A 121,896-nucleotide genomic window follows, 5' to 3' on the forward strand; every position below is an offset into this window, starting at 1 on the left:
TCATGTTTCACTTGTGTAACCTTAACTATTCCTTTCACTCTTGTGCCAAGCAGACATTTTCCGTGACTGACTCTAGACTACATCCATTTTCCTATCAGCCCAAATATCAAAGGAATATCCTCATCCCCCAACATCTGTTTGATTTTTCAATAGCCAGCCAGTTCTGAAATAAATCCCCACCTCCACACTGTCTTGGATTTCTACATTAGAAAGTTTCTGCATCTCCTAACTTGACAGAGAATACTGCACCGCTTGTTGCACATGCACACAGCCACAGTGCTGCTTTTCAATCCATGACTCACCATTTTCCCTGGAAACATCATTAGAACAGCCACATTTAGGGTTTTTTAACAATTTCCAGCTTTTCAGATGGCTTCACTGAAAACTGGGGTGAATCTTAAGCACAAGACAGTAAACAACAGCAAGAACATCACGGCCTTAGGGCCAAGCTTATCATTCTCCTTGCTCCGAACCAGAAGAAAACCCATTGGATTCCAGATTCTCATTTACACCTTCTTTGGTTGACACGCTCTTGCCTAGATTTGCCTTAAAAAACATTCTTTGGTTTCTGAAGTAACACCAAGCATCATTTCCTCTCATTTCCCTGTAATCAAACAGCAGTGGCAGCAAGACCCAAACTCAGTAGCTGAGCTTAGAGGACAGGCTCTACTATCGCCTTGGTCTGAGTCAGGATGGGCAGGAATGTTAGATGGTGATGCTAGGAGAGACATCATCATCAGGTCCCTTGTCCCCTCTTTGTCACGCAGAAGCAGCTCCAAATTAGAGCCCTCAGGCCGGCGCTGGGGAGGGCTGCAAGACCTCCCACGGGCACCTGCCAGTGACATGGACAGCCTTGGCTTCCCATCCAAAGGGTTTTCAGATGTCCACAGATATCATATGGACACCACAGGCTGTCTCTCAGGTTCACCCTACACTTCAGGGAGCTCCTGGGAGAAGCTGGCTCAGGTACAATATAAACACAGATATTCTCATGAAAGAAACCTTCAGTATCTCTCCACAGCGCACACCTTTTGCCCATTACCTGCTGCTTTCGGGCAAGAATTCAGACTGACAAGAATATCTGAATGAAATTTTCCTCTGCAACTATTTAAATGAGGGATGGAGTGCACAGCACCACAACGTTATCTTGGTCTTCTCAGCCTCAGCAATGCAAGAAAACCCAGCATATTCCCACAGAAAACTGGCAGAGCACCAGCTCAGACCTGCCGAGGTTGCCTTCACTGCACGCAACTCCACGCAATGGGCTGGGAGGAGGGGCTGGCCATGGTCCTCTTCTTCGTCCTGCTGCCGCATCTGTGCTGACTTCGCTGCTGTCCCTCGCTATGGCGCAGCTTGGCAGCCAGTCGCTCCAGCGGTGACAAAGTCCTTAGCTCACCCTTTGTTCCTGATGGATGTCAGAGGCCGGGTGCGGGACCACCTCCGGACCCAGCAGCTAATCCTTTCCTAGGACAGCACTATCACAAACACAAGCAGCAGCAGATACTATAAACCCTTCACTCCTGGCTACTTTGCTCCTGGCAGCTGGGGATGGAAATCCATTCACCATTCCCAACCAGCTAACGCTGGGCTGCTGGAGCAAGAGGGAGCCTCGGGGGTGCCTGCACAGAATCACAGAATCCCAGCATGGCAGGGCTTGGAAGGGACCTCTGTGGGTCTTCTAGTCCAAACCCCCTGCCCAAGCAGGGTCACCCAGAGCAGGCTGCACAGGACCTTGTCCAGGTGGGGTTTGAATACCTCCAGAGAAGGAGACTCCACAACCTCTCTGGGCAGCCTGTTCCAGGGCTCTGTCACCCTCAGAGGGAAGAAGTTCTTCCTCGTGTTCAGCTGGAACTTCCTCTGCTTCAGTTTGTGCCTGTTGCCCCTTGTCCTGTCTCTGGGCACCACTGGAAAGAGTCTGGCCCTGTCCTCCTGATACCCACCCTGCAGATATTTATAGGCATTTCTAAGGTCCCCTCTCAGCCTTCTCTTCTCCAGGCTGAACAAGCCCAGCTCCCTCAGCCTTTCCTCCTAGGAGAGATGCTCCAGTCCCCTCCTCATCCTTATAGCCCTCCGCTGGACTCTCTCCAGTAGCTCCTCGTCTCTCTTGAACTGGGGAGCCCAGAACTGGACACAGTGCTCCTGATGGGGCCTCACTAGGGCAGAGCAGAGGGGAAGGAGAACCTCCCTCGACCTGCTGGCCACACTCCTCTTGATGGACCCCAGCAGACCACTGGCCTTCTTGGCACCCAGGGCACACTGCTGGCTCATGGTCAACTCGTCATCTACCAGGACACGTCTCATCCCCGGAGGCAGAGTCGGACCCTTAGAAACACGGGGTTTGCTTATTGCCCACCTTCCTTTCTGGCACAGAATGGAGCCTTTTTCTGCAGAAAAGAGGAGGAAATTCAGAGCAGCTCTGCAGGGAGGGGAGGGCCAGGCGATGCCGGGGAGGGTGTGAGATGGGGCCCAAACCGCCCACCCAGCACAAGTGTTTGGCACCGGCCTGGGAGGAGAGGCCCGGGCTGGGAGGGAGATTTTGATGCATTTTTGCCACCAGAAGGCAGCGGGGAGCTGCAGATGCGAGCGGTGGGTGTTTGGCAGGACCTTCCCTTGGGAGAAACAGCAGAAGGAGCCTCTCCCTCTGCTGCGCCTGGTCGCAGTCCTCTCGCTCAGCCCGCTTTGCTGTCCTTGGGAAAGCACAGGAGACTGCAGCTCACAAAGAGAGTCTGGTTATCATTTCCTTTGGGAAATAAATATGCATCAGCCTTTCTTCTGAGTAATAGCTCTACATGACAGGAAAACAAAACCACCAGAATGGGAAGGTGGGGGTGGTCTCCAGGAGCCGGGATGCAGAATCAGCCATGGGGCAGCAAATACGTTGGTGATGCTTTAGCTGGGAGCGTTGCAGTCCCCCGGGCGCAGCAAGCGACGTCCTCTCTGCGAAGCGAGGGATCCCAGCCTGGGATGAACATGTTGGGGATCTTCAGCCGCTCCTTGGGGCAGAACATCTCCATGGCTGCACAGGTCACCTTCCTGCCAGGCACGGTTAGGTCAAGGAAACACCCCAAGCTGTCGAAGGAAACGCAGACACCATGCGTGGTTCGGGGATCTGAAACGCCCTGGTAAGGCAGCTGGGAAGGAGCAGCATCGGCCAGGCCAGGGTAGGTGCGAGGACCGGAGCTGCTGGTGACCGGCAGCTTCTGTAGGGACTCCGGTGGGTTTGTCAGATTAGTTAGAAGCTGGCATCAGGAAATGGCTCTTAAGTAATTTCCATTTATAGGCAAATATTTTCACCCGATTAATGATAAATTTACATTCTGACTGAGAAATGGACATAAATCCTCAGCATGCACAGACTTACCTTGCCCTCCATCTGCTGAAACCTTCCTGGGGTGAGCACAGGCATGGACCACCCCTGGCACAGACCACCACCCCAAGCAGGGATTCTCCAGCACTACTGTTGTTTTTGGAGGGGGAGCTAAATGTGCAGTCACTCTGCCCTGCAGCTCCAGCCTATGACCGAGTGGGTGTGAGGGATACAGTGAGTGCACACGAAAGCCTTGTTGGTTGGCTGCAGACCCTCCCTGTGGGCATGCGCCCCTCCTCGCATCTCACACATGGTGGGGAAGGAGCTGTTTCTAGGAAGAGTTTTTCCATGGGAGGGTTGTTTCTCAGAAGCAAGTCCTTGCTGCACATTACTGACTTACAGAGCTCTTGGTGGCAATTTAAGAGGTTGCCAAGCTCAGTTTTCCACCTGGGCCATCTACCAGAAGATGATGCTCCATAGCAAGGGCAACTGAATAGGACGAATGCCCCACCTTGGCCATGCTGATTGACAGTGGAGTATTTCAGCACAAATTTGCCTTCATCAGCAATTACACTGGGTCTTAGAGCTTCAATTTCACAAGGTGTTCAAGCATACCTACACGTCTGTGCTTCAGAAAAGGCCAGTCTTGCTAGTCCAGCTCAAATCAAACCATGTGCCTTTTAGTCAATTTGCTTTCAGCTGGGACAGGAGCCCAGCTCCAGCCACGGCGCAGCCATGCAAGCGTGAAGGAGGAAGTGACACGGAGGGCAGCACGCTGGTGATATAAAGAGAAATGGGCTCCGTGTGAAACTACATGCAAGATTTAATTGAAAGCAGTAGAGAAGTGTAAAAGAATAAGGCTCAAAAGCCAGCATGCAGAGTACCAACCACATCTGGGTTTCTGTCTTCCTTAAAAGAAGAGAGTGATGAGGGTTTTTTGGTCAGACACAGACAAACACCCACCAAAATGACTGAAATATTTGTCTCCTGTGATCCAGCCTCTTTAGCTCCAGGAGCTGACAGTTGTGAGGGGAAGAGTGGCGCATCCGGAGAGGTCACTGAGTTAAGTGCTGCTAATTCCCCGTTTATTGACTTCAGCAAGTTGGGATTAGGACGGGCCGGGGGTGCGAGGTGGCCTTGTGCTGTTTACACAGCATGTCAGGAATGCAGCTGCTCCACCACGATTTTTGCCTGTTGTTTCAGAAGAGGCCACGGCAGGGAAGGCAGGCAGCCGCCAAGGAGCACTGGGCTGAAGCCAGCCCGGTTACCCCAGGGCTGCATTTGGCCCCAGATGCCTGGCTTCTCACGCAGGGCTGGAGGCACTTGCGTCCCCTGGAGCCAAGGGGTGAGCAGGGTGTGGGTGGGGGCTCCTCGATAATCCTGGCCATGGGACCTTGCTGCCCTGAGGCAATCACATGTTGACATGGGAGAAGAAGAGGTTTCCTGCCTTCCTTGCTTCGTGGAGCCAGTCTGGACGTTGTCCTGCCCCTCTATCCGCTAAATAACAAACCCATTTACCTCCTTCCTTTCTCCCTGGGATATTCTACATTTGAATGGAACTTCAGTTGCCATTAATCCACTCAGTCAGTCTGTCAAAACTTACGACATTTGGAAACTTGACCATTGAGAACTGAAAATGTTTTTTTGTTCTTCAAAACAAACTAACCAAAGTTTCCTTGGCAAAACAACTGCTTCCAAACAAACAAATGACCAACAAGCCCCGAGCCAGACAGCCGCCCGGCCGCCCACATGCAAGGCAGTGCCGCCTCGCAGGGGAAGTTGTGTGCTGCTGTACGGGCAGCGGTCGCAGATGAGTTAGCACGGAGCCGCGAGCAGCTGGGGCAGAGCAGCTATTGTCAGTCACTGTCGGCCCCGGCTATCTGAAACGCGTGAGCTAAAGCGGAAAGACTTTCTGTTTCAGCACAGCGTTCTCTTTCAGCCTTGTTGCCAAGAACACTCACACCCCCTCTGTGTGCCCTGGCTCCCAGCGAGCTGTGTGGAGCGAGCGGTTTGTCCTCCGCAAAAAGTTGTGGGCATCGCTGATGCACTCAGGCCACTGAGGTGGTGGCAGCCTGTTGCTGCTGCTGGCAGGCTGTAGCTGGTCGGGGGATGTTCTGTTTCCATCCGAAGGGTAATCTGTGCTTCCCTCGTGAGGGAACAACAGCACAACCCTCAAGGCACCAGAAGGCATCTGACGGCCAATTCCTGTTGCGCGTGTTGCAGCCATGCTCAGATAAAAATGCCTCAAGTGTGACACCCTCAGGGTGGACACGATTCTGGGGATGTTTGAAGGCCACTCTCAAGCAAACCTGCATCTGGTCTGTGAAAGCACTGGTGGAAAGGGGCACAGTGGGAACCAAATGGTGCCCCAGCAAACTGGTGCAAGGCATGAGGGAGCCACAAAAGCTGCATACAACCCAGGGAAACCACCAGGATTTTCCTACCGTACGTCCAGACCAAACTCGCACCTGTTGTCTTGTCTTGGCTAACTCTGAGCTTGTGGGTCCCACAGGTTTTCCGTAACGTTCCCGTTCCCAGGGGCGCTTCCCAGCTTGTGCAAATGGTGCCAGGTGGATGGGTTCTCTTCTTCCACTTCAGCACCATCCAGCTGCTAGTGCTCTGCTTCTAGTTCTCTGTCGCTTTTTCCTTTTTCTACTTACCTGCTTCCTCTTACTACAGTTAATTTATAACACTTCTTATATTCATGTTTATTAGCTTTGAAAACAGCAGGACTTTATTATTTCCTCTAGACACTTCACCCCCTCCCCATTTTGATTATGTCAGTGTATCTTCTCCCGTCCTTTTCTCAAGCGCGCTCTCCAGAGATGTCATTGTAAAGAAATGCATTTTCCATGAAAAGCGTACCAGGGCACATGGACATTGCCCCGTACAGAGATGTGAGCTTGTCTCCCCTCCTGCAGTCCAAAGTTTGAAAGAGCAAAAGTCAGCGTTCTCCCGCTGGTCATCTGCCTTGACTGCCTGCTATCTGTCAGTGTGGTGTCACTAACATCCTGCAACTCTGACCTGCCTGATTTTCCACTCACTTCTTGCCAGTTTTCCAGAGGAGAATGAGTCTGAAAAGATCTACAACTAATGCTAGAAATGCAAGGAGAGCGCTAGCGATGTGGCAATGCCCTGCAGGGATTAAGGAAGGAGGAATTCTTCGGAGATCGAGGTTAGAGGGAATTAAGCATGGAAAGTACCAGCTGAATGCGTGGGAGGTTTCTCTGTCTGCTAACACTCAGGGCAAGAAAAGTTCCCAAAAATACAATCATTCAAAGCTGTGGTTCACTTCTAAGCTGAGGATTGCCTCTCACCTCTGAGCTCTTCGTGCTTAGGCTCTGCCAGCCTTGCCACGCTGTTCATTTTCCGCCTTTCCAAATTTACTGCCAAAATCAGAGAACAGCGCGCTCCTCAAGTGTTTATCAGTGGAACGAGGCAAACCTCCTGCGGCAAAGCCTCAACACATCTACATGTTTTTCTTTGACAATGTCACGTTTGCCATGCGGTATCTGCCATCCCTCTTTCTTTCATCGCCCTTGCCCTGGCACTCCATAGTCTGGTCTGAAAATATCACTTTCTCAGCTGCCAAAGCAGTTAAATCTCTGTACACGTTTCTTCTGCTCCCTTTATCCCTGTTGTTTGGGGTTTTTTTTTCTTTCTGAATTACCTATCTCTCTTGTGTTGATTTTGTATTCCTTTTATCTAAATGCAAACATCTCGAAAATCACAGCATGGGGTATGCTTTTAGCAGCATGTTTTTTTTTTTTTTTTAAACTTACGCTGTTCTGTTCGCCTCTATGACAAAGCAGCACGGGCAGGAGCGGGTTTCAGGGCTGCCTGCCTGTGCCATGATTCAGCAGGTTGTGAAAGGAAGGAATGCCGTCTTTTTTGGGAAAGGGCGGGAGAGAGAGGGGGAGCATGTGTGAGGCATGCCTGTGTATATTTGACTTCCCAGTGCCAGTGTGATTGCAAGCAGTAGTATCGCGCTGTCCTGCGAGTTATGTTGGAGTTAATAACCTGTTTCCAATGAGAGGTTTGAAAGATAGTTGGTGGAAAAATGTATTTTGCCTAGACTGGGGAGGGAGTCTGCTAAATTATACTGCTTTGCTGCCCTTTAAAGTATTCCTCCGTGGTGTTTTTAGTATCCGGTTTAAAGCAGTTGGTATCTCCTGTGCTGCCTGCTGTTTGTGGCTGTTCCGCTGCCCGCCCGCCTGCCCGCTTCTTCTGTTCAGTCTCTGGGTGTAGCTCAGTCAACAGGGAGGTTTAGGAGCCAGCTTGGCGGCTTTCTGGAAAAATGTGAGCGTTTGATTCCAAACTTCAGTGTAAACAAGGATTTGCTGATTTCATTTATGCTGAGCCTTATTTCTGAACGCCGGGGCCCTGCTTGCATTGTCCTAACGCGGTGGAATTTTCTCTGTGGGGAGCTTATGTTGCTGACTCATTGCATCAACTCAAAACAGATTTATGCTTAATAAAACCCAACAAAACCCTCTTCTTTCCTCCTAGCACTATTGACTTTGGTATTCCCACAGAATACCTCCTATCTGCTGGCGCAGGCTGCAGCCCACAGACCGCAAAGGAGCTGGCTCTACACTGGGCAGTTCAGATAGAGCTTTCCATTTAACTCCGCTGGACCAGCTCAGACACAAGTTAGCAGCGGTTACTGATAGGGTGAGAGGAGCCTGCTTTCCTCACTGCGGGGCCTTGCTCTTTGCCATCCCACGCTGCTGTCCGCATGGCAGCAGCAGACGGGGACTCCTCAAGTTCAGCCTTGCTCCGACAGCTACTCGCATGCTCCCATGCAAACCAGTTACCTCCTCTGGCCCCTCCTTCCCAGTCAGCGCGGCAGGGACTGTCATTTCTGCATTTCCCTGTGTTTCTGTACTCGTTGAGCTTTTATACGCGATTTCACCTTTACAGAAGTACACAACGTTAACATTGGAAACGTGGCACGGCTTCAAGCACCTGGTATCACACCAGGCCTTTAATCAAGGGGCTGCCTGAGCAGCACTGCCCTGTTCTGAATGCACTGCAGCGGGGGTCAGGTTTTTGGGTTTTCTTAAAATTTCAGCTTGCCATTGGGCGAGAAATAGCAGATCCGCTGAATTTTCCGAACAGGCAGGGAAACGTGGAAACCCTTTCTACGTCGCGGAGGACGGAGGGGCCAGGCGCCAGGGTGCCCCCGCTGTTCGTTATCACGGTGCTCAGGCAGCGGGACAGGCCCCAGCCCCCCCAGCTGCACGGCCGGACCCAGGCCCCTCCGGGTGAAGCCAGCCCGGCCGCCAGGGCCTCGCCTCAGGGCCTGCGGCAGCGGCGGCCGGGCCCCCCTCAGCCACCGCAGCGCCCCAGGCCGGAGATCCGTTGGGTCTCCGCCCACATTTCAACGGCCTTCCCCTCAACCACCCAATCGCCCAACACTTCCTACAGCCCCATCAACCAATAACAGCGCTCCACGAAGGGCAGCGCCGTTGGGGCGGGTTTTGAGGCGGGCGGGACGTTGAGCGGCGGCGGCGCCAGCCAGTCGAGACGCCGGGCGGGCGGAGGGGCGGGCTGGCAGGTGCGCTCTCCGCCAATGGGAGAGGCGGAGCGAGTTGCGCCGGGGGAGGGGCTGGCGCGCTGTAGATAGGCGGGCGGCGGCGGCGCTGGGCGTGCGGACACGTGACGGAGGTGAGGGGAGGCTTGGGGGTGGTGGACGGGGCCGTGGGGCTGCGGAGGGTGAGTGCGGCCTCCCCCCGGCCGAGGCAGCTCGGCCGCCGTTGGGGTGAGGGAGCGGGGGATGGCGGGGTGAGGCGGCGGGGGGGAACCGGGGGCTGCCGCTGGGCCCTGGGTGCTGTGGGCGGCGGGGACCACTGGGGAGCCGGGCCCAGAGGGGCGGGCGCGGCTGGGGAGGCCCCCGCGGCTGGGGGCGGGCGCGGGGCTGCTGCGGGGCCCAGTAGGCCTCCGAGAGGCCTGGCGGGGAGTGGCGGGTCTTCTGGTAAGTTCTGGGGCCTGTGGGCTGGGGTGCGGCTGGCGGTGGGGCCGAGGGGGGGGCTTGGTTTCCTCCCCCACCCCTGGCGCGGTGGGACGGGGAGCGGCTTCGGAGGCGGAGGGATGCGGGCTGGCGTGCGGTTTGGGGCTGTGTTTGGCGGCTGCTTCTCCCGTCGGCCGGTAACGTGTGGGGATGGTCTGGAGAGCCCTAAAGCCGCGGTAGGAAGCGCCGGGCCGGGAGGGGAGGCGGGCACGGAGCGGGACCTGGGGCCGGGCTCGGGAGAAGCAGAAGCCTCTGGAAAGGGGGAGCTCGGGGCGCGGAGCTGGAGGCCCGGCGGGTGGGGAAGATGCGGTGATGGAGCAGCGAGGGAGGCCGGAGGTGGGGAGCGGAGGAGGAGACTGCAGCAGCAGGGCCGGAGAGTTTGGGGGAATTCAGACACGTGCTTTGGTTTTTACCGCCCGCATATCACTGAGATTGAGTGTTTTCAGAATGACATCTCGGTTGCCGTTTTTGGCTGAGGATGGTATTGCGTGCTTTTCAAACAGAAAACCCGATATCCTTGGATTAAAGCACGCATAGGCTTCTACTTTCTTGTCTGTACCAATTCTTAAGAGTGAATTTTCACATGCAGTTTTGTGGTTAAGAACTTTCTAGGCTGTAGAAAGAGAAATGCAGCAGGTGGTTTGGTTGTGAAGGGAAGCAAACATGTAGCGGTAATGGTAAAGGTCCGGACTTTATTATTAGTGTTAACTTAATTAACGCTGCAGGGTTTCTGCAGAGCAGTGTGGAAGACTCTTTCTGGAACTTATTTAGATATGTTAGATATCTGAAAACTCATCTCTGGGAATGTAGTGTTTTCCTTAATGCAGTATGTTTACCTAACACTGTCAAACAAGTGTGGCCAACATACAGGTTTTATGGGACACTTCACCCACTGTGGTTTGGGTTGTTGCTAAAATGTTGCAAGGAGACAGTGGGACTATAATAATGTATGAGATAATACGGATAAAATACTCGTTAAATACAGTTAAAATATGTTACTCTAGGTTCACTCTGATGTACTTGAAATGACTTTAAAAAGTCCCAAACCATCATTGTTGGTTTGGACATGTTACGTACGCTTATCCAAAACACTTAACAAAACTAGGAGAAGCTTTGAGTTAAACTTTGTCTTAAGTCTCAGTATTTCTAGTTTAAAAAAAAAAAATACTGTGAAGGGAATACTGGTACAGTTCACAGACAACGTCACAGGCTGAGTGTAAGATGTAAACTGCTTCTGGCTATCAGCTGCCCTCCTAGGAAGGGAGGCCCAATGCCAAACAGTAAGAAAGCTTGCAGCTTCCGTTAGATCACCCTCATTTGATGTGCTGCAGCACTTCCCCCTGAGTAAATGAGTAAATCCTTTACTGAGAATACACTGTGACTTGTACTTAGCCCTGCCTTTTACTTCCTTTTCTGGCCTTTCATTTTTCTGCCTCTAGCTGTGATCACGATGGCAGCCTGTTCTTGCTGGAATCCATTCTGTAGCAGGGCAAACTTGAATTGATTTCTAGACACGGTGGTCTGAAAGATCTTGGGGCACCTCCAGACCTCCCCCCACCTAATGTAATTTCCCTAACAGCCCATCTGCTTTATAGTCAAAAAGCCTTGCAGTTCTGTCTGTGCCCTCCAAGGACTTCCAGTTCTGCGGGAATGATCTTTTTGCTGACAAGTGGTACATGGTGTTTTCTCCCTTACTGTATCTGCACTGTTGTCCATTATTTTTAGAAACTGGTGTATTTGAAATGCTTATTAAAAGCAAGCTTTGTTGCTGTCACCTTTCACACGTAATCTCTTGCCTGGTTTGTGCTCCTTACAACCCAGAGGGCAGCTTTTTCTGTGGGGCTGTCGAGCTCTCCAGGAGAGGTTTGGCTAATCCTTTCCAGGAGACCACCTTCTAACCTTATGTAGCAGTGTATCCTAGCCACCCCCTCCTTTAAAACAAAGGTGAGGGGGAGCCACCCCCACACCGAGCTCCTGCCTCTGGCCTGTTGTAAGCAAGGCTGTTCTAGTTCAGCCTTGTCTGCTTGTCATCAAGTTGTGATGTTAAAGGCAGAATTGTCACAATGCTGGAAGTTGTCTAGCTGCAAAACTAAGTTTTTAACGGGGGAAAAAACAGTTGTTTGCATCATACGAATTGCTGCGTACATATGAGCGTAATATTATTGTATCCCGTTCAGAGGAGTAGTGAGGTAATGTACTGGTTGCTGAAATTGTAGTGTTTGGCCACACAATTAGTTGTTCAGCTTTGCCATAGAGTGTATGTCTCCCAAATCTGCCTAAGGACAGGTCTGCCTTGGAGAAGTGCGAGGGATGGAACTGGATGTAAAACTGTGGCATGAAGCTGACTCTGCTGCCAGCAGCTTAATTGCCTTTATCCTTGGCTGCTTACTTCATCTCACAGTACTTTCCCTTGTCCTCCTACAGCTCTTTCTGTCGTCGTGTGCTGGATTGGACAGGGTATTGATTCAGGGTTAAAATAATATGGCAGAACGGCTTCAAGCAGTCTTAAACCAGCTGGTAGTTCATCGTGAGGCTGTGTAAACAGTTACCTTGGCACCACAGATGAGCCGGGGTGTGGAAGGTGGAGGACTGTGAGGTGGAGAAAAGATTTCCTCTGCTATGTGGTAGTTCCGACTTTAAGAAATTAGTGGACTGTGAGGTAGGGTAGCCAAGCCTTTGCTCAGAAACAATAAAAATCTCATTTGAGAGGGGAAAATGAGTATCTGTGTCTCAGCCTTTCTGTTCTTTGGTCCTTGCGTTTTTTTGTGTTGCGATGAATTTCTTTACTTTTGTACCTTTAATTTTTAGTTCCATAGCTCTTGCCTTGCATGAGGACACATTGTGCTTGTTTTTACTGGTGTGCTTCCATTGTAAATACCATACTGAAATCCGGTGTTTGGAACACAGGGCCTTGGTAGCAAGTTTTGCTCTTCCTTTATGTAAGTCATTCAGCTGTCACTTCAGATGCTGCTGAAATAGAAACCACTGATGCTCGTCCAGTTAAATTGCTGAGGTGTAGTTCATAGTAAGTGACTTATTTTTAAGACCATTTCATCTGACTTAATTATTCTAAAAAAAGTAAGTAGTAAACTAGGTAGCCAGTAGCAATTCAAATATAGTTACACATTCTGAAATATGCAGTGTTAAGAGCTGGCTTGATGAACCACTGAACTAGATTAATAACCAGGGAGGTGATTAAACTGGTTTTGCAGGCTCTGTTTGACCTGACAGGGAAGTTACTTTCTAAATAATATGTTCTGAAAGTATGATAGCAAAGGACTTAAAACATCCTTTGTGTGGGCCCTTTCACTGTCCATCCTTCCCTGGGACATGTGCATTAGAGAGAGTGGTGACAATGGTCTGCTGTGTGGGTCAAGTGTTTCCAGTGTCGTGTCAGTAATTAAAAACTTTCCCCTTTATGTCCAGTGAGAGGGGAATTCTAAATAAAAATAAATCTCCGAAGCTGGATGACTTCCTTGAAAGCCTTGAAATCCAAAGGTAGCAATCACTTAGCCCTGCATTTTAACAGTGCCACTTCAATGGCAAGAAGCTGATCCTGTCTCTGCGTCTCACTCCAATTTAGTTTAGTTCTTGCTTTGTAAAAAATGACGTCTGCGTAGTGCAACTGTTCCAGGTGTCCATTTTCAGTGCTCTGCTATACCTCCCATGAATTCCAGGGGAAAATCCTTCAGCCTTTTGACAGTCAGGGGCTGTGAACAGTGCTTAAATGTCACATACAATTTTCCTAGTGTGGAAGCTGGCAGTGGATGAACACGCAGGCATAGAACAAGTGATTTGTTAGCCTTGCAGTCTCCAACTCTCTTCCTAGTTAGTACATTGGTATTGTACTGCAGTAGTTTTCCCTTCTATCCAGGTGGTGTGCTGATGTCTGTAAGTGTCTCAAGACCTTACTAAAAAAAAAAAAATAGATGAAGTTTTAGTCATCTCTGATTTGCAGCAGTGTTGTGGTGAAAATGGGGGTTGCACTGAAGTAGAATGGAGACATCAGAAGCTCTTGCTGGTTATGAAAGGGTTCCTTTGTTAAAGACTTTTGGCAGTTACATGATCCGAAATATGCTAACATTCAGAAATATTACACAGCTAAACCTAAAGAAGGGAAGTGCAGGCAGAGTAAAAAAAAATGGCTAATGGTGATGATTGCTTGGAAATTGGGCACTTCCTGAAGGGAGATTTCTGATCAGAGCAGAGTAGGTGGCTGTGCATCTGGAGGTTAGCCTGTGTTTTAGGTGACTAATTGAACACCTGTAGCTGCTATCAACTTAAAGCTCCACAGAAAAATTGGTTTATGCCTGTTTTGTATAAAACCTGAGTTTCTTCTCTTCCCCTTCTGCCCTCCCTTTCTATCTTCTGTTCAGGAATAACCTAATTTACTAGAGCATAATCATGTTTGTTTTGTCCCTAAGGATTGTGTGAAGTTGAAATTTTCTCCTGTAGCCATACATCCATGATGGGTATAAGTAACTTTTTAAATATTGAAAGTGTTTGCTTCACTTAAATTACTCTTCTGAGAACATAGTGTCTTTTATTTCTTATAATGTAGTTAGTTTGTATATTGTTACAGATTAGCAGAGTGAGGAATTTGGCATGACAACTGGCAGTTGCAGGAGATGCTACCAGTCTGTACTCAAGGTGTATGAACAGTAGCTTGTGTTGAATTTGAATTTGGGACTGATTTAATATGTAGGAGGTGTCCTAAACAGCTTTCTGTAGGGGTATAAACTTGTGAATACTGCTTGGCAATGATTATAAAGAGGCAAGGACATGAAACTGGATTGGCTTCTCTTCATGCATGTACCTTTATTTTTTGCGGGAGGAAAAAAGCTTGCTTGGGAACTGGAACTGATAATACTTCTACTCTGAGACAAGGTCAGTGAGGCCTTATATTCAGACAGAGCATAACTGATAAATGCACACCTGCAGGGTAGATGCTTATGGTTGTATCGGGAGCACAGATGTGCACAGTGGCATAGCTTTTGCCCCTGCTGTATGGGTCACTGGTAGAGTTGTCCGATTTCACTAGGATGCTTTGACACCGGAATTTCTGGAGCAACCTTACCTGCAGTATGAGGCTGTGCAGCTTTGCCACTTAGCCAGGCAAGAAGTGCTGGCATTTCCCTAAGTCTGTTTGCTGCTGGCAGGCATTTCCCAAGGGTTGTAGTTGGGGTGGGATTGTGAAGTAGGTAATTATTATGTGTGGACGCGGTACTGGCACAAACGTTAGGGGGAATGATTTTGTTCTTTCACCAAAACTTTGTTGCTGGTTGGCTGGTGGTGAGATTACTTAAGGGATTACTTGCATGCGAAATTGTTAATACCCTTTGCACAAGCTTGGGAGGAGGTCTGGAGAAACTCCTTCCTCTTAGAAGCAGAGGAGAGAGTATTGGCTTATCTTTAACCTTGCTATATTTTTAAGATCAATTTCCTTGTATCACTTTCCAAATCATGAACTGATTGTTCTATCTGCGTGATGTAATTTGAAAGCAGTTATAAAACTTGAGGTAAAATCTTCCTGAATTTAGCTTTGGTGGGGCCCTGCTGGGAAGGTAAGACAAAATTCAGCCCTGCCCTTGGACAGGTGTCCTTGTGCCATCTCATCTGTAGTTGCTTCAGTTGCACAGGACACATCCAGAGTTCTAAAGATTGCTTTTTCAAATGAAGTTTCAGGCTCTTGTTTTCCGTACTTTTCTTACACTGGTGGGCATGAGTTTAGAGAACATGGTCTCTATGCAAGAGGAACTTGAACTTTCAAGGGTACCGATGGTTGCTTGACAGTTTGCATTCCATGGGTTTGTATTGTAGTTCCCACATGAGCAGTAAGATCAAGGAGCTGTGAGGTCTGTAACTGTCTTCAATTCTGGCTATACACTGTGCATGAAGCAAGCATGCTTTGCTCGTATGTAGCAACACTTGAAAGTTTTTTTTTGTCAGGTGTTGGTGCTGCGAATGGTGCCCTTTGGCTCGGAGGTGTTTCAGTGCAGTTGCCTGTACGGCGAGGGGGAGGGTTGTGCGTTTAGACCATAATCCGTGAGGCCATCGCTATTGTTAGAAAACTGGCTGCAATTGCATGTTGCTGTAGTGACAAGCTGGACATGGCTTCAGCACAAGTCTTTAAAACACAACGTCCCATCTGTCATTAGAAGTAAGTTAAAGAATAATCTGAGAATGGTAGATCTGGTATGCAACATAGTTCTGGAGTATTGGATAGTGTTGATAAGCCTTTAAGACTGTAAACTCTTTTAGTTGCCTAAACATGCTTTGGAAAGTTGAAAGCTTGTTTTCCAGGCTGAACTTATGTCCCTACAGGCACGAATGACTCTGCTTGAGTCATGTTTGTAAGTCTACTGTGCTACAGTCCGAGGCAGGAGTTTAAGGGAAGGAGAGGATGTTGGGGTTTTATACTTGCTTTTGAAGAAGTATTAGTCTGTTACAGCTCTGGGTTTTTGAAGAAAAATTTGGAATGTGATTCAAAGGAGAAAAGGTGAGCAAGGCACCAGTTGTTCTACTGGGGTTTATTTTTTTAGCGGATAAAACTGAGCAGTGTGCTAGAAGTGTTGCCTTCTGCATGAACATAAAGGTGGAGTGATCTTGGTAGTTTTTCCAGCAAGAAAGTAAAATTCAAACTCTTTTTACTTAGAAGATCTTTTGAGCTACAGCTTGCCAAGGTCTAACATATTTTAGGTGTGGCAGCATGCTGGGCACCTTATAAATTAGTTGAAGTGTGATATTTTAATTCTGTGAAGCCTCTGTTAACAGATACTCTTCTTTGGTCATCCTGTTAAATTAGTGATTGAAAGAGGGGAATCTTATTGACTGTCTGTTAACATAGTAAGAAATTTTCTTCTGGGTCTGCCTTAGTAGCCTCAGCTGCTTATAAACATCTGCCAGCAGTTTCAATGGCTATTGGCAGTAATTTCAGAGTAAAACCTGGAAAATGGGGCTGATGAATGAAAATGGCAGCGTCCCACAGCTGAAGGGACAAAAAATATTGAATAGGAGATGGAGGATTTATTACTCCATAGATTGCTCTCTGCTTGAAAGAGCTAGCTAGTTGTATTTCAATTCCCGAACTGAATGGAAATTTGAGTTTCGGCATGATGCATGTGAAGTCCTTCATAAGCAAAAAATAGGTTTTCTGTTTAGGCTTTTGCAGTTACAGAGGTTGGGGTGGTGTATACATGTCTGCTGTTCTGCTCGTGAGCTGTGGCAGTGCAAGAGCAAAGTTAGGACACTTCTTCAGCGTGACCTGCAGAACTTGCACATGTGGTCCTTCACTCAGTTAATGTCTGTTTTGTGTTAAGCATTTTAGGTTTATGTTGTATTCCTCTCCAGCTTGTAGAGCTGCCTCAACATTCCAGATACAGTAAATAACAGAGGTGAAAAGAGAAGTGTGCGCTTCTTTCAGTGGTATGGGTAGGCACTTCACCTGTTGTCTCGGATGCTTGGTTTTGTACTGAGAAGCGATGCTTGGTGCTCTGCATGCAGTGCTGGCTTGACCTCTTTGTCTTGTCTCATTTATTCAGATCATGGAGCTGAAATGGCTACTGTGTGTGACCCTGCTAGCTCTTGGGACTCTTGCTGTCCAGGCACATGATATGGGTGATGACAATGATGGTGATGATGTTGTTGATATCGAGGATGACTTGGATGATGGCATTGAGGATGTAGAAGAGTCGAAGCCTGACACAAGCACTCCTCCTCCAACTCCAAAGGTTTGGCATGGAACAACTTCTAAAAATTGAATTACTGTTTGTGTTGTGGTTAATGTGAGTCTGATCAGAGTTGTCTTTACTTTGCTAACATTTAATATGTTGTGATGTTATTAAAGATGTTATCTGGGAATAGGGCTTGGAATTAGCTTAGCTGCTTTGTTCCTATTCTCATGTCCCCCACGTTCTTCCTGAAGACTTCGTTCCACCCTTGAAATCTGTGATGTGATTATCAGGAGTTAATGTTTCTAGTTAGATACATACTTTACTTTTAGTTGCAGACAAGAGCACAATGGCTTGGCAACAAGCTGCACTATTTATGTAACTTCTATATTTATGCTGCAAGGGCGTTCCAGGTAAGCTATACTTGAGTGTTAGAGGGGGAATGTGAGCTGTGTATGCCAGTATTTCTTTAGAGTGGAGAATGTGCCTGGAAAGGTGCATAAATACTTCCTTTCTCCAATAGGTCACCTACAGACCCCCAGTCCCAACCGGTGAGGTGTATTTTGCGGAGTCCTTTGATAAAGGAACTCTGGATGGGTGAGTATAATCTGAAGGATGCTTTGGTATAGCAAATAACTAAAACTTTGGTGAAGGCAATGAAACAGTCTCTAGAGCCTGTGTTATTCAAAGTTGAATCAAGAGGCAGTGGCTGGTGAGGATTACAGCAGTGACTGTCTGAGGCTGGCTATTAAGTGCTGAGCTAAACTAGTATTTCCTCAAGTTCTAGTAGCAAGAGGGAGGTGTTTTAATCCTCATCTGACTTTTTAATTTCTTCAGGTAATGTGAGGATGGTGAGGTACTACTTCTATTTTTTTTACAAGAGCAAGACACTGAGGCCATGATCCTACTTTGGGGGTGGGATGGGAAGTGGCAAACGCAGAATACTTTGCAGGCTTGGGGACAGAACTCTTCTGGGGATCAAGACATGGGTTTAGTCATAGGACAGCAAGGGATGTCTTAAGGACAGGATTTTTAATGCGGAAAAAAGTGTGATTTTCCAACCATTGGATGTCTTGTCTTCTAGATGGATCCTTTCCAGAGCTAAAAAAGATGATACAGATGATGAGATTGCTAAATATGATGGTGAGTCCAACACATGTTTTGGATGATGGATGTTACTGATGTCTTTTGTCATAGTTGAAGAGGTGCAAGTCTTTGTTTGCGGTTTCCCAGTTAAAATTATATTCACTGAAGAAAGTGGGAGGGGTGTTTTTATGACTAGCTGACAATATAAAGTGTAGTTCTAATTTAAACCAAATATCCACTTGGAGATTTAAAAACAATTTTTAGTGAAGATGTTATGTTAATAATGTGATAAAGTACCCTATAGGGTGTTATTGCAGAATGCTGACTGTCTTGTTCAAAACTGGGCTAAGCAAAGACTGTCTTGGAAAAGTTTCTATAATGTGGTTAATTTCTCTCCAGGGAGATGGGAAGTCCAAGACATGAAGGACACTAAGCTTCCAGGAGACAAAGGGCTTGTGTTGGTAACCCGAGCCAAGCATCATGCAATTTCATCCAAACTTTCAAAGCCTTTTGTATTTGATACCAAACCTCTTATCGTACAGTAAGTAAAGGATAACTTAGTGTTCTGTTATGTCAAGGGTGACATGATAGCAGGCTGGGCTTAATTCTGTAACTGAGCTTTTGTTGAGTGGGGGTCTAGATGACACAAGATGCTGTAATCCATTATTACACCGTTAAAGTAAAATAGCAACCCAGATTCCCAAAGTGGGAAGTTAGGAACTGCATGGGTCCCTCTGAAGTCTGAAAAGGAAAGAAGTCTGTGAAAACTAGACTTGTTAACCTGTCTTGGGACTTCAATTTACTTGATTTAATGGTACTAACAAGATCAAGCAACTGTTGTACTGCTAATTGTGAAAGTCCTTGTCCTTTTGGACAAAAGCTGGTCTTGTGTGTAGGTCTGTGCTGACCTATGCAGTAAACTGCCCCCCCTTTCCAAGGTGGAGTGGACAGAGGGGTAAAGACACAATCGTTTCCTCCTTCTGTTGTCTTTATCTGTCGTGGAAGATTAACAGTTTGCCGGCACTGCTGGGCCATGACTGATGTAGAAGAATCTACTTGCATGTATGTTAGACTAGCAAGTTGGGAGAAAAAAAAAATTGTTTAGTGAGAACAGTTGAATTGTGGATTATTACCTACTTTATCAGTTTTAAACAAAGAATAAGCTAATTCATATTGGCACAAGGTAATGAGTTGGTTGCTTTCCTTTGCATGACTGTTTAGTTTTGGCTCAGAATACAAGGCTAAAAATAAATCCCAGTGGTCATCCACTCCAGCTGCTGGCATTGAGGGGGGATTGAGCGTACTTAGCCTGTTCCTGACAGAGATGTTTGCCTTTTTCAGACTCCTTGGCATCCCTACATATACTGTTGTATGCTTATAACCCTAAAGGGGCTTCTCCTTGGATCCAGTTGTTGTCACTTTGATAGTCCTGTAAATTGAGTTGTCTGTCTGCCATAGCAGTTGTGGGGAAACAATTGGCTTGCCTTAATCTCTGTTGAGGTGTCTTGCATATTGGAAAGCTTTTTCTTCCTTTTCTCTACTTGTAGATCATAATCTTCTAGACCAGCACTCAGTTCCTGTAAGCTTTTCTGTCAAGTCTTCTAAATCCTCAATTTTTCTTGTTTCTCAGGCCCTTATGAATATTTGCTTAGTCCTTAGAGTGCAGCATGTATTTTTAATATTCGCTGGGCACATGATACAAAGCAAGCTACAACAAAACATTCTTGCTCTTAATTTTCACTTGAAAATTGTAACTGTGTATTACAGAAGTAATTTTTCCTTGTGTATAACACGTGCTTTCCTTCTCTGTCCAAAACTAAAATTAGGTATGAAGTAAACTTCCAAAATGGAATAGAATGTGGTGGGGCCTATGTGAAATTGCTTTCAAAAACGCCTGAATTGAACCTGGTGAGTAATGCTGCTGTTTTGAGTATTAGACATGAAAGAAAGCTTTTTCATTTTGTTTATTCCTCAAGAAACCTCTTCAGTAAAGGCAGTGGGGCATATTTAGGGCCTAATCAACAAAGTACTTTGCACTCAGCAGTTTCCCCACTATTGTCAGTTGGAAAGGATAAATACTGCAATTTTCTGGCCTATTGAGTGAAAGTTCTAGAGTTGAGCTGTTCTAGACCTTTGCTAAAGTCTACAACACTTCAGGTTTCCCTAGGATCTAGGACCAAAGAGCAGGTATCTTATCAGAGTAGCCAGTGTATGAGGAGAAACCTTCTCAGGAAGCTGTTGCGCAGAAGGAAGATTCCGTATTTCATCTTTGTAACCCGGCTGATGCACATAACTAGAAATACGCCTTGCATTTATTGCTTTGCCTTTGACATGTGAACCCACTTGTGAGTTACTGGGTATATTTAAAAAAGGTCTTGAGAAGTTGGACTGGATACAACCTTACATGGTTCAGCTGCATGTGCTAGCTATATAGAACGATTTGCTTCATAAATCACCCTTGAATGCATTGTCTTAAAAGTGTCGTCAATGGAAGAGACCGTGCTACAATTCTGAAGGATTAGGAGTCATTTTCTCTACTCCTAGGTAGAGTGGTTTAGCCTATTCAGACTAAGCTTAACTGCTGGGTCACCTTGCGTAGGCCTTTGTAGCCTATGGGTTTTCTTTAGCCATCTTCCTAGGCTTTATAGAAAGTACATTTTATGACTTGTTACCCATCTTTCTTCTTTCCTTCTGCAGTCTCATTGGAGTTGTATTATTAATACAGATTCCAAAGTATTAGAAAGAAAGGACACCCAGAGGACTACTTGGCTGTCTAAGCAGTTTCAGATGTGCATTGAATTTTAAGATAACATTAGCAAGAATAAGTAGATGTGCTTGCAGTGTTCAGTGGTGAGATTATTATATCCAGTTAGCTCTCAGATTGAGACAGTACACCAGTTTAGAAGTGTGTAAACTAAAGGCAGCTTGGCTTTGCTTTCTATGCTGCTTATCACTTTGTGTGAAAAAGGCTCACTGGAGTAGCTGATACTTCTATATTGATAGCTTTTAAAATCCTTTGTTGTGATGTAGAGATATACTTAAACATTGTTTTTGTCACTTATACTTACCTTTTTGATAACACTTGAAGAGCTGTTGTTTTCCATCTGGAAAGTAGAGACCAAAGGTGCAAATCAAGTAGCTGGGATAATTCTGGTGTGTTTTGTAGAGGTCTGTATTCCTCTTAAAAGCTTTAATGTGGGTACTTCATTGGCTTGATATCCAAGTTGCAGAATAATTTCCCATAAATTGGTAGTTCTTATGCCAGGCAGTGACTTAAGTTGCATTTCAAAATAATAGCATGAAACTTTGCATTGTTTTTAAAGGATCAGTTCCATGACAAAACTCCATATACAATCATGTTTGGGCCTGATAAATGTGGAGAGGACTATAAATTGCACTTCATCTTCCGGCACAAAAACCCAAAGACTGGCAAGTATGAGGAGAAGCACGCAAAGCGTCCAGATGCAGACCTGAAGACGTACTTTACTGATAAGAAGACCCATCTTTATACTCTAGGTACAATGACTGTTAATTATGTGTGTCAGTAGCTACTACTATGTTTCCTGAGTCAAAAGCTCAGAAAGGAGCCAGATGAACAACTGAATATCTGTGTCAACACATCATACAACTGAAAACCACTTGAAAGCTCTGAATGCAAAAACTTGTCTTGTTATGTAAAGGTCTTTTTTCTTGCTGCGTTTATAGTACCAGAAAAACTCCGTGGTACTTAATATACCAGACCAGACACTGTACTTTAGCTATGACTAAAATCTTTCAGGGAATACTCAGGACGATCTCTCTAGCTTTTCCTTCTACAGAGACAGCAGTGGGTAAAGGAGTGAGATTAAAATCCTGTGAGTCAGTATTAGGGAGTCTTAATCTTGAGTAGAAAGTGAATACATACATTTTTACTATAAAAGCAATATTATTGTGCCAAAGTCAGCTTGCTGTGATAACGGGTAAATCCCTCTACAAGCTTCTTTCTGCCTTTAGTGTATTTAAAGTAGGACTCCTGCAAGGAGTAGTCTTCTCTCACAAGGTGAGATGTGGTACATCATCACTAGTTAGGCTTTGCCATAAGGAGAGAGGTTCATAACAATTCTTTAAAACAGTTGCTGGGTAGGTGGTAGCTTGGATTGCTGAAGTCTTAACTGTACAGTGGGGGTGATGCTTTATAGTGCACACTTTGTGTCATATGTAATGGCTACATCAACTTTTTTCCTTACAGTCTTGAATCCTGATAATAGTTTTGAAATACTGGTTGATCAAACAGTTGTCAACAGTGGGAATTTGCTAAATGATATGTCTCCTCCTGTGAATCCACCCCGAGAGATTGAGGACCCGAATGACCAGAAGCCTGAGGACTGGGATGAGAGACCAAAAATCCCAGACCCAGATGCTGTTAAACCAGATGACTGGTAAGCCCTCGGAGGGGTGGAACTGACGGAGGCCTTAGCCTGATAGTTCGGTCCTGATCAAAAAGTCTTTCTCGGATGACTTACAGAAGGTTTTGAGACTCAGCTTTGTAAACAAAACATGATCAGTTTAGGCATCTGGGCAGCAGTTGAGTAGACAAAAGCAGACAGGATCCATGTCCTCTGGAAATTACTGTTTAGTGCCCTTGGTACTGTGCTGGCCGCAGGTGAAGGTTTTACTCAAACAGCTATGCTAGCTGATGCTTTCATCCTTGATGAGATCAAAAGATGAGCTGCAGAAGGTAGAACTGCAGGATGTTTGTAGTTGCTTGTGTAATGCATAGTTACAAGTGACTGAAATATCTGACGACCTAAATCAGAAACTGATACTGGGTTTCTGTCTTTGAACTATGCTTTATGAACCATAGACTCAATTTCAAGCTCAAATGAGTGTTTGCAACAACTACTAAGTTACAGGATTTGCTGTAATGTGCCCTTTCTAGGTTGGTTTTAACAAGTAAGTGGTATTACTGGACAGCTGGAATCAGGATTGTACCATGAGGATTGTGCCTTGAGCATTGCAAGGCAATTCCATTCTGAAATCATGGTGTTACACTTACCCTGTTAGAAGTGAAGCTGGCTGGTTGTCTAGAGCAGTGGGCTTGTTCAGACGCTGTAGAATCATGCCTTGGGGTTAAGAACTTTGCTGTGGTGTCTGTTAATACATAATATTCTCTTCTCAAGGGATGAGGATGCTCCTGCAAAGATTGCAGATGAAAATGCTGTGAAACCAGAGGGCTGGCTGGATGATGAGCCAGAATATGTAGCGGACCCTGATGCTGAGAAGCCCGAAGATTGGTATGTTTGCTGCCTGTTGGCAAATGACAGCAAGTATTTCATGGCTTTGTTACTGGCTTTTACAAGTGTAAAGATAGCTAGTTCATAGCTGCTCGCTAACGAAGCTGTCAATTCAGGCTATCTTACTTCAAAAGTAGAAGGCAGAGTCGGTCGGAGGGCTCTTGTCTTGCATTCACCTGCGCACATTCCAGCTGTTCTGTGATTGTAAGCTGAACAGGGAAGGGATGGTAATCTTGCAGTTATACCATGCTTGGAAGGGGTAGCAGGGGAGGCTGTGCTCAGGGTCTGGCTTTCGTTGAGCTTCTGTGCGCCCAAGCTACTTCTTGAAATCCTCATTCCTTCTACGGTGTCTATATCTACAGATCTGTGCTATACAAAGTTTTGGCATCTCCATTTTATGGTAGGAATTTTTAATTTTCCCAGGAATCAGATATTGTCTAGGGCTTATTCTGTATAAAGGCAAGAGGCTGACTACAAAACTGAATTTCCCTTTACAGGGATGAGGATATGGATGGTGAATGGGAGGCACCTCAGATTGCAAATCCTAAATGCGAGACAGCCCCTGGCTGTGGTACCTGGCAGCGACCAATGATTGACAATCCAAACTACAAAGGCAAATGGAAGCCTCCTATGATTGATAATGTGAACTATCAGGTTGGTGTTTTTCATTGCTTGAACTACGGGCCAATGCAGAGTTTCTCTTACAAAAGGCTGAATGATTTAGATTCAGCAGGTGTAATTAAAAATACAAATACAGTCATGATAGTACTGTTTCAAGTGGACAGATGCAAAGTACTTTATTACTTGGCTTCACTACTCTGTAGCACAAATGAAAATCGATTCCCAAAGCCTGACAAATTGCACCCATAGACATTGTGATTAAGTGCAATAGATTTGTCTTTCTCTCCGTTCAGAATGGGCTGAAATCTAAAAACTGAATTTGTAGCAGGTGAGGGTGAATGTCTTTTGTCATTCCTAGGGTATATGGAAACCTAGGAAGATCCCAAACCCAGATTTCTTTGAAGATTTGGAACCTTTCAAGATGACTCCCTTCACTGCAGTGGGCCTTGAGTTATGGTCAATGACTTCCGACATCTTTTTTGACAACTTTATAATCTGTACTGAAAGAGCTGTGGCTGATGATTGGGCCAGTGATGGATGGGGATTGAAGAAGGCAGCTGATGGTGCTGCAGAGGTGAGAAATAAAGGTTGAATTATGTGCTTCTGACAAACAGTAGGAGCATTGCTGCTGTTCTCTCCCAGTCTTTATCAGTATATCTTTGAGCAGCCTGGTCTAGTGGAAGGTGTCCCTGCCCGTGGCCGGGGAGGTGGAACTAGATGTTGTTTAAGGTCCCTTCCAACCCAAACACATTCTATGATACCTGTATGTACCAAGGCTAGGGGTTTTGCTAAACTAGATTGGAATCTCAATTCCTAATTATAATATGGTAATGGTTGCTATAAGTAGCAATGAGTACTCATTTGTGAGAGTGTTTTTGTAATACCCTCTTCTGTGAGGTTTTTGCTCTGACAATTGGACTGTTAACTTTAGCCTAATTCTTATTTGTAAACTATGGAAAAAGTACTTGTGCCTGTTAGCTTTACATTTTTTTGAGGTGTGAAATACATTGTTCAAAGTTGCAAAAAGCCTATTTGAATATTCTGTAGCTTAAACTTCACTGCTACAACTTGCTGTGTGGGATGAAATTTGACAGTTCTTTTTATCTTACAGCCTGGTGTTGTGGGCCAGATGATGGCAGCTGCTGAAGAGCGTCCCTGGCTTTGGGTAGTCTACATCCTCACTGTGGCTTTGCCAGTGTTCCTTGTTGTCCTTTTCTGCTGTTCTGGGAAGGTATATGTTTCCTCTGATAATAAGTAGTACAATGTTTAAAAAGAGATTGAAAAAAAAAGTGCCTTAACATCACAAATAATTGCTTGGTTTTGACGTTTTTTTTTTTAGAAACAGCCAAGTGCTGCAGAATACAAGAAGACTGATACTCCTCAGCCTGATGTGATGGATGAGGAGAAAGAGGAAGAAAAAGATAAAGGGGACAAGGAAGAGGAGGAGGAGGAAGAAGCAAATGAGGAAAAGCCAGGTAAGTAAACTAGATAGTCTCAAAATAGTTTGTTTTCTCTTTGATAGAATAAAACAGTGGGATTGGCAGAGATAAGAGTAAAGCTAATGGTGAACTGAAGATAAGTCAGAAATGAGAATGAGATTTTTTTTTTTTTATTTCCCGTAGAAGAGAAGCAGAGAAGTGATGCTGATATAGGAAGTGCTAGTCAAGAGGAGGAGGAAGAGGAGGAGGAGGAAGAAGACAGGAAACCTGCATCAGAGGTAAGAGTGCTTAATGCTTGAGGGAAGTCTTGTGCATTTTTTTCATGAAGTAATGTGGAACAAGCCTTACTCAAGTGTTAAAAGTTAACCTGGCTCATGTGATACTCCCTCCTGGTGTCAGAACTTTGGCAAGCTTAATCACCCTGCAGAGCAGGAATTGCTGTGGGCAGCTGGAGCGGAGCTGGGCACCTTGCTTTTATGCATTGCCGTAGACCCTGTGTTGAGACAAGTGGGATTGTGTGGAATGCATCTTCTCGAGGCAAAAGGCTTACTCGGCTTTGTATGCAGTCAGGATGTGACCTCTGAAGTGCTCCACACTGACATAATGGCTGACTTAAAAATAGGTGGAGTTTGTCTTGAATTTAAAGGGATTCTCGCAGCAGCAGCAGCTGTTGAGTACTCTCAGCAAATAGTGTACATCCACAGTGAAATCAAGAGGATTTGTGTGCTTGCCGTGTATAGAAAGGAAGGAAAAATTAAATCCAAACGTAGAGCTTTGTAGGTTTGTTCAAAATGGTTTTTAAGGGTATTGTTAGATTTTATTTCCTTGATGTTCACACAAATTCCTTTTTTGCAGGAGGAGGAAACTGTGAATAGATCACCCAGAAACAGAAAGCCAAGGAAAGATTGAAGAAAGTCATAAGAACTTGATCTGTGACTTTTTTTTTTCCAAACATGGTTCTGGGAGAGGACCTTGGACACCTTACATTGAAACTTGGACAAACCTCAAGATTTCACCATCCACAGGTTCCAGTCACACTATCCAATGTAATGAAGTGTCTAGCAGTAAAATATTTGCAATCATGTGTTTCAAAGAACATCATTCCTGTAGAAAGAATGCATTTAATATAATGGGCTGTGGATTTTGGAATGTAACATAACTAACCTTTTCACTTTTGGTTTTAAATATTCTTTTCTGTTTTTAAGTAGACTGGTAGAACTTTCCTCGTCTAAAACCTTGGCTTAATTTAATATATTAATTAGTAAAGAATAACAATGAATCTTGAAAGTGTTAGGTGATAAAAATGCAGTTTTATAACTAGTTTTTTTTTACAAATATGTAAATTCCTAAATGCACCAATGTCTTTATATCCCTTGAAATTTGATAATTGTTTGAAGAAAAGTTGTCAATGTATTTGACAACCCCTCTGCCCTCAAAGGAAAAGCAAACTTGGGGCATGTATGGGGTAACCAGTAGTGAAACTCTCTAATAAATCCACTTGATTCTTTTGGGGGGAGGGGAAAGAGGAAGAAGGTGCGGGAGGGGAGTGGGTGGGTTAGTCTGTAGAATATGCATACTGTGCACGGCGAAAGCCATGTTAAGTGTTGACAAATGATTAGGAATTGGAGTGGGTCATCCTAATGTGGCATTGAATTCTGCGGACCTTGCAGATAATGGAGTTTGTTAGTTCTTCAGCTCTTTTTGTAAAGTTAATGGGTTGTTAGGGGATTTGGGGGTGGGTGGACTACTTCCCCCTTTCCCCTCTGTTCAGCCACTGATGCTTTCCTTTCTCTGTGACTATACAGCTTTTTCTGAGTGCAGCTTTGCCTCAGTTGCCGAAGCGCTTCACGTTCAGCTCATCGTCAAACTCTTACTTGTATAGCTAAGGCCTACTCCTCTCCAGGGTCCAAACACTGGATAGGACAGTGTCCCATATCCTCTCACCGTTGTCACTATATGTCCGCTCCTGTAGAAGCGGGGAGGTAGTCAGGTTGACAAGTGAACTGAGTATTTGTTAAGGAAAAAAGAAAAAAAACCAAACCACCAAGATGTCAGTATTGTAGGTGGGGAAGGAGCACGTGGAATATCTTAACTGGTATGTGAAACTGTTTAAGTCTTTCATCTGCTCTTCATGTAACAAATGCATCCTAAATTATATTGTGAATGTTAGGGAGTTCCGATTCCAGCTGAATAAATTTTTTTAAAGCATTGAGTCTACCATATTACACTGTTTCAAACACATTTTTTTTTGTGGAATGCAGGTGATCACCACGAGAGCATACCTCTGAGAGTGAAATCTATGTGACTTCATTACACTGTACTAAATATGTTGGCATTTGGATGTCTATATAGATAAACTTTTGCCTTTAGAGTGAGATTAAATGTCCTGAAATTACTCTTCTTGCACTGAATTTAAACACTCCAGTGTTGTTTGGTCATAGCATAGCTATAGTGTGGGGAATAATTCCCAGGGGTTGGGGAGGGAAGTGTTCCAATTACCGTGGAATCTAACCAGTTACTGGAAGACTCTTGTTTTGGGGGGGCTTTTGTAAAACACCTCTTGCTGCCTGTCCTCATGTTGTATCCCTTGGTTGTTGTGTTTGAAATATTAGTGATCACAAATGCATAGCAGGATTTCTTGATCTTTCTGCAGTGTGCAAATAAACTGTTGTAAGCAAGATACTGGAAGTAATTTCAGACTTCTGTTGGGAGCTATTGCATGTTTAGAATGGCTTTGCCTGTTGAACACCTGGTAAATACTGCTCCTTACTGCAAAAATAGCTTATACTCTGACATGGAAGATGTCATAGCTTAAGCATTGCTACTAGCTTGTTCTCAGGACTGTATTTTTATCAAGGAGCAGCTGCTATTTATGACTTTCAGTCCTTTGAGATGAAGTATATGTAAATGGGTTCAATTCAGCTAACATTTTGAGCACAACATAAAAATCTATTAACCTAATGTTTTTTTATCTTAATATGCAAATTGCCTTAAATTCCTGAACAATTCATGTGCATACATGTTCTTTCAAAGCATCAAAAGTGAACTTAAGATCTGCTATCAGCGTTTAAATAGTATTATATTAAAGCTAATTGTAAATCTACATTTGCTTCTGCTCAATCACCTGGAAAGGTCTCCTGTCTGCATGTTATGGCTTTTTTTGATACCATAGTGTATGCTTCTTAAATAATCACTACAATAAATGAAGACTTTCCAAAATGGATAGACAACTCCAAAGTTACTTTTTATCCTGCTTTCTGGCTTGGGTGGCTCAGTGTAACCTCACAATCCTTCTTTATTTTTAAAGGCGTGGAGGAAAAATTCACTATCTGAGGACGTCTGAAGCGTAGCTGTGTTTTTCAAGGTACTGAAGCTCTGCTCAGTTGTAACCTGTGAGCTAGGTCTGAAACTGTTACGAATACTTGGAGGTGTATTGGAACCTTCTCTGTCTGCGCAGCTGGGAAGGGCGCTCTGTGCTGTGAGCGAGCTGTGCCAGGAGCTGGGGGCGAGGCTGAGGTGGTCAGTCAAAAAACCACAGGGCAGTAGATACACACAGTGTCTGAAACAAGGCAGGAGAGATGCTTCAAACCTGTTTTGGTGTGGGTTTTGTTTTTCCTCCTGGAGTTGGTGCTCGGTAAAGGACGTGGGTAAAGATGCAGCTAACCAACTAACCTGTTCCAGAAGTGTCCCTAGGTGGGATCTAGCCTTTCAGGGGTCTGCGTCACAGTGAAATGTCGCAGCTTGCGGCTGTGACCTTTTAAAATGCGCCTGGGGAGTGACAGAAGACCGACCTCTTCGCTTACCCCTTCCTCGGAAGGGAAGACCTGGTGACCCCGCTCCGGCCCCGGCTGCTCCGCCGCTGGTGGTTTCAGAAAGGTTTTGGTGGGGTTTCTCGGTGGTGCTGAACGAGGGCCGTGGTTTCATTTGCACAGCAGACCTGTCCCTTTCCCAACTGAAGGAATAAAAGCCATCTGTGAAAACTGATTAATAAAGAGACTTCACTCTGCCTGGCTTGCTTTGTCTAATTAGCAAAACTGCCTCATTATTCACCACTGCTGGTTGACTCAGAGTGGGGGGAGCAGGGCTGGAGTGACGAGGAGGAGGTGACGATGCGCTGTCCCCGTGCTCAGCGCTTCCCTGCGCTGCATGGCCCGCTCAGCTCCCGCTTTGACCTAAAATTGCAGGTTCCATAGGGGACAGCCTGGCTCTGCCCGCCGCCCCCGGGGTTGCCCGCCCCTCCCTGTCAATCACCTCCGGCTCCGCCTCCCGGCTCGCCTGAATGGCTGCGCCGCCGCCGCCCCGCCCCCTCTCTGCCCGTGCCTTTTAAACGCGCCGCAGGCCGCCTCCAGATAAGCCGTCCTGCCCACCCACGCCTCTGCCGCCTCGTTCGCGCCTCCGCGCCTTCCTATTGGCTCGGAGGGACGTCCCTCACGCCCCGCGACGCGCTACGTGACGTGACGTCGCCTACCACCCAGGAAGCTCCGCCTATTTATTCTCAACTCGGCTCTTGAGGGGAAAAACAATTTCAAGATGGCGGCGGCGCGGATAACAATGGGGAGTCGGGGGTTCGGGCCGGCTCGTGCCTGAGAGCGGCGGCCGCCGGGCTCCGCCGCGCCGGGGGAGAGCGGGGCGGGCTCCGGCCGGGCCCCGGGGGCGGCGGGCAGCGGCCGCCGGGCAGGGCTGAGGGAGAGGAGGAGGAGGAGGGGGGGGAAGCGTAAGCGGCACCGGCCTCGGGAGAGAAGGAGGAAGTGGGGCGGGGGGAGCGGAGCGGAGCGGGCGCCGGGCCGGGCCGGGGGGAGGAACCGGGGCGGGGGCGAGCCCGGCGGGGGGAGCCCGGGGAAGGCCCGCGGGAAGGAGCGGCGGAGCACGGGGAAGGCCCGAGGTGGGGGACCCCCCCCCCCCCAATGGCGGGGACCGGTGCGCGGAGCCGGTGAACGGCGGCGGCCCCCCCCCCCCGCTCTCTGGCCCATGGTGCTGCCCCCCTGCCCCATGGCGGAGTTCGTGGTGCCGCGGCACAGCGCGGTGATGGAGCGGCTCCGCCGGCGCATCGAGCTCTGCCGGCGGCACCACAGCGCCTGCGAGTCCCGCTACCAGGCCGTGTCCCCGGAGCGCCTGGAGCTGGAGCGCCAGCAGACCTTCGCCCTGCACCAGCGCTGCCTGCAGGCGAAGGCCAAGCGGGCCGGCAAGCACCGGCAGCCCCCCCCTCCCCCGGCGCCGCCGCCCCCCGCGCCCCCTCCGAGCGCCGCCGCGGGGAGCGCCGAGCGGAGCGGAGCCAACGGCCTGGACGGCGAGGCGGCAGGCGGCGAGCAGCACGGCCGCAGCAGCGCGCTGATCGCGGTAAGGGCCCGCCCGGGGGCTGTGCGGGGCGGCGGGGGGGCCGGGGTCGGCTCTGGTCGCGCCGTGCGGCTGCTCGGGGCCGTTGCGTTTCCTCTCCCGGCGGCGTTGCGCGTACAAACCGCTGCCTGCGGAGGTGGGAGCGGGGGGCGGCCCTCGCTGATGCCCGCAGCCCTGCGGGGGAGCCTGCTGCGGGGCGCAGAAGCTGTCAGGGGAGCGTTGATGCTGCGGCGGCTTTGGGGTTTTTGTTTGTTCGCTTGTTTATGTCTTTTAAGCTGTCAGGGTTTAGTGGAGTCGCTTGACAAGGATGGGCTTATTACCGCGGGGGAATTGTTAAGGCAAATAATGCGTGTATTAATTCTGGTACATATTGGAAAGAGTTTCAGTGCAAAGGCAGCTGCTTATTTGCCACTCACTCTAGTGGGTGTGAACACTAATTAGAATCCCACTCCACCCATTAAAAACTGGCTTAACTCTGAATGTTTCTCTGGCTTCTCTGACATTTCTGGTTGTCGGGATATATTCACAGAGCCCAGTTTGTATATCAAGATAGCCATTGCTTAACTGATTCTGAGCCCTTTAAATATACTGCTGCATACTGATGTGTTAGTAGGATGACCTCTTAAAGATTGCCTGGCTTAATACCTTTCTTAAAACCAGGTGTTTCTAGATGGTGGCCTGCATGAAAATGGTGCAGTACTGTTCTGGCTGTCTTCAAAAGGGGATACTGGATTAACCTAGGACATTTTCAGGTTATTATGTAGATCAAATCATATTTTTAAGATGACCTGTGTGTTTGATCAGATTAGAACGGAAGCAGGATGTGTTTCTCTGCTGTCTTGGACCTCATTTGGTTACAGTTTCCAAAGCACTATCAGGATAGAGCTTACTGTGTGCTTGGGTATGACTGGACGTGATGCGAAATATTGAAACACGGGGCGCATCGATGTCCTCTTTAATGTAGCTAGTGCTAGGCAGCATGTGTGCAGTGTGTAGTATTTGCAAGATGAACTGAAAATGTTGCTCAGCTAGATTGTTTCTGTTCTTGCTAATATACATGTGAGAATCTAGGACACGCTGACTTTTCTGAAGACTTAAGACGCTTGTGACACAGTTAGAGCACTTCAGATGGTTGTTAACGAAGAGTACTTGAGGAAGCCTTGTGCGTTCCTGACAGTGGTTCTGTAGAACTTTCCGGGTAGCAGTTGTTTAGTAGACTGATCTTGAATGTAAACTTGTGTAAGAACAAAAATAACTCAAACTCGTATTTTATTATCTAAAGACTTTGTGGGATTTCTGTTGACGTCCTGTCTGGGCTCTAAGGCTTTTTGCATGTGGGGCTCTATCCATTAATAATGCGTATTTTTGTTACACACAGAGCTCTTTAGCATGTCAAATCCTATTGCTTAAAGTGCCACCATGTGTCTTCATATTGACCTTCTAAAAGAAAGATGTCTGTAATTCATCGGTGTTGTTTCTTTTCAATTGCTTTGGATGTGGATTTGATCTAATTAGCGTCCATTATGAGGACTCTCAACAGCAGTGAGGTTCTGAAATGCACTGCACATCTGGGGAAGCCCTTCTTGTACAGGAAGCTGCTGCCAGTGGCCAATTTACACAACAGAAGAGGGTTTTAGTGTGTGAATGACTCTTCCTCGTGCTGGCCTGCTGTTTTCCTTCCTAGGATACATGACTGTAAGCTTAATTGCAGCTACTGATTCATCACCTCGTTACTAGGGTATAGAGTTGGTTTGCTTAGTAATTCAAGTTTTGAAAAACAATGACAAGAAACCTCCGCTGCTAATTTCATTGCTTCAGTGTAGAAGGTGCCTCTCTAGGTTGGTGTTTTACCTCTGGCAATAATGTAGCTGTTATCGAGACCAAGCGTGTGCTTTGTATGGGAAGGATGTGGGTTTGGTTTACAATATTCAATAAAGTTTTGATGAGCACCAAAATTACCTTGTTTTAAAATATCCTGGACACATTCCTGTCAAATGAATGTTGCGGGATCGGTGAAACGTGCATTATGTCAGCTATCACTGCTGTTACGATCCAGAGTTTTCCATGAAGCTGCATATGAATCTTCTCTTGGAAAATGGTGCTTTGTGTTGAAAGTTGATGAAGCATTTATTCTGATCCTTGAAAGAGAAAGCAGCTCATGTAAATGCAAAGAGTTTGTGATCTAGCATCTGAGGGCCCGTAGTAGAAGGCCGTGAAGCTGCACTGCCACAAGCGCGGACAATGTGTGTGCTCGCCGATGCTGCACTTCAGAGCATCTTCTGCAAATTCAGAGTAGTCATGGGGAACAGGATAGCACTGCCACTTCCTGCTTCATGTCCTGTATGATTTTTCATGTGGCCAAAAACGGGTGTATTTCTCTTCCGTTAGTCTTTTCTCTGTTTGAGATCCTGAAGCTGGATGGATCTTGTTTGCAAGCAGAAGTAAGGGGATGATTCGTCTTTTGTTTTCTTACTAAGCAGCGCTAAAATGTGAGCCACAGAAACCAAGAGAATGCAGTATTGATACAGAAATACCTTAGATGATTTGTATACCATATAGGCCTGTCCTTTATTTGAGGAAAAAGATGAAAAAACATACTTGCTTCCTATTTTTTAAAATTTTGAGAGCATTACGTAATGGGGAATTAAAATGTTGAAATTTGCTTCATATTTGCTTCATAAACGTTCTAAACAACGTTTAAGATGACGTTAACATCTAAACAATGTTTAAGATGACGTTATTAAGACTATGTTCAAAGTAGAAGTTGCTCAGCGTTTGGATGATGTATTGCCCTTTGTGTTAATCTTATATTTTTGAGAATCGGCGAAGTTGGGACGAGAGAATTTGTGCCCTAGTGTGTTTTTGCCTCTTTGCCAGATTCTGATCTGAGAAAGTTCTTTCTAGTATGCTGTTTAAATTCGCTGCAGTGGAAAGGTTGGCTGCCTTGTCTTTCTCGGATAGACTGTAACATAGTGCGTCCAACGAGCTGAACAGAAGGCGTTCTCTTGATTTGCTTGAATGAGAATGGCGAGATCTGGATTTTCATCTCCTCTCCTTGCGTTATGATGTGGTCTCTTGGACAGAGACCTGCTCCCTGTTTCTTACTGGTTTTTTTTCCCCACCTGGGAGCAGTTGTTGTGTAGATGGCTTGCGTTGTCTAGGACTGCCACAAACCCACAAACAGTATTTCTGGAATGGGCAGAGGAGGTCTAGTCGGTGGCCTGTCTTGGGAATGCTTGCTGTTAAAGCTGAAGAGCAGACCAGCATTTATTTGGGAGTGATAGAAGTTTTTACTTTAATAATAGGCAAGTTCTAATTTAAGCAAAGGCACCAAGTGAAAAGTTTAAAAAGAAATTTACATGTAAGGAGAGCAATGCAATGTTTCTTGGTGGAAAAAAATGAAAGTAATAAATTAAAGGGAGTAGATTGCCTGGGTTGTACTGACAAGCATTAATAGCATTCCACTAACGAAGCTCAGGCTGGTACACTAGCAATTCAGAAGCCCTCATTTTTGTGTAAGTTGTGGTATAGGGGTGTTAAATTGTGAAATTATGTTTCACCGCAAAAATAGCAAATTATTTCCACATTATTTATACATAACTATAGTGCAGTGTAGTCTTGCCACCATTGTTTGTTTTTGCTGACAAGTCTGATAGTTTGTTGCCCAACAACTCGGACAGGTTTTTCTTTCCCTCCGTTTAATTCTATGTGAAGTATTGTTGTCTGTTTGAAACATTTCCCGTACTAGATTAGTTAGATATGCGGTGATGCTTCCGAAATTGTAAGGATCTGGGAGTGACTGTTCTGCTGCTGCTGTTGAAGTTCAGGCGAGGTGGAGGAGCCGGCGCTGCAGCTGAAGACACAACAGTTTTTTTTGATTCAGCAGAACAATTCCTGTAGCAGAAGCTGCCCCTTGTGACTAATGCAGGCTTGGGATATTTATAGACGTGCATATCCACAGCCCTTCTTCACTCCAGCAGGCAGTCACCCAAATACAAAAGCCTTCTGGAATTAAAGTAAAAGTCAAAATTGAAACTAGTCCAGCAGTTTGGTTCTGACAACACAGCGGAATGCAGGAACGCGTTGGGTAATAAAACACTTTCCTTGCAGGGGGAACACAACTTTGGAAGCTGTGGGTAGGTGCACAGTAAGCGGGGAGTTCCTACTATGTCGTGTAGTCAGAATGTTAGGTTTGCCATACCAAATTCATTCTCTCCAGTTTCTGATACTTGGGTTGTTGTTTCAGCTTAAGAGGTTGTCATCTTTGTTGCTCCTGTCCTTGGCCAGGCGGGAGAGGAGAACCTGTGTCTGCAGAGGACCTGCTGTGAGCTCTGGTTCATGGGAGCTTATCTGTGCTGCAATACTACTGCTTCCATGGCAGAGAAAACGGATATATTCTATTTTGGTTTTCCCTTTTAGGTGAGAATGCTGGTATCTAGCTAGGAGGTGTATCAGAACTAGGTTTTTATTACATTTCTAGAGTACTATAGCATTTCTTCTTTGAAAATGACCAGCATTGTATTTCTCATGTTGGTATTTCATGACAAATCCTTGTAGACATAGCTTAATTCTGAGACTGGAATGGTAAACTTATTCCAAATAAAATACAAAAAATTAAAGCTCTGCCGAATCCTGTAAGAATATTTTAATCTCTGTTATAGAAGCTTTAAAAAAAAAATAAACAAGAACATTATATGGAGCCTAAAAGGTGCAGTATAAGAATGAGATTTTTTTTTTTTAATTTTGCTTCTCCCATGTTCACTAGTTATTTTTTCAGAAAAAATGAAACTTGTGTACAATTTCTGGGTTTTATAAATATATTTACTGTCTTCAGTTACAGGACTCAAAGTATAATAAATTACTGGATTTTTACAAAAGTAGTTTAGTTGACTGTCCTCAGTTTGAAAATTGTGCATCGTGAAGGAGTTCAAGCGAACAATGTGAACTAAACTTTCGTGCTTGTTAAGTTCTAATGCATTGAAATGTCATTGGTTTCACATTATTATCTAAAACTAGCGTCAGGTGTGGAGTGTTCCACACTGATGTTTTGATTCCTGGAATAATCATCTTCTCTTAAAACCAACCAAACAAAAAAAAAACCCAAACCCAGAACAACTTTGTGCCACTGTTTTGATCAGTGATTCATGCCCTTTTCCCACCAAGGCAGTAAGAGAACACTGCACTGGACTCTGAAGTTTTGAACTCTGCCAGTGCAAACAGGAAAGCTGTAGATGAAGTTTTAAAGCTTTTCCAGTTTCTCCTTGTTGGGCTTCCGTGGTAGTTTGTGGACAGCTTTTATGAAGTCTGCCAACTTGTCCCTGCAGTAAGACCGCAGTACGGCTGAGCGCTGTGGTAAAACTGGTGGGTTTAAGACAGAGATTGAATATAGCTTATCAAAATTATTTGTGTGCTGTTAATTTTCTGATGGAAGCCTTGTCATTTGGCTGGGCATGCATCCATCTACAGCGTTGTGGTTCTGTGTCCCAGTCAAGTATATCGTGTATATACAGTGAATTATATGGTCAGAGGCTGCTTGTGTTGGACACCTCTTTTGTTCTGACCGGATGCCACCTGGGTTTTATCAGTTTGTGTTCCTCACAGGAGGAGTCCACACTTATGCCTGACTTGCATGAGTGCTGCTGCCAAGTAAGTGCATTTATTACCACGTTGAGGACTCGCATGAATAAAACGCAGCTCTGATGATGTGAAGGAGGTGCAGCCTGTGGCCCTTCAGTGGCTCTTTGAGAAACGGTGTGTCCCGTCTAGGGCCAAGGGATTGAGGCTTGCTTGCGTCCCTTACTTTGCACTGTTCCTGTATTGTTTTAAGTACTTCACATAAATGCTTTTGGGGTAATATGTTTAGGCAAAGCTAAATAGCAATGATCACGCAGGTTCATCTTTTGTTGGGAAGTTGAGTAGGCTGAGAAAATGCGAATACATTTCTGTATCGGATCTTGTGACGATGGAAAGGATTGGCTCATGTGTTATAAATAAAATTGATTCTGCTAAGGAAACCGTGGACAGCATACCACAGGGCAACTGTGCCTTACAGAATGATAGTAGACAATAAAATTAAAGCTAAAGGGAATTTCTTAGTGAGTGGCAAGCTATGCTTTACTTTGTCAGTGTTTCTTTTTTTTTTTTTTTGAGTTTTGGCAGAAGAGAACAGGTTTTTCTTGCCTTGAGAACTCTGTTGGAGCAGCTTGATATGTAGATAGCTTGCAGTCTGACTTGTGTCTCACATGCTCCTCGTATTTTTTTTCCCCCAAAACCAGATTACTTGGATAGACACAGACAAACTGGGGAAGAACTGAATTTAGTATTTCTTTTTTCTGTTAGGAAATCAAGAGCTGAGATAGTATGTAAGAAATGCATATAAGAAAGGAATTTCACAAGAGAAAGTTGCATTATTTGTGGAGTAGTTACATGAACATATTTGTTGTGCGAATTTCAGTTTCTTTTGCTCAAAATTAAATATGAATATATAGAAGGTATCAGGATATATTTCTAATGGCAGAGGAGGAGGAACCTGTAACTTGCCTCCCACAAATTTTTATAGCATTGTCTTTTCTTGAAAGAAGAAAGGAGGTAGAAAGTGGAACACTGTTACTAGGTCAGCCTTAAGCTGGTTAGCTGGCTGTGTTGTAGATAGCTAGCTACAGTAGCATGAATCTCAGTGTAGGGCTCCTGCCACAATATCCGAGTATGCTTTTGACTTTCTAGTGTGAAAAGTGAACAGAGATACAAGTACAGTGGGTGAATAGCTTCTAAAATTCAGAAGTGTCCTGGTTATGAACCAGGCTCAATGAACCAGGCTCAATCTTTTCTGGTATGGATAGAAGATAAGCAGATTTTCTGCTTTCCTGTGTGTCTGTTTGCTGTTGGGTACAGGTAGGATATATTTCAAATAATCATAGATTTAGATGAGGTGAAGTAAGACTGGAAGCAGTCACCCCCAAATTTTACTTCATTAGTGAATTTATTGAAGTTATTTTTTTCTTTAATCTCCTTTTTCAACAAAGGAATATAGTTTTTAGGTGAAAGGAGGACTTTGTCTAGAGCAGCTAAAGTCAAGATGTCATGAATAATCAGATATCTGAGCATTATGACCATTAAAACCCATATAGTTACGAAAGCTCCTACATGTTTGTATTGACAGTATCTCGTTCTAGACTACAGTAAATGTAGCTTATAAGCATGGATGATTTAATCGTAGACTAGTTAGCTGCATATATTACAAATGGTGTAGTACAGTAACAAAGACCTTAGGACAAGTTAACTTCTGGAATATTTGTCCAGAAAGCCAGGTGGGCTTTGCAGCCTGTGAAGAGCTGTGTGCAATTGTAGCTATAATACTACCAAAAGCCTAGTTGCCTTAAGCTGTCTATATGAATCATAATGAGAGCAGTGACCCCAATGGGCATATGTTCTGTTTTAACATAGAAATTTGCTTCAACTAAGTTAGTATATGTTCAGTGTACCCAGCTAAGTTATTACTTGTATGTCAGTTTTTGGGAGTGTGTTTTTCTCTAACGATTTACAATTAAGGAGGATCCATTTCCAAACTTTGAGTGATTGACTCATCGTATGACCTTGGGCAAGTTACTCATCCACCTTGAGCTTCGGTTTTCCCTGTTGGAGTATTAAGTAAACAGTGGGAAACTTGCTGAAAGCCAAATGTTGCAATTGAATTGAGACTTTTTTGCTTTCTATTATTTTGCCGTTTTACAAAACACTAAATTTCCATTATTCTTTCAAGTCAGTATTTGAAAAATTGACTCTAGACCTGCTACTCCAAGATGTAGACCTAATATTCAAATTAAGAGAATTGAAGTTCCAGCCTCCTCTCCAAACGCACCCCTCGCCATGTCTGTTAGGTCTGCTGCTGATCTCACTACTCAGCTGCTATTTCCACGAACTGTCTAGATCATCATAGTCTCCTGGGATGCTGCAGTCTGTCCCTCAGATAAAAATAAGATTTTGCTGCTACCTATGCAAGCTTTATAAACAAATAGTGTTAGTTTTGAAGGTCATCTAACTGTAGACTGTTTAAAAAATTTACAACAATTAACTATGAACCAGTCCTTAAATCAAAGAATGCTGTGGACCAGGCAAGTGCTGTAAAATTCTTCTGATAATTTATGCTGGCTCTACATACAACCTCTTGCTTGAGTACTGAGATCTTGAGGGTTCCCCTTGTTTGTTCTTGGATGAGACAGTTTTCCCCAAGGGGGGCTAGTGGACTGCATCGTGGAGACTGCAAGTAATATTAAAATAAGCATACTTGTCTTGAGGTTTGTTTAATGAGCTGCTTTTCTGCCATCGGAGAGAACAGCTGTGTAGTGAACCATGCTTCAGACGGGTGGCTTTTCGTAGGGATTCTCCTCAGGTGTCCTGCCGAGATACACAAAGGCATTTTGTGCAGGTCAGGGGAGCTGACGGAGCTTTGCTCTGTTCGAGCCATGTCTCTGCCCCACAGGTTTGTCAGTGTTGGTGTAGCATTCCACCACAAACAAAGCCCAAGTTTTTTTACAGAATGCACCCGAGGGAAGGAAAATTTTGTAGTCATCTTTGATGTGTGCATGAATTGCGTTTTCAGATGTTTTTGAGGTCAGTGGAAAGAACTTTATATTTGAAAGTATGCTACTAGGAAGGAGAAGTTGATCAGAGGCCCTCAAACTGTGTGAAACTGCTGCTGTACCCTCTGGTTGCTTGTAGGTGGCACTGCAAGAAAAAGAATATGTGCATTCACTAGCTATGAGAAGCCGACTGTTGAGCTGGTTGGGGCTCTGGTGGTCATAGTGCAGAGAGGAGCAGCTGGCAAAGGAGAAAGGAGGGAAGGAACAGAATAAACTTACTCTGCTGTGACAGAATTGGCCGAACTCTGAATTGCATTTTACAGGAGTGTGAAACAGTGGACACTTAGTGACAAACTGGTTTTGCCAAACTTAGTGCCAAAAATGTGATTGTGTACAAAATTTATATACATAGTTCTTCTCCAGAAATTATAATCACAAGAGAAGTGGGTCTCTTTTTCTATAAATATTGAAATGTGAGACTGCTTTATAAAGTAGTCTTACAGAACAGTTATACCGTGTTGTCCTGTACATGGGCCAAATAAAAAACAGGTTTTTATTCTCATCTAAAATTTGAATCTTAACATTCTTCAATATTTTTTTTCATTTTGAATAGGAAAAATCACAATATATGCCAGTTCACAGCCATTTCTCAACTTTTTGTTGTTGTCAAGGTATATGGCAGCTTTTGGTTTTGTTTGAAGGAGGGAGCTCTGATGTAGTACGTATTTTTGAAAGTTTACCCTGAAGAGATTATAATAAGGAAGTCATCTCATGTGATGACTTGTAAAACAAATCTTATCAAAGCAAAGATGTAACATTTTTTGTTTTAAGCTTTTTTTTCCTAAAACGTTTTATTTGGAGCTAGACAATGTTCTGGTAAGAAATAAAAATCCTAAGCTATGAAACATAAAACTAAACAACTAAAAACTTCCTTTTGTTTTTTTTTTTTCCAGCAGCTCCATGAGACTGTGAAAAGAAAGCTTGATAGTGCTGCTTCCCCTCAGAATGGAGACCAGCAGAATGGCTATGGTGATGTATTCTCTGTGTCCAAGAAACTGCGTCGTGATGATGGTCTTGGTGGAGTGAGTGGTTCTTCCAATGGAATGCCCCCTGTGTCTCCACTCCATCATCTTGACAAGAAATCTGGCAGCGGCGATACCTTACAACTTAATGGAAAACATCCGATGGGGCTGGATGGCATCAGCAAGAAGTGTCTTCCAGATTCCAGCCTGCAAATGAATGGAGGTGGCGATGCTGATGACTCATTTCCTCTGAGTTTGAACAAAGAGCTGAAGCAGGAGCCGGTGGATGATCTTCCATGTATGATTGCTGGAGCAGGGGGTTCTATATCTCAGAATAACTTGATGCCTGATCTTAATCTAAATGAGCAAGAATGGAAGGAACTTATTGAGGAGCTTAATAGATCAGTGCCCGATGAAGACATGAAGGATCTCTTCAATGAAGACTTTGAAGAGAAAAAAGATGCAGATTCTTCAAATTCAGCTGCACAGACTCCATTGCCACAAGATATTAACATAAAGACTGAGTTTTCCCCAGCACCCTTTGAACAGGAACAGATGGGATCTCCCCAGGTGAGATCCACTTCTTCAGGTCCAGCATTTATTGGTGCTGCTTCTGTACCTGTAAGTGCCGCTTCTCCAGCGGTTGGTAGTTCTCAGGCTATGTTTCAGCCTTCCAGTCAGTCAATGACTGAAAATCCTAACCAGTCCATGATGCAGGCATCAAACCATTCTCAGAACGTCCAGAGGCCTCTCCCCAGTGTGTTGTTACCTGGGAAGGGCACAGGAAGTGCCAAAGAAATGTCTTCTGCTCATCAACTTCAGCAGATTGCTGCCAAGCAGAAGAGAGACCAGATGTTGCAGAACCAGCAGCAAGCTTCACAAGTCCACCAAACAAATCAGATGTCTACGTGGCAACAGTCTGGGCCTTCTCATAGTCCACTGGCTGTCCCATATACCATGGAAAATCCCACCAGCCCATCGGTTTACCAGCCAGACTTTAACAATCAGAAACTCATGATGCCTAATATGGGAAATAAAAGCTCACCGAGAGCTGGAGGCAATTACCATGTGAACATTTTGGGTCATCAGCAAAACAGCTTGAACCAGAACCCTGTGAATAGTCAAGGCTCTATGCTGGACTACGGGAACACCAAGCCTCTTTCGCATTACAAAGCAGAATGTGAACAGGGGGTTACGGTACCTGGTCAGAACAAGACTCCCATGTTGGCATACATACAGCAGCGCCAGCAGCCACCGCTGTCTCACGTGAGCGATGATCAAAATGGGATGATCCTGTTGAAACCCAAGTCTGGAAACATTGCCTACCGATTACCACACAGTCAGGTGAATGTTCTGCTTTTTGTTACCTGTTGTTTAGCAGCAGATTTGAGGTTTTGCAAGAAGGCATTGGATAGGTAAGTCTTGGTGTTGTTTCAAAACAGTTGCTGCGTGATTTTAAAGAAGCAAAGGATAATATTCAATAAGATGAAACAAGAATCAAGATCTCTGTTTTCTACTGGGGATGGTTTTTAATACTCAGTTCTAGGTCATGTGGTAATGTGTGATTTCCAGCTTAAAATACTTTGTGGGTAATAAATTATGTCATGCTTCATAGAAGCTTCTACTTGCAAGGATAAATAGATGCTTTGTAAACTTTTGCCTAAAATAACTCATGTAAAACTGTAGTGTTAAACAGTATTCTCAAAGAAGCTTTGATTTCTTTACCTGCTTTTTAGTCCCTACTTGTGTCAGAGTTGGCTTGCTGTAAAAAAGACATGCCTTTCGTTGCTTCTTTTTTGAAGAGACATGGAAGTGGGGGCTGCATTCCTGATTTCTTGGGTGTTCCTTGGGGCTTTTCAGATTGAGGATTTTGTTACTGTTTGAGTCTCTGGGGATTGGGGAAGCATAGGATAGGAGTGAAATAAATCTTTAAGAATGAGTAATGGTAATATTTGTCTGCTTGAAGCAATATGTTTCAAGTTTTCCTGTAAAGGAGAGTTCTGGTGCTTCTTTGCCGTATATATAATTGATACTACAGGTGTGCTGCAGTGAAAATGTTTGTAGTGGATAGAGGTACAGACTTGTTGGAATTCTGTAACACATGCCTGCAACGCACGTACTAGAGGGCTTGTTAAGAAAAAAGGTCTTTGTTATAAAGATTAAAGCTCCTCTAGCAAAAGCTGTTGGAGGTCCAACTCTAGCAGTATGTTCCCTCAAGAAAACAAAACACCTGTGAAAAAGACCTGATTAGTCTGTGATAAAGACCACACAGATATACCAATAAAAATCAGAGATCAATGTGTGCTTCATAAGGCACAAAAAAATGTTATCTGTTTAAAAGCTAGCAGAAGTAATGCTCTAATAACATTTTGATGGCAGAAGAAGGGGAAGGGTAGAGGGGGTCAGTGACACACATCCATCTCACTGAAAAGCTTGAAGGTGACCTTGCATCTACACTGCCACGCTTGCACTGAATGAACAGAAATACCAATGAACACTTCTGAAGAATTTCTCAAAAGCTTGCCTGTAGAGCAACTTAGCACAGCATTACCTATATTTGGCTCATAATGTCCTATGAAAGTGCAGAGAGTAAGAACCAACAGCCGAACACATTAGGTGAATTCTCAACTTGAAAGAAGCATTTGTGTGCATAATCAGAGATAAGGCTGAACTGTGCTTAAAAATGACAAAAATTGTCAAAATTCAAATGGATTTGCTGGTACAAAGAGGTTGGTATCGGATCTTGACTGGTAATCATTCCATGTTATTTTTGCTTATTCCGAGTTCCAATCTCCAAAAAAAAGCACACTTCTGAAAAACTAATAACAGCAGGCTTGTGTGTAGTAATGTTTTTCTCTGTGGAATATGGTGGTGGTTAGATTGCTGGAAAAATACGTTAAGACTCATTTTGATCAATGATAGCCTGCTTCCCCTTCACCTGCAAATAGTAAATACTCTGATAGTGAAAAACGCAACTTCAGGAAGGGGAGGCATAAACACTTGCTGAATTAAGTGTTGACAGAAGAGGCAGGATTTAAATAAGTGTTTCGTATAATAAAAATTTAAAACGTGGTGTTTGAGGAGGTTCTACCAGAGTTAACTGAAGCTGGTGTGTTTGGGTTGCTGTTTGTGACTGGTGCTGTTCCTCCGGCTGAGCAGAAGCACACAGAGCTGTACTCACTGCTTTGAGCTGGGCTTGGGGAAGTGCTTTGAGACTGAAGTTAAAGCCTCTGATCCTGAATGTTGTGGAGCTTCTGACCTGAGCTCCGACCTGTCCCTTCTGTGTCTGGCACTTTATAAATGGGTTTGGGGCTGTCATTAATTAGCTGAACTGGGACCTGTATCGCTCTTTGCCTTTTTTGTTAGAAGGTTCTCGAGCGAAGAAGCCATTGCATAAAGATGGCAAAATATAAGGAACCAATACAATTTTTATTAAATAATGTAAATGTACAAATAAGCAATAACTGACAATTTCTGGTTTTCTGAGATGTGTTATGATTCCCTTCCCTGTGTAGACTTTGTTTATACAGTCTCTCTTCCTTATCCCGTAAAGCGATAAAAATAATACAAATGGTGGTCATCACCATGAAAGTGTCTTTCTTAATCTGCGTAACTAGACACAGTTTGTAAATTCTGGAGGGCTAATCTCTTTCTGTAGCTCATGTCACTTTTTTCTATATTCTGCAGGATCAAAACCCTTCTCCTAACGTCCCTCGCGTTCCGGTTTCTGTCCCGGGCCCTGGCGTGGGTGCCCAGGCTCCCAACGTCTCCATGGCAGGTAACCACAGCAACCCATCTTATCTCAGCAATCAGCAGCAAGCGGCAGTGCTGAAGCAACACCAAATGCTGATGGACCAGCAGAAGCAGAGGGAGCAGCAACAAAAGCACTTGCTCATGGAGCAGCAGAAGCAGCAGTTCCTGATGGAGCAGAGGCAGCAACACCTTCTGGCTGAGCAGGTGAGAGGGGCCAGCAGTCTTGTTTTTTTTTCCTTCTCACTGATTTGCTTTGGATTGAAACAGCGTTTGAGATCTTGTCAAATGGTTATCACATTATAATATAAAGAATGTAACCTGCCAGGTGCTTTGGTGTCATAAGTATAATCACTTTTTTGTGTTTCTATGAAAGTAACCCAAACACATAGCAGTTGATTGCCCAGGCTTTTTTTTCCTGTTACAAGGCACTGTGGTGAATGAAAAGAATAAAACAGGTAGAATTGAGCAGTGTGAAAAAGCAAGACATGGAGAGAAGGTATCATACCAGCAGTGGTGTAATTCTTTGTGAAAGAAGAAAAGCAAATGAAATCAGAGCGAAAATAAAAGATAAGATTGGGATACTGTTGATGTGTTCTGTAGAGCTTTAAAAATGGAAGCAGTGAGCAAGGGACTCTGTAAGCTCATTGTGCCTTCTGTCTTTCTTCCCTCTGAGATCCACAGAAGTTCATGCTTCAAATTTTAAACCGTCTTTCACTTGTTTATTTGGGGAAGATAATTAGACATCTGCATCCAACTTGAATCTTATCCTGCCAAAATAATTTAACTCTGCTGTCCATCAGACTGCAGAAAGCTGCTTTAGCCTCTCTCAGGCAAAGAGGGTCCTTGTGTGAACCTTTCTAAGCTTGAAGACTTCTGCAAGTCTTTCAGCTGGGAATCGGCCCAAAGGGCCTTACTCCTGTCATATATGCTTTTCTGTGTTTTTAAAAGTCTGTGCAGGCGTGTTCCAGGCACCGGCACTGCATATACAGAGGAATTAGCAGTATCTGGTGTGCAGGAAGGGGAAGATGAATTTTCAAAGAAGGTTTGCGAGACCCAGGCAAAACCTGGTATTCAGATCTCTTGCAAAAAGTGTAATGGTCTGTACTGCTGAAAAGTTTTGTCTTTGAAGATAGTAGGGAGAGGGGGAGGGAAGAGCCGTAGAAAACTTGTCTTTAAGGATAATGAAAGGAAAAAAAAAAGAGCTGGTGGTTTAATGAAGGAAAAAAAAAAACCAAAACAACAAAAAAAACCCCAGACAAAACCCAACAAAGCTGCATTTATGCCTGAGAATTTAAAAAAATAATGAAATGCTCTGGGGTCCTTCAACTAATAACACTTGAATGTGTAATTTCACTATTATAAGGTGATAAATCTCAATGTTCTCAACTTTGAAGTTGGGAGTTGTTATCCTGGTAGACAGGATTTTCCCTGTAATAATAGTATGGAGAATGGAGATGGTGAGGGAAGGTCGGGTAACGGTTGTATTTGTGTGTGGACACCTTTTACTACAGCAACTGTCTATCAAAAGCTTTATTGATAAAGAAGGAAATGATACAGTCTCCTCTGAAATGAAAATACGGGAAGTCTTGGTTGTGGACTACATTTTGAGGGCAGTAGAATCTGCAGCGTGGGGGACCTATGGCTGTGCCAAGTCCTAGCTAATGGCTGCTTTGCTTAGAGACTTGTGTTAAAATTGAGGACTAGACTGAGGTGACAAAAAACCCCCTTCAGTTCTTGACCCAATGTAGATGAAAACATGTAGATAAAAACATAAGAATGTACTTGGCAGTGTTTTGAAGAAAATTGTGTCAGCATTGATAAAGATACTTGATATTTGGGTAAAAATACAATTTGGGATTTGGGGGGAAATACCTTTTATGTTGATAAATATACTATCAAAGACCGAAGACAAAAATGCCCAAATCTTCAGTAAAATAATATTTTCTGTATGAGCTGTATAATTATATAAGTAACTCCAGTATATTTTAGTAAACTATTCAGTTTTTGATGCCTTGTGTGTTAGAATCAAATGTCAAAAATTACAAATCGTTATTCTCCCAAAATCTGAACAAACAGGTACTTTTTGGAAGAGGATGGGGAGAAAGGGAAGATGGGGTGTTGCCTGTACTTTTGCGCCACTGGTGAATGGTGATTGAGAGCTCTTAGAGCTGGGGTGCAGTAGGTTTCCTTAGCCAAGCAATGGACCTAACCCGCCAGACCTCTCTGAACAGCAGCGCGGTGTATTAACATGGTGATAAGTAGCATTCCTCAAATGGTGTTGAAATACTTTTTTTTTTTCCACCTGTGTTCTGCTGCTTAGCCAGCACATGTTGCTCTAGTAAATATCAGTACTATGAAAATATTTTATTCTTGTCCTAGTTATGGTAACAACTAACTTCTATGTCTTGTGTCTCTATAGTGATGCTGGGACTCTGATACCAAACAAGGAGTGGCTTTGCTTTGTAGCTGAATAGGCTTGGATATTGCATTTGCCACGTTTCTTGGCCTTGTGCTGCCCGGTCAAGCTGAGTCTTGTTAGCATTCTAATTTGATATTTATTTCTTTGAATACACATGATTGTGGATGTAGTTTTACGAAAAGATTTCTGAATCAGTTCATCTCTATTTTGCAGGAGAATTAGTTTCAAGTAGCTTCAGTGCCGTTCCCTGTGACACCAAAGCTGTCTTTGCGTTTGGTATCCTGCCTTTTTTATTTGTTTGTTTTTTAGTTTTGTTCTGAGCCAGGTTCTGCAGCTCTTGGTTTCTCTCAGAACTGTGGCATCTCTCCTTTGCTTCTGTGGTCAGCCTCTTTCAGGTTTGACTGGTCCTGCAAGTAGTAGGTCCCTTCTGTCAGGCAGCCTGCCCTCCGCATTCCTCTGCATGTCTCAACACCTCCTGAGCTGCAGACATGTCAGAAGGCTGGTAGCAATGTGTATCTGCCTGTTTGTTACATTGCACTTGTCTCTTCTTTAAGGCTTATTGCTTGTGTCTTTACCCCAGTGCTCTGGGAAGGGAATTTCTGTCCCCTTCTGTGCCCTGTGCAACTTTAGATAAGTAGGTAGTTGTGCATTGTGTCACTACTTAGTTATCTCAGAATTTCAGTCCGGTTGAAGGTATCTGTGGAGGAAGAGCCAGAAATGCTATGCCTGATAGGTTTCGTATTGTAAAAGCAGCCCGTTGGCTGTTTATGCTGTCAAGACCTCCGAGTGTACTGCTAGTGCAAGTACAGACACTCTCAAATACCCCTCAAGGCTTTAAATTTCATTTCCCCTGAAAATTTCCCAATACAAAATTTGCTTGTTTTATTTTTCAAGTGCTTTTATCATGAATTAGATACGAGTTGAATGTGCTTTTAAAGATGCAAGGTTATTCTGAATCATTAGTAGGATTTTTTCAATTGATTGGTGCATTGTTAAGAAAACAGTTTTGCACAGCAATAACAAAACTTATATAGCTTCTGTTATAAATTTAGTTCTGCAGTTTTCCATAATCTTCCAGGAAAACTTGTGGTATATAAGGGTTTGTGTACAGTTTTTTAATTTTTTTAAAACAAGGGCTAGAAAATATTTACGTGTTCAGTTTCTACTTTTCTGTGTAACATTGTTGATATTTGACTTGTACTCTTAATTTCTAAAGAGTGGTCTAAAATAAATTGATCTTGGGATAAAGAGTAAAAAAGTATGTACGAGGGTTTTTTTGTACACACTCACTTTTGCTCTTTTTGTACCTGTTAGTGTCTGTAGAGTAATGCTATAAATGCCTGTTGATTGTTACTGATTAAGAGACTAGCATCTCAGATTTTCAATGTTGTAAAAGCTTCAGACATGCATTGCAGTAACTCCTGCAGTGCGTGCTGTTGTCCTCTTGCCTCTCGGTTCCTAGTCTTGTCACTCATCAGATGAAGCTGACTGTGTTTGAACCTTGAGAGCAAAGGTCTGAAGTGACTTTAAGGATTCAGAAGCCCCTGTAATTACCAGCTCCGCATAAAAGCGTGTAGATATGTTGTTTTTATCTAAGGTAGTCACCCTTGGAAAAAGCTTGACTTATTTTCTAATTGTCTTACATTGGACTTTTCCTAGGAGAAACAGCGGCAGCAGCAAGAGCAACAGCTGCAGCGGCATCTGACTCGACCACCTCCCCAGTACCAGGATCAACCTCAGAATCCGTACCAGCAACAGGTCGGACAGTTCACAGGTAAGTAAACGTGGCAATTGAAATAATGGCAGAAGAAATATCAGGAGTAAAAAACAAGGTGTCTTCGTATTTGCTGGACTGGATAGCTTTTAATTAATTTATTACAACATCTTCCCATGTCACTGTGCCTCAAAGCTTTCAGACCTATACTCTGATTCAGTTGCAAAGTAACAGCTTCCCCTGTCCCAGATACCTGGGACAACTTAGGCTTCTGATTCTTAATGTTCCTTTGGAAATGGGTAAAATTCTGAAGTACCTTCACTGATCTAAAGGCCTTTTTATACTACCATTTCCCTTTACAGGGAAATTTACAAATTCTCCTTAACTTCCATGTATTAGGATTCAGCTTTTTTTCTGAAGCCTAATATCTGTACTGCTTGTATCTATCACAGACCCTCATTAAAGAAAAATAAGGGATGTATTATTTCCCTCATCTACTAGGATGAGTTTAAAATTCTCTAATATTTTTTTTTATCCCTGCTACCTTTAGAAAGGAATGCAATTTGAATTCACTTCATTACATGTTAGTATCCTACGTGGGGTTTTTTTGTAGGAGAAGCAGCTTGGTATGTCTTCAGTGTATTAACGCTGATAAATAAAATATGTTGTTACCATCAAGCTGGAATAGCTTCACGAATGTGGAAGAACTAGAGAACAGTAAAAACTCATCTCCTTACCTGAACAATCCTTGCTTAACAGGGCACCAAGAAGCCCCTTGTCTTTTTTCATAAACCTAAAGTACAAAAAAGCGCTTATTCCCTTCCTTTTGTTTCCTTACTCTCTTATGTTCCCATAGAAATGAATACTGAAGGGAAAAGATGCAAACAGAAATGTGATACCCTCATTCTGACAGTGTTCGTGTCTATGCAGTGTCTAGTAGCGCTGTGGCTGGGTTTTGTTACTTCACCGAAGAAGCTCGATACCAGTACAGGAGGATTGTGTTAACGCAGCCGTCAGTAGCATCCTTCAAGTATTGCACTGAAACATTTTTTTCTCCTGCCACTTCTCTAGAGAAATACAGTAGTACACCTGGTAGAAATAGACTATGTTTTGCTATAATGAACATCAGTATTATTAAAACTATACTTTCCTTGTTATGGTTGTAACTGGTTTTTTTGCATCTTAAATCCTGGTGTGTGTACTGCTTCATCACTGTACTGTTTCAATAAGACTCCATCCCCAGCCCCGTAACATGGGCGTTTTCATGGTGTGCTTTGATAATTAATTCAGTATCATTTGAATTATAGTTTTATTCAAATGTATTTGAATAAAAATTGAGTTGATAATAATGGAAAGCCAGTTTTTCTCAGCTGTCTTAAAATATGATAAAATTCTGAAGCTTACTTTTTTTGGTTTGAAAGTAGAGAAAGTACTAGTGTAGGTAGGTTTCCCTTGGTTGACTGTAGAATGTGTGTGTGGAGGGGATTATATGCATTACACCTCACAGTGCTTTTCTGTTTTTTTCTTTTTTTTTGTTTTTGCTCTAAGTAGGGGGCTGTTTTTTCTACAGGAAGAAACATTTTTACACAGAATTTAAAAAAACAGAGGACTTACTTTTGCAAATCATCTTGCTCTGTTATCAGCATTGCATATTAACATAGGGAGTATTTCATTGTGGAAATCCAACAGATACTTGACCAAAATTTTCTGAAACTTATATAAAATCGAAGAAATTTCTGGAATTGTGGAAACACAGGACTGGAAACCCTACAGTTGTACAATATGACATATACAGTGTATGCACGGAATAACTGGGAATGTGTATGTGCAGTAAGTGGTATTTTTTTAACAACCTAGCAAATTGCACATGCACTTCAAAGTATGCCTGTATACCTTTGTTCACAAAGAAATATCAGAGTCCTGCCTTTAAAGTCTAATTTTTTTTAAATTGATGATGCTGAACTCTTAGAAGTGGTATTCAGATATTTTTGGACATTGGCATATCTGTGTTTGAGATCAAGGAAGGTGAAGGTGCGAACTGGAGCAACAACTGATGCTCTTTAATTAGAGTACTGCTGTCCGTGTGTTGGTTGCGTGGGTTGGTTTATACAAATGCAGCTGCACCTCCTGTCTGGATTATAGTGCCTACAAGCCCAGCTTGGCTCTGGTTGAGCCGAGGTATTTAATGTACAAAATTTTTCTTTGCATTTCAGGGTCGTCTTCAGCCATGCCTGGGGTCAGTAATTTAGGACAGTCCAGCTCCAGTAGTCCGCGGATGTTTCCCCAGACCCAGAACATGATTCAGATGGGACCCGGACACAGTTCTGTTCCTCCGCTCCAGTCAGGCTCCAGTCAGCAGGATCGGGGGGTGACTCAATATACCAATATGCAAAACATTCAGCGAGGGGGATTATACAGCTTGGCGTCTGGTATGACCCAGATGGTGCCCCAGCATGCAACGCAAAGTGCCAATGGACAGCCACCAATGCAGAGACAAGGCAGCTTGGGCCAGGGTGCTGCCGTTCCTGCTGGGTATGGGCAGAACACCTTAGCAAACTCAAGTATTTCTCAGCAGCACAATAAAGGTGCACTGAACCCAACCTTATCCAAGCCACAGATGGCAAGAGTACCGGCTGCTATGGGGGCTCAAAACCCGTCTTGGCAACACCAAGCTATCCCTAATATTAACAACCAGACGCAAGCAAACAGTGGCTTGGGACCATTTACTGCCAGCTCCTCTTTCCACATGCAGCAAACTCATCTAAAGATGGCCAGCCAACAGTTTGCCCAAGGAATGCCTCAGGTAAGCCTCAGCACCAGCAGACCGATGACCTCTATGAATGCTGCCGTCTCCGGGCAGATGTTGTCGTCATCTTTAGGCGCACAGCAGCGGACAAACCCACCTACGCAACAGCAGGTGCCCTCACAGCAGGTCTTGCCTGGCATGAACCAGACTGTTCCAGAGCTGAATGCTTTCAACCAGAATCCAAATCAGCAAATGCCTAACAGAGGTAATCTGCACTGTAGTCAGGGGTACCCTGTGAGGACAACCAGTCAAGAGCTGCCTTTTGCCTACAGCGGCCAGTCAGGCAATAATGGACTTCAGAACTTAACTGGTGACACAGATCTGATAGACTCTTTGCTGAAAAACAGGACTTCAGAGGAGTGGATGAATGATTTGGATGAGTTGTTAGGAACTCATTAAAATGGGGCCGGGGGTGGGGGTTCTACTTTTTTAATTATTTCATGAAATACAAACAACACTTGGACCAAAAAACCTGTGGCATTGAGGAGACTTGCAGGCATTAGAGGTAAACGGTTGGGAAAGGGACTGGAGCTGCTTCTCAATGAGTGTTGATACACGGTAATGGCGCACCAAGCAGGTCTGCGGGAACAGTGCGCTTTGTCTTGGTGTCTCTTAAGGAGCCGCACGCTTCAACAGGTCAAAAAAAATTGTGTGTCCTAGCCAGCCTTTCAGAAATCTCACTTGCAGTGTTCTAAAATCAAATTTTCTAATTATTTAAAAATAAGATTCCACAGAAATAGCGCAGAAAGCAAGCAAATAGTTGCACAAGTGGTGTTTAGGGCTTAGTCTCCTGCAATCATTATTTGTTGATAGCTTGACATGCTGTTGTAGTACTGTCCATCAAACTTCTGACTTTTTGTTTGAGAAGAGGCTGTATGCACCTGAGTACGCTTGCAAAATGTTTTGAATTGTTTCTTTTCCCCATCGCTGAAGCATGTGCCTGTACTCTCCATAAGCAAGTGATATTTCACAGTAAATATTTCTAGATGCTGGTGATAGATGAAAGAAAGTATTAAAACCTGGCCAGTTAGTCTAGGTAGCCGTCTTAATAGATTGTAGTCTTTTAAGCTGCAGTTTGCACTCTGTTGTAGAGAGGCACAGTTCTTGGCTTATACCTTGCTGTGTTTAAAGGGGGAATTTCTTATGGGAGAACTTTTAAACTATAGTAGGTTTAACGTGAATTGTAAAGCCATTTACTTTGCACCTGTTTCTTCATAACTTATTTCCAAAGGTAGTTGTATTTAAATGAAGGCTTTGCTTCATGACAGCTCATCTAGTTTTCTTTGTTGTAAAAAGTAAAACTAACTTTTGAGATCAGTTCATTCCCCAAAGTTAGCAGTGACATAATGAGCACAAGACTTTGTCACTTCAGGATAAATATGAGGAAGAAAGAATTTGGCTGAGAGGTGGAAAGTCCTTATCAGCAATAATAGCACAGGCAGCCTGGGAGAATACTTGCATCAGGGTTGCTCCAACATGGAAGTCTTCCCCCTTTAAATACTTTTTTTTTTTTAGTATTGGGTTACGAGTTGGATAATCTCTCTCTAAGCTGGTGGATTTACTTCTTTAATATCCCTTGAAGCAGATGCTGGTTCTTCAGCTCAGCCCAAGGAGACCTCATCCAATACATTGGGGTCAGTCGCAGAAAGGACAAAAACCACAATGGGAACAATGAGTGTTCCAAAGTCCTTACTTTCTACCAAAAAAATCCCTTATCCACCGACAAACCACCTTGCCTTAACCTTTATTTTAAAATGAAAATAAAGTTGAAAGCTTTTGTTTTAAATGCACAAATACCTCTTCCCTTTCTAAGTCCGCTTTTTTTGGAAAACTTTAAACTTTCAAACCAAACCCAGCATTGTGATTTAAAAGCAATTTCCTTCGACACAGACTGGCTTCCTCGGGAGCTTTCTGCACTGCAGAGATGCATGAGAGAGGGTTTTTTTCCAGAGCGGGTGAAGGGAAGTGAAGGATAACATTGATTTTAAAGAAGGAAAAGATTTTACTGTATCTGCAGCTCCTTTATGAGACAATTTGCACTTTTAAAAACTGCTTTTTAACACTAATACTTTAACCCTTTCCAAATATGCATGGAACATGGTTTGTCCAGCACACTTACCTAGTGTGGATGAGTTACGCTCTGTTGAACAGATTTGATGGTGTATCACGTTGAACTGTTGGTGAAAGATGTGCATTGATCAGTGGATCCCACCGTCGAGTAGTGGATAATCTTCACTGAAGCAGACTTAATCCCTCTTGGAGCTTTCAAGAAGAGAACATACAGATTGTCTCTGGGTAGGAGGACGAAGGCGTTAGTGACTTTGGTTGTTGACACTTCTGATATTTTCTAGAGTAAGTAGTTGAGATGCAAATAACTGATGCTAACTTTTCTTATACTGGCAATCTAAGAAAAGTGCTAGTGAGTTTGGTTTAATGTTAAGTTAAACCAAAAACTGGTCCAAGGTAAGTGTCATTAGAAGAGTATAGATATAAACTAGCAATGGCAGGGGAAGGAGTGTTTGCTGTATTTTTATTTTTAAGGGTTAACTTTGCACCAGTGTGCCTTCCCTTCCTGTTGGGGGTGCTTGGAACCTCATAGTTGCAAGTGACATCCTTCAATGTCACTGTTTTTTCCTCCCCCTTACAAACACTTGAGAGAAATAACAGGGTAGTAGAATTCAGCTTTTATTTCTTCCCTGTTCAGGTTGTGGTGAAATCTGCTACACTTTCCAGTAGATTTTGCACACAGACTTTGTTCTGAATAAGTCAAAATACAATCCATGCAGTTGTAACTTCTTAATTGGAGGAAAAGAACATCTGCTGTCTGCATTATTACTACCAAAAAGGCAATCCAGCTAAATGTCCAGGAAAACGCAGATGTACTCTTTCCTCTACTGTTTCTGGAAGCTAAGGTGGATATTGCCCTGCTTGACCAGAGGGTTTGTTCAGGAAGGTATCTAGATTTGATGACAGGCCCTTTTCATGGTACTGTTGCAATAAAATTGTGATTCTAGGCAAACTGGCTTCTAATGCCCATTGGTCCTCATATGTGAGCAGGATCCAAACAGCGTTTAACCTGATGGAAAAAACAGCCTTCGCTTCTGGTTGTGGTCCCTGTCCGCGTAATAGGATCAGACTGTTGGAAGTACGGTATCGCTGTAACAACATTGAAACAGTTCAATGGAAATGACAACACGGTTTACATGTACCGAGAGGTGCATGGGTGGGGCTGGGCTTTGCCTTGATGCCCTTTAATATGTAGCTGTCTGTGTATGCACTTGGGCTTTCCATTTGCTGCAGCTTCAGAGCAATAAAATGTATCTCTCTGAACTGTACCTAGCCAGCCGCCCATGGCTTTATTTATAAACTGCGGTTTTGGTTGGGTAGGAAAGGTGAGAGCGTCACTGTGCAACATCCACTGCCTTCCAAAAACCACCATTCAATTGAAAAGGGTGCTCAAAATTTTGTTATACACATTTCCTTTGTGTAAATAAATGTTTACAATTTTATATTAAAGATTTGAATAAGAGTTAGATCTTCTGACTGTATATTTTTTACTTTTTATAGATTTTAAAACTATAATTCTTTATATATGTGTTTGGGGGGTATTATGGTAAGTTTTATGCTTGTAAATGGAGAACAGTTGAATTTGATGCTAACCTTTATGAATTTTTGTCATTGAAATGTATAAAGAGTCCAATAATCCCCTTATTCTTTTACTACGATTACTGGTGCACACCAAAAAGAAATCCTTCACTTCTGTTTTATCATTATAAAATAAATATTTTGCTAGTGTATTAAACTTACATGGTGTGACTTTATACATTTGTGTGAGCTGCACAGAGTTCAGCGCTGCTGTTCCTAGTGAGATGGTTGCCTTCATCCCAACACACAGCTTTGGTCAGCCCCTCCCTGCGGCTCAGATTCTTCGGCTGTGTCTTACCAGTTCGTACAGTTTCAGAAAGTCTGTTGAAACAGGCCAGAACTGGATAGAGGGGCCTTAGGAAAATTTCCTTTGAAAACAGCAAGGCTTTATGCTACACCCACTGCTTCTGGACTCTTTTGGTTTTTAATGCGGTTGTAGGCCTTAAGCGGGGAAATGCGACTGCGGGGGTGGTTGTCACTAGGGAAAAAGATGTTAACGATGAAGGCCGCACGTGTGCAAAATTGTAGTGTTCCAAAAATATGCTCCGATTCCCTCAGAATAACAGGCCCTAGAGGTTCAAATCGGTTTGCTTGAGACTTGCAAGAAGACAAAGAGTATGTTTGCTTGCTGAAGATTGTTTGATATAGCCAGGTTGCACAAAAAAAACCCCAAACAGAGAAACAAGAAACGCGTGCTGCAAGCAGGAGTTAATGTTTCTGAACAAGGAACAAAATGCTGGCAGCGAGTTGCCGGAAGGTTTTGGCTTGAAGCTGGCAAGGTCCCGAAGGCGCTGCGTAGAGCTGGCTGGTTGAAGAGGCTGTGGAAAATGGTGGCAAAATTAGGTCCTTCTGTCCCCGCTGGGTTGTTGAGCCTCTTAGGGAGGTGTGTGTTGGTTGGAAGCAAAGGCGAGCACCGATCTGTGGCTCCGTCAGCGCCCACAGCCTGGCTATAGTGGTGTGTGTGGATGTTAGTCTGTTCTTCTTAACAAGTCATTACTTGACGAATTCATCTGAATTGAACATTTCAAAGCAGTTCTCTTGGTGAATCATACCACTTGCAGCAGACCCAAGAATTCAGTTATTTATGTAGTATTTCCTGTTTGTCAAGCATGCCTTTTAACTGATGATCTCTAGTCTGAAGTTCTAAACTAGTATCTCAAATCTCCCCAACCACAGATTTAGCAGCCGCGATAAAGAAGAACTTGCAAAACGCCTGACACATGCATTGCTTGCTAAGGCTGTATTAATTTTACATGTTGTTGTAATTTCAAGTGTCTCCCTATGCCATGAGAGTTTTAATCAGCTTCAGACATTGCAGGACGATTCTCCAAGCACTGAAGTTGGTGTCTTACTACATAGCTACTGTGTTTAAGGCCCCAGCTCGGAGCCTTCTGACTTTCTCACAGAGTGCGTCCTGACTTCCCCGGGTATATTTTGAGTGTATTCCTCCTCTACAAGTTTTGAGTTGTGTTTGCAGGGCGGAGGGGACCTGTAACTTCAGAAGCTTCCAGAGAACCAAATGTAGTAATAAGTGGCAATACCAGGATGAGTTGCTTCTAGCCTGTGGGAAACTGTGAAGTTATTACTTTACTAACTTTTGCTATAGTGTCCCATTAAAAGTGCTGTGTTGTATTTAACATTGAGTAAAAGAGAAATTTCCCAGTGTCCCCCTTTGAAGTGACGTGCACATGCATGTTTTTCCAAAGATTCTAAGGAGTCGGTGGCACCTTGTGACCAACCTCTGCTCAGAAATCAATTTATTTTTTGTTTTCCCCCCTTGACGCTGGTGGTTTTCCTCAGGCTCATGTAACTCTGCAATGGAAGTGTTCTCTAAAGCCTGAGTTGTTTCTTGAAATGGTGTAAGCAGAAGTAGACTCCCGGTGGCATTTACCCTCTGACTTTTACATTAGACACCCCAGATGAAATCTTAGGTCACCAATCGATTCTGTTAGGGTTAATTGGTTTATTTGTGTTTCGGTCCGGGCCCACTAGCAGCCTGGAGGGGCTGAAGGCATGTCGTACCAGTGCTTGGCAGAGAAAGGGGGACGTTTTGCTATTCCACATGCATGTTTTACAAAATATGTACACTTGCATATGTGAATTAAGTGTTCCATTTCATAAGCTGTCACGGTGTGGTTTTGAGGCGATGCAGACCCAGACCGGCCAAACGAACTGGCTGCGTCCCACTCGGGAGAAGCTGGGGGTCTGGTCGCCACTGGTTGGTGTTGTGCACAAATCCTGCACGGAGAGCAATGCAGTGGCTCAGCCATGTCCTGCCCCCCCCCTTCACCAAAATGAAGGGAAAAACTTGGCTGATCATGAATGATACCTTTTTTTTTTCCCCTTTTTGTATTTAAAAACTTTAAAGTCATAGTAGTCTTATGCATATGAAGGTGCTCCAAAACACAGGATAACTGTTTGAACTGATGCATATTTTGCTTTTGTGGAGTGGGGAGAGAAGTTATTCAAGGCTAAAATATTGCTGGTTTTTGAATTTTGCATTTTACAATTATAATTCTGATGTCAGTGTCACGTTTCTCAGTGTCCGTGTGTTCCTGCATCCTCTGCTGCCTTCCATTTGGAACTGAGAACTTTTGTACATTAGCCAGGAAAAGGTCTGTACTGCAGAACTCCGAAACATCAGAAAGCTACAAAAAGTGACTAAGCCCTAGAAAAGAACTGTACTCTTGTTTGGTAAACATAGAGTACTAATTAATTGGTTAAAATCTGAATTCTCTTAAAAAAAAAATTCAGAATCCAGTAACAGAATGAAGTTATTCCAGCTGAAGTCTAGAAAATTTATCATTGGTCAACTACACTACTTGGAATAAGACCAGAAGGTCAAATCATTAATTTGTTAATAATTTTTACAGCCTCGCACATCATTTATATGCTGTAGAGCTGATTAAAACTAGCAATAAAAGGGCTGGAACAAATCCCATCATCTTTCAATTGCCAGCAATACATAATTCAATCGTGGTGCCAAATCTACAAACGTCATCGCAAGAATTTCTCAGTGTGCGCATGCAAATCTGCCGCTGTTGGGTCGCTCAGCAGAAGGCGCGTGTGCGGCGCAGGCGTCCTCCGATGGCTGGCTGCCCTGGGCAGTGGCGCGGCGTGGGGAGAGTTAACGCGGGCTGGAGGAAACACGTGTCGGGGCGGCTCTGTGGTAGAGCGTGCGGTGGTGGGAGAGCTGGAGAGCGGCCGAGCCCATCGCACCTGCCTCGGGTCTTGGGCTGCAGGCAGCACCATGAGAAATCAGGTAGACCTGCTGGCCACCGTCACAGTCTTGGGAGTCCTGGAGCAAGGTAAATGCCCTTTATGTAATACCAGGTAGTATGAAGCTAATTGCATTAAACTTTGTGGAACTTGGTTGCTGCCTTTTGCTTGGAGTCCCCGTGGAATGGAAGTTGCTGTTTTCCAGCGTGGAAAAGTGATGCAAATGCTTGGCTGTTGGTGGTGGCAGTGTCACACCTCAGGGTGTTCGTTCTTTAATAGGGACTAAAAGGATTCGCAAACCTCAAAGCCAGCACCCTAGAAGGAACTGGCATTGAAGTTTTACTTTTAAACTTCAAACAATTTCAGCAATAGAATGTCTTTAAAATATTTTCTGTGATTGCATTTTGGCGGGGAATTTGTAACTTACAGTGGCTGGGGGTCACCAAAATAAAGGCAGGTGGATGAAGGGGCTGACGGAGAGGCCAGCGTGCAAACATACATCATATGTACAGCAAGGAGCATCGCGTACGCAGCTGTTTTTCCTCTGCGTGTTCAGTTCGTACAGCCCAGCTGCGCGGAGCCAGTGCACAGTAATTTGGAAACCAGTGCGAGCCCTTCTGGTCAGAAATAGACGCAGGCATCTTCAGAGAAACCCGGCGGCTTCTCGTCATCTCCGTGGATGCACTCGGTTTAGGCCGTTTGGAAAGCAGGAGGAGCGCTGCCGAGCGCTGTCTGCCTCGCCGGTTTAACTGTGGGTGCGATGGGCGAAGGTCTCTCCCCCCGGGGCGGCAGGAGTGTGGCAGAGGGGGACGTGGGACAGAGCCCCTGTTTGGGGGAAATCTTCACATTTCTGTGAGGGAAGGTTGGGGGGGGAGGGGGTATTACTCAGATAGTTCCATGTAGAGCTATCGAACCTCTTCGCTCGCAAATGGATGCGAATCTCTGAGCAGCCTGATGTATTTTTAGCCATCAGATGATAAATCTGTTAAAACGAGCATTATTTAAAGCACAGATAGGCTACTTGAAGAAGAGGGTTCCAGATTTCTGAATTATCAGTAATTTCCCCTCAATTTACAGAGAAATATCTGCAACTACAAATGGAAGATGCTTTTACTTTACAATTTTTTTTTGTTATTGAACTAAGTGGGGATGGAGGGAGCATTTAGTGCACAAAGGTAAGACATGAAGAGAACTTGAAATTGAGTTATGGAAATGTTGCTAAGCCCTTTCCACCGGGAAACCCTCGGCAGCAAATCCCCAGGTAACAGTTTTGTCTCAAATATGTTTGTTTTATGAGAACTTCAAGTATTTTTAAAGATTGCAGCCTTAGGCATTTTACTTTCCTGCTCTGCAAACCGCACGTAGGTGTGAAGCCAGCAGACGAGCAGCGAGCATTGGCACCCTCTTATCTCCATTATATCAGGTGAAGGACCCTCATTTTGTGGTCTCTGCATGGAGAGCCAAGGAGCAGTGACAAAACACGACACGTTTCCTTTCTCTCTGCTGGTCCGAAATGCGCGTGCTGGTGTTGCCTTGCTTCAGAGCCGTGCTGTAGCTTTTCTTGCGTGTTTTGAAAGGACATTCTGTGGGTGAGTTACAGAGCTGAGACTCGTTTGGAGAAGGCAGAGCACTGAAACACGGACGCGTGCTTTACGTGCAAACACTCTTCTATCACATCCTGATGTAGGAGACATCGTGTAGTGGCTGATCGTAGTACAGTGTTGGGTGATTTTTATTTTCTTCGTAATTTTCTGAGTGTCTGCCGCTTCCACGTTCTTTCAAGCAACTTTCCCCTGTTTAATGGTCATGCTCAGTTTCGCACAGCTCCGAGCGGAGCGCTCTGCGGAGGTGCCCCTGCCCCGTGCTGAACGCTGCACCAGAGAGCAGAACAATGCTACCACAGTGGGGGGTTTTTTTCCACCCCCCCTGTTTTTTTCTTAATGGCTTTAGAGGAAATAAATCTTAGGCAATGTCACTGCCTGTCAGTCCCCACGGAGCTTGTTTGCTAGGCTCACTCCGATGCGGCAGACACCAGCTATGGCATGGGTTGACAAGGTTGTGGACATAATCAAATGGAGAGTGAAGGTCTGGCTGATACTTCCGCTGCGGAGCAAAGTGCAGGGAGAGCTCGGCCCCTGTAGCCACGTGGGAATCCACACAGGAGTTCAGCCTGGAGAGGTGAATCACAAAAAAATAGTTTGGAAGGTTCTGGAGAGCAGCTGGAACTCTTTCCCCTAAAAGTCCACGCTGAGAAGGCTTGTGCAGTGCAGGGTTTTTTCATCACCTTGTTCTGAGAAGCGCTTGTGGAGGGTCATTCTTCATCCTTAATGCTTCACCCCTACACCAGGTTTGGAGGACCGCTAGCCGCCCTCCCAAAGGCTCCTGGCTCTTGGGTGGTTGTTTTATACATTATCTGTCCCTAAGCGTAAGGGATCTGTAGCAGGACTTGCCTGAGTATTTGCCCCTGTATAGAAGCAAGGTGTTAAGCACAGAGCTGATGGAGAGGCTGGGTCTGAAATTATTCTGCCATGCTCGTCAGTCACAAGAATGCTCCATCAGGAAGGGTGTAGATGGCACGAAGCAGGATGAAAACTGTTGCCCAGCGCAGTCAGGCTTATGCCACAAGCTGGAGCTGCGCATGGTGCCATAACTTCAGCTCGGTCCGTTTCTTGAGAGGTGGCTGGGATGCGACCCTGAGAGCGTTAAACGGTTGTGCGGGAGAGATGCCCTTCCCTGACGTGAAGAGGGGGTAGCGGGATGGGTCACGCTCTCATCATCTTTTTCCCCGAGCTCTGCCAGCTGCTGCTGAGTTGCGGGTTGTGCGTTGCTGCAGCAACCTGGTCTGGTGGAAGATGTCCCTGCTCACTGCAGGGGGGGTGGAACCAGATGATCTTTAAGGTCCCTTCCAACCCAAACTACTCTATGATTCTGTGATGTGTTGCCTCCCGCTGCGTCTCGGAGGCAGGATGATATCCTCACCCCCGACCATCAGCAGCGTGCTGCGCGTGGACCGGGAGGGGAAAAGCAAACTCTCTCCTGCCCACCTTTCTTTCCCAGCATCTCTTGTTTAGAGCTGGGCCACTGCACACGGTGTGGAAGACGCTAGAACACGCAGATGCTTTCTTAAATGAATGTCTGTGTATTTAAACTGATAAAATGTTGTGTAATACACAGGTCACATAACATCAGGCTATTTACTTTTCTAACTCCCTTTTCTTCTGCATATGTTCTAATGCTTTTCTGCAGGCACGCATGGATCTGTCTTGTCGTTAATCTTGCAACATCTGTCCATACTTTCCCTCTCTCCTGCTGTTCTGCTTTTATCTGCTTTGTTGGAGTAAGACAGTCCCCAAGGCAGTCCTTGCAGCCTGGCTCCTTGTCTTGCTGTTTGATGCCCTGGAAATGTTGCTACGTTAGGACCTTGCTAATCCAAGCGACTCGCTTAGCAGCACGCTGCCCCAGCCACCAAAGTAATTGTTTATATAATTTAGTGGTCTCATGTATGAAAATCCCTATTTTCCATCAAGGCAACAATGTAGTAGTGCACCTGAAGGAGAAATACTGGAGACATCAGCAGCCACCCATGGGAGTAAGAACTTTCATCAAATAGTGAAACGGCCCGAATCTTCATGCTAACGAGGTCTCATCATTATGAAGTGACTTCCATGTCCCTTACAAACGTCCAGAGGAGCGATGTAGCGGACACTGAGTTAGCACCTCGGCCCAAACTGGGCACAGGCTGACAGCAGTCACTGGCAGCACATCTGCTGGAGCCCTGGAGCTATCCTGCAGGAGTGAAGTGGAAGAAATGATCACCTCCTTCCCCGTTTCCTTCTATTGCCATGATTATGAGCGTCTCTAATTGACTCCATGATGTCCCAGTGCTTCACAGTTTGGTTGCTGCTTGTGACATGGGGCCATCCTGGTATAAAAGCTTTGTGCCCCCTAAGTATCCAGTCAGGCTCGCTGAGGGCATACTAATACTCTTAAATTCAGAGCGCAAGATTAAAAAAGAGTAATAGTTCTATGATCGATGTGGACTTGGTGCGGGTTTAGTGTGCGTTGGGGGCCTTCCTGCAGGACCAGGGCGCGTCTGAGCTGCTGGGGAGCAGCCCCGGGGCTCTGCTGCTGCGCGCTGGGCTATGCAAAGCACCGGCGGCTCGGCGGCACAGGCGCTCTGCCACCATAACCAAATCTGAATGTAAAGCATGAGCGTGAAATAAATGGCATGTTTATTCCAGGTGGTGTGTGACAGCCTGGACTATGAACCTAGGCAGTATCAACTCTTTTCCTCTAACCACTTGCTTGTTTCCAAGCTAGATAAAGCTTGGCTGAATAAAACACTGCTGGGCTGTCACCGCTCATGTGTTGTTCTTTTTTTAGCCTATTTTGCACTGCAGGTGATCTATGCCCGGCGGAAGTACAAGATCTCCCCTCCTGAGACCACAGGTCACCCGGAGTTCGAGCGGATCTTCAGAGCTCAGTAAGATTTTGACTTCTTTGTGGTGGCTCCATCTAGATATGACTTGAGTCAAGTGTCACTACCAGGAAAGACTGAAGGCACCCTCAAATCACCTTTTCACTTACTGCTGCTCATACTAGGTTGGTTTTTTTTTTTTTTTTTAATGCTTAGCATGCAGAGCTCCGAGTTTTGACTTGGAGCACTTTGCTCTGGCTGGAGTGTTTCTGTCCCTCCGTGATGACCCTCCTGGCATTGTGCGAGGCAAGCAAATTACACGTTAGTGGCTGTGTGGAAGAGGCACTGAGCATTAATGCATGATAAGCACGAAGTTTAATACTAATGTTGGCTCCAAATTGTGAGAGTAGCTGAAGCTATATTAATAAATTACTATTTGCTTGTAAGTTTTTGCTGTTGAATTGAAGCACAAGGGCCTTGCGGGCAGAACCAGCTATGAAGACGTTTTTATTTTTCCTTTTTTTAAGCCATTGCACTGTGAAAGTCGGCACTCACAGGCCCATGCCGAGGGCTGTTTCTTTTTGCTCTGTTCCTATGGAGAGAGCGATGCTGGAGCTAAACTGGAAACGTTCATAGATCCCTTTGGCTTCCAGCAAGCACCAGATTCCGTCTTTCATCTCAGTCGTGCTGTTCCACAAGCGGCTGAAAGGAATTGGCCGGAGCTGGTTTGAAGGGTAGCTCGGGCACGGCACTAAATCCCGAACAAAGCAGCTGCCTTTCCTTGCCAGCGTGCAGGAAACATTTGTGGAGCGGCAAAACCACCCGCTCCGGTCCTTTTGCGCTGCAGCGAAAGGCCAGCCCGCGTGGGAGGCAGCAGCGTTTGCTAGCCTGGTAGCTGTTGATGAGGCTTTTAATTAACCCCTCCGCTGTGCGTTAACCGAGTGCTGCGGGCTGCGGCGTGCCGGGAAGCCCTCCGCTGTATTTGGCAGAGGAGGCGACCGCGGGAACTTGGGTTTGGGAAGGTGTTTGTTCACCATGGGCTTTTTCCTCCCTTTATTCTTTTCACTGTGGAAAAGGATACAAATGGATGATTTGGTCTGCTATATTAAAAAAAAAAAAAAAGAGAGGGAAAAAGGTATTGATTTATTACTCACTCGTGGAAACCTGGCAGCCTCCCCTCGCTGAGGCTCAAACTGTGTTTGCAGCGTAAGGTTCTTCAGATGTTTTCCAGCTCCCAGTCTGGCTCCGTTCCCTGAGGCTTGGTAAACCGTTAGCCAAATTTAAGACTAAATTGCCTAGGGAATGGTGAAATGTAGGAGAAATCGAGGAACAAAGCTATTGTCTTTAATTGCACAGCTCCCACCGTGAGCTGAAAATATGTATTCTTGCAGAAAATATGTATTCTTGCAGAAAATATGTATTTTGGTCACTAAAACACAAAGGAAGGAAGAAAAGCTGGCTGCAGATCTATCACCTTTGCTGAATTTGATCTGGGAGAAGGCTCCTTCTTGGAGCGTGACATGTGTGACACCCAAATTCGGGCTGTGCTCACCCAGGGGGAAGAGAGCGCTCCTCAAATCATGTCAGGGAACCTCTACCCACGGCGTTTATGCTGTGGCTGCTCCAGGTGTCTGTGCAGGAGCTGTGCGCGGGGCCAAGGATGGAGCCTGTGAGAGTCGGGCAGAGGCACATCTCCATCTCGGCCACGGCTCCTCGTTGCAGGGTCCGTGTAAACGCAGCTGAGGTGAGCGCTGTGCGCTGTCTGGCTGCTTTTCATCTCTAAAATACAGAAGCTGGGTGTCCTTGGCCGCAGAAAAGACTCCTTCTCCCCAGCACAGCACCGCAATGCCTCGTCTCGGCCCTTTCAGCTTGCTCCAACGTGCGTTGCCGGCTCACCTCTCTGGCCTTGGTTAACCGGTCTCTGATGTGCAAGGATGCGGTTTTAACCCTCATCTCTGGTTCTCACCAGGGCAAATTGCTCCGAGTACTTTCCAATCTTTGTCTCCCTCCTCTGGGTTGCTGGAATCTTCTTCCATCAAGGTAAGCGGGATGAAGGGGGGGAAACCCCATTCGAACCACATGCACAAACCAAGAAAACCCCAATTTAACTCCCATTGCGACTCAGGCACATCCTCTCTGTGCCTGCGAGGCTGTTACTCGGGGAAAGCAAAGCTCCTCTTCGGCTGGATGGACCGAGGAGCACCTCAGCTCCAGTGTGCCTGAAGCTGCTGGTCGCGGCCGAGCTGACCTCCTGCCCAGAGGAGAGGTCTGGTGGCACTGGCAGCTGGTGGTCCTTCACCAGAGCCTGCTTGGAAGGAGAAACCATCACCCAAACCTTCAGGCACCCACCGTCCATCCCGCACCAAACAGGTTTAGGGGATTTGGCTGCTGCTGCGGGGAAGGACCACAGCAGGGAGTGTTGCAAACCCAAGTCCCAGGGCCACATCAGGGGGACAGAGAGGGTCATCCCTCACAAACAGGGAAAGAAGAAAAGCCATTTAAATTCCCACAGCATTTTAAAGCCGAGTCTCTGTTTGGTCCTCGTGGCCGTGTCCCCATCTGCAGAGGGAAGCGGCAACAGGGGTGACTGAGCCGGGCTGCAGCTCTGGCAGCATCCGGGGACCCCCTGGCTGCATCAGGACTCAGCTCCGCTCTCCCCAGCAGGTGTGGCCGCGGCGTGTGGGCTGCTCTACCTCTACACCCGCTTCAAGTATTTCCAGGGCTACGCCGTGGCTGCGCAGGGACGGTCAGTGCGGGCACCCTAACCCAACGTGGGGAGGGCTGGGTGCAGGGTATCACAGAATCACAGAATGGTCGGGGTTGGAAGGGGCCTCTGTGGGTCATCTAGTCCAACCCCCCTGCCGAAGCAGGGTCACCCAGAGCAGGCTGCACAGGACCTTGTCCAGGCGGGTCTGGAATATCTCCAGAGAAGGAGACTCCACAGCCCCTCTGGGCAGCCTGGGCCAGGGCTCCATCACCCTCAGAGGGAAGAAGTTCTTCCTCGTGTTCAGCTGGAACTTCCTCTGCTTCAGTTTGTGCCCGTTGCCCCTTGTCCTGTCTCTGGGCACCACTGAAAAGAGTTTGACCCCATCCTCCTGACACCCACCCTTCAGATATTTGTAAGCATTTATTAGGTCCCCTCGCAGCCTTCTCTTCTCCAGGCTGAACAAGCCCAGCTCCCTCAGCCTCTCCTCGTAGGAGAGATGCTCCAGTCCCCTCATCCTCGTAGCCCTCCACTGGACTCTCTCCAGTAGCTCCTCATCTTTCTTGAACTGGGGAGCCCAGAACTGGACACAGGACTCCAGATGGGGCCTCACTAGGGCAGAGTAGAGGGGCAGGAGAACCTCCCTCGACCTGCTGCCCACACTCCTCCTCATGCACCCCAGGATCCCATTGGCCTTCTTGGCAGCCAGGGCACACTGCTGGCTCATGGTTAACCTGTTGTCCACCAGCAGTGCCCTGGGGCAGGTCCCCTTCCCATGGGTGGGGCTGAGGGACTGCAGCATCCCCTTCTCTCCCCTCCGGCCCCCAGATGCTTGTGGCCCCACCAGCTCTTCCCTGGCTCGGTCTGGGAGGAGGATGGGGCACGCCAAGCCCTCGCCGGCATGCTCCGTGCCGTGGCTGCGGTGCCCAACGGTGCTCTCTCCCGGCGCAGGTTGGGACCGCTGTACGCCAGCGCCCGGCTGCTCTGGCTGCTGCTGGGGCTGGCGGTGGCCGGTCTCCTGGCACACTTCGCACTGCCCCGCTCCTCGGCATGGACGGCAGCGCTGGCGTGGCCCCTCCAGCTGCTTGGTGCCCCGTGAGCGGGGCCGCGGCGCTGCCAAACCCACCACTGGCCCTGGGCTCGCGTGGTGTGGTCAGAGACCGAGCATCTCCCGGGCTCTGCGCTCACCTTCGGCAGGAGGCAGATGCTGGCACTCCTCTGCTTGTGAAGCTCCACTCTTCAGCGAGAATTTCTCTTCTAGAAGGCAAACGTTGCCCAGCCTCTGCCCCTCCTGATGGGCTTCACCACCAGGTTTTGTAGCACTGTCTGCTCTGAAACCTCTGACACCTTTGGCTGCGACCCGTGGCGCGCGGGATGAGCCGTACGCTGTTGTCGCTCCTCCTTACTGCTGTAATGATCGGTGTTGAAGGATCACACCGCGGACACACGAAAAATAAATTCCTTTTCTCCGTAGAAATTACCTGTGATTGTCAAAGGTGCTTGGGGACTGGGTGTGAGCATACCTGAGGGTGAGGGGACGGGGTTCTGCGGGAAAAGCTGCTGTGGTTAAAACTAACTTGAAAGATTGGGTAAACTTGTCTAAAATCTTATCCAAATATTGCAAAAAAAGCCTGACTCTAGTCCAAATGCTAACATCTGTGTTTGGCAGTGACTTGAATGCTCTTGACTTGGCCCCGACTTCACTTATCGCTGTTGGACTTTGCCCTCTCCCTGGATTTCAGCCTCAGCTGCAAATTCCGGGCTCGCAGGTAACTAAAGCGGGTACCAAGCAGGCAGCTCCTCGCTAAGCTGTATGTGGGTCTAAAAAAAAGCAAGGTATTCCAGATGATCTTTAAGGTCCCTTCCAACCCCTACCATTCTATGAACTAACTAGCGATATGACAAGAGGACATGGCCTCAATTTGCATCAGGGGAGGTTTGGATTAGATATTAGGAAAAATTTCTTTACTGAAAGAGTGGTCAGGCATTGGAACAGGCTGCCCAGGGAGGTGGTTGAGTCCCCATCCCTGGAGGGGTTCAAAAAATGTGTAGACGTGACACTTTGGGATATGGTTTAGCAGGCATGGTGGTGTTGGGTGGATGGTTGGACTCGATGATCTTAGAGGTCTTTTCCAACCTATGATTCTATGATTTTGTAAGAAAGACAACTGCTCCACCACTGCACCCTCAGGTGTTCGGGTGCCCAGGCGCCTTCCTTCCTCCCCACCAAGGAAAGACCTGGCCAACCTTTCTTTCTTTTAATAACTATAAAGTTTCCTATGGTGCTGAGCAAAAAATAACCAGTCTCCTACCGAGCTCCTCCCCAACACGAGCAATGGTTTGGGAGCACAGGGTGACGTCTGGATCCATCTCAGGTGTAGGGGGCTCCAGTGGGTCCCCGGCCCCAGGGCCACCCACCCGTCCGGGGACAGGGACCGGGCGGGCAGAGCCCGAGCACGTGGCTCCCTGCCATCAGCCACTTTCACCGCTGCACCAAAGGTTTAAATTCAGCTTTTTATTACAGTGCACATTACTTTATATATTTATATATAGATGTACTTGAAAAATCAAATGTATCCAATAATAAAAAATACAGCACATTAAAGTAGTATAATGCATTCCAGTGTATAGCTGAAGAGACATCGGGATTTACACTGATCCCTGCTATTTCTGAACTGGGCTACTTCTGCTTTTTTGTCTTTTTTTTTCCCCCCTTTCTCCCAAAAAATTCACACCAATCAATAACTGAAATAGTTATGTAAAAAGATGGTCTCTGCGCTCGATCTCGAGGCATGAAGACACTGGAGACTTCACCGTGAGTTAAGGGGCCGTGTTCAATGCTGGCAGGCACACTGTGGCGTATTTTATTTTTCTGTTTTGTTTTCCCTGCCATACTCATAGCTCCAACCCCTTCGGCCTCGTCCCTCCTCTGCTGAAGGAGGGCTGCTCCTCACCCTAGCTTAATCCTCCGCTGTGGCCAGGACCATTGCCTGGGCGAAGGCACGGCAGAACCTTGGTCCCTGGCCGTCTCCGTCCCAGCTGCCTCAACGTCACCAAGCCTCCCCCTCCGTCCCCAAACGCAGCCCGCCATTGCCCCGTCCGGGGCCAAAGGCACGCTTTGTCCCCACGCTCATCCCGGCCGTGCAGCCCGAGGGGAGCGATGCCAGCCCTCTGCTCGGGGTGGTGGTTTTCACTTTTCGCTCTTCTTCCGGAGGAGATGACGTCCCGGCCTCGCAGCGCCACGGGGAAGGGGGAGCGGGAGGGCGGCGAGCGGGACCGGGGATCCACGCGTGCATCCGCCCTTCCTCGCGCCCGTTTCACTCCACTTTTTTGATAAAAATCTGCAAGGAGAGAGGGCCGGGGTCAGAGGGAGGTGGCGGGGAGCCTCGGGCTGAGCAGGGCTCCCCCTGCGCCGGGGCTCTGCCACCATGGAGCCTGGCTTACCTCGCTCAGGATGATCCACACCGGGGAGTCGGTCTGGATGGAGAGCCTGATGGCCTCCAGCGGCCCGAAGGACGGGTCCACCTCGCCCTCTGCGACACCCTTGGAGAAGGAGCCTGGCGGGGAGAGCACAGGGGTGAGCAGGGAGGGTCCCCCGGCAGCCCGACGGGACCACAAGCAGCCATGGCAGCCCCCTGCCCCCCCAAGACGAGAGACGGGCTGAAACCCAGCAGGGCGGACATCGATACACTGCAAAACGTGACACGTAGGGGAACAAAGAAATCAGCTAAACGCAACAAAATGGGCAGCATTTGGCTACGCATCACCGCTGTGCAAAAGGAGATGCCTGATGGCAGCACTGTCCCGTCAGGGCAGGATCCACGCCCCAGAGCAGGTCTCGCACCTGCAGTGCCAGCAAGGTCTCAGCCTGGTGCTGTGTCCCATTTCTTTCATTTTTTTTATTTTTTTGGAAACGCAACTGGGAGAAACCAGACAGCACACAGAGGAAAGCTAAAATGGCAAAAAGCTACGCGTGCCAGGGAATTTTTCTTTTATTTGTCTATTTAAAAAAAAACACACCAAAACAACTTCTTAGCAGGGACACCAGGGCTTTACCACGCACCCGCGGGTCCCCAAGGCCGCAATCGCTCACTGTTGTCCAAGGGCAGGACAAGCACTAAAAGAAGCTCAGGTGGCAGGAGACAAAGTGGTGGGAGCACCGAGCTGGGCTGCGGAGGGAGAGCGCGACGTCGCCCGTGGTGGAGGTTTTTTAACACCAGGTCAGGCGAATAGGTAATTGGAATAATTTGGTCCCAGCTCTGAGCAGAGACAGGCAGAAACACAGGACTGAAGAGGACCCCCAGTCTGAGAGGGAGGGAGGGCAAGGGAGGGGAGTAGACAGTGACAACTCAAACCTGTGGTTTTTTTTGGACCTGGCTGCTGGCAAGCAGTAATTACTCTTTGCCAAGCAAACAGCACTCAGGGTCTCAAGTCACTTGAAGGTGAAGATATGGGCTGCGTTATCAAGCCCCAGCTGGCAGGTTACCACCCCTGTACCTATCTGGATGTAGCCATCTGGTGTCCTGCGGTATTTGACGACTGTGCCTCTTCCCTCCTGCAAGGCTTCCTTATCCGACTGCAGGCTCTGTGGGAAGGAGAGGACCTTTGTGCAAGGCCAAGTGGCAAGAGCCATCCAAAAGCCCCAAGCAACAGCCGCAAGCCCGGAGCTGCCCTCGCCAGCAGCCCTTGGCACCGTGTCCCCCTGCCCGGCACCCCGAGCCTCATGCCCCGAAACAAGAGGACATTTGCTGCCCTCACGCTGCCGCTTCCACTGCACCATCCTGGCTCCATGTCCTCCTCTAGAGCTCTCCCATCCATCTGGGCACCCCCTCTGCAGGCATGGGTGGCTCCCACAGCGACTGCTCAGCGCAGCATCCCCATTCCCGAGGTGGTACCACACAGGTGTGCCCCCCCCCCCCCGGGCCCCCAGCTACCACCTCCCACAGGCACTCGAGTCTTGTAATGATTTTCCTGATGGCTTTAAGCGGTTCCCTTCCCTCGAACCTCTTTTGCTTCCCACTCCACCCCCATCTCAATTCTCAGTAAAACACTCACATCAAACGGCAAAACCTCCACAGTCGTATTGAAGAGTTTGTCTTCTGGGTGCTCGATGTTCCCGCTGCGGAAGAAGAACCTGTGACAGAAACCAAAGCCATGGAAACCCACACTGAGCGAGGGGGGGCCATGATGGCTTTCACCCCAGCTGAATCATCAAACCACTCAACCTAACAGGCACCATCCCAAAAAGCCCATGGGCATGTGGTTTGGATGGAGACCTTCTGTGCCAGATTACCTAAAGCGTGGATTGCTCAGAAGTGCAGGAAAGCAAAGGGCTCTGGCAAACGTGGCCCCACCAAAAAGGGGTTGAGTTATCCACCCCCTGGAAGAGCACTGCTCCCTCCTCCTGGGCAGCCAAGCAGGAGATTGGCAAGAAATTCAACACAAGCCAGAAGAGCAAAAGGAAAGCGTCTCTGCATGCTCGAGGCTGTCCCCACGTCCCATTCTGCTGCCTTCCCCCCCCAGGCACTGGCCTTTCGATGCGGAGAGGTTTGAAGAATCTGAATCTGATGAAGTCTCCGGCGGTGGGAGTGAAGGCCCAGAAGAAGTCCTCCCGCAGGTAAGCCTTCTCCAAGGTGAAGTGCTGGTAGGTTTTCAGGCTGGTGCTCACCTCCGCAGGAGGGTTGACGTGCTCTTTCCGCAGGGCTTGCTTGCCAAAGTCCTTGTCCTTGGTGGGTGCAAAGCAAAAGGGCAGAAAAGGGTCATGAGCTGCTCTTGCTGGTGAGGAAGAGGGTCCCGGCATCAAGGTGCTGCAAATTAAAAGCTCTGGATTTGCACAGCGCAGAAGGATGAGGCATGGAAGTGATCTGGGGAAGGCACCAGACAGGACAATGTGTGGCTGGATCCCAGGAGGACACAACTTCAGGAGAGGCAGCACAGAGAAGCACCACTGCTCTGCACTCTGACCCGGCACCAACGAGCCTTTCATCGTCCAAGCGGCCCCGAATGCGTGTCCCTGCCCCGGGAGCGCTGCAAACAGTCCTTACACCTGAGAAAAAGGTGGCTGGGCGGCTGAGGATGGCACAAAAGGACTGGATTACGTGACCTGACGGGTTCTACACTGCGATACACACTGGATGACACCATCCATTCACCTGGGGGTTGGGCAGACGCAGGACTGAGCGCAGCCCAGGGACATGCGGCCACAAGTCCTGCACACACAGCTGTGGGAAGCTTGATTTCCTTGATGTTTAAACACACACAAACAATTTACACTTGTACACAGCAAGCTCTCTTTTGCCTATCAGCAAATCCCAGGAATAAGGAGGGGGGTGGGAAGGAAGTCAGACCAACCCAGGAGTCATCTCTCCAGGGTTTTTCAGTAGATGAAATCTACTTGCCCAGAAATCGCTTGCCTGGATCATGGTCTGGCACTCAGGATGTGCTGCCAGGACCAGTACCAAGGCTTAAAAGCTTGCAGCAGCTCTCGGTACATGTCACTGCCCTGCTGAGAAGTAGGAGCTACGTGAGCTCACTGCAATTCAGAGTAAAACACAACCCCTGCACAGAAACCCAGCGGCCGCCGTCCCACCAGTTGCTGTCACTGCTGTCCCCACCCCAAAAGCAGCCAGGTCCCTGGTGCCCGCAGGACAGGCCTGGCAGACAGCTCGGACAGGCAGCTGGCACCCACCTTCAGCTTCTGTATCTTCCCAGCCAAGGAGGAGTGGGTTCCCACATGCTGGAAGAGCGAGGGCTTGAAGCGGATCCTCAGGTTTGCCTTCTGCCTGTCGCAGTGTTTCTGGAACGAGACAACCCCGCAGCACCCCATGCTTCAACCTCTGCGGTCAGCTGTGACCCGCCAGAGGAACGGGCAAGGGCACCAGGCGTGACGAACATCCCTGCCCCTCCATCGCTGTGCCTTTCTGTGTCATTTGGGGCTTTAACTTGGCACGAGGGCTTTTAACCTCACTCCAGAGGAACCTGACCGTGACCCTTGGCCGGTCACCCACCGGGCTCTGCCGGGCAGCCCAAACTGCCCAGGTTTAAGCACCAAATGTCTCCTTGCCAAGCACAGCTTAGCAAACGCTGAGCAAACCTCCTCCAGGTGCTGTGAGGTAGGGACGGCCAGAGAATCTAGTTTCTTTTGTCCTTGGCTTATCAGGAAAGCCTTTTTCCTACAACTGGGAGCTCAGGATGGCCGATGGCTGAAGGCACGGCAAGCCCAGGGCTGATTCAGGTCGGTTCAAGCTAACAGGTAGCAAGTGCGGGCTCTTTTCTGACGGGCAGAGCTTTCAGTTTGTTGGTAGATGTATGGCACGTGCCATCGTCTGAGCTGTCTGGCTGTTTCACGCCGGTCCCACCATGTAAATAAACGTGGAGATGCAAATCAAGTCACTGATTTTCCATGGGGCGGAGGGAGACAGGCGATGGAGAGGGGATGAAGGACAAAGGGGAGAAACACTGAGAGTGTGGAGACAAGAATTCACATTTTAAAATTAGCTCGTCGTCTCAGTTTGGGGGAGCGGGACAAAAACACAGAGTTAAAAACCAGAGGGAGAGAGCATTTGTTTTCCAAATTTTGCTTTTTCCAAGAAAAGAAACACATGCACAACCCTACCACCATCTGCTCTCACAGCCTCCCACCCAAGAGCAACCCCGGCAGAAACCCGGCTGCCGGGCGCTGCGTCACCGGCTGCCTGGCACCGGGCAGGGCGCAGCGGGGAAGGCCAGCCACACCGGGCCCCCGCCACGGGCTGCCGCCCCTCGGGAGCTGGGAAATTCCAGGCATGACCCCTGCGAGCTGCAGAGGAGCTAATCTCCTAATCCAGCTTCATGTTACATTAGAAAATTAAAACCAGCCGTGCTAATGGGAGAGACCCTACTCATCGCCAGCAACCCCATCAGGTCTGATCTCACTCTGGATGGGGAGAGGAAGAGGAAAGGGAATGGAGGGAGCTACAGCATTTCCTGATTTCTCTTTCTCCCCTTTTCCCCTTCTGCTAAAGAAGCTTTTGCTGAAAGCAGCGTTGCCTGAGTCGAGCCAGGAGGGGGAACGGCTCAGCTGGTGGTAAGAAGGTCATCCTTTCACACAGCTCTACCCCAGGTAAATCTAAAATTAGTTAAAAAAGAAAGAGCAGAATATATTCAGAGCAGGCAAAGCACTTACCAAAAGCTCAGGTCAAACAAACTTTCAATCAAAAAGACAAATCCTCCCCGTTACCAATTTGATTCTGCACTGTGGGATTTACAGGGGAAAGTCGTGTTTGAAAGGGCGCTGTGCAGAGTTAATCATGCAAACAGTGGGGGAAAGGAGCCAGAAATCCACACGGAAAGTAGGTTAATTTTTAAAAAGGCAACACATTTAAGAGGTTTGCAGTTTCCCCCGGGAAAACCTTGGCTCTGACAGGTAGGAGAAGATGAGCAAAGATGAGCTAAGGGCAGACGATCCCGTGCCGCAGGATCTGTGTTTAACCAATGCTCAAGCTGAAGATTTTGAAATGGGGGGGGCGCACAGACAGCACCATTCCCAGCTCCATCCCAGCGTCCTGCCACCCCAACTTCGCCCATGGCTACAAGGACCCGGGAGGCTGCCGGACAGACGTGGGGACTGCTCTGTCACACCTGAGCACACAGTTTGAACTGCCGGGAGGACACGATGGACATCACCTGAGACTGGTCCCTCTGCACATGGGCGACCGGAGCCGACATCACGGCCTCTGCCAGGGATCGGGCCAAATTAAACCACATCCTTGCCCTGACTCTGCAGAGCCCGGGATGCCCTGTCTCCACAACACATAAATACAGTATTTATCCCCAGAGTGACCACTTGCTCTGGGATTTTCCACCATCAAGTAGTTGCAGCCACGAGGTCTGTCCTAAGCGACCGGCTTCGAGCTCTGCACGGGTACTCTGCTGCTCTCTCTCTGCCGGGGGGGGAGGGCGAACAGCGTATGAGTAAATACAGTATGTTCAGAGAGGAGACAGAAGGGTATCTGGTGGTGAGCTCATCTTACATGCGCTGTCACACATACTCCTCCTCTGCCCTTCCCACTCGCTTTAGCCCCTCGCTGCCGCCGCCGATGGGAGTTCAAACACAACCTCACGGGGCACGGGGCTTCTGTGCTGCTGTCTGCAAGGCTTCGCGCAGACGTGGCTCCGCAAACGAGATGGCAGCACGAAAACAGAGCCCGTTTCACCTCTCCGCACGCTCCTAGAAACCCCGACAAGAGCTTTGTGTGCTCTGGCTTCGTTTTGGCACCCTACGCACGGCGGGCTTGCTCTCGGGTCGTCTGGGGTGAGCTGTCTGGGCAACCCACATGTGGGCTCCAGGCGGGTACGGCACACGAGCCCGGAGCCAAGGGGTTATTCTGGGGTTACAGTCAGCGAGCAGGGAGCGGTTTCAGGGGGAGAAGCACACCGGAACGAAAAACAACACAGAAGAATGGGGAACGGCTACTCTCCTCGAGGACTGGAGGAGAAATACCCTGTTTGTGCTCAGATGCAGAACTAATGCCTTTCCTGGCAGCTGCAGACTACAGCAGCCTGAACTCCCAGGTCTTTGCTTACACAATCTGCAAGTACACCCTGCAGCACACTCCACAGGGACGGCACGGTTCGATGCAGAGCCAGTTAGCACCAGAGCTCATGGCAAAGCTCCTCTGGAGACACAGACCAAGTGTCCATTTGCCCACACACAACAGAAGGTTTCCCTTCAGCAGCGGTTGTTTACGTACCGCGTCTTTCTCAGGGTTGCAGACTTTCACCCAGAGGATGTGATCCAGCAGCCAGTCAATGGGTTTGTCCTTATAGAACATCAGGATGAACTCCACGATCAGGCTCAGATCCAGAGACTTGAACATTTTTCCTGCAGCACAAAGAAAGAGAGAAGAGAGAGCAGCTACGGTATGAAATGGTCAAGTACCAGAGCTGGGAAGAAAAAACCTGGGAGACTGGGCTGTGGAGGTTGGCTGTGTCCATCTCCCTACGTAAAGGAGACAGCACGCAGCTCTGTTTTAGGTACCAGTACCGCTGGCATTGCTAATGCAGTTCCGGATTTAATATTCACCACAGAATTAGAAAGCATTAGTGTCTCATAGGTCAAAAAAGCATCAAAAGGTCTAAAACTCTTCCATTCAGCAGGGAGAAATAAGGATGAAAAACATTCATCCAGCTGCAGGACAAACCATTTCCTGTCCCAAAAGCTACAAGTTTTAAGCCAGTCAAACCAGTATCCAAAATAACAGATCAAGCTGCTACTGCAGCCATGCACTGCCGTTCCCAGAATAGTTCTGTGCTGATGTAAACTTCCTTTTGCACGCTCTTAGGCAACTCCGGATCCCATCCAGCCTAAAAGCTACTGGTCACGTCTAAGCCGTTCGGCTGTCGGCTGGGCCACTGACCAGGTTTATTTTTATTAAAAGCGACTATCAGCGGTACCAGCTGTGAGGATCCTTCTCCCCTGTGCAAACACAAGGGTCATTGCGAAAACAGGGAGGGATCAAGTCCAAGTTTTCTACCACCTTGTGGGGACGACCTGTTGGACCAAGAGCATCAAGCACTTGCAAGACCCAGCAGGCACTTCTGCCCATGGCTGCCAGGACTGGGGTGAGCGGGGGAGAACGTTACCAATAAACCCCAGCTGAGAAAACTCCAGGATCATCCACTCCTCGGAGGGCTGCTGCAAGGCAAAGTTCTTCATCGTGCTGAGATAATTTGGTTTGGCCACAATATCATCTTCCAGCTGCAAGAGGAAAGGACACTCAGTGCCAACGACCCATCCAGGTTCCAGTCAGAGCCCCTCTGTGCAGAGCAATCACGCCGCAGACCGGAGGAAAGCTTTGGCACGGACCTAGTTTATTTTGGAAGATGCTCCAAGTGGATTTTTCTCACCCAATCTAACAGGTAAATGAAACAAGGAATCCTGCCCTCCCTAGGCAGGAGGTCTCCAAGCCTAAAGCATCTTAGAAACCCAGCTTTTGAACCTATCTGGCTAAGACCCACTCCCACTCTGCTGCATCACACAACTGGAGAGGCTCTCTGCCCTCCCTCAGCTGGGTACACAGCGAGCTCACAGGGACACCCGTCTCCCCTCCGCCCCCCGCACCAAACCCACCTGCACGTAATAGATGCCTTTGGACTGGGCATACATCATTAAAAAGCAGTAGTCGAGGTTCTGCTTCGTCCTCCACCTGCAAGAGACAAACGCAATGGGAGCGCCGGTCTCTCCCAGGATACCGGGAGGCTCGGGGGAGCCAGCCCAGGCTGGGTTTAAGCCGGGAAGGCGACACAGCTCTTGGTGGGGGGGATGCGATATGACCTTGTCCTTTTGGTCTCAAACTGGTCAGCTAAGAGTTACTGGAAAACTCAGGGACTTCCAAAACAAACATCACCTGGGTTAAAATGACCCCCTCGCTTGGTGACGGAAACACCACAGCGCAAGGCAAGCCCTGCAAAGCTGGCGCCACGTCATAACCCCCACGCCACGTCCTCCCAGCTCCCGGATAAAGCAAGTTTAAGGGCCTCGCCTGGCCCCGCAGAAGAGCTTTCCCTGCTGAAGTCAGCGGGGGAGATGCTGCAGTTAACTTAAGTCAGGGCTTGCTTGTCTTTAAGCTCATTGATTCTTACCTGACTCTTTCCTTGGGGTCCCCAAAGGATTCCCGCAGGTGGGAGAAATCAGGATAGAAATGCGGAGATGGGGAAATTACCTCCAGGAGACCTGAGTGTATTTCCTTTGGGAATCTGAGGGAGAAAAGCAGCAGTAAACAAATGCCTCCATGTCTGACACACCATTTCACAGACCAAATCGCTGGGTAAACACTGAGCTGCAGAACCAAACAAAAAATACAGCCGCTAAGATAAAACTCCCCCAGCAGCCACAACACTTCCAGGCCCCACTATAGGACACCAGCAGGCACCGCCACGGAGTTTTAAAGCTGCTTTCTCCCTCCCATGGTCTCTAATAGCCCCATGTTTGCGTGCTCCCTGCCAGCATCCCTCCTCCCTCCCGCACGCACACACGGGTCAGCTTTAAAGGCCAGCTGCGAGCACCGTATACTGGCGACAGGATTAAAGGGACCTGCAGGCTGGCACACCAAAGAAGGGACTTGCTGGCATTACCGGCATTTAGAGATTTTTCCAAATGCATCAGTAATTAAAAGCCATTTTGCAGAGATTATGTTATGCATTTCTGATAAGTTACCTAAAACACCGCTGAGCTGTAGTTAGGACGGCCAGCAGGAATTCTACCTAGCTCCCTTACGTTGATAAAATCAGCAGCTATTTTCCCTAGAATGCGGTTATGAACCCTTTCAAGAGTGAAAACTCAAAGGGAAAAAAAATATCACCCATCTGAAAAGGAGGTACCTACAACAGCCTTGCAAGCAATACCCAGAGATTACTGTAACTGTGAGAGATAAGCGGGAAAACCAGTTATTTTTATACTGCCTTTTTGAGAACATTTGGTGCGAGGCCGGTTTCCTTTGTTTGTGCAGAGCCTGGAGGACAGGCGATGGGGCAGAGGGAGACAAAGCAGCCAGACTGCCAAAAACTTCGCGCTTGTTTTTCCCTTCCTTCTTCCCTCCTTGGGACTGGCAAGATTTCCAGCTAACCTCTTCAAATCTTCCCTTCCTCAGCGAAACAGAAGCTTCTCACCAAGCCGACAAAACCTGTACCGAAGCAGCAATGGGTCTCGCTCCTGCCACATGAGCTCAGCCTGTCTTGGCCCCACACCACCTCAACCCAATTTGGAATAAAAATCATTTCAGTGGAGCGGGAAGGGGCAGGAGGCGCCCCCGGAGAGGGGGACAGCGAGAAATCAAATCATTCTGTCAATTAAAGTTTCAGGCCTTCTACGCAGAAGCGCTGCCTGCAGCGGCGCCCGGTAATTTCATCAGGACCCGTCGGACAATCAGCCCATTATCCCCCGCTAAGCGCGTCCTGCCAGCAGGCAGGAGGAGGGGAGCTCTGCCAGCTCCTGCACAGCAAGATGGAGGGCTCTGGGTCAGCTCTTCTGCAAGCGCCCGGGACCACGCAACCCTCCCCACGCCCACCCCAGCCCCTCTCCCATCACTGGCTCGGGGATGCGTGGGCTGCCCTTCTGCGGCTCCTTCTTACGGCGACCGCGATCCTTTGGAAACACGCAGTCGCAGGAGCCAGACGGGAGCTGCAGCCTCTCCTCTCACCACCTTTTTGTTTTGCCTCTCAGCTCTGATGCTGTTAACGCCTGGACCGGCTCACGGTTAATCATCGGTCACCGGCTTCTGCCCGAACAGCCACAGACGAAGCTGCAACAGCCACTAAGACTCCAGGACAGAAATAGCAGCCAGCGTTGAGAGACAAATGGAACTAGCGCCTAGAACAAGGGAAAAACAAACAGGCTGGAGCAGGAAGAAAAACGGATCGTGGGTTTTACAGCTAAAGAAGGCAGGAGCGTTTGTGTGTGCTTGCCACGCTGCCCAGCTGCTCTGACTCGGCAGAGCAGGGAGAGGGCTGCACGGGCACAGAAACAACTGCCAGCATCACTGGAAAGCTAAATAATCCATCTTCTCGCAATGGCACAGGACAGAAAGAGCAGAACGAAACGGCATGACCGTGTGTGCTAAATACTGCGAGGACAAAGCTGCCTGTGGGATGCATTTTAGAACAAGCAGAAAGTGGAAGTGGCAACAGCAAAGGCAGCCCAGAGTTTAAGAGCAGGAAAAAACCCCAAACAACAACAAAATACAACACGGAAGCAGAAAAGCGTGTGTTTTCTCCTTAACGCAGCCGCTCCCTGGCCTCGCTGCAGGCACGGACCGTACGGCCGCAGTCCTCTGGAAGTGCTTACAGGTTTTTGATGTTTTCTGCCACGCCGGCTGTGTACTGCGGATCCGTCTGAAAAACCAAAGATAGGCAGCGTTAGATCCTCCAGCCTCAGCCCGCGCCTCCGTGGCTCAGAAATCACCTCGGACACAGCCCGGGGGTACTGTCAGCACCTCTGCACCGTCTTCACGCGTCTTCACGGCTCCTTTTATCGAGCTTAACCGCTCTGCCCAGGCTGACAGTATCCTATGAGCCCTGCTTTGTGGCCAGCGTTAACCAAAGGCACCACACCCCAAAAACCACCCCAACGGACTGCACATCTTCCCCCCGTGCTCTCCCGGCACTGCTGCCCCTGCCAGCACCACGCGCTTGCACAAAGCGTTAACTTCTGGGCTATTTATTTTCTCTCCACACGCTGGCTTTCATCCAAGCGAGTACTCTCGGCAGAAAAGCATCTCCACCCCTTTTGTGAAAAAGAGGGGTCTATTTATAAGCGCGCATTTTTCATTTCAGTTTCCACGCTTTCCTCCCTAAAAAACCAGTTTGTTCCTACAATCGACCTGGCAACTTGGAACAGGCGGGAGGCAAAGGTCAGCAGCACCGCACGCCGCTATCTGTAGGCGAGATACGGGCAGACACGGGGACCGGCACCGGGCAGAAGCCATCTGCACTGTGACCGGGAAAACAAAACCCGAGAACAAAGGGCAGGAGACCCAGGAGCAAAAGCTGTGCCTGTTTCCCGGTGGCTACATTGTTTTGGGAGGTTGTATGGATCACGGGACCATGCATCCCGCGCGGATCTGCAGACGCAGCGTGGCAGAAGCCGGGACCAGCTGCTGCTGCGCTCGGCGCCGGGCGGAGGTGAGAAGTGAGACGCCGGGGATGGGTGTCACAGGCTGAGGCCAGTGCTTCCACACTGGAACGGTGACAAGGGAGGGTTTTCTCGAGACGAAAAAGGTCCCTTTCCCAAACAGGGCTCAGGCTCCTGGTGCTGGACAGATTTCTTACCCCAGTGCTGCCAAGAAAACGGCAATGGGAAAAACAAAGGCATGAAAGATGCTGCTGGCTTTGGGAGCAAAAGCAGAGCTCTGCTCCAAGCACCCGGCCGGCACCGAAAAGGCAGGTTGGTGACAGCTGCGCTGGCCAGCTCGCCCCAGGGCCCCCGGCTCTCCCAGCACGATACCCGCCATGGGTAGCGGTGGCACTTGCAAACGAGAAGTCACCATCCCAGAAGGGACATTCAGTCGCTCGACTTGTCCTGAGTCTCCAAAGTACCCAGCGTCCGCTCCCGGTTCGTACCACCCTCCCCGCCATTGACTCTTCATCCCAGAGCAGGCTTGGCAGGAGAGGACAGTGACGGCGATCTGCAACAACTACCATCGCTGTTACTGGGATATGGTGCGTGTGCTCCTCCACTTCACAGTATCAGAATTAATTTATTTGTTGTTCACTTTCCTTGCCACACGTACACACAGAGAGTCAGGAGCTGCCATCACAGCATGCACCCTATTTTCAACTAAGAAAAATACTACTGCAGTCCAAAACAGGAGATGTTTTCAGTCAAGTGACTTAAAATCTCTCATGCTCTAACTCACCCGCTGTGAAAACAGCCACCAAACGTGTCCCGGCTCCAAGGGAAATGACAGCCAGGACCAAACCTTGTCCCAGGCACTTCGGGCTGCACCCACCTGTGCACACCTTCTTCTTGTACGAAATACTACCAGCCAGAGACTCAAAAGCCACATGCTACTCAAAATGTCAAATCACGGGGAAACAGGCAGCAAACCCAGGCATTTATCTTTGTTCTGCTCCCAGCAACATGCCACTGAGGTTTCTCTTTCTCACCGGATTTCTGGAAATTAAGACAAATGCACTTTGAGCTCAAGAAAATAATCCTGAGGGGAAAGCCATGGAGAAAAATAACCATCTAAACCCATAGATAAAAGCAGCTCTTGCGGATTAATGTATCAAGGCTTTTTAGCCCCTGGATTCAGCAACTCATCCTGGGCTCCAGACACCAGTACAAAGAGGCGTATTAGTCTCAGCCCCAAATCAGCAGGCTCTTGGGCTTCGAGCAGGGGTTAGTGCTGTCTGACAGGTACGCAGAGGAAAGAAGCTGCTCCAGGAGCAGGTCTGAGAGCTCCCCTAGACATGGCCATGGGGCTGCTCCAGCACATTTTGGCAATGACCACTCAAGCACCTCGCAAGAGCCACCGCGATTTAGACCAGACGGACAAACGCACGTGCCGTACTGGCAGCCGCTAACGAGACACGTGTGCCTGCTCGCATCCTGACCCTCGCTGCCCCGACCGGAGGTTCATTCTGTGCAGGATGCACCTAACGATCCTGGTCCGATGGCAGCCCAAGGCTGGGCTGACCTGCCCCAGCAAGCGGCAGAGCTGGCCTCCAGGTGGGCAGACAGTTGGATGGACGCGATGGGATGGGATGGGATGGGATGGGATGGGATGGGATGGGATGGGATGGGATGGGATGGGATGGGATGGGATGGGATGGTGGCCAGGAGTGAATTGGCAAAGCTCTGTCTTACCTCAGCGATGAGGACAACGATGACGGAGTCCTCCTTCTCCTGCTGAGTGAGCTCCGAGATGAGGGAGTTGAGGGTGTCGGTGAGGTAGGAATGCACCTCCCGCTTCACGCTGGGGATTCCCATCACGACGGACACTGTCCAGGGCCAAGGAGAGATTTTAGAGAGGGGGATGTGCTGGGACAAGACACTTTGCTCCGCTCCTGTGACCGCCTCATGGTTCACCTGCTTGGTGCCACGTTCTGTCACTAAAAGCCAGCAGTGATCAGCATCATAGCAGGTTCCAGGGCTATGCAGGGTTCCCATACTCTTGTTCCCCTGCTCAGTACCAACCAGCAGTACCCCAGTGCACCAGGCTGGCAGGGCACCCATGGCACTCAGACAGACTGTTTCTTGTCTCCCTGAAAGACTGGTGCCTAAGGAAACACCCCAAAATTCTCCCCCTCCTAAGGGCCTTTTCAGCCTGTGAACATCAACTTCAAGAACACCCTTGTTCTCCAAACCCCTCCCATGGTCAGAAGCACCTCAGTTTGGGAGGGGTAAGTCAGGTCCTTGGCTTTGGGTTAGGACTTGGAAGAAGGGGGAGAATCGTCTAGTAACCAAAGTCCTACTCCAGATGTGATTTGTCTTGAGTTAGAGTCTCCATGAAGCACCCCGCAAACTGTGCTTTCATCTGACCACCTTCCAGGCAAAGTCTAGAGCACTCTGGAGATGGAAAGCAGCATAAAAAATCTGGCAGAAGCATCGAGAACTTTTTAGTGCCAGTCAAGAGCACAGACTGCACTCCCCTGTAGACTCACCGTTGTGACATGGCTCACCCACCCTGCGTGTCACGATACCAAGGAAGCTTGCATGATGCATGCAGCCGTTCCTCCAGTCCTGCTCACCTCCGTACCACAGCCAGGCCCGGAGGAAAAGGCAGGGACAGGCACTAAGGTGAGGAAGAGCTCCAGAAGCAGCACTAACTCCCATTTACCTCCAGTGCGCCCCTGTCCCACATGCACGGCTGGCTGCAGACTGTTCTCCTTTGACAGCAAATGTGGCAAATGATGGAAGATGGTGGGAAGGTGCAGCACATTCTTGTTGGTGATATTCCACAGTTTTAACTTGGTTTCGTCTTGAAAAGGAAAAGGGAATCAATTGCAAGGAATGGTAGGTAGGAAGAGACTGCAAGGCTAAAAGCCTTTTTGGAGCAGCCAGGCCACCCGAGACTACTGCTGCGTTGTAAAAAACCAGGCCAACCTTTAACATGCTACCACAAACCCAATTAAAGTTCAGCAGGAGCCACGAGGGCCTTAAGGAAGTCCCCAAATATTTGGGAATGAGGGGGGAGGATGAAGATAAAATGAAGGTCAAATCGGATCTTTCTATAGAGATCCAATTTTCTTCAACTGAGCAACTTAAAAAAAAGAAAGAACAAATAAATTGGCGAGGGGTGCTCAGCCAACCCAACTCCTTCCTCCCCCCTCTCTTTGGATACCCATTTTCCATATGGATTCAACACGGCCATAGGAAACGGCATGTATGACTTGCAAGAAAAAAAAAAGCCTGCAAGCAAGCACACTGGCAATATCCACAGCAGAGGCAAATCTCAGTGTTTAATGATGCATCTGCACCTCTAATTAAACAGGAGTTTAAGAGTTCCCAGGTGCCTCTGAACTCCACAATTTGCTCGTGCCGAGAGAGAGAAGAGCAGGTCCTGTCCGCAGCCCTGCACACACACACACGCACACCTCTCTACCTCCTCGTTAGCAACTGCTTCACAGCAGCCCGAGATCCTCAACTTCTCTGTTTATTCACCAGATAAGCTGCTCCAGGTCCGGTTTATATCCCGCAGGGCCTGCTTCTCCGAGATGGCTCTCTTGATCTCCTCCAGGACCAGGTTGAGCTCCTTTGAGCGCTTCAGGCTCTCCTGCTCGGCTGCGTGCAGTCGGTCTCGGAGGGCGAGAAACTCCCGCTGGTAGATGTCCACAACGTCACCTGAGGATGGAAAAGAGGGAGAAGCTTTCTCCTCCGTGCTCTGAAGGGCTTCATGTCACAAAAGCAATGCCCATCACTCGTACCTCCCCTACCTCCACAATCCTTAAAACATGGATTTAGGGAGTTGTGGTCCAGCACACACCCATTGGTTGTGTTGGAGAGAGGGCAGCTTAAGTTGCAGAACTACAACTGAAAAGCTCCTTCCATTTTTAACTTGGGTTTCGGGGTCATACAGAAATACAGCATCGCTCTTTGCGACTAAAGCATGCAGGAAAAAATAAGCTGCATGACAGTTCTTCACTATCTACTCGGAAAAAGGAAGCCAGCTGTTGGCATTAATTTTATGAGCAATGTTCTGCATCTCTCTACAGCTCCAGAATTTTGAGCGCATGAGATGGTGACCGCTGGAGTGAGCAGCAGGAAACTAGTCAAGTGAAAAAGAGCTGAAAGCATTCATGGTCATGGCCTGTTAATGCCATGATGAACCCAAGGAATATCAATACTTTTAATTGCCTTGCTCTTTGCTTTGGTTCCCTTGTGGTACACAAAGGAAAGAGTTTTAAGAGCAGAAGGGTGTTCTGAGTGAGTAATTCAGGAGAACTCCCGGCCAGCATCTCCAAGGCCTTCTCCAGATGGCACGGGGCATCTCCCAGGTGACCCTGAGTGATGGAAAGTGAGATGCTGGCAAGGGGGACACCACTCTGCAGCGAGACGAGGGTGGGCACAGCACCTCCTCCAGCTTTGGAGTAGAATCCCAAATTCTAATGGCCAAAAGGGATTTTGGGAATCTAAGCTCTCCGAAACAAAGCAGGATAAAGAATATCACATGGCATTAGCTACCTGGATGCTTATATAAATCCGAATATTTAGATACGCACCTTACGGATGCATCATAAATGTAACACATAAAACATAAACTTTTAATAGGGTAATAAAGCTTTTTATTTTGAAACAACATCTTAGCACCATGCCTTTTTTAAGCAATAAAACTATCGAGACCGTTCAGCCGGAACTAACTACACAACAGCTGGGAGTGGAATTGGTTAGCCATTAATGAACTTTCCTGGGCTGTTTTTTACCCCATTATTAACAAAACTACTCATTAAAAATACACTTTTATCTGTGGTCACGCCTGTGTTTTTGGTAAGGCTGTAACTCACAGGACTACACCCAAAACAAATTTATCCACTTAATAGTAGACCCTTAGCCCAAACACGACCGGGAGATCTAATGACCAAAAGTACTGCACTGGAGCTTCCCAACACAGGGCTAAACATAAATCAGAGCCATTGAAAAAAGACACACTGACTGCATTGACAACTTCTAATTTGGGGCCCAGAAAGAAAAAGAAAGAGGAATTTTGAAGATGAGACATACCCAGCTCCAAAGCACAGAGTTTCCAAGACAAGAGTGCTTCCCAGTCCAGCTCCCGTCATTGCTTTTGCCTAGGAAAAGTTTCCCCCATGGGGACTCTTCCCCCCCAAAAAACCTTCTTAAAGACTCACTGCTTCAACACAAGGGACCCCCCCACCCGGGGCAGTCTGGCTCCTGTTGACCTTGCAGCGTGACTTTCAAAGCCACTGGCACACGGGAGGGAGCAGAGGAAGTTACACCCAGTTGGTTCCTCCGTCCATCTGACAACGTGTTATTCAGAGAAAGCCGAGGGACAGACATAAATAAGATCAGTCTTTCCTTTTTCCAGTGCGGTGCCGCTCGCTTTCCAACCCCACCGAGAAAACATTTTAAAATTTGCAGAAAAAACAGATTAACTCCCAGCTTCGAGAGCTGCCGTGGGAATTCACAGGAGGATGTCAGGCTTTAAATTGACTCCACCATCAGCTAGACCTTCTCCTCTGGGTACCTCTCAGCCATGAGTATATACCTTTCAGCTTCCCAGTACTCTAGATTACAGGTTTTCCCACTCATATCTTTCACTGGCAGTATCTGTGAACAGTAGCAAGGAGCAAGTCTCGCTCCTCGCTTTTGCACAAAACGATGGCAGGAGCTGCGCTTGTGCAAGGCTGGAAGCATTTGGCTCTCGGCATAGCGGGGGGTTACCATCCCGTGGATGCTATCAGAGCCAAATCACTGCTAAAGGCGGCCGTTAGATCCTGCGCTGCAATACCTGGAGCAGAGTAAAGGCAAGGCTTTGCACTTAATGGCTTTTTCCAGAGCATTGCACTTCGTTTGTGTCAGATTTAGAAGGGAAATGTCACTGATTATTCAGTCGCTAATGACCTGCCTGCCGAAGCCAAGAGCGGTACTTTTCATTAGACTGCAATGGTGATGTGCAGTCAACCATTTGCTGCTTTTCTGGCTAATGGTTGGAAGTGAAATTGTATTTGTTTCCAGCGCTCTTGTCCTATGATGTCTTTGTAGGCTCTCCATTCTTTAATTAAAATTTCATGAAATTTAAAAGCTAATCGATCTTGACTGGTTCCGGTGACAGCTTGAGCAGTCCGAGACAAAGCCCAAGATGGGCTTACAGTTTCCCATGAATTTCCAGTAATGCCATTTTGCGCTCGTTGGTCCGCAATGACACACGGATGCAGATACGCCATCCTCGCAAAGACCCTCAGCGGCTCAGGCAGGGAGGGCTCTGAAAAGCCACAAAGGGCAGCAGAGGATAAGGGGGGGAAACTGGCTCCCATCTCCACAAGCAAGGCTGGACACAGAAGTGATTTGCTGCTAATCAGGCTGAACAGATTTTTCAGCTGGTGTCAGTTCAGCACAGACCCTTTACTCACCTTTCAAAGCAGCAGTACTCCCTGTCTATGTATTTATTGTATTCCCTCCCAGCACAAGAGAGCAGAGCTCTCAAAATATCTCCAGACTCCAGCATTGCAGAACAAAACCTCCTAGCTATAACTATATTAAAAAAAAACACCAACTCAGCTTACTTTTTCTTGAGAGATAACACATTGCTTTGGGCTTAAAATACACTCGTTTAATAAAGCAAGAAAGTCGGTGCTGGGTGACGGTCTGCAGGACAGACCTGGGAGATCAAAAACCTCTCACGCTTGCAGCACACATCGTGCATGCCCAGTGCCCTGCGAATAACCCACTTCTCACCTTGCCATGCCTCATCTTTGCAATCTTTCGCAAGCCGTCTTCAGAAACAGGCTGGCTGCAAGGCTCCGAGCGCATCGGGCAGCTCCATCCAAACCATCTCTCTGCAGGGCAGAGCAGGCAGAGCTGGGCACGGCCGAGCACCGGCTGCCATCTGCCCATCCCGGCGCTCGCTGGAGCCGATCTGGGGGATCCCTGGGGAGGGGAGCAGCCTGCGGCCGAGCGACAGCGGCCGTAGCAAGAGTCCAGCTGAGCATCACTCACCAACCGATGGCTCCTTGCTCCGCTCCCTTCCCTGCCCCAGCTGCGCCCGGCCGCGAGCCAGCTGCGAACCCCGTTCTCTCTCCAGCTGAGAGCCCTGGGCTGGGTTTGCTGAGCAACATGGTGAACCACTGGTGAAGCGGCAGGCAGGGACGGCTTAACCGGGCTCCTTTGCCGGCAGCCGGGATGCAGCGGGGCACAGCGGATGGGCACACGCTGGTGGGGCTCATGGGCTGCTCCCCAGGAGCCTTATGTGGGGTCTGCAGAGCTGATCTCCTGCAGCCATCCCCAAGGTTTTCATCCATCCAAGGCAGCATCTGTTTAATAAAAAATACTTCTCCCTGATGGAGAATTCTGTGGCTTCATTCTTATTTAAGTGACTATCAAGTGCAAACCATGTTTGCTAGCAGAGGTGAGGGCTGGGACGTCTGCATGCACTCCAGTTATCCATTTTTGGGTTTTGAGTGGAAGCAAAATACCTAATCTCATCTTAAACTAGCAGATGGACACCAAATCAGACCACCACTGATAAAACCCCCACCCTGAAATCTCACACGGTCATCCATACACATACCTACATATACAGTCAGGAATGTTGTAATTCTGTATTCTGCATTAGTCTTTCAAATTGCACTCCAACCTCCCGGGGAGCCTGCAGTGCATTTTAAACGTGTCCGTATTTCAGGACCAATTATTTTTGGTTTTGTGCTCCGCAGATCACCTCTCCTAGCAGAGGGTACCCATGGCCAAAGCCAGAGATTTCCTTCCAATTCGATCTTTTCAAAAGCAAATGCAGAGTGTTTGCTAGCTGGATTTACTTCTCGTTAGGAAGACTTTCAAGAGAATTTGTTTAAAAACTAAAAACAACCCCCAAACCTCTAGACTGTTTATCTTTATAAAATCTTGGCTTCCAGAGCAGAACTGCACCTTTTTTTGCTGCAAGAGTTCCCAGGGCCAAAAGAGCCGAAATAAAGCGTAGTCAGTCCCCAGTTCACAGCGCAACTGGAGCTGGAGTAGCACACTAAACTGCCTACAGAAAATTTATCTGCAATGACTATTCTCCTCCGTTTTATTTAAAGCACCCCTTTAACCAATAACTGTTCCTCCTCCAGGACTTGCAATGGCCTGGGGGGACTCCAGAGCTCACAAACAACCCCCTCCCCGTGCTACAGCATCTACATTATACGAAAAGGCAGCCGGCGAAGCACGGGGAGCCAAGCCGGCGAGCCATCCCGCCCCAGCTCCCCACCGTCCCCAGCCCAGCCAGGCGCCTGCGCTGCCCACGCCCGGCTTCGTCCCCAGCCATTTACAGACGCTCTTGGAGTTGGAGGATGATTAGAGAGTTGTTGTTTTTTTTCAGGTTTTGATGTTTAATGATTTATAGAACGCTGGCTCCGCTCCACACATTACACTCTAGATTGCCCTGATTGAATTGCAACATTCATTAGGTATTTTGCTAACAGAATTTCGCCAGACCATTAAAATGGGTATAAGGAGTTACCGCGCCGTATCGGTGAACTAAATTCAGCTCCTGAGATGCGAAAAAGGATAGTCCTGCTTTACATGGAAATCTGATGCCTTGTGTAGCTTAGAGGTGTTAGACACCTTGCACATAGGTACACAGGGATTGGCAGTGACCCCACAACAAACATTTTATATCACCAAAAGCAAAATATTGCCCTTTGCTTCTCTGGCTGTAGAAGCAAGAGACCAGCTTTAGAGACACACCATAAACCAAGCCCCAGAGCATCCCTCAGAAAGCCCCATGGAAGCGACCCTGCTGGGGGGTGTGGAGCTACAGGTAAGCTGTGACAGTAAAACACTGTCTTCGTTAGCAGAAAGAAAAAGAGAGGATAGTTCAGTATCCAAAATGCCACCGCAAAAGCCACCGCCCTTGCCAGGCAGGACGAAGATTGCGCATGTCTTTTCCTTCAAATCTGAACAAACACTAACGGTTCTCCTGTAAGATGAGGAAGATGAGAGATGGATTGTCTGCCTTTCCATGAGCCAGCAGACCATTGTTCCCGGTCTTAGACTCATCTTTTAAAATCATAAATATTTAGGCAGCTTGGGATATATGCAGCCACCGAGAACTTGGTTTGCCTTAAGGAGCTGAGCACTAAGACATGCCGAGCAACAAACCAAACACAGTCAAGGCCAGATTTCAGGGACTGGACGCTATCTGGCAGGGTGGACCTCCCGAAAGGCTCCAGCAGTTGCAACTACCCTGCTGGGGGCTGCTCCGTCCCCACAGCAGGAAAGGGCATTTCAGCAGGGCCACCGCCACACAGCAAACATGGATGCTTCATTCAGTAAACACTACGCGACATTTACAGCTCCACTATGCCCCAAACCACCGAGTCAAAATAGACATTTTCTAGCTGCTGCTTATAAAAATACACCTTGAGTTTCTTTATGAGTTTCTTTGTAAGTTTTTTTTTTTTAAGAAAAAAAGGTTCTAAAGAAAAAACCAAAGTTTTTAAAGAAACTTTTTCAAGTTTGTTTACTATACTGTGTTATTAATTTGTGGTTAACACCAAGACAGAAATAATACGGAAAGTAGAGTCCTTAGTACCACCAGGAAGCTCACCATTATTGGGAAAATAGCTGTAGGTGTGGAGAGCAGCAGGCAGGGCAGGGAACAGGGAAGGCAGGAGGCAGCGTGTGGGTTTCCCAGCTCAAAGCCAAGGGGCTGTGTTAGATGATGCTGGCACAGGCACTGATGGGACAAAACCCACAGTCACCGCAACAGCCACAGGCAGCCAAAGCAGCCATCAAAAATAGCAGCTATGGTTTAGTTTCGTGTGTTCATCCTCTGCCCTTTACAGAATCCCAGCACGGCAGGGGTTGGAAGGGACCTCTGTGGGTCACCCAGTCCAACCCCCTGCCGAAGCAGGGTCACCCAGAGCAGGCTGCACAGGACCTCATCCAGGCGGGGTTTGAACATCTCCAGAGAAGGAGACTCCACAACCTCCCTGGGCAGCCTGGGCCAGGGCTTCATCACCCTCAGACTGAAGAAGTTCTTCCTCATGTTCAGCTGGAGCTTCCTCTGCTTCAGTTTGTGCCTGTTGCTCCTTGTCCTGTCGCTGGGCACCACTGAACAGAGTCTGGCCCTGTCCTCCTGACACCCACCCTGCAGATATTTATAAGCATTTATAAGGTCCCCTCTCAGCCTTCTCCAGGCTGAACAAGCCCAGCTTCGTCCACCTTTCCTCGTAGGAGAGATGCTCCAGTTTCAGTTTGTTTCAGTTCAGTTTCTTACACTTTGTTTCAGTTCAGTCACTACCTACAGTGTGTGCTATCCTGAGTCGGGGCCAAATAATGTATCTTGATGCCACCACCACTCCAAGGCACGCCTCGGTGCTATCGCTACGCGCCCACTTAAGAGCCTGTGGTCAAGCCCTGTCCCGAGCGGAGGCAGCGCCGTTCTGCAGCATCAAGGTCTATGCTGTGTTACAAAAACCAGTACCCAACCTCCAGGTCCAGTAAAAGGCGCTGGTCGATGGCAGCAGGAGCGATCCTTGGCAGCCAGCGCCCACCCAGCCGCTCAGCCCAGCGCCGCGGTCGGCTGCAGGGTTTGAGCATCCCACCACACTACCGTCACGCCGAGCCAACACATCAGCCGGCGCAAGAGGCTGACTGAAAGTCAGCCTGTCTGAAAAAATGATCCTCAAATAAAGAAAGCGCTTCCACCGACTGCAATCTGGTGTGTGTTTTGTTTTTTTTAATATAGCCATTTAATAAGAGCATGTGGTATATTTCACAGCATTTCAACCTTCAGCAGCTCCACGTAACGACACAGAAATGCAACGCATGTCTCCGCTGACGGTCTCTACCCAGGGAATATGGGCACCCTTAAGTCACCATTTCTTCTTTTTGCAGCAGTAAGTTTTGATCATATTCCTGTTGCACGTCTCCTTGCTGGAGTTTAATGTTGTCTCAGCACAGACGTTCGCAGAAGGAGAGAGGAAAATACGCATCCCCTGTGCCTTATTATTCCAAAGTAGGAGCAACTGTTTGCATTTGAGATTCAGTTCAGACAACATTCACAAAGATCCTTCCAAAAATAAACTTTTTTCTTGCTTTTAAAGTCTCAAGCAGTAAGTTTTCAAGGGAATGGGGATGAGTAGATTTCCCATTATGGGGATGATGACCCACAACATGGATGGCGAATATTATAATTCCCCTTCCGAGGAGCAGAGCAAGTCGCAGGCGTGCCCGCACCCAGACCCAAAAAGCTCCCCAGGGAGCTGCAGGAGGGATGCAGGCTCCAATGCAAGGATGCAGAAACTCAGAAATCAGGAAAGCAAACAGTGATGCCCATCACCTATGCCTAAATTCTCTTGGACCAGGGGAGAGGAGGCAGCAGCAGCCGTCAGACCGCTCTCAGGTACCTGCAGAGCAGGTTTGGGATCTCCTTCCACAGCCCAGCTCCACAGGTGAATCCAAGATCCCTGCGAATCCCCTGGGTTTTACTGTGCAGCAAAACAGCAGCGCTGGTGGGCAAGGACGTCCCCAGTAGGTATAAACCACCGTCAGCTTCTGCAAAAGGAACTAGTCCTGAATTTTCCTGGGGTTTCATCAACCCGTTCATGGGATTTAAGGAGATGGAAAAATTAGATGGCAATTCCTTTTGCTGCAAAACAGCTCAGGAGGAGAACGGAAGAGGCGAATACTGCCACTGACCAGAAGAGAAAGAAGATGGAATTAAATAGTGAATTTTCATCCTAGCAAAAGGTTAACTATCAAGAAGAAGCCATATGGATTGGTATTAAACCCACTGTCTAATAGATTTAGTGAGGATCTGGAGAAGGAGATGAATTTGTGAAGTAGCCAGATACAGAGCTGACATGGAGATAAGTTCATCCGAGCCAGAAAAGAAGCAAATGACCAGGAGAAAAGGCAACAAAACGCCAAATTAACACCAAAGCTGACAGATGCAAATTAATCGGGGGGAAATCAAGGTATTTTTCACGTGGTTCTTAATTAACAATATTAACTAGGGAGGAGACCAGAGCATCAGTGTCTTGATGCTGCTTTGCAGGCAGCAGCAATCCAGGGGAAAAAACCCAGGGGGATGGAGAGGGAGGCAAACAGACGTTAGTCTGCTTGGTGAATGGGATGAGGAATAATAGTATGAAGATAATAACTTTATTAAAATTATGCTGCCTAATCCCAGAATAGTTTTCACCTCATCTGAAAAAGAGTATTATTACGACTTAAAAGGGGCTTTCGAAGAGAGTGATGAAAGTGATCAAAGGACCGAAAAAAAACCCTGCTTTGTGAGGAAAGAAAAAAATACATGAGATTATTCATCTTACGATGGGTATAATAATAGGGCTCATGATGAAAAGCGCATAGAGTGATATAATGAAAATATATCACAGGCTTCCATTTGCCTTGTCTCAAAATATAGAAGTATTCATTCAATTCAAATATTAATCTGAAACTGATGGAAGGAAACGTGTTGCCACAGAGAAAGCATATTATTTCCCTGCAATCACTACCATGAAAAAACACTGAAATGAGGAATTTAAGCAACGACGAAGAGCTGTAAGGTGCTGCAAGCACAGAGGCACCATGAGATGGGGCTGAGACCAAGGAGGGTACCCCACCGGTGGTCCCGGCCTTGTCTGGGTTGGCAGCCCCCTTTTTCCCCATTTCTTGGAAGAAAGACTCTAAATTTCTGTGTCTCTCCTCACAACTTAATTAGGAACACTGCAGCTTTTGTCTTCAAAGCAAAGCTAATTCATTAGCAAACAAATTATTTACCTGTGTAGCACAATTATAGCTTTCGAAGCATTTTTCTCTCAAATGGAAAGCAAAGGCTTTGTTCTTGGTGGGTTTTTTAATACTCTATTTGATTGGAGAATAAAAACATGCTGAAAGTGAACAAAATAAAGCATTACAGAAATCATGGGTCATTAAACCTCAAAATAATTGCAGCTCTACAGGATTTCTAAGGGAGGACATCACACAGGCAAACCTGGGCAAGGGGTGGAAAGAAAGGGGGGAAAAGGGGAATGGCAAAGGCTGGGAATTTATAGACGTGGTCAGTCCTGACCGAGCAAACCTGTGCGTGGTTTAAAAGAAGATGCGTTTGCCTAACGCACCATCCTTCCACGGCATGGGCTGGGAAAATGCTCTCGGATGCACCGCAGGGCAGCAGGAACAGACTCGCCACGGAACGCGTGTTGCCCTCCCGTAGTGCAAATGCACTTGCAGGAGCCTGCAGCAGCCTCGGCCGTGTATCGGCGAGGTCCAGGCACACAGGGCTCGGCGCTGGACACCCCATGGGTTGTTTTACTTGCCACCTGCGGCCACCAGCTTCGTGCTGGATTGCAAACCATCACACGCAATAAAATCCCAAATCAGATTTGCTTGGCTCTCGCCACTCGCAAAGCTCCAGACTGGATTTCTTTCCCTCTCGCCTTGCTCTCACACCGACTACCAAAGCTAGTGAGTAAAATCTCATGAACGAAACAACCCCGAGGAAACAGCTGATGTCTGGAGCGCGCATGGCCGCGTTCCTGCGAGTGCTGGTAAGGCCCAACTTTGGAGCTTTGAAGAAGCAGAAAATCCTGAAGCAGAGCGAATGCCTCACAGTCTAACAGGAAACCCCTTTTTATTACAACCTAATTATGTTCATAGTGAAACAGAGATCTTGTTCCACCAAACCCCAAAGCACCCACGCATCCCACTCAGTGCCTAGTGTTGATGGCTTGCAAGTCCATCCGAAAGGAATCCCTCCAAGAAGGGAAGCCGACCTTTGCAAAGGTCACCATGTTAATCATCATGCCCTTTCTCTAGCAGCAGCTGTCGCTAATTGCCTGTGAAGGAGTCGAAATGAAATTCTTGTTAATCCTCCTCCCAACATTACTAAAACCCAACATCATCATCATCCTCCCCGACAAATGACCACCAGGCACCAGCACTTCGCAGCTGATGGACGAGCTCAGGCCATCTCGGGGGAGATGGGCAGTGGTGGGTGGAAAAAGCAGTTCCACTTTGCAAATTGAAGGATAGCTTATCGATTAGCAGCAATAAGTGCCGGGACGTTGTATTTCCCCACCTCCTTGTACGATCGACCATCGCACTCGTCATTCCACTAAAGTCAACACCAGACTCAGAACAGCCAAAATCCTGGAACAGAGGGAATTTGTTTAATCAATAACATATGAAGCTTTTGGCACGGCGGAGTGTATGAAAGAATTTTACAACAGCAAAATAAATGATTGCTGTGTTATAAATCAGAGAACACATATGAAAAAGTTAGAGCGACGAGGGATATCAAGGAAATCACAGAAGTTCTGGCCGGAGTCGCTGGCTCCACTGATGTTACTAGCTGAGAACTTCAATGCAAGTCAGGTTTGACTTCTTCCAAAAGAGTAACTCATTTGCAATGCATGTGGCTGTATCAGAGTGAAAGGATACTCAGAGCGTTCCCTTCGCTCCCCTGTCTGTGTAAATTGTACATCTTGTCTACCCACAGACCCGCAGCAGCAAACAGCTGACAACCTCCCCGTTGTACCAGCGCCCGACCAGACGCACAACTGTGCCGCCGGGTACAAGCAGATTTTTAAATCACCACATACTGATCACGGGATGAGCTGATCTGAATTGCATTTTGTTTTAGTAGTCTTAAATAATTTGCAAAATGCTTAAAATAAAATGCATACAGAACCTTTTAAAAATTACTCAGCATTAATATTTGAAATATTTATCCCCCAGGGTGCAGGCTTGTAACATGAGCACTTAATGGGGTACATTTTCTTCTCTCCAGAGAAAAAAACAAGACATTGCCATTAAGTAGCATACTTAGACCAGCTATAAGTGTTGATGCTATCTGAAGGCTCTTGTTTCATTTTATATGGTAGGATAATTCCTGGGAACAAAAACAGACCGCTGAAGGAGGAGGATGACCCGCTTCTCCCTTTTCTCATTCAGCAGCTGAGAAAACATGAGAAAGGGTTATCAAATAATGCCCTCCTAAAAAACACACCAGCCTGCATTAGAGTGTAAAAACCCCCTTATTTCATCCTCTTGCAGAAAACACATCACTGGAAGTACAAAAAAATGGAGCTCTCGACTCGCCAGCAACGGCAACCTACAGTAATTTAAGTTTTCCCTGTCTGAAAATGCAGGGAGTAACCCAGAGCCAGGAGGCCTTGGTCTCACACCCGACAGCGGTTCAGCCGCGGAGCTGCCTGCCAGCCCCCTGCCAGCCCCCTGCCAGCCGCAGCAGTGGCAGCAGCGGCAGCAGTGGCAGTGGCAGCAGTGACAGCAGCAGCACCAGTGGCAGCAGTGGCAGCAGCGGCAGCAGCAACAGCAACAGTGGCAGCAGCGGCAGTGGCAGCACTGGCAGCAGTGGCAGCAGTGGCAGTAGCAGTGGCAGCAGCCACAGTGGCAGCAGCGGCAGCAGCGGCAGCAGCAGTGGCAGCAGCGGCAGCAGCAGTGGCAGCAGTGGCAGCAGCGGCAGTGGCAGTGGCAGCAGCGGCAGCAGTGGCAGTGGCAGCAGTGGCAGCAGCAGCAGCAGCAGGGGCAGCAGCGGCAGCGGCGGCAGTGGCAGTGGCAGCAGCAGCGGCAGCGTTATTCCAGATCGGCTCTGCTGCGAGGCAACAGATGCTGGCAGTGGCACAGCACGAGGTGGGGGTTTGCAGGACATTTCAAGGGTAGAAAGCAAACAGCTGGGGGAGGAGGAGGATGCTGCCTATGCGGGCGTCTTACTGCTAAGACCTTTGGTTGCTTATTAAATGATGCCTGAAAAGCTTCTCAACAAGCTGCCGCTCTGAAACGTTACTGGCATCTCCCAGTCCCCCGTGCCGAGCTCCGGGCAGGGTGTCGCAAGCGGCTTTCGGCAATCTCAAGCCAGGCCGGCCTGATTTTCAGCCAGACCATCCTGCTGACCGAGCCGGCGCTGCAGAGGCAGCACACGGGAACTAGGATGCCCGTCTGGACGACAGCCCAAGCGGAGAGAACTTTAAAAGGCTTGTGAAACCACATCCTTACAGTTTTTGCTTTCTTGCAATGTCAGGTTCACCTAATGGCTTAAAGACAATGCACTGAGCCTCACACCATGCTGCTTACCGCCTCCAAAAATAAGTACGCTTCCCGTAGCCCGCGACCGCAATTTATGCTTAATTTCACAACTATTCCTAAAGCGCTGTTCAGTCCTGGCAGAGGACACCTCACACTCCCTGTGAGCAGAGATGCGCAGTTCACGGCTCTCATTTCCTTCTAACATCTCTAAATGCATTTGGGTTTTCAGTGTTTCACACACTGTTACCTTTACTGGTGGCATACCTAAGGTAATACTCATTGCTATACAGGCTGCTGTGGCTCAGTTTTCCAGACTTTCCACACAGAGGGATGCTATATTAAAGAAAGATCCAATTTGACATGTGTAGGTGCTGTAGGGAGAATAGAAGACGGACAGGCTGCCTGCTGCAAGGAGGAAAGCCCCGGTCTCCTCGTGGGAACCCATGAGCTGCACCCAGCAAACGGTGTCAGAGCCCACGGAGAGAGTCTTCCATGACAAAACAGTTGTATCTTATGCAGCCCAGAGAGCACCAGCGCAGCCGTACGTCCCCACCAGAGCATGCGCAGGACAACGTTGAACCGAGCTGCCCAGAGAGCAAAGTGCTGCAGCATCCAGCCATGGCCCCCTCGGCAGCGCCCCGCCATCCCCAGCCGCTCCTCGGGATGAAATCAATCGATCCGTCGGTTTTATACTGGGAGAGAAGTATTTGCTGAGGTGTTCAAACCAAGAGCCCAGGACATTTTTAAACCTGGGGAGGTGTGAGGGGAATTGTAGAATCATTAAGGTTGGAAAAGACCTCTAAGATCATCAAGTCCAACCATCAACCCAACACCACCATGCCTGCTAAACCATATCCCAAAGTGCCATGTCTATGTGTTTTTTGAACGCCTCCAGGGATGGGGACTCCAGCACTGCCCTGGGCAGCCTGTTCCCATGCCTGACCACTCTTTCAGTAAAGAAATTTTTCCTAATATCCAATCTAAAGCTCCCCTGACGCAACTTGAGGCCGTTGCCTCTCGTCCTATCACTAGTTACTTGGGAGAAGAGACCAGCACCCGCCTCACCACAGCCTCCCTTCAGGTAGCTGTAGAGAGCGACAAGGTCTCCCCTCATTGCCAAGCAGAGAAGCCAAGCGAGAGCACAGAGCTCCGGAGGGGCCGTGGCTGCTTGGCAAAGCTGCAGAAAGGAGAGGGGCTTTGCACAAGATGAACCCCGAGCACAGCCGAGCAGAGCCACAGCTCGTACCGAGGGGGTTAAACTGCACGAAATCCCAGCAAACCATGAGTGGGAGGGACGGAGCGCAGGGCCTGACCCGTGCGCTGCGGTCCGGCTGTCCCGGGGGTGCCGGGAGGTCAAAACCCCGGGAAAATCCCACCACAGGGGAGCGAGGCTCAGCGCGGCAGGGGGAAAATCAGCAGCGTGACTCACTGCGATGGAAACTGCCCTTAAAACTTGCAGCACGAGGATTTAGAGCTGAATTCGAGCCCCTGCTCCCTCTGTACAAAGAGGTTTACTGTTGGACTGCAGTGCCCGGGGAGGCGTTCCTGTACTCGGGTGCTTTAGGTACCCCCGATGCCTCCAAACATCGCCTTGGAAATGGTCTCTCACCGGCCACGCGGGCTGCTCAGCACCTCTCCCAGTACTAGAAGCTGTCATCTGAGCACGTGAAGAAACGTTTCGTGATCAGTTCATCCTTTGGAGTGCCTTAATGAGACGTCCATAAAGCAACTCACCCTGGGTGAGTTCCTGTTAACACTTTACCCTCACACCCACCTTCCTAAAGCTTCCCGTGCGTTACCCAGGATCAGCTTTGTTACCCAGGATCACTGCTGTGCGTCGCTGTGAAAAAGCTAATCCAATTTTCTACTTCTTTAGGGATAAAACATCAAGAGAGGGCAGTCAGTCTGCCAAACACAGCAGCAACGTGGAAGAAGCGGAGGCAGAGCTGTGTCATCATCTCCAGCAAACCCATCTCTGAGCACGAGCAGTGCAGACAGGTGAGCCCCATCTCTGCCACAGCCTGGGAGAAGTGGTTCCAGATACACAGCCTCTTTTGGGGAACTCATTATTTAGTTTTATGACTATGAAAAAAACCCAAAATATATGAACTGTAAGATCATGACTTTGTATGTCAGTATTTATGACTACAAAGATTCTCCTAGGAGACTTCCATGGCCACGTCCAAAGCCTGCTGAGAGCTGGGGCATTCTGACAGCCCTATAAATCGTACACTGGAAGAAATATATTAAGTTTTCCATAACAAACCAGAGTAAGCCCTGCCAGTGCAAAGATACTGAAGGGATTCTGGATGCTGTCAGTGTGGCTCGAGCGTCAAGTAGCCCTACATTGGTGCAGACCGGGGCAGCCCCAAGCATATCCAAGACCCCCAAGCCCCGGGCGCGTAGCCTTGGGCACTGCCCAGAAGTGCCCGAACCACTTCAAAAGCCGAAGTGGGGTCAGGATGTCACAGAGCGCTGCTTCGGCATCGCTGTGCCCCAGTGACCTCCCCTCTTGGGACCAAAACGTACCCTCTGCCAAGCCACCTCCAGCGTCCCTGCAGCTCTGGCACCACTCATTGCACCCGGCCAGTGCACGCTGACTGTAGCTAAATTCCCTGTACGTGTTTTCCTGAGGACAAGCCCGGCAGTTCTGTGTGTGTGCAGCATATCAGATTTCAGGGGCTGGCATTTCTACACGCCTGCCCCAGCCCAGATTTGGAAGGTGTCAGGCAAGCAGCTGTGCAAGCACCCAGGAACAGGCAGGACGCGAGAGCTAAACCAGCCTTGCACACTTGCAAAGCCAAATAAATTCTTTAACATCAGGCAGTAGACTATAAAACGAAGCTATAAGAGCATATCAGCGCTCATGAAGGGAAATTCATTCTGCTGCTAATGCCCGTAACTTCCCTACCGAGAGTAATGGATATCAACAGGAGAACAGGCATCCGAGTGCTAAAACATGCACTGGTTTTTTCTAAGCTCTGTGCTCGGCACACTACTCGAAACACAGAATCATTGAGTTCTTCTTTCTCCCCAATCCTCAAGCTGACGTAAGATGCCCACGTTTTAACAGTAAGTGTGATTAACCATTATCATAAATTACCAGGGTTATAATGAATGCTCAGAAAAACACTTGATTGTTTCTTCAGAGCTGTGTTCCAGTTATACACCAAGTCACGTTTCAGTTTAAATAAAAAGCAACTCCTATGATGGGTATCAGATAAGAAGTCAGACCAAACGACGCTGCAGGTTCTTCCCACCTTTGAAACGCATAAACATATGTGTTACGATCACCGTGCTACAGGGACTGGCTGATCCTCCAGAGCTGGAGGAAGAGCCAGACAATCTTCCAGAGGACAAAAGCCAGTTTGGTTTCCCAGCCAGGGCAGCGATTTATGGATAGGAGCATTTTCTAACCTCGACTTCTTCAGCAAGGAGACTGTACGCACACGTCTTGCTGTTCAAAGGACATCTTGTGCGTATGAGCAAATTTGTCCAAATCATTTTGGCTCTGGCCGCAGTAGTATGTTTAGTACACGATTTCCAGATGTGTTTTGTATCCCCGTCAGTCCGGCTGCTGCCTCAAGCCAAAAGAGTTATATAAGCTGCAAAGCTTAATTGGATTATTTAGCCCAAATCGTTGGCTGAGAGGCAGCGGGGCTGGGGAACCGGCTGGGCAGCCTGCAGAGGACCTGCACCATCACCAGCCTGGGAGAGGAAGGGAGGGAGCACGAGCCAGCAGATAAATTAAAGAGCTCATCAAGCAAGGCTGGCCTCCCCATCTCCCTCGAATGTTTTCTCACGCCTCCCATCCATTTGACAGTGGGCGTACTAGCTGGTAGGTTATCAGAGATATGTTTTCCTATTTTAACCAATTAAAAAAAGCATGCAACAAGCATTTAGAAGACACGAGCATTTCCTCTCCGCACTAACAAGCATTTCCTGACTGTGCAGCTCCACAACACAGAATAATACATCCAGTGACTTCGTTTTCCCACAATAATATTTTTTCCCGAACTTTGGTTGTTGCGGCAGCTTATTTTCCATTTAAGGGCATAATCCTGCCAGTGGGATAACCCATCCCAGCGGATCTTCACAGATGTAATTGTTAGGGAAAAGTCCTAAAAAAGAAAAGTGTTGCAAGTATTCTTGGGAAGAAATCAGGAAAGGGAAGAGAGAGAAGCTGAACAGTTTCCAAATGCCGTAGTTATCAAAGCGTGCCAGAATTATTTCATTCCTTTTATTTTTAATAAAACTGGATAGTTAAGTCAGAAGTTAACACAAGTATATAAACTCACACTAAACTTTGAGTAGGTCGCCTACTCCACTGCTTAAACAAAGGGTACGTGCACGCTTGAGAGCTACGTAAACCCTTGCCATGAGGCCCTGGATGGACTTTGTACAACTTCACTACAAATAGTAAAAAAAAGCAGCCTGGCATCCTCCTCTGCCACTGCTGACAACATTCCCACCGCTCTCCACCAGGCAAAGCGCCACGGATAAATTCAACAGCTTAAACCGACCAGAACAGCGCACCAGGCAGGGATGTGCTCAGTTCTGCTGGGAACGGCTGCACAAACACTGCGCGTCCCACGGAGCCCCCCGCGAGGGGAGATGCCTTCCCCCCCGCCCCAGCTCTGCTCCCCGCGGCACCACGCACGCAGCAAACCCCCGAAACCCCGCAGCTCCGCCGCCTGCACCCCCGCCGCGATTCACGACGGATATTCCCGTGAATGAGGGGCCGCGCTTACCACGCTGTTCACAGCAATAGTAAACAGCCGCGGTGACCAAAAAGCTATTTACGGAAGGGCGCTCTGCGACGAACCCGTGATTACCAGTTATGGAAATTTTTCAAAAAAAGGGAATACAAAGAGAGATTTCCACAGGGCACAGCGCGCCCTACAATTTGTGCTGCGCTTGGACTTTATAAATCAAAATCCAAGCGATGTTTACCGCACTCCAGCTGTTCCTCAAACTTTATTTTTCTCTACCGCGTGCATTTGACGCCCTCGGTGAGCTGCGGCGTAAAGCTCTCCGTGTGACTGACGGGAAGCCGAAAGCTGGCACAGCCCGACCGTGCAAACCAGCCTCAGCCCCCCCGTCAGCTGCATTAAGAGCTTCAACAAATTTGTGTAATACCCAGCATTATAGAAATGGATTTCCAAGCAGAAGAGCAGTTGGCAGGATTAAACAAGTAGAAAAGCACATGCACATAAAAAAAATCGGGAGGTCTGCACAGGAGCTAATGGAGCAAGCAGAAAATAACCGGGCATGCTCCCCGGGCTCGGGGACCGCTTCCTCTACGACAGGCAGTAATGTCTCATTACGGGAGAAACAAATACAATAAAGACGAATATTCCATCTTCCCCCGGCTACATTTTAAGTGTTAAGCCAATACACATTCTCAGGTTATATTTCACAAAAATAGCTACTCAAAAAAACCCTGCTGGCAGCGCAGCAAAGCAAATTTCATTCGAAAGATAAATCCTACATTCCTCATAGGCAGATGTGGGAATGTATCAGATTTTATCATAACAGCCCCTCCCAGGAGCAAAACAAGCCACAGAGTAAAATTACAACAAAAAAGTTGTTTCTTTTGCCCTTCTTCCCCTATCTTGCTTAACTCAACACAGACAAAATGACGAGCAAACCAGCAGTTACTGCACCTTATAAATCGATGCTACCCATCGCCCCAGCCCCGCGGTGCTCTGCAAAGCCAACACGGAATCAGCCCAGCACTTGGGATCATCTGTAACACGCTGGGATGGTGAAACCGCACGGATGCTGCAATTGCTGTCACCACAAAATGACCATTCAGTTCCACCGCTCCGCCGAGGCAAGACCGTTCCAACCCTCCGCGAACAAACGCAGCCTTGTCGGGGCGTCTGGGCACGAAGGCGCCTGACCCCAGCCAGCGGCGGCCAGGAGAAGACTGTTGGCAGTTTAAGGACCTTCTTAACGCTGAGCTGGACCGGGACACTGCAGCATCACTATTTCTAGCGGATAAAAGGGCAAGCTCAGTCTCCCTCCACAGTTTCAAGAAAACTCCTACAAGCCGACACGGGAAACAGTCTCAGAGCTGCTCTTCGGCGCAGGATCATAAAACTGGATCACCACCGTCTCCCCTCCCGCAGCAGGAACATCACACTGGGGATCCATCTCTTACCTGGATGGGGCAGGAAGCAAAGGATGAAGCCAATTTAATCAATTAAATCCCAACTTGGTCTGAGCTCGCTGATCCTTACAAAGAAGATCCCTGGGGCGCTGCCCCAGACAAAACGAAACCCCCTCCGCGTGCAGAAGGTGTTAGTGATGGAGTGCAGGGAGACATGCACCATCCCCAGGATGCTTAAACATCAAAACCCGTGGCTTTATTCAGTTCTGCACCTCCATTTCTCATCTATCCCCCTGGCTGGGAAGGGGCTGGATTCGGGCATGGGACCGTGGTGGCAGCAGCTGGAATTGGCCCAGGCAGCGGCAGCACCAGGGGATTAAGGGTGGCTTCCAGTCTTGTGCCTCTTGCAATCTCAAGACCTTTCTGGATTCAGAATATTTTTTCTAGGACCAAATGATTAATTATGATTAGTAACTTCAGCTTTAAAAAAAGTATGAAGCAGCCAATCACTTTTACCCCACTAACTAGGAAAAAAATATTAAAATTATATATCTAAAAGAAACCTGGTGTGCTTGGCAAAGCTTTCCTGCTGCCTAAACCAAGCTCAGGGATGACCTGAGGTGCAACAGAGCTGTACAAGGGCGGCAGCTCTTGAGATTTGTAGCTTTGGCCAAACCCTGACTGCAAACTCTAGAAATCCTGCTGGCCCCGAGTCCCTTGGGCTCAAGCACTGGAGGCAAACCCGAACCACGAAGCAGCTGTTTCTGCGGCTTGTAGCTTGGAAGAAGAGCTTCGGCTTTTGGGATCGCTCATTTTTTTGAAGGTGGTTTACCATATATTTATTCCATCTATAATCTCCTCTTGCCTTGCATCTCCATTTTGAATTATTTATCGTCAGGTATCACATTCATTTGCATACTTTATGAGGTGCAAAACAAATGATTAGTCACTACATGCAAGCCATCTGTGCCAGGCTTTGCAGCAGTTTTCTTTTGGTTTTCTCTAATACTTGGGGGGAAAAAATCCAAGGGGAGAATATTGGATTTGCTGGGAACACAGAGTAGAATAGTCCACGCTTGCTGACAGCAAAGCCTTATTACTCTGTTATTGCCGTGCTCCGCAAGGAACACGCAGACTATCATCTTCGGCGTAATTTAACCGGTGATACAAATTGCAAGCAGTATTATTTCAAAGACCTTTATTTATTGATTAGAAAGAAAGTCCTTATCCTCTTCCTGCTCCCTCCTTGAGTCCTGCTGATTGCACACAATAGAAAGCTATCACTTAAAGAGCCAATTAAGTCAACTTCTGAAAGGTAATTGAATAGCTGAAATTCTTCGTGCAGTATTGTACTGCATTATCTTGATTGCAACAACAAAAAAAAGAAGTGGTTGGAGCAACAAAAATTAGAAAATGAGGCACTGGCCATAGGTAGGACTACTGAAATCGATGGTCCTGTTGCCAACAAAAACCGCACCACCATTATTTTCTTTCTGCAGTTACTTCTAACCCTTGCGAGAGGTGTGAGAAGGGAAACAAAAACCCCTTGGTCTTGTTTATTTTCTACACGTGGCAGCACTCTACAGGGGATCAGCAGAGCTGCTGACCAGGCACAGCGAACGGTGGTGGCCACGGCCACCCCAGCACGACCCATCCTGCGGGGAATCCAACATCTGGGCGCCCCGTACCCAACCAAAAGCTTTGATTAACGAATTTCTTGTGGCTGGGGCTTTATGAAGATAATGCCTTCTGCACGGATTCACCCACGCCTGACAGAGGAGTTCACGCTATCCTCCAGCAGAGCTACCAACAGACCTTCTCTCTTCTGCCTCCTGACTACCTTCAGAAATACCTGGAGGATTTTACATCACCCCTGGGATAACCATGCCACGGCCCAGCTGGACTAAAGGAAGACTAGGAGTTTGAAACCCGTTGGGAAGAAGGACGTAGCTTCAGTCCCTTAGAAAAACCAAGCTTAAACAAAAAAAAAAAAAAAAAAGATGGGGGGAGAAGGTGATTGTAAGCCTGCCAATACTCAGAAGTTATATAAAAATCACTCATTTAAATGCAGTGAAAAACCACATCACAAACTGAGAGCAGAGTCCTCGGGAACTTGAAGACACCGGCTGTACGTGGTCAAAATTCATCATCAATTTCCGAGGAACCACTCAAAGTCACAGCACTGGGCTATAAAGCATTTACACAGGCACATAAAAAGGAAGCTTCTTCCAAAGTAGGAACAGAGGCGCCACAAAACATAAAAAACTCCCTCTCTCTTCTGCGCTGACAGCAGACTCTGGTGTGACCTCCTACCACCCCTGTCCTCCTGCCCCCTCATCCACTTCAGTTTCCAGAGCAGCAGAATCAATCCACCCAACCTTAGAGTAAATTAAGGGCCAGCTGCTGCTTTCCTGGAGCTGCTTTGGCACCGTCTGCCTCCCCACACACGTATTTTGTCTGGCACCAGGAATCTTGCTGAGGAACATACAGCTGAGCGGGGCCAGATCCTGCAGCATCTCAGCCCCAGGTACATGGATGCTTTCTCTAGCTGTCCTCCCAGCAGCTACCGCAGCGCTCGAGGTCCCTGCCCCGAGCCCCGCAGACTTTTCACCCCAGCACAAGCATAGACCTCCCGGAGCAACCCAGTAAATGTCATTTCTCTGCCAGCAAACGTGGCAGCAGAGAAATGCAAACCCGTCCTTCTGTAGCCATGGCTTCTGCGCCTGAGAGGCTGCAGGAGGGACAGTCGGAGGTTTCTAAGGGATCTATGCACCTTGCAGGTTGGGAACCCCTCCTGTGCCTTGATCTTCCACCTGTGAAATGGGCTGAATGATACCCAGCCAGCCTTGTGGAGGGCTTGGCCTTTGATCAATCCACCTTCACGTCCACCGTCTGGTGCCACTATACCCACCGTGCTGCTCTGGGGCCTCAGGAGCTGTCAGTCTGAACCCAAACGTCCATTAATTCATGGGGAATACGCAGTATCATGTAACTAACCTCTGAAATACATGTGGTACCAATTTGGCCACCGTGCACCAGAAATACAGCGTTAGCACACGCCACCGAGTCCTGCTCGAACTTCTGCCCTCTTCATTCTCGTCAGTCGCCCCTCAGATTATTTTGCAATTATCTCTGCGATTCCCGCTGAAATAGAGGACGCGATTTAAAGAACTTGAACGATTTTGTCAGACTTGAATGGTCTTTACCCTAAAGAAGCCCAAAGGAAGCCTAGACATTCAAAACACTGCAAGAGTCCCGGTCCTCAGATGTTACTCCATAAAATGGGAGCTTTAGATTTGTCTTAATTCAGCAGACTGAAAGCTCATCAAATACAGCAAAGTGCCAGCCTTGCACTGGCCAGTCTATACTCGAGACTTGTTCTATCTTTTCAAAAGCTCTTTTCAGTTACACAATCAAAAAAATCTGTAAGGACTGTATCTAGAACAGCTATAAAAATTGTTCATACTTTCCCCGAGAGCTTACGTCAACTCATTGGATGGCGGAGCCAAGAGGAGAACAAATATTTCACGGAGCAGCCATTGCATATAAATATTGCCCCCAACACCGACGCACCGTGAATACAATTACCTCCTCCCATCAATTATTAGCACACTCCAGCAATGCTGTTCGTAGAAGAGAAATAAATATACAAACGTAAGCTTGAAGTAAGGAACTATTTGACATTCTAGCAAGCCGCTTCACCTTATAATCATCATTTCCTGAGACACGTTGTGCTGGTTCGTATTCCAATAACAGATTCGTGGAACCGCACAGGTACAAGGGAAGCGTACAAATGATGTCTCGCCAAACGACTGCTGGCAAAGAGCAGGATTTGTGTATTCATTGCTCACCGCTGCACAGTTACATACATTTTAATTCCAACCTCAAACACAATTTGGACCACGGCAGATGTTTCCTATAGCGCAGGCTTCCTTCGGATGAGAGTTAATTCAGTTTGAACATGGCAGCAACGAAGAAAGGGATTTAAACAAATATTTTCTGCTTCCTCTCTAAGCTTGATACTGCAGAGATAAAAAGGAGGGAGTACAAAATTGAACAGCTAAACCTGCCTCTCCCGGCCTCGGCTCGGAGCTCAGACCAGCCCTGCGCTTCCCCGCTGCCACAGGCTCCCCTCTCTGGGACACCAGCCTGTGCCGAAAAGAAATTAAATTATTTTAATGACGTTCTTCCGGATGCACACTGATGTAACCGAGAGGAGAATATGCCTCTTGTTTTCGGCTGCTTAAGTTTCACCAGGAAAAGGGGGCATGCTCCTCTGCAAAACTCCTCTTCCTCTCCCCTTGCTACCCTTGGCAGCTTCCTCCTGTTCCTCTACATCAATAAGCAGATCATTATTTCACCAGCCGCAATCAAAACCTTCCCTAAGATAAGATCCAACTGCAATTCTACATTCAGGTAGGTGCCCACACTGAAGAGCCCTGAAATGCTCTGAACGGGTTGTGTGCACGGGGATCGTCCCCTGACCTATCAGCAGAACGGGCTTGGGAAGCGACAGCTGCTGGAACAGTGCACACGCAGCGGAGTAGGTTAAGGGGAAAAAAATACTATAAATAGTTGGAATCACAGCAAGAAATGTAGGCAGAGCAGAAGGAAAGAGGGCAACTCAAAGGAAGCTGGCAGCAGGAGAGGAGATAAGGACTTCTCCTGGAAGCCAAATTAAACAAGACCGCATGGACAAACAAATCCACACCTTCCCACCTGTGTGCTACGCCACACACCAGCAGACGAAAAACGCTCTTGACCTTTTCTGTACTGTTTGGCTATCCGAATGTTACCCACCTACGAGCTCTCTCTTGCTAACATCTTCCCCTTTCCTCCTCTCCATCGAATCCAATGCCTGATGCCGACCACCCCCACGCTCATCCCCGCCACCGCAGCCATCTCGGCCACTGAAGGACACTGGATTTTAAATGGCCAACTCTGCCATTGATGACTGGCCCACCTACGCAGACCCACTTCTCCTAGCCCAGCCTTCCATGGTGAAGCCGTGCGGAAGGCTTCCCCGCGCACCCAGCATGTCCAGGGCACACCAGAGAGGATCCTGCTCTCAGCTGGGACTTCTGAGCACCATGGGGTCACCATCGGGGGTAGCTGCAGAAATGACCACCTTTGGCTTGAAGGCTTTAGGAATAATTAACCAGCACTGTGGAACAACGGAGGAGTGCTTGAAGTTTCAATCCCAGCAGTAAAACACCTCCTTTGATGCCCACAGCTGCTACGAAGGGCTAAAGGTCGTCATTTTGCCTGACCTTTAACTACTACAGCAATACTTCTTGCCCTACATTTTAGAAGTTATGAACCACAGCCCAGATAACAGCGCTCAGGCTAAGCGATCTGCCAGCGTCTTGATGGATTTCCAAAGAGAAGTGAAATATCTGCCTTTCTCAAGTGACTTGAACGATACACGCACAGAGAGCTCTGCAGACATCCAGAAAAATGCACACTTTCTCTCGGGGCACAGCTCAGCCAAGCAGGAGATGGCAGGAGACAGTTTATTATGCTCTGTGGAGGTAGCACAGCAGCTCCAGGTACCACTTCATCACAGCACAGGGTTGAGGAATGGAGACTTCAACTAGCAACTCGGCCAACCAGACACCACCAACAAGGAGCAAGTAATGAAATTTCTTAGCGAGTGGTTCATTCAAAGGGCATGCAGTGATATCAAGAACCAGGTAAAAATCCCCACTAAGATCTCTGTGGAAATCAAGAGCATGTAGCAGGGCTGGTGTGCTCGCAGATAAGATGGATATCTTGCCTTACACAGCAATCGGTCGATTTTTAGGGGTCAACTGCCAGACCTCACCAGACTCCTCTTGCAGAATGTCGGCAGTTTTAGAGCAAAAGCCTGTGCCAGGCACCGCTGTTAACGTTCAGCCTTGCTCCCAAAGCCACAGGGCTAGTAACTGTGACGAGGAGGTGAAGAAACCTTGATATTCACTCTCCTGTGTGAGCAATTCTGTTTAAGAGTTGCTGTTGAAGAAGTATGAGATGAAGGGTGACCACATTTCTGAAATGTAATTTGTTTCTTAAAGAGCCTTCCAGAGGCAGCCAGGATCCCAGGCACCCTCTTCGTTACACGCAGCCCTATGAGACAAGTGCCTTACCTGGTTGTGCTTAATTGCCTGTCGGACCCTTGTCCAGCCTACCTGTCCCAAACCCAAGCCTGGTATGGGAGGTGTGCGCTTCATGTGCCTCTAAGGACTTCCTCCAGTTGGGACAGGCAAGTGACAGCTCATGGTGGTGTGAACGGCAGATCTGGTGTCAAGAGCAACTTCCAGCCCACAGCAAAAATAGACATACCAACTCCTTGGATTTCAGTGCAAGATTGGCCCTTGTAACCTCTCTGTGCCACACGAAGGAGACTGGAAACCCAAGTCCACCCTGGACAGGCTGGCATTTCTTGTGTGACTTCTCATTAAAAGCAAGGAAGCCCTTCTGTAATTCCAATAGACATCTGAACCTTAACCGTACTGCCATGCCGACAAGAAAGGATGGGAACATTGTGATTCCAGAGGGTCTACTGCTGAGAAACTACAGCTGGGCCCTCTCCATGCGGTGAATGATGGAGTCTTTCCCCGACAAGACAGCCACGCACAGCATCTGTCCTCCAGCGTGCAAAGGAACAACGCTGACTGCTCATCCTTCTCTTCCAGCTGGAGGACGGCTCATGGGCGGCCGTCTCGGCTGAAGTCCCCAGGCCCAGTTCCCATCGTCGGATGCGCAGCCTGGCTCGCCGAAGGATGCTGCAGCCTCCGGTTGCTTAGCGTGAGGCTGGGGAGAAATGAGTCTCTGACAGCTGGCAAATGCGGCTGCCTGCAGCTGATGGGGGAGAACGAAGAACCAGACGCTTCTCAGAAGTGCATTTCTGCCGCCCATGCCTCTGAAAAGCAGACCTCCTCTGACCATGGGGTCGTAAGGAACAGAGATCCCGTAACGCAGAGCTTTGAACACTGTTAACTGATCCGACCCCATCCAAATGTCACGGCTGCTGTCAATACCGAACTGTTCCTTTCTCCTCCTGCCATCCTCCACTTCATCCAGGGGCATCCATTAGGTTCAAACACAAAGGCAGCAAAGAGCCTACAACAAGAGCCTCATTAACTGACTGTACAACTGGATTTGTTTTGGAGCACAGTGCCGTCCCCCGCACCGCAAGGCAGGGTTCTTGCTGGGGGAAAAAAATGGATCAAATTAAAAAATATCTTGTGTACCTTAATATAGCAAGCAGCTCTGCCGTCAGACTTAAAACAACAGCATTAGCAGCTGTAAAAGGGGAAAAAACCCCAGGAAATCTCCCAAAACAGCGGACCAAATGAAAAAAGAAAAGGATGAAGGAGGTTTCAAATCCACCCTGGAGAGAATGTGTCACAGCTTTAACATGCTGTAGGGAGGGGGTGAAAGGGAAACAGGCTAGCAGAGACCAGAAATCAGATTTATTAGGACCAACCAGGTAGATAAAAGATAGAGGATCACCGAGCAATGATGGTTATTTTGGAATCGGCTAACTTCTGAAAACGTCTAGTCAGCTTTAGCATTTCATACACATGAAATTAGTGTCCACACAAGAGTACTCTCCTGAAAGGACAGGATTTAATGCAGCCGAGATAATTATCTAGATCCTTCTTTATCCCATTAGTGGTTTTCATTCGCATCCTGGAACACCATAAGCGGATTGTTCAAGAATTATTTGCCATCCGCTGTTTCAATCCTGATCGGAATTATCTTTATATCTCGGTACGAAGAAAAGAGATTACATCCCTGCCAGGGCTTGCTGCAGTGCCCTCTTTTCTGAGGCTCCTTTTCTCATTTTTTGTTCTAAAAGGTGATGGAGAGAATCAGGAAACAATTGTCCCGGACATGATTTCGCCCTCTCCCCCTCTCCCTGCCCCCCGCGTATGTCTGGGAGGGAGGACAGGGTCTTCCCACCCCATACCCTGCAGGAGATGGACCACTGCACCTGCACAGGGATGAAGCTCAGCGAGACGTAGTCATCAAATCACTCAGGACAGGATCCAAAAATGCTCCCAGCTTCCTTCTGCACCACGATCCACCCATAAAAGAACCAGGATGAAACTGTTAAAAGCCATTAAAGAAACTGCTTGATGCAAGCGAAAGGAGCGGGACTCGCTGCCCTAGAGCTCCCAGGGGCGCGTGCCAAACGTCGCGCTCCATGCTCTCCAGTAACGCATGTCCCTACGCAAGCTCTGATGGAGATAAAGCCAACATCATTCAAACAGTCAACACAATCCCTTGCTCCAAGGCCTAAAACAACAAGACGACCGAATTCCCCTCCCAGCCACCCTAGCCGCCTGCCAGCCTTTGTGTTAACGGAGGAACGACATCTCCTCCCAGGTATGGCGAGGACATAGCTCGTCTCCCCACGGGCATCTGCGAGTCTGCCCAGCAGCGCGGAAAGACGCCTGGACAACGGAAAAACCACCCCTCCTCCTTACAGAAACATCAGGAGGTAGGCATTCAGCCCTGACACCAGGAGGAATCCATGTATTTTTTAAAAAAACACGCTTTACGGCGGTGTAATGAGATCTGTAGGAGAGCCATCTTTATAAACAAGTTATTAAAAGGGGGAGGAGGGACACAATAATAGCAGGTGCCAGTTACTCAGCTCCCGGCAGAGACTTTCCAATTTCTCACCTTCCCCCAAAGCAAGATGTGCCGCTGTACAGCAGCGCGTTTACTGGCGGAGCAATACTCCGGATTGGAATTATCTTTACACCTCCTCTCCCACCAAGCAGAGCTGCCGCTGGGGAGGGGCAGAGCCACAGCCCCACCAACCCCGCACCAGAGCCGAGACCGATACCGCCTGAAACTCATTTGGAAAGAGCGAAACAGCAGAAAGCAAATAAAACCATCTTTTTATTTGCCTCCAGAACCTGGCCACTCCTCCCGCCAACGGGAACAGCCGATTCGTGAGCTAATTGCGACTGCCAGGTTTGCGTCCCTGCAAATCTCTGCTCAGTTTCAGGAACAAAACGCCCGTCGATGATGTTGTTATTCTAAGATGGCAGCATGGTTTCAGCCAGTAAATGTCCACATGGCAACTGGAGCCGGCAGAGAGATCCCATCCTTCGAGGCGAGCACACCAAGGTAATTATTAATATTACAAAAGTAATCCGAGCCTTTAAACTCATTCTTTCCAAAATCAGCAAATAATTACCAAGGCCTTCAGCAATCAATACCCAAGATAAATAGACAATTAAATTGCAAAAGAAACCGAAGAAAGTAGTTAATATTTGCCAAACACACTTTTTCATGGTAACAAATACTTCCAGTAAATAGATACTTTAGCTCACTGGAGAGGCACTTTCAGAAAGTCATAAATTAATCTAATAAAACAGACAGACAGGGTGGAACCAGACATTAACGAAACACAAACTGATCTGCACGGAGCCAATCCACAGTCCGTGTCCTATTTCTGCTCATCCACCGTTCTGGGTACTTGCCTCCCCCACCCCGGTCAGCTCTCCCGCTCGGGGAAAACACGCGTCTCATGCAGCGTCACCGGCACGACAAAGCAGAGGATTTCAGCCATCAAACGACGCAGTTTGTGCTCAGCTAGAATCTGCATTTCCAGTTTTTTTTTTTCCTAAATACCTCTTGCTCCTCAAAGTCAGCAAACGAATCTGCTTTTAAATACAATTCTTGTTTTGCCTTTAATTTACTTGAAGCTCCATCCACGCGGTGTGAGATGAGCTCTCGCTGCCCGGCAGTGCCAGCGTCCCCAGGGCACGTCCCTGCTCCGGAGCCAGGAGGGCTTGTCCTGGGCACTGCGCTCTGCCCCGCCATCACTCCTGGGACCCGGCGGGACTCGGAGCAGCCCCCGACACCCGGAGCCAGGACCAGCACCGCCTCCTCCCCGGGCAGCCCAGCCTTCACCAGCCTCTACCCAAACCCGCTGCTTGGAGTTAACGAAGCCACGTTATCAGGTGGGCACCTGGTAAAGTTCCTCAAATGGCAGATAACTCAAACTGGGCATGATTAAGGGAGGGAGAGAGGTGTGAGATGTCGCCCATCCCGGTCATTTTCTGCAACATCAAAGGGAGAAGGGAGAGAGGAAACCAAGGGACATGGAAGACAAAGAGAAAAGATATCAAAGCCAGCTCTGGAGTGAGCGCAATGAGAGATGGCACGAGAAAGGAATAGTGAAAACACGAAAGGCGAGATCAAACAAAAGCGAAAGATCACAGTCTGGGCACAGGGAGGGGGGAAGGCAGACCACCACGCCGCTTTCACCAGCATTAACTGAATAATTCACTCGGCAGCTACTTGTCAGTGCCGCGGCTGAGTCTGAGAGAGTCCAACTCCAGCCAGGTCCACCCATCTACCAGGCGACCCATACCTGCCCTTCACAGCCAGCATGGGGACACGCCACGGGGACACCACACAGCAGCTCTGCTCTCGTCAGCACTCATCTTTTGGGGAGGAATACAGCGATTTAGTCCTCACTCGGAAAACTTCTCCAGCTTCTTCCGTACGAAGTTCTTGGTACTGGCAGGGTTAGCGTTGCTGCTGTGCTTTCACCAAACCAGGCTATATTATATGTATCTTCATGTCCTGGTTTTGGTTAAAACACAAACGATTTTCTTTTATGAATCTTCCTTATAGCTAAGTTCTTCTAAGTAACTGCATTTCTCTGAAGCTGGCTGCATATTTTACAGACACTGTCCGCTCCAAAGCTGATAACACCTAACATTTATACTAAAAATACACAAAACCACCTAAGCCTCTCTCCCTTTTCCTCCTTTTCCCTTCCTCTGGTGGGAGGGTGGGGGTTAATAGAGAGCGTCTGTCACGCAGTTTATTGATGCCCTGCTTTAAACCGTGACACTTAATAGCTCATATCTCAGTATTGGAAGTGTTTCTTTGATTATTTACATGGGCTTTTGAAGGCTACACAACATTTTTGGTACCACAGGCCTCCTACCTCAGCCACAAAATTCCTTGGAGCGGCGACAATACATAGAGGATTTATTGCAGAGTATGTACAAATAGCGAGTGACAAAAAAGGGTCTCCAGGTTCAACGTTATTTCCAGCAAGCTCTCGCCACTACAGGGAGAGAAGAAAAACCTATGTGCTCTAAGGCAGTCTTGAAAATGTGATCAGGACGGTCTAAAAGCTGATTGAGGAATAGGTGCAGGCCAGGCAGCAGCGCTGGCACAAGCCAACGCCATGCTCTTCCCCCCGCTCCCCCCATTCAGCATCCATCCCACAACCAACGAGTCCAAAACCACCACTGCAACCACTGTAGCTAAAAGTAAATGGACACTGCAACTCGACAAAACCCATAATGAAAATAGGAGACGGGTGGAGATTAGTTTTTGCACAGCAGCTCCTTTAAAGCCTGATGATTTACACGTTAACGCTACTGCTGTCCACTTTCATAGAAGCAGACATGAAAAGCTCTTGCACAAACGTGGCTGGTCACTTCGAAATACAGATTAACCTTTAGGTAAGTATTTACTCTGTACGTGGCGCAAGAGGACAAGAATATTTCAGTCTTAGGGGAGTCACTCCAAGGCAGGGGCAGGCAGGAGCGAAGGTGGAGTTACGGAGCACAGACACACGTCCATGCTAATGCGTGGACCCTGGAGACTCGAATGCCACTTGACACCGGGACGAAAACAGAAGGAGAAGTGGCCAGTGCCACAATTGGTGCAGAAAGAGATGATTTAAAAGAGAAATCTGCCTCCCCCCCCGCCATTTTCCTGCTTTGCAAGAGCAGCCTGATGTGAGCTGAAAAACAAAGGCAAGAAGGGCATCGCTGAATAAAAAGCCCCCTACACTTCAATTGGAATAAAAGGCAGAAAAAACGCATTTCCCTTCGTCAAAGGCAACACTCCTCTCCCCGGATCGGGAAGCTGTAAGCAGATGCTTGATCAACAGCCCCTGAAAAGCCTCTCCTCCTGACCACGTTAACCTGCCAGCCCCCGCTGAAGCCCTCTGTTCATTTTTGATAGTTTCCATAATCCTTTAATTTGACCAGTGGCTTCTGCCGCCGCAGCAGCCCTCTCCACCCACCAAGCCCCGCCAGCCTCTTGGGCTGTGTCTCGTGAAAAACAAAACGTCCACATCAGAACTGGTGTGATAACGATACGGACAACCTTCACAGAATCACAGAATGTTCGGGGTTGGTCCAACCCCCTGCCGAAGCAGGGTCACCTAGAGCAGGCTGCACAGCACCACGTCCAGGAGGGTCCTGAACATCTCCAGAGAAGGAGACTCCACAATCTCCCTGGGCAGCCTGTTCCAGGGCTCTGTCACCCTCAGAGTCAAGAAGTTCTTCCTCATGTTCAGCTGGAACTTTGTCTGCTTCAGTTTGTGCCCGTTGCCCCTTGTCCTGTCGTTGGACACCACTGAAAAGAGTCTGGCCCCATCCTCCTGACACTCACCTTGAAAATATTTATAGGCATTTATAAGGTCCCCTCTCAGCCTTCTCTTCTTCAGTATGAGCAAGCCCAGCTCCCTCAGCCTCTCCTCGTAGGAGAGATGCTCCAGTCCCCTCCTCATCCTTATAGCCCTCTGCTGGACTCACTCCAGTAGCTCTTCATCTTTCTTGAACTGGGGAGCCCAGAACTGGACACAGTGCTCCAGATGGAGCCTCACTAGCTTCGTCTCCACATACTTTCAAGCAGGCGGCTCGGCCCCACCTCTGCAAAGGCTTCCTGCAAAGGTGCGGATGCCTGTTGACAGCCAGGTGCCCAAGGACAGGTATTTGTTCGTGCTTCTTTACACCGTGAACTGAGAAATGGTACCTCAGCAACTGGTTTGGGGCTTGTGAACAGCGAGAACCGCGGATAACCCGAGCCTCCCCGCAGCAGCCTGCGAGCAGCCTTGCCCAACCTATCGCGAAAGCAATTTCTCCATCACTTAGCAGGCTTCAGAGCTTTCCGGGGATGACCGGCAGCTTCACTTAAACTAGCCAGCTATAGACGTGTTTCACATTAAACACTAAGTGAATAATCAATGAACATTCGGGATATAAGCACAAATCAATGATTTGTTTTAGATGAATCAAAGGGAATCACAAATGAGAAAGGGTTTTGTTCTGTAACAGAAGTAAACCAAGAGCAGGAGTTGATGCAGCTGGGTGGGTGGATGTTAACCTCCTCTGCCTGCTCCTCTCCTACGCACTGAGACGGACCCCGCCGCCACCGAAGCGTGGCTGTGTCCTCCAAACCCCTGTGAGAAGAGATGCCACTGTCCCCAGAGAGCAGGTGGGAACTGAGGCATCAAACCAGCCGACTGACTTTCCCAAGACTGGGAGGGATACGGCATAGCAAGGACCAGAATCTGAGTCTCCTACGTTGGGGAACGCTGTCCCGGTTAGGAGAAAGCCCTCTTCCCCTTCCCCTTCAACTCCATCACGCAACCACAGCTCTTCTTGTTGGCGCAGCAACAGGACACGGACGAGTGCAGGTGCAGCACAGGTCAAGAGCCCTACTTAAAGACCTAATAAAAACTGCAAAGAAATAAAACCTGAAATTCAGGTGACTCCAGACAATGAAAGATTGATTTTGATAAACGCACATCAATAGATTGCATGGTGTCCCTTGCTCTTGAGATGAATTTGGTCAAATCCCAGGTGGGACAATTTTGCAAACGCTGCTGCATTCCGGCCACCGATTGCACACAACGTCTGCTGAGCTCCATCCAGGCCAAGTCAGGGCTCTCGGAAATGCTCCCGCACGTCGTTTTATTCAGCGTGCATTTTAATGACAGGTTTCTAGACTCTGCAGTCCCCCAGCCAGATCCCTGCCTGCACCTCCTCAGCCACCAGAAGCACACGTCGGGTCTGCTGCCGGTGTCTCCCCTCCCAGTAACTGCTTCCAAGGGTTGCAGTGAAACGACCCCAGCTCAGACCAAAGCTTTCACTCGCACCCGTCTGGCTGCAGCCTGTGCCCAAGACCTCAAAGAAACTACACAAAACTTGAAGCCAAGCTGGTGCGGGTAACCGAAATGAAAAAGCAGCAGGAACCCCTGCGTGCCGCAAGATACGGCTCGTATTTAGCAGTATCACCAGCTTTGACTGCTGCTTCTAGAGCGGATTAGCGTTCACGGCTTTTACACACTATAGAAGAAGATTTTGTAAACACGCCCAGAGGAACTTCCCTCTGGGACAAAGTCTGCTTCCCGCAAAGCACACCCCGAGCAAGCGGGGCATCCCGCCACGCATGGCACTGAACAAGCAATATTTCTACATGGAGATGCTGCCTGAGCCTGCCAACACCCCCACCCCCCCCACCACCCCCATCAACACCACCACCATCAACAACACCACCACCACCCCCAACACCACCACCCCCAACACCACCATCAACAACAACACCACCACCACCACCCCCAACACCACCACCCCCAACACCACCATCAACACCACCACCATCAACAACAACACCACCACCACCACCCCCAACACCACCACCCCCATCACCTCCATCACCACCACCACTGGCATCCCGCTCCCCACCACGTTCACCAGCCAAGGGAGAGACCCCGTGCTCAGACCCACACCGAGACACCCACCCAGGATGCGAGCGGCGAGTCCTTCACGGAGCTGCGCACGTCTATTCTGAGGCGCTTTCACAATGCCCACAGGAAGAGCCGTTCCCACGGGATGAGCATCCAAAGTACCGCACGGAACTGATGTTGGGGGTGCGAAGCCAACACGCAACGAGCCACCCCACTTTGCAGGCAAATCTACAGGTACGGAGGTGCCGCAGTTGCGGTTTTATGATGGAAACCTGGAGCTGGCTGGCACTGAGTAACTATAAATTATGAAAATTTGAGGGGGAAAAAAATCTGCTGGGGGACAGGCAGCGTGGGTACAGAGCCCACCCTGAGCTACGCAGCCACACCCCGGGGGTGAAGTCCCAAGCTCAAACCGCAGCATTTCCAAGGGGCAGCATGTCAGGAGTCTCCTAAAAGGTTCACATCAGGTTTAGAATTTCCTATTAAATAAAAAAAAAACTCCACCAAACACTTAAAAACCACATATCCTGCAGCATTTTTGGCTCTGGGGCAGGCTGCAAGGGGCAAAGAGAAGGGCTGGAAAGCCGGTACACGGCTGGCTGGGCAGTCAAGATGAGAGCAAACATTAGGAATGAGAACGGAACAGTTTTCATCATTGAAAAGAAAAAAACCCCACAACAATTTAATTGCAGGGAGGTTAAATTGGTCGCCTTCTTCACATCTGCACCTGTGACTTACCTCAAGTCACGAAAGCTTCCCGGTTTTACCGAGCCCTCAGTAAATCCCCTGCAACCCCCGCGTCGGGCACGCGAGCACCCCAGCCGCTCGCCGACAGCTTGAACCTCCCGCGTGCAGGTCGCCCTCCAGACTCCAGCCCTCCAGGCCCACCTCCCGACAGCAGGTTACTGCAGAGCTTCTTCCCAGGCAGCTGTTGGGTTCTGGAAGTTAAACCATACTTAAACCTAAAATCAGCAAGGAGAGGACACTGAACCTCGGCCAAGATGGCCACCACCACCATGCGCAGCACGTGGTTCCACCTCCGAACCGCCCCGGGATGCTGGACACCGACCGCACGGGTGACCGATTGTCCTATTTGAGGCTGCCCTTCCCTTCCTACTCCAGCAGATGATTTCAAACCTCGTCTATAATTGGAAAGAGGCAGCATCTGTTTTTGCAGACCATGAGGTCAAAACTTCACTAATAACCACAGCACGGCAAAACAGCATTAGCGGGTAAACAAGCCCTGCATCGGTCACGGAAAGGCAGCCCCAGAGCTGCTTGGACCTGGTTTGGTTTCTTTCAACGAACAGTTTTGTCCTCCCAACACAGAGCAGGAAGACAAGATGGCTTTGCAATGTTTTACGTGTGTTTTAACACAATTTTATTCCCCATCAGAGGCAACACGGACTCCTTGCCAGCCCTCCCCAGAACGCAACGATACGAGGAGCTCAGGATCACTGGGAATTGCCTCCAGCTACTCATGGGGAATGGCTGATGTTCCAGAGGACCGGCAAACACGAAGCCTGTCTTTGAAAACTGAGGGGATAGAGGTAAAGAGGATCCAGGAAATTACGGAATAATCAGCTTAACTTCAGTTGAAGTACTCAGAAGACGAAGAGAACTTGAGCAAGAGCTAACCTCACATCAAATCTATCGTATTTCTTCCTGCAACAGGGTACCAGGACTTGTAGGAACGGGAGGAGAAACACAGATTTCAGACAGACCTCCGATACTGTCTGACGGGACATCCCCATAACACAGGCAGGGACACAAGGGCTGGACTGTGGCACCTAAAGGTGGAAAGACCACTGGTGAACTGGTCGTCGCTCTTTGAGTGTGGACTGGGAGGACCTCACCGAAGTGGGTTCCAGCAGAACCCATCCCAGATCTGATACCGCTTGGCGTTTTCAGCCACGACTCGGCCGACGGCAGAGAAAACGTGCCGATTGCCTTTGAAGGCTACCCCAAGCTGAGAGGGACTGCAAACACGTGGGAGGACCAGATCAGACTCAAAACAATCCTGACACTTTCGAAGAAACAGATGGAAAATAAAAGGACGCAGTTCAACAAGGACAAGCGTGAGGTAATGTGATTTGGGAAGAATAATTAACCAGGCAAATACAAGATGAGGAATGAAGAGCAGGAGAAGTTCTGGAGAAGAACAGTTGAAGGGTCAAGGGGGTAAAAAAAATGAAACGCAAGCCATCCGTGGCAAAAGTAAAAAGCAGACGCACTGGGGTGTACAAACAGGCTCAGCGCATGTAAGAGACCCGAAGTAATCCCTTATTCTTCCAAGTAAAAATAAGGCAGTGAATTCAGCCCTGTAGCGCAGGTTAAGCATCGCTCTTCACAAAGGATGATGGTCCAGAAAAGAGTAACACCTGCAGACCAAGAATACATGACCTAAAAAGAACGATCAAAGAAACCAGCGTGGTTTAATCTATATTAGCAGGGACTAAGAGGAGACATGGTAGCAACCTCCAAATATCTGACAGTCTCCTGCAAAGAAGGAAGGAAGGAACTTCCCTGCCTGTGCCCAACAAATGAGAAAAGAAGAGCAATCATGAAACCAAACTGAAGGTAGAGACACTTCTGTTTGTATCGTAAGAAAAATCTCATGGCAGGGCTGCTAAAGGTCAAACGGCTTGTCCGGGGAGCTTGGGCATCTCCGTCACCGGAGGTTTTTAAGAATGAACACGATGACCATCTGTCAGGAAGGGGCTGGTTATCACCGACCCTGCGCAGGGGCAGGAGATGGACTGAACGACCTCTCAAGGTCTTCGCCAGCTCTGCACTAACGGTCTGATACGTCAATGCCGACAATAGCCGGAAACCTGCGGTGCTGACACAGCCCGACCCGCGTTCTTCGTGACCTGTTGCAGCCATCGCTGCTCGCAAGCGACCGCTGGTTGCTGCCAGAGGAAAACGTGCATCCCAGGGAGGGTCCGACCAAGAAGGGCAGGGACAGTGGTACTCACAGTTATTTTTTTGGCACTTGAATGAGCAATGGGGAAACGTCGCTCGTTAAAAACCAGAAGTGAGTCAAAGGACGACACAGACTACTCGGTGGGGTTGGCCACCCTGCTTCGGAAACCAGGAGTGACTGCTCGGAGCCTGTGCAGCGCTGGATGCCGGTTTCACTTCAGTTAACGGGAGGGAGCGACAAGCAAAGCAACTGCTCAGCAGTACCCACAAGCAAGCAGCTCCCGGAGCGCTCCTCTGCCCTGGCACCTACCACAGTCTATCATGGATGTGTTGGAGAGGGTCCAGAGCAGGGCCACGACGATGATCAGAGGGCTGGAGCACCTCTCCTACAGGGACAGGCTGAGGGAGTTGGGGCTGTTCAGCCTGGAGAAGAGCAGGCTCCAGTGTGACCTTAGAGCAGCCTGCCAGTACCTGAAGGGGCCGACAGGAAGGATGGAGAGGGGCTTTTCACAAGGGTGTGTAGTGATAGGACAAGGGGGAATGGCTCTAAACTAAAAGAGGGCAGATTTAGATTAGGTATTGGGAAGAAATTCTTCACCGTGAGGGTGGTGAGGCCCTGTCCCAGGTTGCCCAGAGAAGCTGTGGCTGCCCCCTCCCTGGCACTGTTCAAGGCCAAGTTGGATGGAGCTCTGAGCAGCCTGGTCTGGTGGAAGATGTCCCTGCTCATGGCAGGGGGGTTGGGACCAGATGATCTTTAAGGTTCCTTCCAACCCAAACCATTCTGTGATTCTATGATTTCTGGCTGAAAGTGCACACAACACCTGGCTGCGCAAACATTTTGTCCAGTTAAAAAAACCTCCCCAGCAGAAGCTACCCGACCCACCAGCGTTACAAATGCCCATCACCCACACCTCTGCAGGGAGACAGCTCTGGTGGGATCCAAACCATGTTAGCAGCACGGCAGGAGAGCCCTTCAGCTGACGAACGGGGCAGAGGAGTCCAAGCAGCCGCCCGTTAGGTGCTTGAAGCTGCCAGGAGAAGGTGGCACGTCCCAGGCGCTCCTGCCCTGCTGCCAGGGCTGGGCTGGATGGGCACCTCCACGGGCTCCTGTCATCTTGCCCATCGGAGCCACAAAACCTTCCCCCAGCACTGCCCCAGCCCCGACGCCAACCTTGCCCCACGCGCAAGCTGCGCCTTGTGCCGCAGGATCGTGAAGCCATCCAGCCACGTCCCACGCTCAGCAAAAGCTGCTGCTCACCCGTAGCGGGGGGAGATGCTCACACGGCGAGCGGGAATAGAGGGTCCAGGGCTGGAAAACCTGCCTTCAGCGAGCTCTAAAACTGCAGGAACTGGAAGAGCTGAGTGACTAGCGCGGGCACGAGAGGTCGTGCACCCATACACGAGGCACAGTTCAGAAGCAACCACCACAGTTGTCCTCCAGGCCAGGATAAACCCGGTGTGCCGCTTTCGTGAGCGACAGGATGGGGCAAAGCGACTCTTATGTTGTCAGGAAAACACCAGCGGCGAGCATCTCTGCGACACACGCGCGTGGGATTCCCCCACCACCTCGACGGGACGGGGCCCTGCACCCCTGCTTCGCAGCCACCCGTGCGGGGCAAAGCCAGCCCCGATATTCCGACCCTCGCACCCCGTCCCACCCGCACCGAAGTTACAGGGCCCAGCACGGAGCCGCAGGAGCCGTGCGCGGCGTGGGGAGGGCTGCTCGGATCTCCCCTCACCCCCAGTTTGCCAAGCGACCCCCCCACCAGTCCAGGGGTCCCCCCAGCCCAGGGGTTCCCCCATCTGGGGCATCGCCACCCTTCCACGAGGATTCAACCGGCGGGGCGCCCACGAATATCGCCACAAATACGGGGGTGCGAAGGAGGCAAAGCCCCCCGCCCCACCATGGGCACCCCCGCCCCGGGGCGAGCAGGGACCCCCGGCCCCGGCACCCCCCGCCCTGCAGGGCACGGGCACGCCCGCACCGGGAGTCCCGCGGGTCACGGCACCCCGCATCGCATCCCGCACAGCATCCCACCGGGTCCCGATCCCAGAGGCTCCAGCAGATCCCCCCCCCGCGTCAGGATCCCCCCCACGGCTCCGCATCGCACCGCACCCTCGGGGGTCCAGCAGGGCCCGGCTCCCGCAGCCTCCCCCGCCCCGTTACCTTTGTGCCCGCCGAAGGCGCCGTACCAGGAGAGCGAGAGCAGGGCGCAGAGGCAGCCGAGCAGCAGCGTGAGCGCCGTGCCGCTGCGGAGCCTCATCGCCTCCTCGCCGGCGGGGGCGGCCGCATGTCCCGGGCGCGGAGCGGCCTCGGCGGCCCCGGGGGCCCCGGCGAGCGCGGAGCGGAGCGGAGCGGGGCGCGCTGCCCGCCCGCCCCCAGGCAGCGCCCGCGCCGGGCCGGGCCGGGCCGGGCGGGCGGGGCGGGGCGGGGTCGGGCCGGGGGGCGGGGCCGGGAGGGGGGCGGGGCCGAGGGGCGGGGCGGCAGCGGGCGGAGAGCGCCCCCGTGCGGGGGAGCGCGGGGCCGCCGCGGGCAGAGGGGCGGGGGAGTGAGCGAGTGTGAGCGTGAGCGTGAGCGTGAGTGTGAGTGTGAGAGTGTGTCTCGCGCACACGTGTGTGTACAGACGCGTGTGCG

At 48.1% G+C, this 121,896-nt stretch overlaps 4 protein-coding genes across 9 annotated transcripts; 3 read left to right on the forward strand and 1 right to left on the reverse strand.

Annotated features, from left to right (window-relative positions):
- Positions 1–8,910: 8,910 nt before the first annotated feature.
- CANX (calnexin) lies at positions 8,911–28,628 on the forward strand. Of its 4 annotated transcripts, none has more exons than XM_075441638.1 (15): positions 8,911–8,977; positions 16,862–17,050; positions 17,514–17,587; positions 18,075–18,133; positions 18,476–18,617; positions 19,903–19,984; positions 21,400–21,592; positions 22,305–22,494; positions 23,236–23,349; positions 23,847–24,003; positions 24,329–24,544; positions 25,082–25,201; positions 25,310–25,445; positions 25,593–25,687; positions 26,265–28,628. In XM_075441638.1, the coding sequence occupies exons 2-15, from the start codon at positions 16,865–16,867 to the stop codon at positions 26,316–26,318; spliced, it is 1,818 nt and encodes a 605-aa protein (XP_075297753.1). In that variant the 5' UTR covers positions 8,911–8,977; positions 16,862–16,864; the 3' UTR covers positions 26,319–28,628. The 4 variants fall into 4 exon arrangements, with proteins under 4 accessions (XP_075297753.1, XP_075297754.1, XP_075297755.1 ...); XM_075441639.1 differs by lacking the exon at positions 8,911–8,977 and adding an exon at positions 8,984–9,025; XM_075441640.1 differs by lacking the exon at positions 8,911–8,977 and adding an exon at positions 9,048–9,071.
- Positions 28,629–30,377: 1,749 nt separating this feature from the next.
- MAML1 (mastermind like transcriptional coactivator 1) lies at positions 30,378–54,838 on the forward strand. 2 transcript variants are annotated; one of them, XM_075441588.1, is made up of 5 exons: positions 30,378–30,746; positions 40,276–41,688; positions 44,032–44,301; positions 48,176–48,290; positions 50,444–54,838. In XM_075441588.1, exons 1-5 carry the CDS (start codon positions 30,378–30,380, stop codon positions 51,433–51,435), a joined length of 3,159 nt encoding a protein of 1,052 aa, XP_075297703.1. In that variant the 3' UTR covers positions 51,436–54,838. The 2 variants fall into 2 exon arrangements, with proteins under 2 accessions (XP_075297703.1, XP_075297704.1); XM_075441589.1 differs by having other exon boundaries at positions 40,279–41,688.
- A 3,023-nt stretch (positions 54,839–57,861) lies between these two features.
- Positions 57,862–66,459, forward strand: LTC4S (leukotriene C4 synthase). Of its 2 annotated transcripts, XM_009931750.2 has the most exons (5): positions 57,862–57,989; positions 62,284–62,383; positions 64,287–64,357; positions 64,982–65,063; positions 65,973–66,208. In XM_009931750.2, the coding sequence occupies exons 1-5, from the start codon at positions 57,932–57,934 to the stop codon at positions 66,118–66,120; spliced, it is 459 nt and encodes a 152-aa protein (XP_009930052.2). In that variant the 5' UTR covers positions 57,862–57,931; the 3' UTR covers positions 66,121–66,208. The 2 variants fall into 2 exon arrangements, with proteins under 2 accessions (XP_009930052.2, XP_075297705.1); XM_075441590.1 differs by lacking the exon at positions 64,982–65,063 and having other exon boundaries at positions 65,973–66,459.
- Positions 66,460–67,521: 1,062 nt separating this feature from the next.
- MGAT4B (alpha-1,3-mannosyl-glycoprotein 4-beta-N-acetylglucosaminyltransferase B) lies at positions 67,522–121,600 on the reverse strand. Its single transcript, XM_075441395.1, has 15 exons — positions 121,429–121,600; positions 83,164–83,343; positions 82,340–82,480; positions 81,367–81,500; positions 78,844–78,890; positions 76,644–76,757; positions 76,132–76,207; positions 75,645–75,759; positions 74,753–74,883; positions 71,710–71,817; positions 70,553–70,746; positions 70,077–70,155; positions 69,519–69,606; positions 68,466–68,578; positions 67,522–68,362 (listed from the first exon to the last, which is right to left on the reverse strand). The coding sequence occupies exons 1-15, from the start codon at positions 121,523–121,525 to the stop codon at positions 68,339–68,341; spliced, it is 1,641 nt and encodes a 546-aa protein (XP_075297510.1). The 5' UTR covers positions 121,526–121,600; the 3' UTR covers positions 67,522–68,338.
- Positions 121,601–121,896: the final 296 nt, after the last annotated feature.

Source organism: Opisthocomus hoazin, chromosome 22, assembly GCF_030867145.1.
Source record: "Opisthocomus hoazin isolate bOpiHoa1 chromosome 22, bOpiHoa1.hap1, whole genome shotgun sequence".
NCBI classification, from domain to species: domain Eukaryota; kingdom Metazoa; phylum Chordata; class Aves; order Opisthocomiformes; family Opisthocomidae; genus Opisthocomus; species Opisthocomus hoazin.

What these genes read in the sequence shown, in the direction of transcription:
- CANX (XM_075441638.1), top strand. Translation starts at nt 16,865, where the DNA reads ATGGAGCTGAAATGGCTACTGTGTGTGACCCTGCTAGCTCTTGGGACT. An exon ending in GATAAAGGAACTCTGGATGG is followed by an intron (nt 17,588 to 18,074) that starts GTGAGTATAATC and finishes CTTGTCTTCTAG; the next exon opens with ATGGATCCTTTCCAGAGCTA. An exon ending in TTGATAATGTGAACTATCAG is followed by an intron (nt 24,004 to 24,328) that starts GTTGGTGTTTTT and finishes TGTCATTCCTAG; the next exon opens with GGTATATGGAAACCTAGGAA.
- MAML1 (XM_075441588.1), top strand. Translation starts at nt 30,378, where the DNA reads ATGGTGCTGCCCCCCTGCCCCATGGCGGAGTTCGTGGTGCCGCGGCAC. An exon ending in AACACCTTCTGGCTGAGCAG is followed by an intron (nt 44,302 to 48,175) that starts GTGAGAGGGGCC and finishes GACTTTTCCTAG; the next exon opens with GAGAAACAGCGGCAGCAGCA. An exon ending in ACAGGTCGGACAGTTCACAG is followed by an intron (nt 48,291 to 50,443) that starts GTAAGTAAACGT and finishes TTTGCATTTCAG; the next exon opens with GGTCGTCTTCAGCCATGCCT.
- LTC4S (XM_075441590.1), top strand. Translation starts at nt 57,932, where the DNA reads ATGAGAAATCAGGTAGACCTGCTGGCCACCGTCACAGTCTTGGGAGTC. An exon ending in CTTGGGAGTCCTGGAGCAAG is followed by an intron (nt 57,990 to 62,283) that starts GTAAATGCCCTT and finishes TTCTTTTTTTAG; the next exon opens with CCTATTTTGCACTGCAGGTG. An exon ending in GAGCGGATCTTCAGAGCTCA is followed by an intron (nt 62,384 to 64,286) that starts GTAAGATTTTGA and finishes GGTTCTCACCAG; the next exon opens with GGCAAATTGCTCCGAGTACT.
- MGAT4B (XM_075441395.1), bottom strand. Translation starts at nt 121,525, where the DNA reads ATGAGGCTCCGCAGCGGCACGGCGCTCACGCTGCTGCTCGGCTGCCTC. An exon ending in CGCCTTCGGCGGGCACAAAG is followed by an intron (nt 83,344 to 121,428) that starts GTAACGGGGCGG and finishes TTCCATCCTCAG; the next exon opens with GTGACGTTGTGGACATCTAC. An exon ending in GGGACAGGGGCGCACTGGAG is followed by an intron (nt 81,501 to 82,339) that starts GTAAATGGGAGT and finishes GGCCCTGGACAG; the next exon opens with TGTCCGTCGTGATGGGAATC.